A 141934-nucleotide genomic window follows, 5' to 3' on the forward strand; every position below is an offset into this window, starting at 1 on the left:
TCTGCCATGCAAAAGAAACAAGCAGAGAAAAATGTAGCATGATGAGCTGTAACAGATCACTATAGCATGACACCCTTCCCTGCATAACCGCATAACCTAGGTAGAAGAGTCTGAGTCAAATCCAAGTTCGGCATTGTTGCTCTAATCAAAGAGCTCGAGAAACTTCAACAACATTTTGATGGCACTATCGCCGAAGAGCAAAGCCTCGCCGTGCAATGCCATCAAATCGCCACCACTACCAGGGAACTCTCCTCTTGCTTGCTCAGATCTCCAGCCCAATTCAAGAATAAGCATGTGGAAAGTCAATGATTGGAGGAAGCCAAAAAATCCTCCAACCCCGTTCAAGATCAAAGCTGTGGAAATTCAACAAGCTCAAAGATCTACCACGTGAAGCTCTTTGTGGTCTAATTTCATTCAAGATCAAGCTTCGATGGCCCTTGAAGAAATTTCAAACAAAATTCAGGAATAAGCCCCAACGGCACTTGAAGAAAACTTCAGCCCAATTCAAGATCAAGCATTGACAACCCTTGAAGAAATTTGCAGCCCTTTCAAAAACAAGCCTCGACCACCCTTGAATCGACATATACATTGAGGGACTTCAAAACGCATCTTTTACACGTGACAAGTACATGTATGCGACACGCCTTGAAGTCAGGGCATTTGTAGACATCGAAATTTCGGTAAAATAAATGTTGACCAATAATTAAAATTTCAACGCTCACGTGTCACATAAATTCTACACGTAGCGTGTGACTCAACGAAAAATCGAAATAAATCAGAAAAGTCATCAAATAGGACACGTGTCAACACCTAGCAGAAATGATTTATTTCATCTGATTATTTAAATCCAAAAATCAAGTTTTGGAATTCTATAAATAGGAAGCCACGGCATTCATTTTCAGGGACCAATTCACATCACACCAAAACCTTGAAGCTTTGAAACTCTAAAGCTTTCAAGCAAATCCCAAAAGATCAAGAAAACTCTCTTCATTCTTCATCAAATCCTTAGAGAACTGTTCATCAAGATCAAGCCCCGAGTGCCCCTTGAAGATCCATTCATCCTCCTTCATCAAGATCAAGCCCCGAAGGCCCTTGAAGAAATCCACACAATTGTTCATCAAGATCAAGCCCCAAAGGCCCTTGAAGATCCGTTCATCCGTTCATCAAAATCAAGCCCCAAATGCCCTTGAAGATATGTTCATTTGTTCATCAAGATCAAGCCCCGAAGGCTTTTGAAGATCCATACCGTTCATCAAGATCAAGCCCCGAAGGCTTTTGAAGATCCGTTCATCCGTTCATCAAGATCAACCCCAAATGCCCTTGAAGATCCGTTCATCCGTTCATCAAGATCAAGCTCAAAGGCCATTGAAGATCCGTTCATTTATTTATCAAGATCAAGCCCAAAGGCCCTTGAAGAAACTTTCATCAACCTTCAAGATCAAGCCCTGAAACCCTTGAAGAAACTACCCTCAACCTTCAAGATCAAGCCTCAAAGGCCCTTTAAGAAACTTCCCCAAGGTCAAGCCTTGACGACCCTTGAATCAACCGTACATCCACAAATCAACATCTTACGGAGATCGAATCAGAGGATTAAATTTGAAAGAGATTGTAACCCCAAAATCATTAATACAAAATATTATTTTGTATACGTGTTCTTGTTTCAGGAATTTCCGTGTTCACACTCCCACGCACTGCCGCACACACCCTAATGCGTCAATTTTAATCACCGAAAAATTGGCTGGAAAAGTCACTGGCACCGCCGTGGACGTCGGCGGAGCACAGTACCTCCAGTGGAGGTGCATGTGCTCCACAAGCTGACCAAGACAGGCGTTCACGCGCTGGCTCGGGTTCTAGGTTCTGGGTTGGGCCAAGGGGTTTTGGGCCAATATTGATTTGGGCTTGGCTTAGGTTTAGGTGGGTTAGGCCTGGGCTAAGTGAATTGGGCTTGGTTACATAGGCCCAAGGTTTGGGGTCGGATTAGGGGATTGGGCTGGGTTTTGCAGGTTGGGTTTGACCCATTTTCAGGCCGGGTTGGCCGGTTTCGACGAAGAGGAAAGTCAGAGTTTCCAAGCTCTGTTCAACCCCAAAACTTTATCAAAACACGTCAAGCAATATACCAAATTGAAGCCCAAGGAACAAGGAAGATATTCGTACCAATTTCAAGATGTGTAATGGCCAGAGTTGGCCGGAAAACGGTCTGGAACTCATGGGTTCTCGCCAGAATCTAGGAAAAGCTCTCCGAGGTGGTTCTTCGTAGTTTTGACGTCCAAAACACACAAATACTATTAGAAATGAACTATGAGGACAAAATAGGAAGGTTTAGAATGTTATCGAAGCTAGCCCACGTCGGTGGTGATGGAAACTCGCTGGAGATCGTGAGCAGTGGCCTTTGCCACGGTCGAGTTCCCAGGTCTTTGTCCGGGGTTCATGGTGACAAAGTCCAAGTGGTGAGTTAAGGGCCTCACCGAGGCTATGGTAGTTTTCAAGAGGGGTTTTCCCATGGCACCATCTCGGTGCTTGTCGAGAGAAAAGGGAAAGAAGTGAGAGTGAGTTGGGAGAGAGGTGAGAGAGAGAGGGAGAGGACCTTACGGGGAGAGAAAAGAGAAGAGATCTTTTGGGGGGAAAAGTGACACATGGCAAGCAAGGGAGAAGAGAGGTCGGGGGACCAAAATCAAAGTGGACCCCACCCGGCTTACCATTTAAGACCAATAAAGCAACCTTTTCAAAAACATATCTCCAACTTAAGTGAAATTACTAAATCACCCTCGACGTTCCGTAAAGATCTAGGACGGGTCGTTACACCCAACCCGCTGCCTGACCAGCGCCTAGAACCTTTTAAAACCTTAATTTTACTATTGAGTTGTAAAAGTTTGACAAGTTAGCTTAAAGAATTTTATGAATTTTTCATCAAAATAATGTTTTACGTTAACTAATTAATATATTGCGTTGTTAGATTGTTAATCGAAATGACATTTAAATAAGAATTCATTTGATCAATGAACCAAATTAATAGTCTAAATTATGCATTATGACAACATAAGCATGTCTGTCAAATCGACAACTTGTTGGCATGTGAGGGGAAAGTGCATCGAAGTTAACATAAGACATAAAACAAGCATGTCTTGTCCTCCTAACTCTTTGTCTAGGAACTGAGAGAATGATGCTTGGCCTTTGGCCAGCTAGTTGTATAATCACTAGAAAGTTAACTTGCAATTTGTAATTCCTACCTCCTCTGTTCTGTACTCAGAGGACTAGTTTGAATTACACACATCAAATCTATCTATGTGGTAACCCCATTAGTTACTTATTGATCATTCTATTATGGAAAAACTTATCTAAAACAGTTCATATCACTTTTTTTTTGTCCGGCTTTAATACTAAATAGCATTCGATGTTACGAGTGTTTTAACTTAGAGATTCAATCTTAACTATTCATTTTCAGTATCATGACGTACTATTAAAGAATTTTCCCACTTTTTTTTTTCTCTCTCTCTCTCTCTCTGATCACATAACTTGTACATATGGATAGAAAGACGAGGACAAGTCACATGAGACGAGAGTCACAATTAATCGTAGAAACAGTGGCCACCTATACCTCAAAATGGAAAGGGAACTTGGGAGTGAGTGATATACTTATGAAGATTGCAGTAGAGAGAGCCAAGGTGTGATATCGACAACGCATAAAACGCTGTCTTATGATGCGCATAAATGGCTCTTCCGACAGTTCTTACCATCTTACCAAAGCCCTCCTCGCAGATTGACGCCGGCTTGGAAGGTCGCTGCTGCAACCCTGATTGTTTTGGTGGATTTTCCATTTTTCTTTGAAAACTAGCAATATGTTAGTTAGGGTTTCAAAGGTGTCTATGTAAATAAGCAATGCTCACAACATGAGTTGTTTCATCGATGGTTCCCTTGTAGGCTCCCCTTAGTAATTAACCCGTTGGAGGATTTCGTTTGGTTACCTAATCTCCGAACATTTGTTTTTTGTGATTTTTGACGTATGAGATCTTGAAGTATGTACAAACAAGTTTGACGATTGGATCGTTGAAACTTGTTTCGTAGAATGCACATCCCGTCAAAACAATAGATTCAACAAATATTTAGAGTCTATTCTATACTTCTAGTAAATAGACATAAGTTTTTGTGGTATCCGCTAGTGTAGTTGTAAATAATCATCAAAATCGGAGCTATAATGATTGTTAAATTGTGATTTTTCGTTTGTAAATGTCAAAGAATATTATCCCATTACCTAATCATCGAAGAAACTTAATATATCAACCATGTCTCTCACTTTGCTCCACGAATATATCCACTTGACTCGAGGAAACAACCCTAAAACCTAATTTAGCCTTTGCACGATGGAACCTATATGGTTCGTTGAGCAAGATTTGACATAATACATGCCATTTTATAAACTAAATGACATGAAAGTTAATGATTGAATTAGTACTTAAACGTCGATAAACATGCTCATTTTTTGTGTTGACACGTCACTTAGTTTGCAAATTTTGTCGATAAATTTAGTCTCCCCATCTTACTCTTGTACTCTCTTGACCTGGACTTCACTTGTTTACTCAAAGAAAGGCAAGTGGGTCCATGCGTGGACCTAGCAATTTCCCACTTTGTTTATGCGTTGCTTTTTGTCAAAGTCTCATACATTATGTAAATCAAATGTCACAACTGAATCCCTCCATGGAGATTTTCCAGCCATAATAATGTTGTTCCGACTGAATTTTCTTTCAAGAAAACTTGGCCCTTGTCCACAACATCATTCACAACGAGAAAAACTTTAGTTTCATGTCACGTGACAATTCCGAGAGGCAAAACTAGTGACTGCAGTCCATAACTTTTGCTATGGAATACAAGCACAGCCAAAGAAACCTTTACGCAGTATGTAAATTAGGTTAAATTTAATACATTGCATTAGGTCAGAAAAAAAACAATAAAATTGTTTTAGTGAGATATGGCTACACTATTCATCAGACAATCAAATAACAAGTAAAATTAACGAGCATTCATATAACTCTTGTGTTTTCTTTCCCACCCGGGCGTAGATACGGAATTTGTTCTATAGCTTATCTTCCGTACTGTATTTCATTCTAAAAAGAAATGGGATTGGTCTCATCAGGCTCGACTGTCTTCTCGGCAAGTATCAATTTGTTGAGAGGCCAAGGCTGTCAAAGATCGTATAAGAAATGCAAGGTATCTGTTACCACAGTATCGGTAAGTATCATACGCTTACCTGTTCATCAAAGCCACGAGAATTAACAGCCTGGCCAAATTCTATGCATGACATCTTCGTTTCTTACATTTCCATGAACATAAACCTTGGGCTCTTTAACCTGGAGCAAGGATGAAGTAGTTAGCATCTGATTTTAAAACAAACATGTCACTATTTTTGTGAAATTATATAGATTTGTACCAGTAAAACGGGAGGGAATCCAGTTCTCAAACGAACCCGGGAGAAACCGTTTACAGCAAATAGGCACTTGAATCCATCAATGGCAGGATGTTCACTGATATACAAGAAAACAATGAAATCCGACTACATAAATGAGAGCATCAATGCAAAACAAAATAAGTTTCAATCAAAGAGCATCCAAACACCGTAAGAATGGAGAAGCTTTTGGATTTAGATAAATCTCTACATGTGTCCGTTGAAAGGGTATAAGCATTAGAATTATCGCAAAACAATTTTCTAAACTATTTAATCCTGTGTTATGTGGGAATGAATGAAATGCCTTTAACATTATTGATGGTATAGAAATTAGAAAACGATACTGACGTCTTATAAACAGTTTGCCATACAACACTTCTTAACAATCTTAAACAGTTTGTTTGGAAAATGTCTTGTTGGCAGAAAACTCTTGATGGATGGTCAATGTTAAGGCAAAAGCAAAGATTTATCCTCCAAATACACTACTCCTTTAACAAATTTGATTCTAAGAATGTTCTAGACAGAGAAAAAGGAAGACAATCGGAAAAAAAAACTCACTTTATAAGATAGCTGAAATTTCTGCGGTGTAGCTCTTCAGGAGGAATCCCTTCTTCTTTAGAATACCTGCACTGCCAGTAGTTAAATGAACTGATACACAAACCTTTGACAATTTATATATTATTAAAAACCAGTAATTTTAAATTAAGATGGATTCCAAAATTGAATTTTTCACAATTACTTCAACATGATCTCTGAATTTTTTTTTAAGAGAATAGAAAAGGAAAACAGAAAATTTGACATGGGCTCAAAGTTTCAAACAACATTATAAGTAGCGTATGTTAGAAGGATATACAGTCTTCCATATCCATTTTCCAGGTTAAAGAATCGGAGTCAGCAACCTCGTATACCTATCTTTTAGAAAAACAGAGACATGATTTCTAACAATTATTTATTTATTGCTACACAGGTGTAAGCTCAGCTTCCTCTACCCAGATGTACAGAATCTTCACTCTCACAGTAAATGTTATGTTGTTTATGAAAGGTGAATGATTATCACAATGACCGTAAACCAAGTCATCTTGAAATTGTTTCAGTATACACTTGCTAGTTTAAATTCAAAACCGCCAGTCCAAAGAGACAGCTGAGTTTCTGGAATAGCCAACAGCATCATCAGAAGTTATAAGTGAAGTTAAAACTAGAAGAAAATCAATTATACCTCCATGGGAAATTATTTTCACAGAAGCGGGATATTCCATTCATGGCCGAAAACGTATCAATGTGAACCCAATGTTCATTTGAACTGTTCGCAAGATGGCCTGTCAAAAACTCATCATATAATAATATCAAACTCATATATCAACAGTAACAAAAATATATACCCACTAAATTGCTAATATAAATAAAGAGACACAGAACAAGAAGCTAATAATAACAGTAACAAGAAGATACCAACTAAATTGCTAATATAAACAAAGAGACAGTACTTACCAGTCTGATGCAAATGTTTTAAAGCATGACCACTGGGATAATTTTCATTGGAAGCCATGAAACTTATGACAGTGCACCCTAGACTACAAAAACATAAAATCAGTAAAGAAGGTGGCAGATTATTCTTTCTGATGAAACCAAAAGAATTTTAAACATCCAACCTGATCAACAATAATCCAAGCATCACTGGATAAAGCAAGTTCCAGAAAGTCTTCTTCCTATTGTTATAGCTGTAGGAAAGAACAATCAGAATTCATTTAACTGTAGGAAAGAACAATCAGAATTCATTTATACTATTTTACAGTCAGGTTTTATTTATGCCGGAGCAAAAATACAATTACAACAATTTGATCCTATTTTACGAATTTCATAAAAATAAGATAACGCCACAAATAGACCGTACATACATTCTAGTTGCAGCAATTGCAGCAGATAAGTTGAACATGGGAACTGAGCTAATTATAAAACGAAGCTCCTGCATCATGATATATAAGGTCTTTCAATATCTAATCTAGAATAAAAATAGGCCCACCAAACTCTATAAAATATGAGCAATATTACCTTGTGGGGAAGCTTAGAGTAAAGTAAAACAAAGGACAAGGCTGGAAGAACGAATAACAAAACCCTCCTCTCAAGTAAGACACCAAGCTGCAAGAAGATTGTGCATCAAGTTAGAAAGAATAAGGGGTTTGGAGCCCTGGGAACATATGTAGTAGTATGCTTGAGAAGTTGAATGTATCCAAAATGATTAATCACAAAATACATTTGATTCCGTATCCATGTCTTTCATTTTCATGTTACCATCAATTATGATCTTCACATTCGTGCATCTATTTTGGGAAAAAAAAAAAACATTCTAACCAATCAAGAGAATGAAAGAAATGTTCCAAGTCCAAACTCTAAACTAACAATTTCATGTCTCTCATCCAGCACAGAGGGTTTGTCCCAAATAGAAAGCTATATCTGAATCTCTTGAAACCTCATTTACTATATTATTATCTACCCCAAGTAGAGACATTGGACATACAATTACTCTTGAGAAAATTACTATATCAATTGCAGTTCATACTTATGCCAAGTACTTAAGTATTATCAGCCATCAACTGTATTAAATTAGAAAATGTTCGAAGCACTGGCCAAAATAATAGACAGATAATCTAAGCAACAAAGGCTCACAACCAATTACATTATACATGAAAGAGAAGGTTTAGTTAGGGCACCAGACTCACCAGAAAAAGAGGGTATGCAGCAAGCAATGACCGCGGGAGTGCTGAAGTGAAATACCAGTAAAACGGATGTATCTGAATAAAAAGTAATATAAAGGAAAACTACTAACACATATTTATTAGTTTTACATTCACTCCACTTTGCCCCCAAAAGACAAGGTGATAATCCCACAGAATCTTTGAATAAGAGTTCCTTCTCTTGTACCAAAACAATTAATGAAAAGAAAAGGATAATACTCCTATTTTAGCATCCACTGAAAAAGGTATCCACCAAAAGTTAACTGTCCCACTCCTAATATATAGCCTAAAATCCCTAAAACGAAACACTAACAAAAGATTCAAATGCATAAAACCAGGCAGAACACACACTACAAACTCGGTGGCAGAAACACTTGAAGACTCGGAAATAGTCTGCTCAATTGGACTAAAAATATGTCTTACTCTTACAAGATTATAAACATTACAACACACTCCAAATCAAATGCGAAACAGATTTGTTGTAAGGATACACCCCATTCTGAACTTCTATTGAGCACAGAGTTGAACCAGAAAACTTCAAATTCGGGCCACAGTAACCTTTTCCACATAATTGAATCTACTATAACAGTAAGGCCTGAACTGCAAAAAATCCAAACAAGAACATTATTCAGAAATTGTTGTTATTTTTGCAACCAACGTCATGATCTATGCATCTGAAGAAATTGATAGTAGGGTAGTACCTGTAGTAGTAATACTAATACTAATAAATGATAATAACAGTAACAATAAGAACAATAATAATGATAATAAATCGACCTACGCACAATACAGCACACAAACTGCAGCATTTAAACGCCTTCCATAATGAAATTCTTTTAGTCTGTAATAAAAAAGAAAGATCAATTAATAATTTATTACACGAAGGTACAAATTAAAATGCAAATTGATTATCCACCTTAACCGGCACAAGTAGAAACTTACCAACAAAAGCTCCAGGCCAAGAGGGCCAAGAAGTAACAAAATATCACATCTAAAGATAACCGTAGCAAAAATCTGAATATAAAAACCAAGATGAAAATTAAAAGAAAATCAGGTAAGTGTATCTTAACTGTGAGGAATAAAGTAAACTTACTTCATAAGGATCATCAGCAGAGTCTACACAAAAAAAAAAAAAAAAAAAAAAAAAGTCCAATTGGACAAAAGGGCCGAGATAATAGTATCCTTAGACATTATGATGCATAATCTGATTATAGCATATAGTGACATACCAGGCAGTTTATGGCTGCATAATATTTCTCCTTTAACCAATACCCATACGCCAAATTGACTACAACAAGAAAATACAAAAAATAAATAAAAGCCACATGACATATGAATAAGCTGTCAGAGCCAATCAATATTTCAATAATGAAAACTAGCATGCATCCCAGGCCAAGCACAGTAAGGGCTATAAAGGTTATAATCATACCAAAAAAAAAAATACAAGGTCCTACAAATGATGTTATATTCATCTTCTAGAATTCAAGGAACTCTTTCTCTTTGTTTTTCAATTCCAGGCTTCTATAGGAATTCTATTCAATTGAAATGTATATGATAACAAAACAAAACAATATCTTCTTCTCCTGTGCTTCTTCTATGGGGTGTAAATGAAAACCCTAGCCCCTAGGTCGCACAAAGAAGAAAATAAGAACGACTCCTTCCCAACTCTTCTGTTTCCTATTTGTGCCATTTGACCCTTTGGTATTATAATAATAAACAGACAGCATTTAAGAATCAACGAAAAAGAAAGACGCAAAATAATGTTTTCCCCACCATATCCAGTACGTACCTAACGTGTATATCCTTTGTATTCTCAAGTCAAACTTGTTAAAATGATAAAAAAGATACATATTTGGAGTGTCGAATACTATCTACCCGCAGGTGAACTTAATTAATCATGTAGTAGGAAGCAGGAAAAAATAAATAAATTGTTAAGACAACAAATCATTTGCAGAGGTTCATTAGGTAGCCAGTTCTAAATCTGTACAATCTTAAAAATCTACATCTACAAGGGAAAAATAATGCACACGAGAAGAATTACCTACGCCCAGAGCTAGTATATTTGGAAGTGGACGAGTACAATAGAACAAAAGGTGGAACTGAACTGCAGTTAGTATCACAAAGAAAGCTTCCACTTGACGTCCAAACTTATGTCTAACCTGAAAAAGGAAACAAATAAAAGGCTTACTTATATTTCTTTTTCTTTTAAGAAACACAACTTAATGAACTGAACAAAATACAAGGAGTACAGTGCACGAGAAGAAAATAAGTATAAAGCAACAGCATACCTGAAGGCGAAAGAAGCATAATGTAGATAATACGATGCCACCTAATGCCAAACGAACTGGCAAACAGCAACTAAAACAATTTAGGAATTGTTTTTATGAAATGCAAGATATACCATCAAAAATATTTATAATTAAAAAAGATATAAACACAATGAAAGGCATTCCCCATGAATTTCATCCAACTTTTTTCTTCTCAGAAGAAGTAATAAATTAATACATGACCCCAAGTGCAAGAAAAGTATATAGGAGGTATGCCTTTCAACCAAAATGTACCACTGAATGCACCAAACAACATGCTTTTCAAATAAATCCTCTGCGAGACTTCTCAGACTAGATGGCCTTCCAAATCGCCATTCCAGCAAGCAAGAAGGTCAGCCACAAATCTCAGCATAACCCATAACCCCAGATACAAAAATAAACAATAATCCATATGGAGGCCGATAATAAGATGGAAACCATGAAATATTTGCTGCCACTTGTGAAGCAACGCTTAGATGAATGCAAACTTACAAGAAATTTAAAGCACTAACCTGCTAAAAGACTATAAACCTTTGGCAAATGCAACAGTTCCATTGCTAAAACAGAAGGAGATGCCAAACTTGAAACAAACAATGCACCTAGAAGAATGACATACCACACAAATCAGTGAAGTAAACACCTTCAAACATTTAATAATTCATCAACGAATCAGTACAATTTTCAGTAGTTTTATTAATTTATCCATGAGTTAAAGCACTAGAACAACTAAAACTGCACTAGAAATATGGGGATTGGCATTGCCCCCAAAGGCTTTATTTGGCTAATTTACTCATTTAGACTTTAAATCACAAACTTAGTAACATCAACAGCATAAATTTTACAAGCTTACCCAGAAAAGTGCGAGGAACAACTCCAGGGAACTCCAAATGATCATACTACCAGGAGGCAAACATTTATCCAAACAAAATAGTTAGATAGCCAAAAGGACCAACACATTCCTGAAAACATAACAGCTGACACAAGCTTATGAAGAGATAGATATATAAACTCACATTATCTATGCGATTTCGATAATACAGAATGTCATGCATTGCCTGATAACAAGTAAGAACAAGAAACAACAACATTAGAAGTAAGAAAAAGCACTAGAGATAACAAACTCATCTCCCCCATCATGTTATCAGTGAGCAGACCAAATTTGAACTTCAAATTTTCATTTAAATCCTGTTTAATTTTTTGTATATACTGAAAAATTTTACATTTCCAACATTTTCCACCATTAAAAATTACCACAAATCACTGTAATTCAATAATTTAACTCTCTTATTAGTAAATATTTCCAAGTTTTTCACTTTCATACACTTCAGGCAAATAGAGAGAGAGAGAGAGAGAGAGAGAAGTGCCACCTGGACATTGAAGCTTTCTTCAACCTTAGTGTAGGGCGCCATAAACACATACAACGCAGCTATCGATCCAAGTACCAAATCGTAACCATGGCGCTCAAGAAAATTGGAAGACTTGGAAGCCATTGTTTAGAGAGAGAGAGAGAGAAACAGACACAGAGAGGAGATAGAGAGAGATGAACTGAAGTATGTGGGTCTACTTGTGGGCTGGGCCGGATAGATGTTTTATTGGGCTTGGGCTTTGGTTCAGATAAAAATTTGAAACAAGACACTTGAACAAGAACAACGTCAGAAGAACGTTGTAACAGCCGTAGCCGTTGCCATAGCTGATAAGCCATGGAAGCTGTAACAGTAACCTCACCGCCTCTCTCTCTGCACCACCACTGCTTCCCGCCAAGCACCCGCATCGCCGCCGCAAACTCTAATGAGTGTAATAAACACCGCCAAACCTTCAAGGGGAAAGCTTTATCATCACGGCGGAAACAAAAGACTCCGACTTTCGAAGAACACGACGCGTTTCCGGACTCCTTGCCGCTCCACACGAAGAACCCACATGCCATTTACAAGGACATACAGAGCTTTGCAAGGAGAAATAAGATCGAGAAGGCCCTGAGTATCTTGGACTACTTGGACCAGCAGGGCATCCCGGTTAACGTCACCACATTCTCCGCCCTCATCGCCGCATGTGTCCGTACAAGGTCGTTGGATCACGGCAAGCAAATCCACACTCATATTCGGATTAATGGGCTCGAAAACAATGACTTTATACGCACAAAGTTGGTAAATATGTACACTAGTTTTGGGTCAGTGGATGATGCACAGAAGCTGTTTGATGAAAGTTCTAGCAAGAACGTGTACTCGTGGAATGCCTTGCTTAGAGGCACTGTCATTGCTGGTGGGAAGCGGTACGGTGATGTTCTTGATACTTATTCGGAAATGCGGGTGTTAGGGGTTGAGTTGAATGTGTATAGTTTCTCTAGTGTGATTAAGAGCTTTGCAGGTGCTTCGGCACTGTCGCAAGGTTTGAAGACGCATGCCCTTTTGGTTAAGAACGGTTTCATCGATAGCGCAATTGTTCGGACCAGTTTGGTTGATTTGTACTTTAAATGTGGCAAGATTAAGCTTGCTCACCGCTTGTTTGAAGAATTTGGTGATAGAGATGTTGTTGTATGGGGAGCCATGATTGCAGGTTTTGCGCATAATAGGCGGCAAAGGGAAGCTTTGGAGTATGTTAGGATGATGGTCGATGAAGGAATAAGGCTGAATTCGGTTATATTGACTAGTATTCTTCCTGTGATTGGGGACGTTGGGGCTCGAAAGCTAGGGCAGGAGGTTCATGCTTTTGTGGTGAAGACGAAAAGCTATTCGAAGCAGATTTTCATTCAGTCTGGCTTGATAGACATGTATTGCAAGTGTGGAGATATGGATGTGGGGCGGCGGGTTTTTTATCATTCTAAGGAGAGGAATACAATTTGCTGGACTGCTTTGATGTCGGGTTATGTTGCAAATGGGAGGCCTGAGCAGGCATTGCGATCGATCATTTGGATGCAGCAGGAAGGGTTTAAGCCAGATTTGGTCACGGTTGCCACCATCCTTCCAGTTTGTGCAGAATTGAAGGATTTGAAACGAGGGAAGGAGATACATGCATATGCTGTGAAAAATTGTTTCTTGCCCAATGTATCTATAATTTCTTCTTTGATGGTGATGTACTCGAAGTGTGGCATCTTTGAGTACTCCATAAGACTATTCGATGGGATGGAGAACAGAAATATTATTCTTTGGACGGCCATGATTGATTCCTATATTGACAACGGATGCCTCTACGAGGCACTTGGTCTGGTAAGGTCAATGGTCTTATCGAAGCACAGGCCAGATTCCGTTGCAATGGCAAGGATTTTGAATATTTGCAATGGCCTAAAGAATTTGAAGCTTGGGAAGGAAATTCATGGACAAGTTTTGAAGAAGAACTTTGAATCCATCCCTTTTGTTACTGCTGAAATTGTAAAAATGTATGGGCAATGTGGAGCCGTTGATCATGCAAAGTCTGTTTTCGATGCAATCCCTGTCAAGGGTTCAATGACTTGGACTGCAATCATAGAGGCTTATGCATACAATAACATGTATCAAGAAGCTATCAATCTGTTTGATCAGATGAGATCTAAAGACTTCACTCCAAACCATTTCACTTTCCAGGTGGTTCTATCTATTTGCGATCAAGCTGGATTTGTTGATGATGCTTGCCGTATCTTCCGTTTAATGTCTCGTGTGTACAAAGTTAAGGTGTCTGAGGAACAATATTCTCTAATCATTGGACTTCTTGATCGTTTTGGCCGCATTGAGGAGGCTCGAAGATTTACAACATTAAGTTCGTCTCTGTTGTAATGATGGATGGTTGGACCTTCCTTCTTTCATGTATAAATTTCGTAAGCTCCTGAAACTTTCTTTGTGATTACTAGTTTTCTGCAATTTCACAAATGTATAGAGACCCATTTTATCTTCATGTATGAGTAACATGGTAATTTTCAATTTACTTCAATGTGATCGTTGTAACCAATTTACGGTTATTTTTTTTACCTCCTTGAATTAAGAACTTCGTTAGGAATCTCATCAATTGAATCGAAATAAAATTCAAATCCAAACCCAAATGCAGATAGACGGTTTGTGAAATACTTAAATCAAAATGTAAGCTCAAATTATCGAAAATTACCTTCTAAAAAACAATTACAGTACAAAAAAGAATTATTAACCTAATAGAGAATCACACCAGTTAAGCTCAAAAAGGTGATTAGTGGATCCATCATCAAGGGGATTTAAAAAGACATAAACATGTGATCCATCTTTGACCCCATAATCAACAAGCAAAACTCCGTCTGCATCGTCATTCATGAGACGGCTACAATGACGATCATCACTATCAGTGTCAAGAATCAAGATCAGACGGTGGTAAGGGAGCTTCTGCTGGGCTTCAATTTCCCGTTTTAGATCAGCGACCGTGGCCTCCTTTCCGACTTGAACATAGAAGAGTGTTCCTGTCAAATTCTCCACCACCACCTTCATTGTCATGTCGAAATGTCGAAGTTTATTGTTAATTAAGACAAATTAAGCTCACTTTTGGTCTCTTTTCCTTTTTCCGGTAACAAATTAAGCTCAGTTTATCCGGGCAATATTCATGCAGAAAGCTTGAGGGAGGCGTTCACGTATGCTGCATTATCGGCAGTTTGTTACATGCACATGCTGATATGCTGATGTGTTAGCTAGGCTGATTAATTAGAGTTTTCGGGACAAGAAGGTGTCAAGGGCTCTCCGACGATCAAGATATTGAGAGAGCTAGAGTTTTCTCCGTGTGGAATATTGTGTTACCTGCAAAAAAATGTCGAATATGTAGGAGAGTTAATAACGATTTAGGAATGTATTGCGAAAGAAGACATGGTCCATTAATATAATTAATCCCTTGATTTGAGGTAAATATAATTTGACAACGATCTATGATATGATCGCATACCTAATGTGTGTGTGTGGAGCTATAAACGAGTCGAGTCGAGTCGAGTCGAGTCGCCAAACCGAATATCATTGTGTTCAAGTTTGCCTTGTTTAATTTTTTTTTTTTCTTTTTTTTTTTTTTTTTTTGAGCTCGAGCTAGGTTGGGCTTGCTTCTGATACGAGCCGAGCTTGAGCCAGAATAATTGTGAGATTTCTTCAATTATGACAATTCCGAATTTGAAATTGTGATCGATTTGATTCTAAAATATTAGAACAGAAATTGAAAACGTAGTTTCTGATCCGATCTATCCAAAATATAATCCCCAAGTGACCCATATGGTCAATAATTTGATTCTAAAATATTAGAACAGAAATTAAAAACGTTATTTTTTATCCAATCTATCCGAAAATATAATCCCTAAGTGACTCATATGGTCAATAATCTAAATGAGAGCACAAGGGTATCTATTATTACTTATTTTAGGTCAAATTTGTATTTTATGTCAAACTGAGAGGGATAAAGTAATGATTTCAGGAGTGAGGTCCAAATTTATTACGTTACATAATATATAATTTTTTCTGAATTAATATACCAACTATATGTATTTTATGCTGTACACAAAATTAACCTACTATTTTATCAATGTTCTGTTATTTAATATACACATTGATGTATAATATGACATACAAGAGCACTCGCAATATTCACGTTACAAATTTTTATAGTATAGTTTCACATTAAATTATAGTGATATGGTTGTTGGATTTGTTTTTCTTTTTTTTGAAAAAAAAAAGGTTGTTGGAATTTATATTTGATGAGGTTGTGACTGTTTATGAACAAAGTTGTGATTATTCATTATTCAGTTAATATAAAGCGAGCATCCTAAAATGGTGAAACATTCAAAATACCATAAATTATCCTTTAAGAATTTTGACAATTACAATTGAACCAAAATGAGTTAAAGTAATTCATCACATTTTTATTTTGAATGAATTTAAAATTTAAAATTATAGAGGAAAAAAAAACTCCAATGTTAGACCAACTTCAATGGTGGGCTCAAAGCCAAATTACCCCCCAAAATTTCCCCCAAACCTACTCCAACCCAAGGGGAAATTTTGGGCTAAAGGCTAAATGCTAAACCAAGGCCAAATTCCCCCCAAAATTTAGCCCGGAAATCGGAATTTAAATTTTTCAATATTTATTGGAATTTAAATTTTTTTTAATATTAAAATGTTCATAAAATTTATTTACGATAGTCTACATATTTTTTTTTAAATTAATTTAACAAAAAAATAGCCTAAGTTCATTCTTTAATAATCCCGGGCTAAAATTTTAAGCTAGAACAGTTTGAGCAGAAAAGCTGTTTCTGGACTAAAAGCTAAATTTTTCGGGCTAAAATATTTGATTTTTAGGCCAACCATTGAAGATGGTCTTAATGGGTGGTTTCATGTTTTTGCTTAATTTCCTTTTTTGAATAATTTTTTAATAAAAATATAAATTAGTTATTTAAATAAAAATATAAATAATAAAGGACAATTGCCAGGCTAGTTCAATTAAAAAGAAAAGTGAAACCTTTGTTTTGTAATTGAAGAGATACAACTATTGACTCTTCCAGATAAAGCACAATTTTTTCTAAAGAGTCACTTAGCCCACCCACATGCCAATTGCTTGGGTAATTGGGCAATCCAATCCTCAAAACTCGAAAGAGCCTCTCCACCCAAACCCAATCAATCAGGCTATTAGGGCGCCAACATCGCCAGACTCGTCACTTCGGCGGAATGGCCCAAGTCTCTGACTAAGTGGATCTGACGTTAGGCTAACGACAACCAAGTTCTTTTTTTTTTTTTTTTACGACAAGTACGAGGTTTTTAGGCACGGAGAACGGCATTTGAGCCAACCAATAAGGTGTGACGGGGCCCGTGCTATAAGCACACTCAACCTAGCCTAATGGGGGGCGATGTGGCATATTATGTGCTGTTGGATTTCCAACGGCTAAATTTTTTTTAATTTAGTCCTAACGGTTAGTACATGTGGCGACATCTGAGCCGTTAGAGTTTATCATAAACGGTCCATATTTTTTCAATTAAAAAAGAAAGATAAAACAACGAAAAAATCTTATTACCATTGGACCCATGCGGCACAATCTGGGCTCTTGGATTGCAAAAAAATGTAATACAATGTGCATATTAATTAAGTTAGATAAAAATTATAAAACAAAAATACAAAAAAAAAAAGTTTCAAATATTTCCTATAAATACCCAACAATCCTCTTCCACCCTACACCACGTTTTAATATTTCTAAATACTTTCTACCAATCTTTCTCTCAAAGCTTCCAATTACTTTGGTACAATGCAACCAACAAGAACAAGTCATTCAACCACTTTGAATGTTGGAATGTTGTCAAAGATTGCCCCAGGTACAACATTGTGCCAAATGGTCCAACATTTTTCATGAACGACACTCCTCTAGACTCTACATCATAAGAAATCTCGCATGTTCAGGAAGTCGACCCACTTGAAGTATTGGAACTGACCTATCATTCACATAAACCTCAAGGTATGAAAGCTGCGAAGAAAAAAAAAGGTCTTCCAAGAGTGATTATACAAAATATATAGAAGAAATTACTTGCCATGGTGCATTGAGTTTGGGGACATGGCTAAACTTGAGGCTAAGAAGGCTAGAGTTTAGAGATGTGGCTAGGGTTGCAGCTAATGAGAGAGAAAGAGATGTACTTACACACAAAAAATGGAGATACTTAGGGAAATGAGGGTTGAGAAAGATCATCAAATTATCTCCAAGTTTCTTGAAGGAATGTCTCCGGATTCAAAATTTTTTGGAGATCAGAATGAGCGGAAGTAATGCAAAGGAGGTGTGAAAGAGAAGAGGGACCAAGTGGAGATGATCCTTGTTGGAAATATTGGCAATGCGGATGCTACTTATCATACAACAAATCACATAAAATAAATACTAGTATATAATAATTTTCATTGCCACAATAAATTACATAAAACAAACAAAATAAGATAAAATAATACTTATCTTTTGTAGGTAGAGAACGCTCTTAGTCGATCCTTGATTAGAACAATGTTTTAGGTTAAGGCATGTAAATTCATTGTCCTTAAGGGTAGATTTTGCCCCTCTAAGACAATGTCTTGGTATAGCAGGTTATGACGTCATACCCTCCAAGATACAACAACCTATGATCCTCGTAAACGTACACTCGTAATATTTGGATCGGGTGAATAACTCAATTCTTTCCTTTAGTATGGAGTGTGTGAAGAATATAATAAAGCTTTCAAGATGATGGATCAAAAGGATAGATGAAAGAAGATGAGATGATTGTCATCTTCATCTTTTCACCAGAGAGATTACCACATGTATAACAGAACCATTCCAAATAGACGTTGGCCAATAAATGTTAATTAATTCAAAGAGCAATTATTATACTATAAAAGTGTAACGTTATTATAAATGTTAACACCTCATATTTTGTTGACTACACTCCACATAAAATTTAATAATAAATAACTCATATATCTTGATATGAAATGACTATTTAAGCCCTAAATAGTACACTCTGTATGTTCTTTTGACAGCACAACCTAATAATAATTCAAGAACATGTTGAGATCAATTTTTCTTGTTGACGTCAGGACATGGTAAGCTGCACAAGACCAATTGGCTAACTAACAATATTAGACTAAGTAGTATAATACCAACGTCCCAATTCTTGAGTAATAATGTCAACGTTATTGGCTAGAATTTTAATCAATCAATAAATGGATTTGAAGGAAAATAATTGTCACGATGAGCATGATTTGTATTTTGAAATACCCTACAAAATTCCAACAATCCTAGCATCACAGATTGATTAGGTGATTTATAGGGAATATGTGGTAAATCAGAGGTGCACATAATATTCATTTTGGGTTATAATTTCGTATTTGTTTAATTCGGTACATTATTTAAATTAAGCTAATCGTTATATAAACTATGAGCATCTTTATTCAATTGGAATTGTTCGCAAAACAACACACCAAACAACATAAAAACACAACACAGTGTTGTTCATTGCCAATGCATACAATCGATATGTCCAATCATATCAGGAAGGCCTCGCATTTTACCATTCTTCAAAAGCATTTGCATGTCCATTGTCATGGGTCGCCGAGGTACTTATTGGTATAAATAGTCAATTTTTGGAGCAAAATCTCATAAATGACTCACAATTGCTCATCCACTTGGTCTGCAAATCCCCCATATGCAAACATCTGCAAGGCAGCAATCATTTTTTGCTCAACAATGAGATTTATAACATTAAAAGCATTATTCTTTTGCACAAAGTATGAATCGTAGTTGCAAATAGCAATCATGATTTTATTGAACATATATGGTTGCATTCTAAAATGACTTCTAAAATACACAGTAGGACAACACAATTTGGGATAAAGTAATCTTTCAAGAGACCATTACCTTATTTTTCCTCTTTCTATTGAGGTTTGGGAAACGACTGGGTATGTAGATTAGTGCCACAACTTGCATGACACGACAGGTATGTGCGGTTCTCTCTCTTCTTGCTTCATCATGTCTTATTCTACGTTCTTGATTTTCTTGCTCTTCCATTTGGAACAATTCATTTTCTCACTCCTAGAGCTCAAATAATTCATTCTATTACCCTTCGATTTCTAACAATCTCCTTGAAGAAGACATTGTCAGAACTCAAGATTTAGACACTATGAAGAAGGATTCAGAGAGATTTTGAATTTGGTGTGTGAGTTATAGGTTGGATGTATAGTTTATATTGAGAAAAATGAAGGGATGGGGTTGTAGATTATGCTACGTGGAATCTGTGATTGGTTGAAAATCTTATAAAAAATCTGTCTATAAGAATTCTAAACAGATGCGCGACGAGATTTGGTGAAAAAAAACATCTCGCATGTGTGTGAGCACGTGCAAAGAAATTAGTGATCAAAGAAAATTCATGAATTTTTTTTGGGATGAAAAAAGTTGTGAAATCTTTTTAATTCTTTTTCTTAAAAAGGTTGCCATATGTAAGAATAATACTTGGCTATTAAAAACTTAGCAGGAAATTCTACACATAAGTGATGTGGTGGGCTTCGAGGACAACGTGTGGTTTTCTTTTTGGCTCAAAAACCATTTACTTTGGATAATACTAGGAAGACTAAATATGTAGACTAAATTTTGTAAACTAAATGACATGAAAGTTAATGATTGGATTATCACTTAAGTGTTGGTTAACATGCTTATTTTTTTTTGGTAACACGTCATTTAGGTTGTAATTTTAATCTACAAATTTAGTCTACCTATCACAACTTTCAACTTTTATTCTCACCACTTTGATAACGTTAATCACCATATTTATTCCCAGTATGTTATGGAGACTAAATTTGTACACAATTTTATGCAAACTAAATGACATAAAAGTTGGCAGGGATCTCATTCTAAGAGATGCTAGATGGTAGATAGTGGGAGGTATGGGGGTTCGGTTTTGGGAGGATAATTGGGTCCCTGGCATCTCAGGGGTGCACCCTACCCCTCTGAATCATTCGGCTATCAATAAGGAGAGCAAGGTTGCGGATTTCATTGATCCGATTTTGAGGGCGTGGAATTTGGATTTTCTTTCTAACCTTATCTTGGAAATGGAGCGTGATACCATCTCTAGAATTTATGTAGGGGCTGCTTTTGAGTTCTGATAAGCTGGTTTGGCCATATGAGCGAAATGGCTCTTTTTCAGTTAAGTTCGGATATCGGAGAAATCACAATCGACACCCCAATTTAAACCTTGATCGCCTTTCCTCTTCTTGTAATGTTGATCCTAGGGTTTGGGCTTCGATTTGGAGTTGTAGGGCTCCCCCAAAGATGAAAAACTTCCTCTGGAGGGCTTTTCGGGATGCTTGTGCTACTAAATCCAATTTGTTTTGGCGTAGGTGTGCCACATCCTCCCTCTGCCCAATTTATAATGAAAGTAAGGAGACCATGGAGCATATTCTCCTTCTGTGTACATGGGTTTCCAGAGTTTGGATTGGGAGCCTTCTGAGTTCTCAGATAAATCGAAGCTCAATCACTATTTTGGCTGAGTGGTTGTATGTGGTGATAAATCAAAATATGGGTTGTAAGGAGGATCTTAATCGGTCTATGGAGTACTTGGTTTTTACTTGTTGGTTTATTTGGAGAGCCCGATGTGATGCTATTTTCAACGGTGTAAAACCTTCTCCTTTCAAATCTAATCAGGTTATCATCACTGCCTTGGAGTCTTTTAAGCATGCCTTTTCTTCCCTACTTTTGTCATCCACTATCCCAAACAGCCTTCCTAGAGGTATGCACCATCTTGCTCTTTGGTCTCCTCCCCCAATTAATAGAATTAAGGTGAATGTTGATGCATGTTGGAAGAGAGACTCCCTATGCGGGAAGATTAGGATTGTGGCTCGAGACAGTTTCTCAGGTTGTAAGGCGGTGAAGAGTGTTTGGGTGCATGTGTCTTCGGCTGGAATGGCAGAAGCACTAGCTGTTCTGGAAGGGTGCTTGTTGGCAAAATGTTTGCAAGAGCAGGAGGTGGTAATTGAGTCGGATGCACAAGGGGTTATTTGGTCCCTCAATTCTCCTTCCTTGAGTTGTGATTAGGACCTACTCCCAATTCTTAGCCATATTTTGGAGGTTGGGAGGAGTTTTCAATCATGATCCTGGTCGTGGACGACCAGCAAATATGGCGGCGGATTTTGTCTCAAGGAGTATTTCCCCGGAGATGTGCGGCTTCGTTTGGGTTGTACAACCTCCATCTTCGTTAGTTGGCATTTTGAACAAAGACGGTCTTCCTTGTCCTCCTATGTAAGTAGGGGTTGTTTGCACTGATAGATAGGGTGATGCTGGTTCCTGGTGTGGTGGCGTCTCTCTTGATCCTACTTATCTTTGTCTTTGCTTCTCTGGGGTGGCAGAATTAGTTCTCTGCTTGTTGTTTGGTCTTGTGCCTTTCTTTTCTATGAAGTTCTCCCTTTAACACAAAAAAAAATAAAAAACATAAAAGTTGATGATATAATTATTACTTAAGAATTAACAAACGTGCTCATATATATCGATGATACGTAATTAAATTTATAAATTTTGTCTACAAGTTTCACCTAGAATCGTTTCTAACCGCTAAACAGATGTCTTTGTAATGTAAATGCGGAACTGATTAAGAGTATTCTGGTCTCTGAAGTCTCTCTCTTCCCTCCACCGCTCTTTGTTCAAAAGCGCGCTCTCTGTCTCTGTCTCTTTCTCTCCCGACTGAGTTTGAGAAGAAGGACGATGAATTACGAGCAGAGGCTCAAAGCCGCGGCGAATATCATACTTACTAATGACGCACGCGCCGGAGACGCGCGTGTCGACTCTGAAGAGCTCGGCGTCAAGGCTAAACTGAAGCCTCACCAGGTCGAAGGCGTGTCGTGGCTCATACGCCGATACAATCTCGGCGTCAACGTCATTCTCGGTAAGGGGCTTCCTAATGATATTTTTCAATGTGTTTGGTTGCCGAGAAAATCTACGAAATAAAGTTTAAATCTTTGATGAATTGTTTGGTTGAATTTTCAGGAGACGAGGTACAACTGCTGTCACTCTTTTGAAGTCTTCTTACATGTGGTGAATTTGTGATTTTGAAATTTCCTTGAATTCGGTCATTTGAGTTTGAAATTTGGTTATTAATTTTCGAAAAATTGAAGTAATTTTCGATAGTGTACATTATGTTCTTATGAATTTAAATATTGTAATTTTCTTGCATAATTAAATTCTTCAGTTGCATAATTTGGTGTTCTTTAGTGTCTCAGGCTGGAAATTAGCAAAAAAATTAGCTTCATACTCTGTATTGTTATCGAACCCGCTTGTACTTTTGATTTCTATCACCAGTATATGACTTGTTGGTATTGGCTGAGGGTTTCAACTTTTAACAGTAGAGTCAATAACGTAACCCGAATTCAGTGGAAGGTGTCAATTTAGCTTAGTTGGTAATGTTCGTATTGTATCCAAGGACAGGACTGAATCGCACCTTCAGTGGGGTTTAGGAAGTATGAGATGTACATGTCCTTGCTAGCCAATATGTTATAGGTCCAAAAGAAAAACGAAAGGGAAAAAAAAAAAGAATTTAATGAAGATGTTCATATTTATTGTTGAGGATACAACTAGTTGCACATGTTGAGCAGAAGTAACTGGAAACAGAAATATTTTTGGCTGTGTTCATTGTACTTGAAGTCTTGAACCCAAGAGAATGATTGTCAGATGGGACTGGGAAAGACGTTACAAGCTGTTTCATTACTGAGCTATTTGAAGGTTCAGAAGATGTCACCTGGACCATTTTGTGAGTTTCATTTTGGCTTTTGGTGTGAATTCCTTGAAGTTCATATTTTTGGTACTGGTGTGCCTGATACATTTCTTGTTTCCTTCCATCGGTCATTACACACAGTGGTATTGTGTCCTTTGAGTGTGACGGACGGTTGGGTCACAGAGATGGACACATTTGCTCCAAAACTAAAGATTCTTCGGTATATTGGTGATAAAGAAAATCGGCGCATTCTACGCAGGACAATCTACAAGCACGTAAATGAGCAGACCTCCTCAACTGATGTAAGTTTCATTCCTGCTGTGTACCTTTGGAAGGAATAAACTGTAGATGTCAATCATTATTAATGGTTGAATTTATAGCTAATTACTATTATTAGCTCTCTAATAAGCTATTTTTTGTCTTGTATTGATGTTTTCAAGTTGGACCAATTGACAGGTATTGTCATTGCCTTTTGATGTCCTGTTGACAACATATGACATAGCCTTGGCAGATCAGGATTTTCTTTCTCAGATGCCCTGGAGCTATGCAGTAATTGATGAAGCGCAAAGGCTCAAAAACCCTTCCAGTGTATGTTTAAGACGTCACAGATTTTCTCTTATATATTAAGGAACCCTATACTAGTAGCAACATTTTTCTTATTATGATTGATTAATACTGATACTACACTATGTAGTCCAGTAATGTGAATCAGGAAAATAATTAACGAGGTACAGCTATTAATCATATGACAATTTGAACCACATGCTTTCAGAAATAAAAATGACAGCATACTGCTGATCAGTTTGGTATGTTTTTTTTATTTTAAACATCTTCCCATGCAATTGATGTTGGAAATTTTTAACTTTGATTCCAATACTTGTGACTTCTAGTATGAAGACCATGAAAGTTTGTGCTAGGCAGGCATAATAAGAAAGTTTGAGCACACGAAGAAAGGGATGGAAGTTATCATACAATTTTTTCCCCTGTAATAACTGTCATTACAAACATATATATGTTTTGACGTTAATAGGTTTTGTACAATGTCCTAAGAGAGCGCTATCTCATACCAAGACGGTTACTGATGACTGGCACACCTATCCAAAACAATCTCACTGAACTTTGGGCTTTGATGCATTTTTGTATGCCTTCAGTCTTTGGGAAGCTAGACGAGTTCCTTGCAACATTCAAGGAAGCTGGAGATCCCTCATCAGGTAATGTTCTTACTTGTCATAAGTAAGTTGGGTGGCCTATAATGTGATGTAGAATGATTTGTGAACATTTCTTACTTAAAATTCAGCTGCAGCTAAGATCCTGTATCCTCTCCGTGTGGGGATGAGTTCTTGATCTTATGACCGAACTATTCTGTTATGGTTCGCAATTATTAAGGAGAATGAACTTTGGGATGTCAAAACATGGTTTTATATACATGGCACTTGTTATTCCTGAACAGGCCATGATACAACCAAAGTCAAGGAACAACTCAAAAGCTTAAGAAGTATCTTGGGAGCTTTCATGCTCCGCCGTACAAAATTTAAACTTATTGAGTCTGGAGATTTATCCCTGCCACCGCTTACTGAGATAACAGTGTAAGTTCTCCATCCCTTTCTTCATTGTAGACGTACTCTTAGAACATAATGAATATGATGCTAAGATGCATTATCTTGATAGGCTGGCACCATTGGTCAGCTTGCAAAAGAAGGTGTATATGTCAATATTGAGAAAGGAGCTTCCTAAGCTACTTGCACTCTCTTCCGGAGGTTCAAATCATCAGTCCTTACAGAATATTGTAAGTTAGCTTTTCTATTTTTCACATAAGCGTTTGTTTTCTCCCTTGAATCTTTTCTTATAAATGATACATTGGCATTAAACTCCTTTATCCTATACCATCTACAAAATTACAAATGCAGGGAGGTTATATTTCTACGTGATTTTAGGTTTTACCAGGTCCTATTGGCTGGTAGCTGTAAAATAATATTTGGTAAATGCAATTCAAAAGCTGTGTACATAGTCAAATCATTTTTCCAACTGTTCAGTATAATTTATTGAAATCCTTAAAATGAATTTAATGATTGTCATTTTTTATTTTGAGCCCAAAGTGCTACTTTTTTATAACTGTAACTTTAAAATGACCCGCTAGTTTGCTTCCCAGCTACTGCTTCTCCACAACTTTGTTGAAGTAGAAAAATAAGAAATGTACCAAATGCATCTGCTACTTTTCCTATAACTACAAGGAAGAAGTCTTATAAAAAAGCAGGACCTAAAATAGTGATACCAAAATGGTGCTAACTCCTGACACGGTACTATTAGTTCCTTATTCTTGTTTAATTTGGCTTCTTGCTTCAAGTATGTGTATGCTTATTCAATACTTCATTGCTTATTGTTATATGCAGTGATCAGGTATTGATTTTGATCAAGTGTTTTCCCTTTTGATATTACTTCTGCCACTGGCAATACAGGTAATACAGCTGCGAAAAGTATGTAGCCATCCTTATCTCTTCCCTGGTATTGAGCCTGAACCGTATGAAGAGGGCGAACACCTGGTTCAGGTATTTATTTCAACACTTGGTAAATGATAACGACCTATGAGAGTGTAGCCAAGTCATGTAGTTTCCAAACTCTAACATCTATAGAAGCATTGCAGATTAAGATACAAAAGTGGAGCTCTAGTTGGTTTGGTTCATGAAGCTAAAATGCTTGATCCCTGAATCTCGATTTAAGTACTTTTAGTATGTATTCTGCTCTCTTGTAATATTTATTTCCTACCAACCAGTCTCTGTTTATTTTTTATTTTTTGATCAGGCTAGTGGTAAGCTTATAATTTTGGATCAACTACTTCAAAAGCTACATGAGTATGGACACCGTGTGCTTCTCTTTGCACAGATGACGCATACCCTTGATATTCTGCAGGTTTGTTTTTTCTGTCCTTCTCCTGTTTCATGCAAAATGATAAATGCTTCAGCTTGTTTGCATGCATTTAACAATTTATATTCTCTTATGCACTGTAGGATTTTCTGGAGTTACGAAAGTATTCCTACGAGCGGCTTGATGGATCAATTCGTGCTGAGGAGCGCTTTGCTGCCATAAGAAGTTTCAGCACGCAATCAACAAAAAAAAGTTTGAAGTCTCAAGCTGATCAAAATGGTGCTTTTGTCTTCATGATCTCTACAAGAGCTGGGGGAGTTGGCTTGAATCTTGTGGCCGCTGATACTGTGAGTTTTTGCAAACAGTTGTGTACCTTGTTACTAACAAGAATCTTGGGTCTGACAAGTGATAATCTTATATCCAGCATATTACCTTAAGATTGGGTAACTTGCTATCAGAGAGAATGACATTAAAAGAATAGTTTTGAGAGGTTTATAATATATTGCTGTTGAGGAACCTAAAGTAGGCTATGTTGTAAAATTTCAAGTAACATAAATTCTTCCCTGAAGTTGCTTTTAATCACATCATATTTGTATTCTATTCATTTTACATTAGCCATTTCTTTCTTTCCTGATGTTCTTTTGCTCAATTTGCATACGGTAGGTTATATTCTATGAGCAAGATTGGAATCCCCAGGTTGACAAGCAAGCTCTGCAGCGGGCACACAGGATTGGTCAGATGAATAACGTACTGTCAATAAACCTAGTTACAGGACGTACGGTGGAGGAGGTGAGACACTATACATCAGTTGTTACCTCTGAAGCCTTTGAGGCCATTACATAAATAATTCAAATGTGTCAATATAGGTTATCATGCGGAGAGCAGAGAGGAAATTGCAGCTAAGCCATAATGTTGTTGGGGACGATGTTATGGACCAGGATGGTAAAGAAACAAGTGGAGTTGAACCTAGTGACTTACGATCCATCATATTTGGGTTACATCTCTTCGATCCTGATGAAGTTAATAATGGTGTGCTTCAGATGTCAGAACTGAATACTATGGCTGAGAAGGTACTTTCAGTGCGGAATAAACAAGTAGCTACCAAGGATGAGAGGAAATTTGAGCTTAATCCAGCAGATGTTTTGAATGGAAATGATCTTGTTGTAGGAGAAGGTTCCACTTCTCTTAGTTTCAATTTGGGCTTTGATGAATCTTTATATCTCTCTTGGGTTGAAAAATTCAAGGAGGTGTCACAAGAAAATATGGATACAGGAAGCAGAAGAAATCTACTTGAGGAAAAACGTCTAAAACTTGAGGCTGCAAAGAAGAAAGCAGAGGAGAAGAAGTTGTCTAAGTGGGAAGAGCTTGGATACCATTCACTGTCTGTTGAAGACCCTATCAGCCCTGTGGATAGTGACATGATGTCTGATTCAGGTTCTGTCCAATTTGTTTATGGGGATTGTACACAACCATCAAAAGTTTGCCCCTCTGAACCTACCATTGTTTTCAGGTAAATTTAATATCACTAAATTCCTCCTCCTGAATGTTCTCATTATATTGCATTGGTTGAGTTAGAACGGTGAATATGTGTTTTCTTGTGTTTCTGATATTTTGCTCTTCAAACAGTTTTCTTTTGTTTGTAAGGCTTCTTAATGCTTGAATAATTTTTCATTCTTTCTTTCTTTCCTTGAATCCAACATCGGTTATTTTATAATCCCAATTGTAATCTCAAGTGTGGCTGGATTGAGCCAAACAAGTGGATGAATCGCCTGCTCTAACATCATGTTAATCCCAAACCAATTGGACGTGTGTCTGTGGGCACAAGATCTTATATATTGTGATGCAAGACTTTGAATTGTTGTGGGATATTATATTCTAAATATTAATAGTTGTTACCAGTTTATTTTATTAACTCTCTAGAGATAATAGCCAGGGCCACCACACAATTGATGAATCTTTTAATACAAAATAAAGATTATTACTCAAGTGAATTATTTGTCAGTGGATTTTTTCTGCTGATGAACTCATTCTGCAGCATGATTCCTTATTATGTCCAGAGATAATGAGAGTTTGCTACCATATGATAAAAGGTTCTATTTAATTATTTTCCTTTGGTATTATAAATGTGCTCAAACTACTTCAGTTTCAAAAACTCTCTGTCTCGGTAGGTGGTCAGTGATTTACTGCCAGACCTTATTTCTATGTTTATTTCACAGCTGTGTTGATGATTCTGGACACTGGGGTCGTGGAGGAATGTTTGATGCACTGTCCAAGCTATCTGCAAGTATCCCTGATGCGTATCAACGAGCTTCCGAATTTGGTGACCTGCATCTTGGTGATCTTCACCTTATAAGAGTTTATGGTTAGCCTCTGGTCTCTATGTTATCTAAATTCGTCTCGTCGCTTATTATACAAAGGAATCTATTCTGCATAGAGTACTAGAGAAATGTGATTATATCATTTGCAGCACAATAATTTCTTGATCATGTTCTGTCCAAAGGTATAATGAGAAAACTATAAGTAGCTCTTGGCTTCACAATGCACTATGCGGAAATTTGTATATCATTTCAGCTTGAAGTATACTTTACAATTTGTAGTTAACTTTCTTCCTTACTGTAGAGGATTCAGATGAGCCTGAGATGGACTCGAATCCCCCTCAATGGGTGGCTTTGGCTGTTGTGCAATCTTATAATCCTAGGCGTAAAGTACCCCGCAGCAAGATTTCTATCCCTGACTTGGAAAGTTGCTTATCGAAAGCATCGTTTTCAGCTGCTCAAAGTTCTGGTAAATATTTGCAATCCAAAAGTGTAGTTCTTTATGTGTTAATGTTTGTTAATTTGGATTCTGACAAGTTAAACCTCTCATGTCATACTCTTCTGCTTGATTTTAAAGCTTCAATCCACATGCCACGTATTGGGTATCAAGATGCATCAGATCGTGCAGAATGGTACTCCGTCGAACGCCTTCTACGAAAATATGCTTCTATTTATGGCATAAAGATATACGTGTATGTCTTCTTTCGCTTCTTTCCCTCATCCTCTCCCAACATACATACATACCGACTTTCGCAACAAACTAATTTCTTGAAAACTTTGCAGGTATTATTTTAAGCGGTCCGCTTGACGTTTTCGACTGATCCCGCGCAGGACTCGGTCCTCGTATTCCACATACGTAGCTGATAGAATTACGTTTGGAAAATGAACGCATGCCGCCTTTCTTGTCATGTAAATGTGTTCACCTCCAGAGTAAATATGTTGACCTTTTCCCTTGTTTGATAATGTTCTAGTGTAGGAACTAGGAACATGAAAACATGAAGCGTTATTGTGTAAAACCCTCAAATGTATGAGTGGTACCAAATATCTTCGGTTAAAAGATTTGAATCTTCCGGTTATTGAATGGCTTTCGAAGTGTTTGAAAAGTTTAAACTCGATACACTGTGAGTTGAAAATGAACACTCTAATCAGTAGGGCAATCCGCTATTTACTTTTTTTTTTCTTAAAGAGAAACGGAAGTTTTTTCAACTATGCAAAAGTTGGAATTGAATAATAAAAATGTACTAAAGTTTCAACCGAGAAATGTAAAGCCTAATTATCATTCATCATCCAATTGAAAGTTAACATACTTTAGTAGTCATCCAAAGTTATCCATAACTTATATAATATAATGTGGGACTAATAATATGTGGACAATTGACTTCAGGCGCAAATTCGGGTTGAAAGTCAACAAACATTAATAGTCATCCAAAGTTACACATTACTTGTATAATATGACGTGGGACTAATAATATGTGGACAATTGATTTCAGACGAAAATTCGGGTTGAGTTTGTGATGAAATGGACGGACAATGCATCAATCCAATCTAATAAATACTCGAATTGAGATCGGGTTGGTTTTGGCCTGATTTTACTTAATTTTACTCGTCAGGAGCCTAGAAGAACACCAGATTACTACCCTGTAGCCAGATTTAAAGCTTGGTGCCTGTGCATGTGATGCCTTCAAAAAACAAATATTAAGGCTCTCAAGCGTTTGGTGGACCTTTGTATACGACGTCTTAACATCATGAACTAATGACTTGTATGCTGAACAGAATGAAGGTTGCTGATGTACAAAATCGGGTTGATCTTGGGGTGTTGCCGGAAAACTTCTTCACAGCGAAATTTGTGTCTTGATATGGTACACGAGTTAAACTGCATATCAAGGCCATCACTCGGAGTTGCTCAACGATTCTGGTAATGATTCCTGGAACTAGTGCTGAAGTTTTTACATTCTTGGACAGTATTTTGCTTATAGTAACGTCTATGTCCTCGTCCTTCTTTTTGAAACTTACAAAACCAGGCTTAATCATTTAAAACTGAATGGAGTTTTATCTTGTTTGAGCCCCCAAGGCTGAAGTATCATAACTAACAAGGTCTGCAACTCACTGATTTTAGAGCCGGTTTATTTCTTGAAAGATTTAAATCTCAAGAGTATTCATTTGCAAGAATTCAACTTCGTCTAAGTTTCCCGTGGCTAGCAAATGACATTTTAGTATCTCAATCCTACATCATTTGTGCTCCCCTACCGACTCAAATCCTTTCCTCTTAAACTTTCACCTTCAAAAACCCAGAGAGAACCTATGCACCTGATTCGAAACCTTTCTTTTAAACAGTTGCCTTGTCTCTTTTCCAGGAAACTTTGTCTGAGAATCAAACAAAACTCGGTCACTGAAGGAAACTTTTGCCTGGAAATCGAAATAGTTGATCCCAATCCACGAAAAAAAACTTTTATGCCCTGTTCCTTGACACCAGGGCAATAAGGCTCTCTCAACAATAATCTATCTGAGACAAGGATTTCCCAAACATTTTTCATTTAGCCATTCTTTACTTTCTTTTTCATTTTGCCTGTTTACGAACAACGTAAAGTCAACTACCATCGAGTGGGAAGTGCAGCACAACACAAAATGGATACGGCCACGAAATTGTGGAGTGAAATCACAGAGATTGAGAAGTCAAGCATGCCCTTGCTTTACTAACCAGAAGGCAGGCTATAAGATCCATATTCTTGGTGTTACATTAGTTTGTAAATCTCTTATATCCACCACTAGACCTGTAAACGGGTCGGGTTTATTGGATTTGGATCGGGTTTCACCCGACCTGTTAAGTTAACGGGTCACCCGAACCCAACCCGTAAAGCTAACGGGTCACCCGTTTCACCCGTTAACACCCGTTAACAATTATTATTATTTTTATTTTTTGCATACAGTTTATTTTTTGTCATTAAGACTTTACTAAAATTACTAAAATATCCTCAACTAACAGGTGCTAACGGGTCCTAACGGGTCTAACGGGTTGACCTAAAGTGACCTGTTATTTAACGGGTTCACCCGTTAACGACCTGACCCGTTAAACATCCAACCAAATACAAATATTAACGGGTTAGGTCGGGTCGGGTTAACGGGTTGGGTCCAAAATGTCAGGCCTATCCACCACCTTACATTGTCACGAGAAATTTGAATTCTTATCTTTGTTACATATAGTTAAGAGATTTTTTAGATTTGAATTCCCTTGTTTTGAAAAATTCTTTGGTTGCCACATGGCTGTCCGATCGCATACACAATACACAAGACACCCCACCCCCTTCAGCTAGCCAAAGCCTGGATGGCCATAAAAGAGAGAGGCAAAGGGCTCTAAAAGAAAAGGCTTGAATAATGTGAAAGGGCGGTAGTTGAACTGTTGAAGAAACAAAAGCTGTCATCAGGTGCAAAGAGTGTGACTGGAATCTAATATACTCCTCAAGTGTAAAAGATTTCAAATCCCAAATCATTTTTCTAATATTCAAATTACAGAGCATGTTCGGAATATAAGATGATTTAGAAATGAACAATACTACTCTAATCTACGGGTAAAAGAATTTGAACTCGGGCACTCTTCTTCGATTCTACGAAACCCTAAACCCTAACCCTCTTTTTTTAACTACTCATGCTTTTGAAGCAGAAGGTAACTATTTGGTTTTCAACATTTTAACTGTGTTGTTTTACCAAACCAAACAAAAGGGAAAGATTGTTTTAGTTCCCTCCCAAAGGAGTCACCCTCCTAACTCCTCCCCAACAAAAAAGAAACCCATAAAATCACCAAACCACAATAAATTAGACATCTCTTTCTTTTCATGCTACTCTCCCTCTGAAACCAACTCCTCTCCAACACCACCCAAATCTCCCCCTTATATACACATTCCCTTTGCCTTTCTCCAAACTCAGATAACTTCCTTTGCTCAGTCTCCTCCTCGTAGTCTCGTAAAGATGTCGAAGGTCGAGAGAAACGGCACTAATGGTTCTTCCGGGCAATATCGTTCCCCAAGTAGGTATGCTCCTACCCCGGGGAAGGCAACCGTCCTTGCATTGGGCAAGGCCTTCCCGAGCCAGCTCATCCCTCAAGACTGCTTGGTCGAGGGCTACATTCGCGATACAAAATGTGAAGATGCCGCCATCAAGGAGAAACTGGAGCGCCTGTGTAAGTAAAATTACTTATACTATGTCTTGAGTTAAGTTCTTAGAATGGTTTCTTTACTTGCTTGTTTCTAAATTACGTTTTTGACGAAATCGAATAATTATTTGTACCATATCTCATTGATGTGGTACACATAATACGTGTACTTAGACGCTTTATGTGATCATTTATGTATTTATTTTTTTTTAGGCAAAACCACCACTGTGAAGACTAGATACACAGTGATGTCCAAGGAGATCCTAGACAAATACCCTGAGCTAGCAACAGAGGGCACAGCCACCATCAAACAGCGGCTTGAAATCGCAAACCCTGCCGTGGTGGAGATGGCGTTGGAAGCCAGCCTTGCTTGCATCAAGGAATGGGGAAGGCCAGTTGAAGACATCACTCACATTGTCTACGTCTCCTCAAGTGAAATCAGACTCCCAGGCGGCGACCTCTACCTCTCAAGCAAGCTCGGCCTAAGGAACGATGTTGGCCGCGTCATGCTCTACTTCCTAGGCTGTTACGGTGGTGTCACCGGCCTCCGCGTTGCCAAAGACATAGCTGAAAACAACCCTGGAAGCCGCGTCTTGCTAACCACTTCCGAGACCACAATCCTTGGCTTCAGGCCCCCCAACAAGGCGCGCCCTTACGACCTTGTAGGGGCAGCGCTATTCGGGGACGGAGCTGCAGCTGTGATCATTGGAAGCAACCCAATAGCAGGACAAGAGTCTCCTTTCATGGAGCTTAACTACGCCGTCCAGCAGTTCCTCCCCGGGACTCATAATGTGATCGACGGCAGGCTGTCGGAGGAAGGCATTAACTTCAAGCTTGGAAGGGACCTGCCCCAGAAAATTGACGAGAACATAGAGGAGTTTTGCAAGAAGCTGACCGTGCCAGCGAAAGCAGAGCTGAAAAACTTCAACGAGCTGTTTTGGGCCGTGCACCCGGGCGGACCTGCGATTCTGAACAAGATGGAGAGCACGCTGAAGCTGAGCAGTGATAAGCTGGAGTGCAGCAGAAGGGCACTGATGGACTATGGGAACGTGAGTAGCAACACCATTTTTTATGTGATGGAAAATATGAGGGAGGAGTTGAAGTTGAAGAAGAAGGAGGGGAGGGATGAGGAATGGGGACTTGCCTTAGCATTTGGACCTGGGATTACTTTTGAAGGCATTCTCCTTCGCAGCCTCTAGTGGTGTGAATTGTCTCAATAAGCTACGAGGGTTGTGCATGTTGCACACACACCGATACAGATACAACGATACGATACCTTGTTAGAATTTCGTTAATGAAATTATGAAATGGTGTTGTTTCAATTTAATTTAATTTGGTCATTTTAATGAAATGGAGTTGTTCGAATTTTGATTCCTTGGCGTATCAGGGTTATTATTGAAGACATTAAATAGTTGGCCTCTTCTTTTGAATTTGTTTCTTGGAATCATATTTTTAGGAAAGCTAATTTTGTAGCTGATGTCATCATTTCGTGTGGACTTGGTTTAGAGAATTTTTATGTTTGCATTAGCTGTGCGCCTCTGGCTGCTTCTGATGCCTTGTTATTTGACTCCAGGGACCTTGGGTGTTTCCGAAATTTTTCCCTCTTGTAACGTTATTTTGTTTCCTTAAAATAAAAAAATTAAAAAAAAACACGTCAACACGATAATCTAGCACGAATGTAACATCTTACATTTTGCACACAAGTGCAATGGTAGGAAAATCTGATAGCTATTGGGGTATTTTCGTCAATTAGTAGTATTGTGTTTTGGTAGCTTCCGAGCGGTGCCGCGGAAACAACGACAAACTCATACCAAACGACGTAGTTTTCTTATTCTTTTCTGCTCTTTCCTTATTTGCTTTGCCGTTACGCAATTCTCCCTCTTTCGTTCTCTTTCCTGCAGAAGAAAAATCTGATCATTTCAAATTTCCAAAAACCCTAATTCCACATCAATTCAATTCCGAATTTTTTTCAGTTCGTCCAATATTCATCTGATTCTGAATTAATCGCAGTAGTAATCCAGGTAAATTAATTTCACCAACATCTCTAAACTTTTCGGTAATTTCAAATTTTTAGGCACCTGAATTTACCTTGGAATTATGATTCAATTTTGCAGAAATTGAGGTCTATAATGCAAGATGGAAAGACCAATCCCACCGAAACGACACCGTTGACGGTAACCTATCTATCATTCAACTTGTTTCCTTTTTTGCTGCTAGCTTAATTAATTAACATTGTTGCAAAAATTTACATTTTGAAAGATTGGGGCAGGTTTAGGTAATTAATTTTATGATGTGAAAGCAGTTGCTTTGTAATTAGTGGTTAAAATGGAGTTATTGATATCGCATTGAATCGGGGTTTCCTCTCGAGATTATTAAGGTGTTGCTCAAGGTATATAATGAGGATGATATTAGATTGCGAGGTTTCGATCAACTTTTTTGGTGCACATGGTTTTGCAGAGAATGTAGTATTATTTCTTAGTTCAATTTAGTTTCCAGCAAGCTCGGTTATCGGGAACTAGGGCACCAATTATTGCTTGTGACTAATCTCTATACTTTAAGCACTCTTGTTTATGTACAAAGAAATGAAAATTTAGATGATCGTTTTGTGGCCGGAATCTGATTTTGTATCCCACTTTTGTTGCTGTCCTCTGTTTATTGCACTCTACGTTGCATTGCTGGATAAAAGAAAAACTTGAGAAACTTCGGAATTTCATTCCTTGCTCATTTTCTTTGATATATTGTTTACAATATTTGTAATTAGGAAAAAAACAATTATAATTATTTAGCAACTCCTTTTTTTCCAGGCTCAGAATGGTACTATGAGAAATGATGGGGTCTTTCCTCAGCTGCTTACCTCAGTACCAGCTCTCAATGACGCTGCCTCTTATCTTTCTCAGACAACTTCATTATTTACACGCTGTTTCACTGATTATTCTGGTAAGTAATCATCCTTATTCCCTATCGAGATTGGTTGAGTTTCTTATTCTCTTGTTTTCCCTTCCTTATTCTCAACGTATAGTGGGAGTGGGGAAGGTGAGCTGGGGAGTTGGTTATGAAATGTGGTGTCTTTACTGTATAAACCTGGAAAGTTATTCTTTTGCGGCAGTATTTTTTTCTCTGTACATTGTCATTAGTTTGGTTTTTGTGTTTTTTTTCCCGGTCTTTCCCTAAGAACAGTTCTCTTAGTTTTACAAGTACTCTGCGCATAATTTCTCTTAGTGTGGAAGTGATTTTTCATCAACCAATGAGTTGATCCGTTTTCATCCTTTTCAACCTTCTCCCATGTATGAGAATAATTCAATGAACACTTTGAAATAAGCTTCTCTCATGTACCTTTTGTATTTGCTTTTATATATTTCCTTACCATTTATTATTATGGTGTAGTTTTTATTTTACTTGTGTGCTTTTTTTCTGAGTTGTCATAAGTTATGGATCTTGCTATTTTGCAGTAGAACCTTCTTCTAGTGATTCAGGGGTTTCCAATGGACATGCTCAGGAAATGGTGACCTTTTGGTCTCGGCCAACTTTTGCCTCCCTTGCTACATCTAGCGATGATGTGTCTTCTAGTGGATACCATTCAGCATGTGCAGAGTCATCTAGTTCTGCAACTGATGCTCCCTCTGTAGTTGATGGAACAGTGAGAAGTGCTTCAGGAGATTCATCAGGAAACTCTAGTGCCATCATCAAATCTACCAATGGTGGCCAAAGTGGCATTCCTTTATTTCAAGGGTATTTGTTCCTAACATACTACTTCTTGGTGACCTATCCTTGTAAAGTCTTCAATTGAAATGCATTAACCATTAACCTAAAATATTTTCTAAAAAGAAAACTTAGTAGAAGAGAGGAGCACTTTACTGCATTGCTTAAGACATCAGTGCATGGAGGACTATGTAGGACTCCTAAGCAAGAAGTCAGCAATACAAGTTAGCCGAATATTCACTAATAGACTCAATCTGGAGAGTTTATATTAACAACCCCCAGCCTGCCACAAATAGAGTTAAAACCCAAAAGAAGGATTTGGAAGAGCATATATGCTAACCACAAGCGCAAACCATCCCAAAAATTTTTAAAATAATTATTAATAAATATTTACCCTAACAGAGAAATAAGAAGCTTGACCCAGAAATTTTTGTATCTTGATGGCTATTACACTACATGAAGCTAACAAAACTTTTACAGGGAATTGTGGGAAAAACATTCTGGTTATGGTTACAGTGAGTAGGTAAGAATAACAGCAGCAGAAAAAGAAAGACAGAACAAATTTCTAGGCATCAGTGCTGTCCAAGAAACCTACATAGCTTAGAAACCATGAAGTGTTAATAGTATGGGATGGCCCTTATTAGGACCCAAGTAATGCTTGTACCAATTTTGTGCATCAAATCTTGAAATTCCACCAAAATAACCTTGCCGCTAAAAACTTACCTCCTCAAGCAACTTCCCAACACAAAGTAGGAATATGATTCATTGCCACAGTTACCAGAGTAGCCTATGTGCCTCTTATTGAAACTAAGCCATACATTTGTCAGAGAATTATCTCTAAGCTTGTATTTCTGTGAGCTTCTTGTTTTTTGCATCATCTGGCTTTCAACTTAGTGGTGATTATTGTGTTGAATTTCAGCCTTATTGATCGAGTTCGAAAAACTGTGCGTGGGTCAGCAGATGATATAGGATGGCTACAGCGTGATCCGACAATGCCCCCTGTTGAAGACGGCACTGAAAGGTTCATGGAGATTTTGGGGGATATCAGGTGTAGTATACTGTATTTTATTTTTATTTTGCATATAGATCTTATCATGTTGACGCCAGTATTAAATGAAATATTTCTCCCCTTGCCAGGCATGGTGTTCACAGATTGCCAAACTCGATGGTTTGTTTGTTGGTTCCAGGTATAATTTCTTCGAATGAAACACAAATGGTTAATAGTACTTTAGTCAGGGGACGGATAAGGGGAAACAACATCTCCATTCCCTTCCCATTTCTGCCCTGATGTGGCCTGCTTGTATGATGTGGATGATGCATTCGGGATCATTTTTGGTTTTTTCTTCGTCAAATTTGTGCTTTTCTTTTCAATCCTATATACTTGGTCTGGAGATTGGAATTCCGAAATATTTTATATATCTTCATTTTGCTTATAGTTACGTGCTTATGAAGTTTGGTTACTTTTGTAATCAATAGGTCTTTTCAGCAACCATGGACCACTATATTTTGTAAATACAAAAACGAGTTTATCAAAACTGGGTCTGGTCTGCCATATAGCCAAGATTCATAGTGAGGTATTTATTTGTTATTTTTGCTTAAAGAAAGCCCCTTTCACCTTTTTATTATATTCTCAACTAAGTGTTAATAATCACCAATCAGGCTTCAGTTGAAAAAAATGCTCGAGAGATAAAAGAATACATTGAGGAATTCTATTGGGGTTCCAAAAAACGTGTCTTGCTTCTGGGACATAGCAAAGGGGGAATAGATGCAGCAGCTGCTCTATCGTTGTATTGGCCTGATTTGAAAGATAAGGTTGCTGGTTTGGCGTTAGCACAGAGTCCATATGGCGGTAGCCCAATAGCTACAGATATCTTGCGAGAGGGACAGCTTGGTGATTATGTGAACTTGCGAAAGCTAATGGAGATTGTGATCTGTAAAGTGATTAAGGTATGTAAGGAGTGCGTGCGTGCATGTGACTATCTGGTGTATAATGAAAACAATGGTAAAGAAAAATGTTTTTTCATTGTTCCAGTGTCATTCAGTTGAGCTTTCTTGCCTGTCATCATGTTTTCTTTTGGTTCCTGTAGTAGGGTGCACTCGTAGGTGTGACTTATGCTCTTAATATGTATATATATTATTGACTGAGGTGTGGCCTGACATGAAAATTTTGGTGAAGTTTCAAGTGCTGCTAGGACTGATGATGGGCATTCAGATGTGGGTGACGGGGGTTAATTTTGTTTTTTCCTGAGGATGGGGGTAGATGGTGTGAAGGACCCAATTTTTGTGCTTTCATATGGTAGCGGAAGTATGATAGTTATATTAATCTTAATAAGTTGTGATATCCATGGAAGAAACAATAGAAGTCTAGCATGTTTTAGGTGTTATGGTGCTCCTATTATGATTGTTTTGTTTTTCCGATAATGTTTCTGTTCTCATTAAACATGTATTGGAGGTTACTATTGTGAAGCACTTCTCAGTTGATTTCTAGAGTAATTTTTTTTCTGAAATACCATGTCATCTTCTTCTGTGAAGGGTGATTTACAAGCCCTGGAAGATTTGACTTATGAGAAAAGAAGAGAATTTATAAGGAAACACCCGTTGCCAAAGGATCTCCCGGTTGTTTCATGCCACACTGAAGCTCCCATTTCTCCTGCTGTTTTAGCTACATTATCTCGTGTAGCGCATGCCGAGCTACCTGCCGCTCTTTCTGCAGGCCAAGCAGCAAAACTTCCAGTGGTAGTGCCCCTTGGTGCAGCTATGGCTGCCTGTGCACAGCTTCTTCAGGTCAGATATGGCAAGAAGAGTGATGGACTTGTCACATGCTGCGATGCGGAAGTTCCTGGATCCATTGTTGTGCGTCCAAAGCGTAAATTAGACCATGCCTGGATGGTATACTCGTCACTGTCAGATGACCCTTCCGAAGCAGATGCTTCTCAAGTGTGTGAAGCTCTTTTGACGTTGCTTGTCGAAGTTGGGCAGAATAAGAGACACGATAATGGGACGAAAGATGAATGAGGCCAATGACCTTTGCGTTTCATCTCTCTGTTGTTATTTGTTCGTTGTAATATGGTATTTTATATCCTTAACAGGGAATGGTGCTCATTTTTTGTATATACTTGTGCTCCTCTCCGTCTTATTCTTTTGATTCAATTGTAGGAAAGTTGAGTAACTGTTGGGCATGGAAACACAATACAGTATAAGCGCAAGCTCACTTGATTACTTCTGTTCTTTTTTTTTTTCTTTTTTTTTTCTTTTGATTGAAACGATACGATTTTCATTGAGAAGCTCAGAAAACTGAGTTTTAGAGGGCAGATTCACTCGCAATGGTCTCCAATGCTAAGGCTGAAACAAGCGAGACGATGGGCAACCCCATTGGCTTGGTGGCGGACATGGGTACATGCTTCTTCAGTGACTATGGGGAGCCAAACCTTTGCCTTTTCCACAATATGCCCAATGTTAGACAAATTGGTAGAAGGCTCCGCGAGGGCACCCACAATCTGAAGAGAATCACCTTCGATTATCAAATTTCTAAAACCCCCTTGACGCCGCCCAAACCATACCATCTCAAACAGCCAACGCTTCCGCTTGTAAATGAGTGAAAACATCCTTAAAAATCTTACAGTAGCCAACGAAAATTACCTCCATCATCTCTAATGACAATTCCCGCTCCACCTACCTTAAGACTCTCCCTCCATGCGCCATCAAAATTCATCTTAAGGCGGCCCGTTGGCAGGAGAGACCATTTAGGGTGGTCGGAGCAGAACTTTGGGGGCGAGATGTAGCTGTTGTGACCCTAACAAAATCCTACAGCCAAGATATAGCTCGGGCTGCTGCAAGGTCCGGAGAATCACATTTAGCATTCCATAGAACTGAATTCCTGCAATTCCAAATAGGCGAACAAGTCATCATGAAAATCTCAAAGTAATGGGGTGGGAACCGCTCAATCAGGTCCAAAGCCCAAGCCTTGAAAGAAATAGGGTCTTTCATTCGTGGCAGAGTCCCCAACGAGGAAGATATCCAGGCACATCGGGCAAAATGGCAATCCCTAATAGCAACTCCAGCGGGGGAGGTTGCTCGGGGGCCAGGCTTTCAAACAGGAGCAAATTGCTGGGGGGGGGGGATAGGCTCCAGCGTTGGGAAGCCCGAGTGACAAGCGAGGTCCGAGGAGCAGGCCCGGCATTGATTGCCAGCCCGAGAGCCCGAGGGCTGCGTCAGGTGTGTGCGTTTCACGCGCGCTTGGGTGTGCTTCTTCCGATAAAAAAACAGCGCTGGGGCTGGCGACGCCTTTTGAAAAGTTACTGTTGGGAAGCCACGTGTCCGTTCAATTGCAACGGTCTTATTTTATAGACCATTGGATTTCCAACAGTAAAAAATATTTAAAAATTGTCATTTAATTTGCGGATCTAAGATCAACGGTTCACGTTATTAGGCTTTGTAAATTAAAAAAAAAACAGTTAAAAATTCTGAAATGTTACCGTTGTGCCACGTGGCACAATCTGGAGTGTTGAAATTCAAATTTTTTTAAATCCAACGGCAAAGATTAATTAGGTGAATAAAAATTAAAAAAATTGTAAAATATTCTTTAAAATCCGAAAAAAAAAATTATGAAAAATTATAAAAAAAAATTGATTTTACTTTTCTATATATACCTTCTCATTATCTTCTACCTTACACCACAATTTCATATTTTCTCAACTACTTTCAACCACATTCCTATATTTCTCTCAAAGTTTGAATCCAATTTTTTTCTAACAAAATGACTACTCAAGCAGGTACGAATTAGACGCTTCTTGAAGATGTTGCGTTGTGTATTAGCTGAGTTCAAGTTACTCATGATTCACTTACGGGTAATGAGATGCAGTTGTGAGAAATGTGGAGTCTTATTTATACCAATTATCTTGAGAAAATGGGTGGGCAAAGAACTAAAGAATCGATGTCCAGTCGTTGGAAATTACTTAGCCAAGCGTTTAGTACGTGGAGAGACGCCTTGGCACAAGCTAGTGGTAATCTTCGAAGTGGGGAAAATTTAGCGGATCAAGTAACAATATATTATTTATTTGTTTGTATTATTTAATTGTTAGCTACTTTCATTATAATTATTTGTTTGTATTATTTATTTGTTACCTATTTTCATTATAATTATTTGTTTGTATTATTTATTTGTTACCTATTCTCATTATAATTATTTATCCTCCCGCATTGTGTAGGAACTTCAAGCACAAGCTTGGTATGGTGCCAAAACCAAAAGCAAAAACAAAACATTCACCCAGTTTGAATGTTGGAATATTGTCAAAGATTGTCCTAAATTCAAAATTGTGTCTGTCGGTCCAAAAGTTTTCATGAACAACACCCATCTATACTCTACACCCGATCATGCCTCGCATGATCATGATGAAGATGATGGAGAAGAAGTGCCCGAAACGCCCCCCATTGAACAAGCGTTGGGGTCGACCTATTTTCCAATTAGGCCTCAAGGTAAGAAGGCTTCAAAAAGAAAAGGTAATGCTTCCAAGAAAGATTATGCAAAGTATATGGAAGACCTTGCCCACCAAGGTGAATTGACTTTGGCCTGGAAAATGGCTAAATTTGAGACTGATAAGGCTAGAGATGATGCAAAAGCTGCAGCTTTTGAGAAAAAATTTGAAGCTGATGAGAGAGAAAGAGAACTACTTTGGCAAGAAATGGAACATAGAAGAGAAGAAAAAATGGCTGAACAAGATCGTAACATTATAAATGAGCCTTTAGAAGGAAAGTCTCCAAACTCTAAATATTTTTGGAAGTCGGAGAAAGCGGACGTGATGCGAAAGAGGCATGCAAGATAAGCGAGAGTAAGAGGAGATGGTCCTAGCACGACAACAGAAGATCATCCTAGCACGACAACAGAAGATCTTCCTAGCACGACAAATTGGTTAGGTGATGATTATCCATTCACGAACCCATAATTTTCCAATCAATTCGGGTTGTAATTTCTTATTCGGATTGTAATTTCTTATTCATTGAATAGAGTACTTTATGTTGTTTCCGATTTATTGAATTTAGTACTTTATTTAAACTAAGAGCATATTTATTTAATTTGGTTATTTATTGAATTTAGTACTTTATGTTGTTTCCAATTTATTTAATTTAGTACTTTATTCAAAACACATTTAAACACACCAAATAAAATAACATCAACACACCAAAAAAAAAAAAAAAAACACACCAAATAAAATTACATCAACATACCAAAATTACATTTCAACTCACTAAATGAACTTAAAAAACACACCACATAAAATAAAATAAACACACCAAATAAAAACAAACACTAATGAACTTAAGTATCTTCAGCACCCCTAAAGATTTTGCGTCAGCACCCAGTGCATTTATCCACTCAAGTGAACAATAATAGACTCCAGTGAACAGTAATAAGCCAAAACATCTCCACCCCTAACAAAAAATAGCCTAGTCAATTTTATTAAAATATTATTAATTTTTATTATAAAATAATAATTTGGTTTTTTAATTTCTGACTTCTTCTCTCTGACTCCCTTCTTCTTCTTTTCTCTGACTCCTGTCATCATCTTCTTCTTCTTCCCACATTTCCCACTTTTTTCTTCTCTCTGTACACCACGCCGTCGAACCCACCCTACTCTAAACATGGACACCCACCATCCTTGACCTGCACACACTGTAAACCCCTAAAAATCAACACCTACATATTCAAAATTCATCGAAAATATACAAAACGGAAAAAAAAGTTCTAGTTGCAGGAAGATCCATCAACCGATCGATGACAATCCGAGTTGAAGGAAGATCACGATTTGGAAGGGGGACTTGGTGTTGAATATATGGATTTATCAGGGGAAGGGGGTTGATGGGGTTCCAGGGATCGGGATGGGGTTTTAGGCATTTGATAGGGTTCCAGATGAGAGAGACGGTAGCCATGACGTTAGTATGGCGTCAGATGAGCCGTCTCCTTCCTATGTCGATTTAGGTCGGCTTGTGGACTGGCTTGGGCTGGGTGCCAGTCTATTCCACAGGCTGGAGTGGATGCACTGACCCCCAGCCTGGTTTTTTTACTGGGTGCTGGCACATTTCACCTCCGGTGGAAGTGCTCTAAAGATATGTAAGGTTGCCTCAGTACTAGAATTGCATAGAACACACGATAGTTCTGTCACCACACGTTTTTTCTCCAAATTCTACTTCGTTGGGATGAGATTGTTACAAAACTCCAACAAGCCAATCGCACCTTTGGGGGCACACTAGCATTCCAAATTCCAGACCAAAGTTTGGAGTATGAAAGTCTATTAGACAATGAGGATATTCCCCTAGCAGACTGTTGGAGCCAATTGCACGCTACGTGATAAGCTGATTTTACAGTGAAACGACCTTTTGGCTCAAAATGACAAATCATTATTTTCATAAGAAAATGTCAAGATAAATCATTATTAAAAGATAATCATGATAAATGAAACCATAATGTTATCTTTTACCCTTACTAAAATTATCTTCACTTTTCCTTTGACTGTGTAGAGGTATGCTTACTTAACGGTCTCGATTACTCGGGTCGATGGTGTAATTTTGGGTCCAAATATTGCCCCCTAGTTTCCTTGAGCTTCAGCTCATAAGTCGAATGGTCTCAATTACTCGACTCAGTATATATATGTATATATATATTGAGTTGAGGTCAAGAAGCTCAGAACGAAGGCAAGCATAAACAAAGTGAAAACACTGTTGAGTCACAATAATACCATATCTAAGTCACATCAAATCTTTCTGCTTCACCAAACATGTGGCCTACCTTTCAGCTATCATGTCAGGAGAAGTGGAATCATGACGTCCATACATCATAAAAATTTGGTTTTTTTTTTTTCAATCCACTTTTCTTGACTTCGGCCTAATGGTTTGTCTCGGCCTCCCCTATTTCCTTGACCTTAGCAGCCAAAAATGAAGGTCGACCCAAAATCAGGGTGAGATATATATATTGGGCTGGATATCTTAGCAACACAGCAAACAAACCTTTTTTTGTGTTTTCTAATGTTGGTGTACGGGGCATTGCCCCCCTTTTTTCTTATGCATCGGCTTAATTAGCCAAATGATTAAGAAAATAATTTATTCATTTTCTTAATAAAAGAAAACAAAAGTGGCCGAACTAATAAAGAGGAGGAGGCCAACGATGCTTTATTCCAAGCCAAGATCTTAGGCCGAATAAAAAAATTTCTCCAAATATTTTTAACTTGACGAAATATTTTTCATTTTCGGCCGTCGAATGTGTTGAAAAATTACTATGCCCCCCCGGGCATAATTATTTCACCAATTTTGGCTTTTAACTCGAGTAACTTAACCGAATGTGACTTCTCCATATCGGCTTTATCACCAATAATCATATAGATTGGTGTGGTTTTTTCAGCTAGGCCAATGTCTCGGCCTTGTTCGTAATTGGAACACTCATCTGACGAATCATTTTTTAAGTCAATTTTTGGCTCTGAAACTTGAACTTTTTCTTCTAGGCCTACCATAATTTCAGTCTCGACCACAAAAACAGGTGACCTAGGTTCTTCTTCGGCCTTCTCGACAATCTTCTTAGGCCGAATGTTGGTTGTAGCCGAAGCGAAAAATTGCCTCCCTGTCTTTTGATCCAACCATTCTTCAAATGGAATTGATTTGAACCTAAGACAAAAAGACGTTTTCTTAGCGAGCCACTCATAGTATCGAGCTCTATCTTCATTTAACCATTGATCTTGTAAGTTGTGATGAACCTTCACCTTTCTCATTTGAAAGAAATATTTTTGCCTTTCTTCATTTGCTTCGATGATCCAGTCAAGACATTTTTGTTGCTCGACAATTTCCTTGAAGAGGTGCCAAATCTCACCCTCTCTGAGATCTTGATATACCATGTGAACTTCATAGTTTTAGCAAAGGTCCCACTGAGTGTGCCAAAATGTTGACCCTAAAAACTACCAAGCCTACGTGGTGCGCAGGCCGAGTAACTAGTAAGCTAACTACGTCCTTTGGTTGATGTGGGGCGTTCCAACTCGTCGGCCGAGCTCGACCAAGGAGTAAAATATGTTGATGTTGCGCTGGGTGCGCTGCTGACTGCTTGATGTTACGATTGCAGCCGAGGAAGGAACACTCTTGGCCTTCGGATTCTAAAGCCTGAAGACAAGGCTGCTAGTTCTACGAAGTTCACAAATCGTCGATGTCAGATTCGATCACGGTGATTATATTCGTAAGAGTATAAGCACATTGAATCGACACCAGACTATATGGACACAAGTATTCGAAGCAGATGTATGTTTTAATCGTAAATGTGGTTTAGCTATCAGAATGCCGAACTCTAAATCCAACTTATGAGTATCTAATCATAAAATAACTTGGCGTTCAACGCACCGAGTTTGGTGATTCGTAACACCTCACTTCGCCGAGAAGGTTCGTAAGATGACCTCTGCCAATAAGGATTCGAAAACCCTTCTCGACAGAGACTTGGATAAATAACAAGTCAGCCTTAACGCAGTGCTGTTTATCCAAACTGAAGGTGTTTCGCGGTCAGCTGATTCTACGGCGACAGTGTTGTTTATCCAAACTAAAGATGTTCGCCGGTTGCCTGCACAGTGTTGTTTATCCAAATTGAAGATGTGTCGGCGAAAAAGAAAATAAAAATCTCAAGGTTGTTGAGAGGTTTCGCGTAGAGCAAGAGTTTGTGTAGGGCAGTTTGTGTGTTGAATTGGAGGGTTTTTTTTTCTTTGTTTGTCGCTTTGTATTTATAGCCAAGTTTCCTTGACCGCCAATCCAAGGAGTCCTTTCCCAACTATACTCCAAAAACAATATCAAAACAACTGATATTATCTTTAATATATTTCGGCAAAAATCTTCTTAGTCTCCTTATGCATGTAGACTTATACCAGAAGAGCAACAGATGTCCCATTGAAACCCTTTCACACGGCACGCATATTGTGATTCCATCATCAATTCTGATCACTTTAAACTCATTTGACAACACCCATCACCATGCAAAAAGCCTAGGTTTCCTACCACATCATCACATCACCAAAAAAACCTAGCTTTCCTAGGCTCTCATCGTCACCCTAAGCCATCATCTTTTTTACCAAAAATATCGCATGCATCCTGAATGTTGATGTTCATTTTTAATTATCACCATATTTTAAATGGTTAATATCCTGACCGTGCATATCTGTCAACCAAAATTGATCCAAACCACATATCCACATCCACATCAATTTGAATTGTGTTGCCTGTTTCCAACTTGTAGATATATTATTTCCATAAGAAAATGTCAAGATAAATCATTATAAAAAGATAATCATGATAAAAGAAACCATAATGTTATCTTTTAACCTTACTAAAATTATCTTCACTTTTCCATTGATTATGTGAAGGTATGCTTACTCAACAGTCTCGATTACTCGGCCCGATGATGTAATTTTGGGTCCAAACAAGAACACACGATAGTTCTGTCACCACGTGTTTTTTCTCCAAATTCTAAAGCACTAGGATAAGATTGTTGCAAAAATCCAACAAGCTAATCACACATTTGGGGGCACACTAGCATTCCAAATTCCAGACCAAAGTTTGGAGGATGAAAGTCCTTTAGACAATGAGGATATTCCCCTAGCAGACTATTGGAGCCAATAACACGATATGTGATAAGCCGATTTTACAGTGAAACGACCTTTTGGCTCAAAATGCCAAATCATTATATCAGCAACCTGCCTAACACTAAGAAGGATATATCAAATTAGATCAGACTCAGCCGCTGAGAACATAGATAAGAGAAGTTCATGGTACCACCCTCCATACTTCTGGTAAAAAAGATCTACCACCATGTCGGCCTGGCAACCAATAGGCTTTGGCAAAAAAATCTTAAAGGAGACTAGGAACGGGATCCAAAGATCGTCCCATATGTTGACACTTATGCCATCGCCAATTCTCCAGTGGGTCCCCCACTTTATAATCACCCGAGCGCCGCATATGCTTTTCCAGACAAAGGAAGAGTCTGGTTTCATTGGAGTCTCCATAAATGACATTGATGGGAAATATTTGGCCTTTAAAATTTTGGCAAGAAGGGAATTGGGATCCATAATAATTTTCCAAGCTTGTTTGGCCAGTAAAGCCAAGTTAAACGCATGTAGGTTACGGAAACCTAGTCCACCTGTAGCCTTTGGAGTACATAGTTTATCCTAAGATAGTTAGTGAATCTTCTTCTCTCCCTCAGACCCATTCCACTAGAATCTCGCCACTAGTCTGTTTAAGTCATCACAAAAATGTTTTGGCAACAAGAAGCAACTCATAAGATAGATGAGAGTTGTTTGCACCATAACTTTTACAAGTAACTCCTTCCCTATTGCACTTAAAGTCTTACCCTTCCAACCTTGTAGTCTCTTCCAGATGCGTTCCTTAATAAAGCCAAAGCATTGGTGGCGGTTCCAACCCACAATAGTCGGGAGGCCCAAATACCGATCATGTTTGCCAACGATATTCACCCCAATTACCCTCGCCATTCTCTCCTTATCAGGGTGCTTGGCATTTTTACTAAAACACATTTCACTCTTTTGTAGATTAACTACCTGGCCTGAGGCTTGACCATAGACCAGCAGTGCATCGAAAATTTGATTGTAATCCCCTACTGAGGCCCGAGTGAAGATAAAACTATTATTCGTGAACAAAAGGTGAGAGATTATGGGCACATCTTGCATAGAGAGAAGCCCTGTAAAAAGCCTTGTTGCTCCCTTACATCCAATAAGACGGTTAGGCCTTCTGCGCAGAAGAGGAAGAAGTACAAAAAAAGGGGATTACCTTATCGAAAATCCCGAGATGGATCAATGAAGCCCTTGGGAATCCCATTGACTATGATTGAATAGTCCACAGTAGAAACCATAGCCATAATGAGATTTGATCACCATAAGGGAAGCCTAGTGTTTGCAACACCCTCCGAAGATAAAACCACTCGATTCGATCGTAAGCTTTGCTCATATTGAACTTGAGTGATAGGAACCCATTTTTACCCTTTTTCTGTCTAGATAGGGCATTTGCAAATTCAGAGGCCATAATTAAGTTATCCGATATCTGCTTACTAGGGACAAAAGCAATTTAATTTGGTGATATAATGCGGGGTAGTAGTACCTTCAATCGATTACCCAAAACCTTTGATATAAGTATCATCAACACATTGCATAGGCTTATGAGACGGAGATGCACCATTTCCTTCGTTTTCTTTTGTTTTGGGATTAAGCATACATGGGTGAAGTTAACTTGCCAAAGCATCCTCCCTGAAGATAGAAAATCTTGGACTACCTAGGGTAACATCACCATCAACTATATCTCAGTATTTTTGAAGAAAAAAAAAAGGCCTCATCTCGTCAGGGCCTGAGGCCCTTGAAGGGTGCATCTAGAAAATGGCAATCCTCACCTCCTCCTCGAAGAAACGTCGATCCAGGTGTGTCTGCACATCCTCAGTTACCCTAATTTCCATTACATCAATGGTCTCCCCACCACCGGCTACATCAATTGTTTCGAAAATGCCTTAAAATAATAAAGGACGACATTTTCCACTCTCCTGTCGCCCTCGATCTACAACCCATTACTATCAGTTATGCTTGAAATGGAGTTTTTTGCCCTCATTTTTCACTTTTGTTCTTTTTAACTGTGATAAAAAGGGATGACCGTTTTATTACTATTTCACTAGTGAGGTAAATTGGTCGACCAAAAACAAAAGTCAAGTAAATTGGTAAGACCCTAAAATCTTTTTTGAATTATATGTTGATTAATGAAGTGCCTATAAAAGTGTTTTTAAGGGTGTGTTTGGGTGGGACTTTTAAATTTCAAGTCATTTGCAAATCTTTCTCATATGCCTTTTGTAATGCTCATGTGGTGTACTATTTATCACTCCTATTTAACTTTTTGTTATCCATTTTTTCATCACTATGCCTAAATCAAGTTTCTCACAAACATACCCTTACGTCATTTTTCTGAAAAACAATTGAACAAATGGAAGTTCCAGTGATTTTCAAGTTCATAGGTAGCTTATTTTGATGGAAACTTTCAAGTTTGATGTTTTGAGTTTGGTGAAAAAATGATGCGAATTAAGCTTACTACAAGACTCAAATTAGGCTCAAGAAAATGAATTTAGGCCTAAAAAGTTTTTTGATGGTAGATGATGAAATTTGGGGCTTTCGTTATGGTTATCTTCTCCAAATTCTTCCATTTGAAAATTTCGGCGGCAGTCGATAATGGTTGGTTGTGGTTGTTTTTACTTGAAATACATTTAAAATGTTATCCTCAACCTTACATTACTTCTTTTAGATAAATCAATAACGTTGAAATGAACTGTCATATAATGTGTAGTTTTAAGTCGAGTTTTGAATGCTTGATTATTTTTGTTCCTACCTTTATTGAGTGTAAGTGCAATATTAACTCTATGTAACTAAGAGTCAATGTGACTATGTAATTGAGTGAGAAACATTATGTAATTGAGAGAAAATAACATTATATTACTGAGTGACAATGATAAGTAATTGAAGCCCATGTGTCTAATTTCTTTCTTTGCGTTAGATTATGTGTGTTCATTTCTTATTAGTATTAGTGTACTCTTCAATATGTAGACGTGTATACAAGATTTTTTTGTAAAATTTATTTGTCAAATATAATTTAATAAAAATGACACAAAAATAACACTCATGATAATTGAACCTTGCAAATTGGAGAACTATGATACACCACAAGGAAAGATTGCGCTATCCTTTGGTGATCTTGCAATCATCAACAAAGAAACCATGTCATGCGTCTATCTTAAAAAAATGTCTAACTTTCTTCTCCTAATTGTTTGTCAAGTGCACAAAAATAAATAAACAAACACAAGACTCTCTTTGACAATGTGAGAAATCAACTGCAAAAGATGAAGACTTTCTTCAATAGAGCGAAAAAAAGGTCACAACTAGAAGAGACATAGAAATAAAGAGAAGGAAAAAACCAAGATGGATTGTGCTGACTCTAAGATAAAACAGGAATGTTCTTGACCTTAAGGCAAAAGGTAGGGGTCGACAAAAGCTTTATTCTTAGTTTTTCTCTCCATGAACTAAGGCTATGTTGTACAATTGTAACCATGTTAATTTCTCAATACAATGTAGTAGACCTATATGATAATATTTTATTTGTAAGATCCCACATCGACCAACGGAGATGGGGTGATGTGCCTTATATGTACATGCCCACCTCCATATAGCACAAGGCCTTTTGGGAATTCACTGGCTTCGAGTTCCATTGGAACTTCGAAGTTAAGCGAGTTCGGGTGAGAGCAATCCTAGGATGGGTGACCTACTGGAAAGTTCTAGTGAGTTCCTAGAAACAAAACCGTGAGGGCGTGGCCGGGGCCCAAAGCGGACATTATCATGCTATGGCGGAGCCGAGCTTGGGATGTGACAGAATGATATCAAAGCCACTCTGCCGTTCGGTGAGAGTGTGCCGACAAGGACGTCAGGCCCCTAAGGGGGGTGGATTGTAAGATCCCACATCAACCAACGGGGAGGGGGTGATGTGCCTTATATGTACATGCCTACCTCTATATAGCACGAGACATTTTGGGAACTCACTAGCTTCGGATTCCATCGGAACTCCGAAGTTAAGGGAATTCGGGCGAGAGCAATCCTAGAATAAGTGATCCTCTGAGAAGTTCTCATGAGTTCCCAGAAACAAAACCGTGAGGGCGTGGCCAGGGTCCAAAGCGGATAATATCATGCTACAGCGGAGCCGAGCCCGATAAGTGACATTATTATCTACATTTTTTCAAAGAAATGTCAACAAAATAAATTTACATAAATGTTATTCACAATTTAGAAAAGACATAATGCACTCATTTTGTACAATTTAATTTATTAGAATGAAAAAATGCGTATATGATAACTTTTTTTTACGTGAATAATAACTCCTTAAATACAATGTACAAAGGCTAGTCTTTTGTCACTAACCTTTCTCTATATAAACCTACTCGATATGGTATTGCAGATGTGAAATTTTATAACTTTTGCGTGCTTTCTTATCTCATTTTTACGGTAAGATTAGGTTTACAACTTTCGTCTTATTACTTATTTCACATTTACAGAGGGAACGCTGTAACGGTCCTTCCCCTTCTCGCTCATGGGGGAAGTCCATCATCTTAGATCTGAAATTTTTAGCTAATTTGGAGATACGAGAACCTCCCAATCAGGCTAGCTAGTTTTGTGAAGTCATTTATGCATTGTGAAATTTAACGGAGAGAAAAGAGAAACAAGAGTCACACCAAAGGATTTCAACAGGTAAATTTTTTTATTTTTTTTTCTGAAATATGTAACAGCTAACCATAAATCAATCTCACCAATTGCTTCCATTACAAAATAAAGAGACAAGCAAAACTCAAATTGAAAAAAAACAAAATTGTAGTAGGTGTTAATTTTAATTCTTGAAGGGAAGAAAAATTGATATACATTTTACAATATTTTGTGAAATAACTCTTGTGTATTTTTATTTTTTGTTTGTGTGATGAATGGATATCAATTTGAATGATTTTGTTTTGATTGATGTATTTGGGTGCTATACATTTGCATTCTTATACGAATTTCTTTTAGGAAAATTAGTGATTATTCTAAGATGGATTTTTTTTAAATGTTTGCACTTTCATGTTATTTGTTATTGTTAAAAATTTAAATTGTTTACTATATTCTTTAATCTGAATTTAGATACAGATTTGTTATTAAGCTTCGTGAATTTAGAGACAGAGTCTTAATTTAGATAAAATAAAGATTAACCAAAGCTTTTTATTTTTTTATATTGGAGATTATATCTTTTTAACCACTTTACCTAAACCTTAGTTAACATTTTGTGTCAATAAATCAAGAAAATCTTGTATATCGTCAACCACTGCTCACAAATCTCTCTTCATATATAAGTGAATGATTAAATGTGAGAAATAACTAGACAATTTTAGTGATATTTCTCACATGTAAGTGCAAAGTTTTAGATTTGAACTCGTGATGATGAGTTCGACAATATTTTTTCGACCCATAGTGTTAGACTATTAATATATCATTATTAAAAAATTGTAAGAAATGAGTTGCACAATGATTTTTGTTTTTACAATTACTCATTGTTAAGAATTGTAAACTGGGTAGTGATATTTCTTTTTATTTTGTAAGTGTAAAGTTTTAGATTCTACTCAGGTTCGATACCAATTATGATGATTGACCATCGTGTGTCTTAAAACCAAATCATGCTCTGTTTAATGTAAAGTATCATTGTACTAAATAAAACGTTGTAAGGCTAATAACTTTTTCTTTTGCATTTATTTGTTTATGATAATCGATATTGTTAGTGGGTTAGATTGTTGGTCGAAAAAAATTATTGAAAAGAGTTTTTTATTTAATGATTTTCAGGCACACAGAACAAAAAAAAGTTAATTTATCGCACTAACCAAAACAGTCAAAGTCACTCAAATTGAGAGACCAACTGGCAACTACATATGCAACCAGGGTGGCAGTTTCATCATGCAGAGAGCTCGTAGTGAAACTGACAAAATAATCCCCTGCGTGTCGCACCGCGTGCAACCTCACACCCAACCAATCACACATCATTCTCTATCCCAAAACACCCTTTTAAAATTCACACAATTCCACGCTTGCCCCTTCAGCTTCTTAAATATTGTTGCACAAAATTTACAAAACCATAAAAAAGTCAAATTATTTTATTTATTTTATTTTATAATTTATTTTTTCTGAGTGTTTGTGTGTTGAGGGCTTCCAGTCTCAGCCGAGAACGCGAGAGAGAGAGAGAGAGAGAGAGAGAGAGAGAGAGAGAGAGAGATCTGATGCATCAAAATTCCTTGACAATCTTAAGATTGAGAGATTAGGGTTTTGAATTGCAGTTGTGGAATTTGAATTAGGGTTGGAGACTTTGGGGATTAACCGATTAAGAGAGCAGAAAAGTAAAATAAACTGTTTTTTTCTTTTTGGGAAAATTTCTAGGGCTTTTTCCAGCTAGGGTTTGTGCTGGAATTTTTAGGGTTTGATGGTGTGCCTGCCTAGCTGTTGTATAAAGGGGATTGATTGAATTGGGGCCGTTTTTCTTTTGTGGGGGTGTGTCTGGTGTAATGTGAGTGGAAGTGTTTGCGGGTTCTAGGGTTTCCAATGGGGAGCACAGGTGAGTCTGATCGAAAACGGCGTCACTTTAACTCCCTATCACCCATGGCTGCTACTGCTAAGAAGCAGCCCATTTTGCCCATTTCCGAGGACAAAAAGGTGTGGTCTTTTGTGCTTGTATTTGCTCATATGTTTTGTTCTTAGTTTGAATTGGAGGTTTCGTATTCGGATTATTAGTATTTGTTGTTTTGTTGATTGAGTTTGCCCGATGATTCGAACAAAATTCGTGCTCTTATCGTTGTTGAAGGATTTATAGTACACCATTGAACTTATCAATTGATCTTAGTTTGAGGAAATTTTACTACTTTATCCAATTGAATTATTTTAGTGTACGGATAGGTTGGCACTTTACGGCTTAATCTTTGCAGTTTTTCAGTCTTTGGTTTTTGCCCCAGCTATTTGTGGTGATTTTATTCATTTCAGTTGTACCTAGAGTTTACACAGCTAGGTATGGAAACTGTAGACAACGAGTCACGGTTGCTCTTATTGGCACAATCTCAGGGATGAAACCCACTTACGTTAAGAATAGATCAATTGGGCTAGTGTCAAACAGAATAGCAAGACTCTGTGTGAAAGACAAGTTTGACTAGTGCCATTTGAGGATTTTTTTCCCTTTCGTTTCTTATCTGTATTGTATGAATCCTTATAAAGATTTTCTTGGTTTTTACTGATATCTGAATTGGGTGCATCTTTATTTTGTTAAGGGTATGATTAGTTGATTTTAATGGTTAATGAAATGTGTGTTGACTCAAACACTATTTCGATTATTAAATAGGTTGGCTTGATATAAAGTCATCAAACACGGATTAGGGTAGAGTATATGACTCAATACAAATATGATAACATTTCCTCCTTTAAAGATGATGTGTGCACTCCAGATGTTTTAACTTTTGTTTTCTTTGTGAATTGTCATTTCTAAGGTAAAGTGGTTGGGCTATGATATATGATAGGGTGGGAGATAGAAGAAAATAAGTTAGAAGTTTTATAGCCCTGATTTGAATGCTTGATGAATAAATGAAGAGAACAATCTAAATTTCAAACATTTCTTTGAAATTACAATGAAACATGAATGTCAAATTCGCTTCAAATCTATCCTCTTTTGGGGAAGAGTTAACAAATGGACCAAATGCTCTTGTCAATCAGCTATTCAAGTGATGTAAGATTTATGCATATCTTCCTTTCACTTCCCTCTTGAAAGATGATAGACATTTTTACTGGCGTACATACGATCAGCTAGCTGAAATACATAAATACATGTAATCTTCTTGTTTTTTGAACTTATGTTGTATATTTTGTAGCTTAACATTACTGTCATGCAAGTTCAAAATCAAAATCTATCACGGAAGTTAGAGACTCAGAAGATGGAGCACTCTATTCTTGAGAATAAATTTTCTCAAATGAAGGACAAGCAAAAGGCATATGATTCCATATTAACAGTGGTCAATAACTCTTGGGAAGAGGTAGGACACTCTGTGGTGTGATTGTTCTCTATTTCCTTCTTATCTGTTATGATTCTGTCGTCTTTGGTGTTATGGTTATGGTACTCTATATTGATTGTGGGAAATTGCCAATATGTTTTTGACAATAGATGGTTAATGACTTGGAATCTTGTTCCATCCGTACAAGAGAATCGAACAGTCAGAAAGATGCTAAAGACATTTCCATCATGGAAGGTGAGGATCAAACTTGCGTTCAATGTAGTCATGATGAAAAAGCATAGTTAATTCTGGTTTTAGCTTTCTGAAGTTTGTGTGTGTATATTGTATATTAAACTTGGCAGTCGGTGTAAAAGTCCTGAGTTGGTTAACTAATGGTTTTTTTTTATTATGATTGTTGCATATCGGAATGGAGACTTCGTTTTTAATTAATTATGATTGAGGGGTTGAATACTGAATACTCTTATTCTTTTCATCAGAAATTATGAACATGTTCTTTATCCTGCCATCCAATTTTACTGTAAATATTTTTAAGGGGTGGTCCATCTATGGGCATATTTAATATTTCTGTACAAGCCTTTAAGCATCAGCTGAAAGGCACAAGTTGATATGATTTTTGTACGCTATCATCTCTATTTAATTTTTGAAGTACTAGGTGGTTTTGCTAGCTCTTTTGCTCGTAGAAGTCCCCTGCTCCAACTCTTTGAGTTTCAAGTTATTTACCATTGTATTCTTCTTTTCATCTCTATGTTTGAATTAGATGAATACCCCCTAAGCTTGAGAATCTTTATGGTGATTTGAAATCATACTTTTTTCAACTTATAATCAGTACTATGATTGTTCAAATATACTTGCTGTTAAGTCTGCCTTGTATTGTTTTGTCAGATGGCGCTCCATCTGCATTGCAGGATGCTTTTCTTAACCGTCTTGCACAAGCAGATGCAACTGAAAGTTCATGTACATATAAAAGTTCTAATCAGATGGAAGAAGATAAAGGTGCTACCTGTGAAAAGACTAAGAATATTGTATGTAATGTTGTAGCTGCAATTGACAACCAGTGGCGTGTGAAGGATGCATTGTATGATGCACTTGTGAAAGAGCTTCCAGAAGATGGTGAGAGTTGAGATTAGATGTCTTTCAAATGTCATGTGTTATGATCTAGTTCCTTTGAAACTTACTCCTCATATATTCTGTATACTGCTCCTTTTGATAGGCACAAGTAGGCAGAAGACATCAACTGACTTTAAAAATGAAGTTAAGAACTTGAGATTGGCCTTTATCGATATGTTTTTGAAGCACAGAACATTGGCAAGGGAACTGCAGAGCCACCGTGACTTGGATGCAAAGAATAAAGCTGAGCTTAAACGTTTGAAAGGTAAAATTTTACACCTATTGTGTTATACAGCTTTTTACCAACCTGTGAGATAATTTGCCAGATACTTTCTTAACATTTCTCCTTGTTTGCTCTATCTTTCTTTATATATATATATATATATATACACACACGTTTATTTTTTGTATCTTTTTTGGGGTTGAGAAGGGCAGAGCGGGTCGGTGTGGAGAGGGTTGTTGGGGGTGGGGGGTGGGGGAGATTTCACATTGATTATTAATGTTGTCCTTCGTGGGTAGTCTGTCTCTTCAGGATGTAAGAGTCTAATAATCCACCTTGGTTGGTATCTTCTCCTCCCCATAATGAGAGTTTCTGTTGAGAATATCGTGTTTAAGAATGGGAAACATAGAACAATCTCCGGAAATCGAAAAACAAGGAACCAAGATAAATAACACCAAGAATTTACGTAGTTCGGCAATATATGCCTACGTCCACGGGACAACAACAACAATCTTTCACTTTATCAATAATGAGTACAACCAATAATCTTGCCAAATCTCTAGAACTGGGACTTGAAGAAATACCTGAAAGAACAAGAACAAGAAATACACTATCTCTTTTCTTTTCTCTCGCACACTTTAAAATATTCTCTCACTCTAATCCCTTGAGTGGTATACAATTTATTGTTTTGCTCCCTTACATTCAAAACTAGTACAACAGCCCCTTTATATAGACATAATAAAGGTCTTCTTCAATAAGGATTATTAATCCTAATTGGAATCTAGTTATAAATCCTACTCCAATTGAGAAACTAACTCCAATTGGGCAAACAACTCCAATTGGGAAAACAATTTAATCCTCTAAGACTATAATTCCTTATAGACTTAGGACAACTTATAATGGGCTAGAAAAACCTAACGGTTTCTCTCTCTATGAGCGTTCTAGTTTGTTATTTTCTTAAGGTGCAGAATTCTCCATCTTTTCTTGCACTTATTTCTTTTCATTTTTTATTAATGCACTGCTGTTTCCCACAAACAAAATGTTGCTTAATCACCGGCCCAAAGTAGAAAGGAAGAATCTTTGGATGGTGGCAGCTTTTCATGGTTTGATAGGTCATTGAATGTTCTGAAAGTTGGTTATGTTTTCGTTGTGTTTTGAAGGGGAGTTAAAAACTGTAGTTGGTGAATTAGAAGACAGTGATCGTCAACTAAAACAGAAAGTTACTACCGCAAAAGGCACAGTTTCCCCAGTTCTAAATGTTGGGAACAAGCATGTTGATAGGGTAAGAGATAAGCAAAAAGATCTGCAAGATATGGAGTCTAATCTCAAGGATCTAATGGTATTGTGATGAATTTTCTCTTCTTGAATTTTTTGACTGATTTCTGAAAACTTATACTGGATGGGGTAAGCTTATCAATTGATTTAAGCTCTGCAGGACCAAGCTTCATCTCGACTAATGGACATCAAAGGCCTTCATGAAGAAAGGCTAAAAATATTACAGCACTTATCTAGTTTGCAGGTTCTTTTACTGTGCTACTATCGTTGTTTTCTATGTCAATGCAACTCCAACTTTACTTTTACTTTCTTGCACTTTTTTTAGTTCATATTCAGCCGTTTTACTAAAATTGGGATATTTTATTGACAGAACATGCTTAGGAATGTGATATGTATTTCTTCTTCCCAAGCCTTTCTCTTGGTGAGAGATCAAATAGAAAAATCAAAGTCAGAAGTTTTTGAGTGCCGGGCCTTATTTGAGAAACTACAGGTTGTAACTGGTTGGTAGTTTCCGTTATGCCTTTAGCTGTAATTTTTTTGAAAGTTTAGTGTTGGAATGCTGATTTTTTCTTTTGCCATGGAATAGGCTGAGAAGGATAATCTTGTGTGGAGGGAGAGGGAGCTTAATGTCAAGAGTGACATTGCTGATGTTTTTCGAAGATCTTCTGCAGTTGTTGAATCTAGAATTTCTGATCTGGGTACAGAAATACAGAAACAGATTGAGGAAAGAAAAATGATTGAAGCCAAGCTGGAAGAGGCATCAAGAGAACCAGGTTAGAGGGATATCTGATGCTTTTCTTTTTAACTGTGGAATTCTTGCATTTGTTCACAGTATACATGCTGAAATTATGTTCTCTATTTCAGGAAGAAAAGAAATCATTAAAGAATTTAAAGCTTTGGTTTCATCATTTCCTGAGAAAATGGGCACCATGCAAGATCAATTACGTAAATACAAAGAGGCTGCTTCTGATTTTCATTCTTTGAAGGCTGATGTGCAGTCTCTATCCAGCATCCTTGATAGGAAGGTGGGTATTTCTATTATGCAGTGAAAGTCTTGGTTGCATTGAAATAGGTTAACCTTTGCCTTTATAAACAGGTGAAAGAGTGTGAGACTTTATCTGCCAGATCCAAAGATCAAGATGCTGAGATACAAAAGTTGAATGTTGTGGTATGTGTTTCTTGATCTTGTGACTGAATTTATGTTAAAGGCTATCATGAGGTGGAAGACTTGAATTTGTGAGCTTGTCTTATTTGACCTAGGATTTTTGTCAAGTTTCTTCGTGTACAAGGAGCACTTTTATGTAGCCTTTATTATTGGGATAAAATTAAAAGAGTCATCTCTAAGCAATTGTGTTGGACTATCTCTATTTTCTTTTTGAATGCATGAATATTATTTTATGTTTTGACTATTATGTTTAGTGGAAGTGATTGCATTTCCATTTGATATGTTGGATATGCTAAAAGCTTCACTAATATTAGTTTAATATATCTAGATTGGTCTGCTATTCCGAATAATTTTTTTTGTTTGGATTGGTGGACTTTCTTTGTTTTTAATTGGAGTGCCCACAGCAGACTTCTTGTCTGTCTTGTTTTGTAGTTTTCTTGTTTAAAATTAATAAAAGGCCTGATTATAGAAGTACGTACCTTCCACTTGTATTGAGACTTTGAGAGCAAGTAGTTTTGAAAGTTGAAGTGAATCAATTGGCGTCAATCCTCATCAGATTTGTTGGTTCTTTTATGTTATCTCTATTAGAAAGATGGAGATTGGTTCTTCAATATATGAATGGCGGCACATGTTTGGAAAACCCAACTTGTAATCCCAAAGAGAAAAGTTTAGCAACTAGGAAAGGCAGCATATTCAGTGGCCACTCTTTGAGTGAAAGGGTAGCAACTATTTAGATTGAAAGTTATCCTAGAAAAGTGATGTATATATGTATACGCGTTTGGGAAAAAAAAATATTTATATACTGGATTTTAATTTCCTGCTCCCCATTGAGTAGGAAATCCATGCTCACAGAGCGTGAGGATCAAAATCTGAAGACTAATAGTTGAAACTACGGTTTTATATTGAATGGCCTATGGAAGATGATGAGAACACATAATATAGCTGTCTGGTTCGCTTGTTGAGTTCCTAATGTGTGGTTTTAAATGAAATAAAAATAAGAGTTGAGGTGCTTAGCATTTATTATAGTACAGGGATATGATCCTTGCGTTCTGAACATTTTATCAACTTTGTTTCCTTTGCACGCATGCATATGTACATTTTAGATAGCCACACCCATTGAGTTGCATCTGTTCATATAGTATTAGATATCAGTGGCTCTTAGATTATAAATTTGCTTGTACTTTTTTGCCCTCATGTGATTTGTTTTGCTTCATCAAGTTTTCATTTCTCTCATTTATTTGGTGTAGGTCCAAGATTTAAAGGAAAGCGAGTCAGAATTAAATCTGATTTTGGAAATGTATAGACGTGAGTTGACTGATTCAAGGTAAAGTGCCTGTACTAGTTTTTGGTTATTTAGTTATTCACTACTTCCATTTTACATATTGTGCAAAGAATGACACTTGAACCATCTACTCAGACTTTTTGAAATGTGCTTTGTATTTTCTGAAATAAAATCGTTTCTGTTTTATTAACTAAATCAATGCAAATTTTGTGAAGGGTGCAGCTGGGTTTCCATAACTGATTCAAGTGAATTTTTGAGATCTCATGTTCTAGTTCACTTGCATATTGCTGGCTTTTGTTCAACAGTGTTATAACACAATTGTAATAAATGAGTTCCATAAAAATTAATGTGATTATACAATAACAGCTGATTTTCTTGTCATGTGTTGGTTTTGTTGTGCAAATGTAACATGTGTTTGATGTGTGGATTTTTTCTATTTGCAGGGATGTATTGGAAGCTAGAGATTCAGAATGCAAGGCATGGGCTCATGTTGAAAGTTTGAAGTCCTCTCTTGACGAACGCAACTTGGAATTACGGGTTAAGAGAGCAAATGAAGCTGAGGCTATTTCTCAACAAAGGCTAGCTGCTGCTGAAGCTGAGATTGCTGACTTGAGACAGAAATTTGAAGCTTCCAAAAGGTTACACTTTTTCTGACTAGTTTTTTAATTGTATGATAGGAAACAGATAGTATGAAATGAGTAGAGACACATTGAATCAGTGTTCTACCTAAAAGATGTATCAAATAATACAAATGCAGTGGAAAAAACATAACACCCTCTAATCAAGAGACAGTCTTAAACTGCAACACATGCAGGCCAAAGAACATCAAAGAAATCTAAGAAATTGTTCACATTCAACAAGCAAGGGCACTCTTTAGAGTCATTAGAAACCGAGACCCAAAACAATTTTTTCATTGTCCAAATTTATCCTTAAAATCCTGGTATTTCTTTCTAGACAAACCATCCGGAACATTACCATTACACCAGAGTACCATAAAACTCTTTACTTTTTTCCTCTCCATTAAAAGAACAATAGTTCTCTTCTTTATGAATAGCTGTGGACATGCATGATTAATTACCCAACTTCAAGCAATGGAGCAATGGGCTAATTACCCAACTTCAAACAAAAAATGGGTAGTGCTATCCATACACCCATTTTTACTTCTCACACACCCCTCTCAATTTTCGGCCGTCGGATTAAATGAATTGAGGAAGATCCATGGCCAAAAATTAACAAGGGTGTATGGGAGGTAAAAATGGGTGTGTGAATAGCACTATCCAAAAAATTTGCTGAATGTCGTGTTTTGGTTCGAGAGAAATGCTAGGATTAGTAGGATGTTTAAAGGGTTTTTAAGAAACTAAGAAAACATAAGCCTTGGGTCTTCTGGTTGGGTTTTAACAGGTTGCATGGGTGAAGCATTCCACTCTTTCCCTTCATTTTCTCAGATTTGGACTAACAAAATACGATTGAGCTCTCGTTCTTCCTCTTAGTTACTTTTTATTGAATCCCCCTAATTTATTTATTTATTACTTATGGAATCTCAATGAGCTAAAAGCCTAAAATAAGGAGTTCGTATGTATATGGTTCACTTTGAACCGTCATACTTATTTGAAGCATTGGAATAATTGTCCATAGTTCAATTCATCCTTCATCTCAAAAAATGATTGATTGTGGCAGCTCACTCATGGGATTGACAACTTTATGCACACTTGTGTGACTTTCCTACTTTATATGGGCTTAAAACGAGATCAAAACACAATGGAATTATAGATTACATTTAGTTTGTAATGGTAACTAGTACACTGTTGTTTGGCTGTTCCTAGTTCTCCATTCGCATGATTATTGCGTAGAGGAAATTTGATTTTTCCTTCTCTTGGCATTTCAGGGATATTTTGAGACTTTCTGATGTTCTGAAATCCAAAAATGAAGAAAACGAGGCATACTTATCTGAAATTGAGGTTAGTGCTCTTCAGCATATGCGGATGAGAGTTTTCCCTTGTCATCGGATAGTTCTGACATTTTATTTTGATTTTTCTTAAGACAATTGGACAGGCATATGATGATATGCAAACTCAAAACCAACATCTACTGCAGCAAATTACTGAGAGAGATGACTATAACATTAAGGTGATTGACTTGCCATTTTCTTTTGTCTGAAGGTTAAATTTTATATGCTGTAATACCGAAGGGGAACAAAAAAACTCACAGGCATCAGTCCACATGGCATGCTAAAGTGTTGAATGATTATAAACATGTTCTAATATTAGGTTTTAATTTGTGGCTCTTTTTGCAGCTTGTTTTAGAGGGGGTAAGGGCAAGACAACAGCAGAATGCTGTACTCATGGACAATAGGAAAATGGAGAGGGAGATTCAACAAGGCCATCATTCTCTTAATTTCTATAACATGAAAGCCGCTCGAATCGAAGATCAGGTACTTTTGAATCTTCTTTAAAACGTTAAATTTGATTCATATGGAGTTAAGTTAAACTGATTGTTCGATTCTTTCTTTACAGTTGAAAATATGCAAGGATCATGTTCAGAAAGTAGCAGAAGATAAGTTGCAAAAACAAATTACGTGGGAAAATACTCAAAAGAGATTGTTAGAAGTTCGAAGGCAATCTCAGCAGTTACGGGAGGCTTTAGCCGCATCACAATCTAAAGTTGGAGAAAGTCGAAAGGGTCTGTCAGAGCTGCAGTTGGAACTAGAGAAGGAACGGTATAGTAGATGTTCTGCACCCCCTCCTGCAAATCATTTTATAGTGGTGGTGTCAACTCATACTTTGTTATTCAATAGGTTTGAAAAGAGAAGAAAAGAGGAGGAACTGGAAGTTTTAAAAAGAAAGGCTTCACGGCTTCGAGCAGAGACGGAGGCTTCATCAATTGTTGAAAAGCTTCAACAGGAACTTGGAGAATACAAGGAGATACTGAAATGTGATGTCTGCCTTGACAGGACAAAACAGGTATTAGCTGAATTAACTTCTATTTATACTTTATTTAGTTTATTTCCAGTTCAGCAATTCTTAGATTTTAGATGGTTAAAAATCTAAAATATCAACTTTTGGAGCCGAAAATGTCCAAATATCAGATGCTATGCAAGTTAATATGTGGAGCAACTAGGAAAATGTGAACATCAGTCTGACTTTACATTGAAATTTACTAATGACATACGTTAGGACATTATTTTTCAAATTTAGGTAGAAAGTAAAGAATAAGGGCATCAAATGATATATGAAGCATCACAAATATGGATTTAATTTTAAGCGAAGGCAACTTGTATGTGAAATGGAACGCATTATTTTCAAGAGAAATGCTAATAACCTTCTCACTTACCTTCTCCTCTCAACCTTCTCAATTCTACTCATGCCATGTGTAATAAACTGACACCGAAAACTAAAATTGTAATTATATTTAAATCCCAATATTTTTCTTCCTTTCTTAATGTAATTAAGGTTCTACTTTTTACGTAATTAAAGTTTTAGTTTTGCGTGCTAATGGAATACACGTGGCATGAGTAAAAGTGAGAAGGTTGAAATAAGAAGGTTGCTAGCTTTCCCCAATTAACAATTGTGGTTTTAAAGTCTTTTTGCTATTTATTTATTTCCTCTTCCACCATCCTTATCTTTTCGGAATTGAAATGTTAAAGTTCAGATGCCAGTGGCCAGTCAGTCATAGGAAAATTTATGTTACTATAATCATCATCGTTATTTTGGTGCCTCTGGTACAGCACTTAGTTTCTTTTCTTTATCTGAATGCCCAGGTTGTCATTACAAAATGCTATCACTTGTTCTGCAACCCTTGTGTGAAAAAGGTACTTGAAACTCGACAGAGGAAGTGCCCGAGGTGTGCTGTGAGCTTTGGACCTAATGATGTAAAACCTGTATACATCTAAAAGGAGACGGATGAAACTTTCTTGAGATCAGCATCATGCATGTGAGGCAAGTGCAAACGATCCGAGACTTGAATTATGGGCTATTGCAGCTTCAAATGTAATTGTTATCGTAGTGAAAATTAGAAAAGCTTTGTTTAGAAAAGTAGCTCTCCCTTCCCCTCATGGATCGGTACAAATAACCTTAGTTTTGCTGGTTCTGCTTCTAGGATGTTAATATAACTGAGTTTTTCAGTGCAGCATAAAACTCTTTTTGGTTTTGCCCTTTTTAACTGGTTGGAGCCGTGGAATCTCACCTTATCGTCGGATTTATCTGATCTTGTCATACCGATTGTATTCCCAGAGGCGGTTTTGCCCGCGTGATCATAAAAGAATAAGATATTGTGTTGGGGACTGGCAGTCGGTGTTTATTTGTACCCGAGGGCTTTTGTTTCTGCTGAAAACAGATGAAGCTGTGTCCGAGCTATTGGCTGTACAGATTTTAGTTGATGTTTAGGGAGTTGTCTAAAGTAGCCTTGTTTTTGCTGTTTAATTTGTCATTTGGTAAGAGCAGTTGGTATGTAAATGTTGCTGAGATTGATTATTCATTTGGTTATAAATGCAAAGACGGTCTCGGTTTTGTTCATTTATTAGCTGTAAACTTCCTTTTTGTTCACCATTTGTTCTTTGTACGTTCGGTTTAAGCCTTCAGAGTTGTGAGCCTGTCAGCCTTCTTGCTTGCATTGGTTACAAGGAAAAATGACAGGGTGCGGAAGGGACAGGTGAGGCGCGAGAGGAAACAGACCAGTTTGAAGGAGAAAATGACTCTGCACTTTCAATAACAATTTCATCTGAGTTTACCAGTGCACCCATCTGTATGTTGATTCTTGAAAAAGAATAGCAGATAAATAACCCCGTTTCTCTTTTTGAAAAGTGATTTTCGTACATCTCTTTATGCTTCTCACACATTTGTTAATCTTGACCGTTGATTTTGTTTGATTTATTCAATTTGATAGCCAGAAATAGAGAGAGGTTTGAGAAGCTAAAAAGTGTGAAATCACTCTTCTTATTTATGTCCTTTAACTATGGAAAAACAGTATGTCAGTAACTAATTTGCCTTTAAGCTCTTCATCACAATGTAGTGCTGATTTCGTCTTCAATCCACTAAATCCTCGTCCTGAGTCAAATTCTTCATGTTCATTTGGTATAAATTAATGTAGAATATCTCAATATCATTTGTACTATAAAACACACTAAAGTAAAATTTTTAGTTGTATCAAAATATTAGATCACTTGTATCGAAATATTTTATATTTAATATCAATCCGCGTAATACAAGACACTTGTGATTCAAGTAACTATATGTGATGACCTAAGTTCAAACCTCTCATCTCTATTTAATATCTTTGTTTGGAGAGACCTCTTTCATAGCAAGAGATTTGTAGTTTAGTTAAGATCATTCACCCTTACATTCAAAATGCGGAGTTCAACTTTCGGCTTTCGTCATCATCCAATATCATTTAATTTTTCACAAACAAAGGAGAAGATAAAACATGGGTATGCTATGAGGTTGAAAAGTGATTTGCCATATCAGTTGTCTACAGATATAACAAATTGTTTTCTTTGAACACGATATTATCTACGGAAAGAGGATGAGTTTAGCCTTGCAATGGAAAACCTTTCGCTTGTAATGAAGAAAAAATAACGATAGACCGTAGTAGTCCTACTCCTAATGCATAATACGGTGTTGCATTATCCTCTCTCTCACACGGTATCATAGTCTCTACCCCCACTGTTGCTGAACGCAGAAGGCCAGCGACATTGATTGTTTATTTAGGAGAGAAGGGAGATGGTTTTGAAACAGAAGCTGCACGAGGCGTTCAAAGGAACGGTGGAGAAAATCACAGGTCCCCGCACCGTCTCCGCCTTCAAAGAGAAAGGCGTTCTCAGCGTCTCCGAGTTCGTCACCTCCGGCGATAACCCCGTCTCCAAATGCCCCACCTGGTCCTGGTATTCAAATTTCCCCTTTCTTTTTCTCTCAAGTTTTTTAATTTTATTTCCAAATTCCAATTTTGATTAATTCTCTCAATTTTTCTGAAATTCGAGGTTTATTTCAATGTCTAATCAGATAAAAATTACAGAAAGATGATAAATTGTGGCTATAATTCTTGTTAATTTCATTCGACTTTAACTTGCGTGTGTGTTTTTTTTGTTCTTCGCATTTGATTTTTGTTTCGGTATGTTTTGATTTTCCGTCCTGTTGATATGGTGTTAGGGAATCTGGTGAACCGAGCAAGAGGAAGCCATACTTACCACCGGAGAAGCAGTATTTGATTACTAGAAATGGTACAGTGACATCGTGTTGCGCTATTTCCTTACAATCCTTTTCTTGCATTGAATATAATGTTCAAACATATGAGTAATGGTAGTGTGTGCTTAGTGTTTTCCGCCTTTTCCTTTTAATCATTGATCATAATGGTCACCTATCTAGTGATCCTCTACACGGTTTTTGTAAATGAAAGAAAACCAAAGAAAGGAAAGTTTTTTCTTCCAAAAAGTTAAGTTAGGTCAATTAGTTTCCATAATCTTCACTGAGTCAAGAATCATATGAGCTAATCGCCTATTATTGTGTGTCTGCTCGTGTGCTTCACTCTCTCAATTTATGCATGTGCGTGCGAAGTCACTTGCCTCTCTTTATGCTTCAAATCTAAGCTCTGTGAGACTGCTGCCATTACTTGTTCCTCGTACCTTTATCTACACCGGGTAATCTGTTTGTTTTCATTCAGTGCCATGCTTACGAAGGGCTGCATCTTTGGAAGAGGAGTATGAAGCTGCTGGTACGGAACTTCTTCTTGATAATGAAGATAATGATGGCTGGTTGGCAACCCATGGGAAGCCGAAGGGTAGGTTACTTTGGTCAAAGTGCTATCCATACTTTCACAGAACCATTTACTTAGACGTTTTCTTATCTTTATAAGATAGAAGTGGTGAGGAGGAAAACTTACCCGCCATTGAAAGTTTAGAAATCAGCAAGAATAGGGATGTGAAGTCAGTCCCCTCACATGTTGGAGCAGAAGATGAAGACGATATTCCTAACATGGCTGACTTTGAAGAAGCTGACAACATCGAATTTGACCCTGTAAGTGTTTAGTTGGAGCGAAAAGATAGTTCTTGTCCCTTTAACACTCATGGCCATGATGCATATTGACCATGAAATTGATGCTTGCTCCATCAGTTTAGTATGTCATGTATGTTGGTTATATTGCAGAGAACATATCTTATTGCTCATGAACCTGACGATGACAATATTTTACGAACCCGAACATATGATGTTAGCATCACGTAAGATTATTTTTTTGTTTTAACTTTTTACCAGGTCCAACATTTTCCACATTTGAACTCGGTAGCATATTTCCTTTTACCAGGTCCAAAATTCTATGATAATGAAGTAGCTTTCAGGATAATTCAATTGTGAGGCAATTGAAGATTGCTTCAGTTTGTTGGTCTGTATAGTTAATTTAAAGTTGGCATCAATGATATTATTTATGTTAGTCACTTGCAGGTATGATAAATACTACCAGACTCCTCGAGTGTGGCTTACTGGGTATGATGAGGTTGGTTTCAGTAACTAGCAATTTTTCTTTTGAATGGTTCTATGATTGTCAAGAATTTATGTCATTTGCTATTCGAGGCAGTTAAAGTTTTGCATGTTAAGAATGTTCTCCAGCCCAATTTATCAAGCTGGAGGCTGGATTTTGAGCTTCAAATGAAAATAAAGGAATAAGAAAAACTTCTGAAAGAAGGTTGGAATTACAATAGGGGTGAATAAGCTGTCACCAAATATACAAAATGGTTGGCATGCAACTAACATTAAGGGACAACGAAAGGAGTACAATCATCTCAAGAAACAGCAAGCATCCAATTCATAGGAAACAGAAACATTTAATTTCAGTTGGTTCCTAGCTTGACTTATAGAGCTAAATACTCCAATGAAATAAACTCAAGAGTGTTTTTCCCTACGATCGTATGCCTGAGTTTTTTAATTTTGTTTGAGAATTAGATATGTTATTGAAAATGACAATAAAACAACAAAGAGAAAACCAAGTGGTGAAGAAGACCACTTAGTATGTCTTTAAAAACTTATTTTTGCCAGTCGGGTTTTGAAAGTGTATTGATAAGTCTGTCCGATAGCTGTTTCAAGTTACTCATGGAACTGCTTTAGTGGTTATGAAGTGGATTTTTGGCGAGATTTTCCCCCCTCCTCCACTAAGAAAGTTGCTGCAGAATGTTATTTATAACCTACTGAATCTAATTCTTGGCTTTTCAGGGGATCGTAAATGCACTCAGTCGTCGCTTGTCATAGATTGGAGTCTTGGAGATGGAAGTTAAGATGCTACCGTTTGGAGACAATCTGCTCCGATTGCATTACGTTCGACTGCTTGTACAGATGGCTAAATTGTTTATGGTGAAAATTCTCTTAGGTGTTTGTTGATATGTGTTGCGGTGCACAATTTCCCGTCCATTGTTTTCTAATTTTACCCATGCTGCTCTTGTATTTTAACTTTTGTCAATTAAGAACAAATTAGAAACTCTTGTCGCATAGTTGCGTGGGCTTGAAGTGATTGATGTGAGATGGACTCAACAAATTAGAAACTATTGCATTCAATTTTACGACGCCAAGGCGTTTGTAAATGACTCATTTCAAGTGGGAATTCATATGGTGCATTTTTAATTGTTCATATCTAACATTTTGTAATCCATTTTATACTTGTCATAATTCCTCGTGTATGTGCTTTTATTGCTTTATAATTAATTTAATTAAAATAAAGATACCCACCTAAGCCCTTGCTCGCCGCCTAGCTAGTGCATAGGGCTATATAAAACCTTGCCTCACACATATTTAGATACTCATTTTGCAGGACCTACGTTGTAATGTATTTCAATGATCTACACTGTTTATATTTTGGTTCATCATTTATAGATCATCCTTGTGAAAAGAATTGGATAAATCAAATTAGACAAATCTTAAACTATTAAGATGTTCATTTGTAGTAAAGAAAATGGATAAATATGTTTCTACAAAGAAACGCTAAATTTAATTCAATATTCATATGTTTTTGGATTTTGGTTGATTTTTTGTAGACATGATCTTTAAGTGATGACTTAAAAGATAGTTGGTTTGGATGTTGAAATACATTACAGAATGGACTTCACAAAAACATGTGTCAAAAGCGCGTATTCGGTTCTTCACTCATATATATAGTTACTTTTTTTGTTAGTTCCCATGGCATCACAAAATTGGATATGTGGGTGTGAAATACGTGTGCCACATCATCAATCTAACGCACATTTTAACGGAAGTTAACAGCATGAATTAATGGTGCACGTTTTGTTAATTCAGGTACCTCAGTTAGCGGATATTTCATTTAAGACCAAGTCGAAATTTCACTCTTGAATGTGTACAATTAACCTTGAACTCCAAACTACCAACTCGTTAAGATATTTATTGCTTTAAAGTACCCTGTACCCGAAACCCTCAAACCCCCATCACATCCTCCTTAGCAAACTCGCCACGAATTGTCGCGAGGGCTTGACCACAAAAATCACGTGTCATTTTTTTTACAAACGTTAGCGTGTAACGAATTAAATTGTTTGTTATTAGGAAGGAGGGAGATTTGAGAAACAAACTCACACCAGAATGTATAGACATGATTACTTTCTACCACTACAGTAAAGCGACAGCTGTTATTTTCTCTTGTTTTTTTCATTGATAAGAATGTTGGAGAACGGTGGGAGTTGAGTGACCTTTTTGAATCAGTTGGTGCTATTCGCACAATTATTTTACTTTTTGCATACTCCTCTTGATTTTTAGTCATCGAATTGAATGAATTGAAGAAGATTAATGGACAAAAATTAACAAAAGTATATAAAAAATAAAAAAGAAGTGTGTGAATAGCACTAGTCCATGTTATGAAGAAGTGATCCACCATATCATTCCTTGTATGCATAAGCAATGAGCTTTTCTCTCACTAGAGTCCATTGTCCAGAGTCTAGATCTCTCCACTACAAAAGAGAAAAACATGCATGCATCAAAAGCATACAAGTATCTAATCATTCATTCAGCAAAAGCATTCAAATGCAGCTCTTTCCAACTTCAAAGAATTCATGATATCGATTCCTTGCTCGTTGTAGACGTTCTATATAGCTCGATCCCAGTCACAATTATTTCATTGCATGATTGAAATTTTAATATTTGACGTCTCTTTTGTTATAGAATGACGAGGTTTTTTAATACAAGACGAGAGTTTAAAATTTTTGTCTAAGACAACGATTACGACTTTTTTGTACTAGTGCTGGCCGTAGTTGCGAACCAATTGTCTAATGATTTTGTGGTTACGAGTCTTATGACTAATTAGTGAAATATATAATCAACCAGTCTCTAAATTGTGATTAGATTCTTCATGTGTAATGTAATCAGTGTCTTTGTCCCCTCATGTTGCTTTCTTTCTTTTTAGGTCTCCATTGTCATCCTCGGACACAATGCAATGCCAGAGTACGTAAGATATATAACACATGCAACCCCAAATCGACATGATTTTCTTGTTATATATTTAGATTATATGCTGCCAACTGTATATATATTATAAGCAATCAGAACGTACAATGTTAATCAACCTGAAAAAAAAAAACAAATCAAAACACACACCTCAAAGATTTAGACCCTTATAAACCAAACCAAAACAAAATGTATCATATCAAAGATTATAACTAATCGTACAGGGCACATTTGATACAAGATTATTGAGATTAGCTTGGACTGGTTTGACTTGGATTGGGTTGATTCTACTTCGACCCTTTATTTTATATGGTTTAAAAATTAGCTATAATCTTAACTTATCCAAGTTAATTAAACTCAAGTTTGCCCCATATTGAAATTAAGTTTAAATAGCTCAATCCAGTCATAGATCGGTCAAACAAAACCCCCATAGGGTGATACATAGTACATACTTTCTAGGTTTGGTGATCCATCGTGTCGTGTTTGCCATGTTCGTATCGTTTTCGTGACATACTTGATATCTTAATGTGTCGTGTCAAACTCATTAAAAAGAACGGGTAGATGACCTGACCCGAACTCGACTTGTTAAAATTAACAAGTAATATGATCCAATCCATTACCCATTTTTTTCCATTACCCATTAATATATATATATATATATATATATATATATATATTATTTCAATAAAGAATCAAATTAAAATGTCATATTAAATTATATATACTAAAACTGGGTTGGGAACGGCACTGTTCATTAATAGTGTCCGGACGGAAATGCCCTTGCTTCTCTGTTTTCTTTCCGTTTGTCTCGCTTGCTTCATGCGCCGGAGAGACGTTTTTGCCCCTGTTTTCCACGTGTCGGTCATCCTTATTCTCTCGACTTCGAGAGTCTTCTTAACGAGTTAGGGTTTTGTTCCTTCGTTGCCTTTCCTGATTTCGGCTTTGGTCTTTTCGTTTTGCCCGTTCTTTCTTCCAATCCTCTACTTCTCTGTGGTCTCCGTTCTTTGTTTCGCAGAAAGGTCTGCTGATTTTTGTGGTTTAAGGGACTTTGTGGTTGCCGGGTCGTTATGCGTCTATTTACACTTGGGGTTTTTTGCGTTCCGAGGGTTTCGACATCTCTGATCCAGGGTAATGAATTCCTGATGTTTGCCCCTTTTTTCCGTTTTGGATTTCTGGGTTGTGGCTATGATTTTGGCCGATTTCCAGCCCTTTTCAGGGGTGGCGTCTTTCCACCCCACTGTGGAACAAGTGTGATTCAACCAAGGTATATTTTATAATCATTTTCTTTCGGTTTTTATTTTTGATTTTTCCTTTGTTTCAATGAAACCTTAATCGTTTCCTTTTATTGCCAGTTGTGGTGCTCTCTTGGGTTTTCCCTGTTAAAAGAGAATTTTGCATTTTCGTTCTTTGGTTGGCAAATCTCGGATGGCATATGCAATGCTGCTGTAATTTTTTGGGTATGTTTTTTGCGCTTCTATTTTTTTTCGGTTCGGACATGGATTGATAATTATTGGATTTAAATGGAGTCGTAGTTTTTGGGGAAAATATGGGAGGAGTTGTTGAGGTTGTGTGAAGGTTTGTTTTTTCTGGGTTTTATGCTGCAGGGGGTTACAAACACAGAGAGGAGGAGAGGAAACATTAGTTTAGATTGTGATTTAATTTTTTTTTTTTATGTTCTTGGTGGTATAAATTGTGTGAGTGCAGTTGTTTTAAAATTATTTGGGTCTGTTTTTTATGGTTATGCTTTTTTCCAGTATGGATTAAAATGGATTTGGAATTTTTGAGAATAAATTAAAGGGTCGTTGGAATTTTGGAAGCCTCTGTGCTTTTGCTGAACGCGCAGACAATCTTGAAAATGTGTGTCAAAAGACTAATGTTTGTATATAAAAATTGCAGCCATGTGGTAAAGAGCAATGGTTCATTAAACTAAATGTCAAAGAACAAATCCATGTGTTGACTGCGTTGAAAGGCACAAATTTTTTTGACATGTTTGGGTTTTATCTCATATGGGTTAGATGTCTGTTTGATTTGTTAAACCTGTGTATCTGCATTTGTCTTATTCATGTGGATTAGTGGAAAAACAAAATGGTATTGCTCTGACAAATTGTTGCTCACTTACAGGTCTGAAGACTAATGTTACAAATTGTGATTCCAAATCAGCTTATCCTTAATTCACAAATACCAAGATCGTTATTTATCTATGAGTACATGTGATTTATAAATTGACATTCTCACTGAGTTTTTTCTGATTGTGTTGGTTGTCATATCAATTGGTGTTATTCATTTTTCACAGTTCAAAAATCTCTTCCGTCTCAATGGATAAATCCATATATTGGCTACCTTGAAAGACACAAATTGTTTTTACATGTTTGAGTTTTATCTCAGGTGGGTTAGATGTATGTTTGATTTGTTAAACCTATGCATTGCAGTCTGTCTTATTCATGTGGATTAATGCAAAAACATAATAGTATTGGCCTGACAGATTGTTGTTCACTTGCAGGTTACAAAACTAATACTACAACTTCTGTTTCTAGATCAATTTATCCGCAATTTGCAAATACCAAGGTCATTAGTTATCTGTGAGCACATGTGATTTAAAAATTCACTGTCACTGACTTTGCTCTGCTGATTAAATTCTGTGATCAGTTTAGTTTTTTTGCTTTGTTTGATCATTTGATTAGTCGTTGGACTGTACGGATTAAATTACGTATAGAGATAATAAGTGTTGTTTTTTATTTTTTCCATTGAGATTGGTTTAGATTTGATTTATAAAAAATAAAAATAAAAAAACTGACAAAGAAATGATACGCAGTGATATAGAATGGTTAAATTATGATCTCAGTATCTGTGAGCACATTCGAATTGTAAAATCTGGCAAATTATTTGAAGCAATTCTGATTTCAGCTTTTTGGACTTTACAAATAGGAAGATGAGGAGATAAAAAGAAGTACAAAGGGATGCATTTAGCTTCCACTTTTTCATCGTTTATTTGGTCAATTCTTGCATTGTTTTATTTGGTGAATTCTTGATTAACGACTGGTTCTTCTTGGTTGGTCTAATTGGGTAACTTAAGAATTTCATTTGTTGATTAAATTTCATGTGAGAATTTTTTGTCCTGATGGATCCTTTTTTTTTACCATTATTCAATTTTTTTTAATGATGTAGTTGAGTTCAGTATTCCTTTGGAGTCTCTGCAAGTTTAAAGTAATCTATGTTGTTGTTGTTTTGATTGTGCGTTTTGTGACTTACGTTATTTTAATAAGAATGTTTTCAATTTACTGTAATCTCAATCTCAATGGATTTTTTATGATACGCCTTATTAGTGAATTTATCTACATTTTTCAAATGTTGGTCTCGACGATTGTGATCACTGCACTATGTGGATTTTGTTTGAATTCCTAAATTGTGTCGAACATTTGACAAGTGCTTCTTGAATAAATTTCGAGTAAAGAGCGTCCAAATATGACAATTTCAGGGTTTCAAATTCATTGGAAAATATGAAATAATTTTGCATAGTTTCTGATTAATGCGAAACATTGGTACTTTTGTAGTGATATATGCTTTTGGAGAAAGTTGTAAAGTTTGATACTTTTCAGCTTTAATCTACTTTTTCCGTTGTCTTAAGGTATAGATCCCCGCATTTAATTTACTTCTTTTTCCAGGAGCAGTTTGAAGGATTAAAATGTTGTCATTTGGTATAGATGATCTTGGTTTAGCAAATTGATAGCGAGATGGAACACTCCTAACTGCATTGTAACTCCTAACTACGTTGTAAGTTCTACTCACTCATCCTATAAGAGTTGCTTCATAATTGTAATATTCAAAGCCAGATAGCTATTTCAGTTATGGTTCGATTATTATTTTCCTTTTCAATTGTTATTCTTCATTTTTGATGTGGTTGCTGTTTGTGATTTCCATGCAATATGATCCATACTCTCAGTTTTCTTTTGAGAATTCCTCTCTTTGCCTTTTCCCAATGTTAATATTTTTCACCATGATAGAAATTTTAGGGTCTATGTTAGTTTATATATTAATTTTGATCCTACAAGTTCAAGGCATTGATGATGGAATTAAGTTCAACTCTGCTCATTGTTCCTTTTGTAGATAAGGTTGTACAGGAGCAAGACGTAGCACCGCAACATCGCGCGGGTAGTCTTGCTAGTTAGTATCTATATACCATGTTGTCACTAAATTAGTATCTATATGTCCTTTATTCTAGATCCAAAACCCTAAACCCTAAAATTCAAACTATAATATAACCATTGTCAAAGCGTAGAGGATTGATCACGAGCGTTGATATAATTTTTTTACAATTTTCGCACTTATAAATTAATTATTATGAATTATTACACATTTTCAACTCCACCTAAAAATAGTGTTCACCAGGGTTTGGAGGGTTTTAAAAAATTCAAACGACGATGGGTACATCGTCAAAGCGTAAAATATGCGATCATGAGCTTTTTCATATTTGTTTCATATTTCTTACACTTGTAAATTAAATATTATGAATTTTTAATGTAATTTGATTTTTCCTACACAATAACAAAGCACAACAAAAAAAATTTCCTACTAATTAATTACAAGTGTGAAAAATATAAAAATACTTGTGATCGTGACAGCCTAGCTCTCCTAAGGTCCTTATTTTGAGGACCTATGAGAACCAAATCTATATTAGCCATAAGATTATATTAGTTTAGATCCAAATACTCAAAATATTTGACAACTTAATAAAGCAAAACCAACTTAAAATCCATAAACCATTAGAAAACTCATTTTCTTGTTTTGCTTTATTAAGTAGTCAAATATGTTAAGCCTTTAGGTCTAACTAATATAATCTTGTGGTTAATATACATTTGGTCTTCACAAGTCCTTAAAATAAGGACATTAGGAGAGCAGGACACCGTGATCGCATCCCCTACGCTTTGATGATAGGCAAATCGTCGTTTGGATTTTTAAAACCCTTCAAACCCTCATGTACAAATCCATAATAATTAATGTACTAGTGTGAAAAAAAATATACAAACGCTTTGCATCCTCGACGCCTGGAAGATGATTACATTGTCGTTTGGATTTTTAAAACCCTCCAAACCCTCATGAATAGTGTTTTTTGTTTGAGTACAAACTTAATAATAATTTCAAACTTTTAAAGGCTCGTTTAGAAGTGCTTTCAAAATTACTGAAAGCGATTTTGATGAGAGTGCTTTTAGAACCAATCCTTAGTAAAAAGTGAATCCTCTAAAAGCACTTAAAGTGCTAGTAGTGCTTCTTGCATGAAGCATTTCCAGTGCTTTTGGAACCAAAAAATACTTTCACCAAAAATACTTTCAGTCATTTTAAAATCACTTCCAAATGAACCATAATTTAAAAACAAGAAGATCTAAGTGTTTCTCCAACTTAATGTCCTAGAAGATAATCCTTTAAAAGTATATTTTGAGAAAGAGTTAGAATTGAGAAAATAGAAGTTGCTAAAGTAACCAAAAAAAAAAAATCTTAAATAAAATTATGAATTTTGCAAAAAAAAAAAAAAAAAACATGAATTATCAATATTTATGAGTTATTTCTTTTATGTGTTTCATCTACTAATGGGATTACAATCCCTATATGGCCGAGATATACCATGAATCCAATGCAACAAAGATATTTTCTTAAACGGCACTCTTAATTAGTGACCTTTAGCAATGTCTCCATAAGTTCAATGTTCACTAATCAAATGCGCGTATAGTGAGGGGTTCAAACTAACCAATTAAGGAGAGTGTGCCGTAATGAATCATTTTCAAGCTCATATTTCCTACTATATAAAGACATAATAACCAACCATGGAAACGTAAATGTTCCTCTTCGAAGAAACCCATAGCTTCCGGATTTTACTATTCTTTAGAGTCTAACTTAGACATTGGAGGGGTTTTTGTTCACACCACACCATTAATCAGTATGACAAGGTTTTACTTATCAATTCTCTCATTTGTCACAGGAACACCGTAACTATTTGACCCTCGTGTAAAATTCGTTCCTCATAGTATTTGGATATTAAAATTAGACTGTGTGGTTGAGCAATAAGCAATCAAATAAATGAGGGCGATCAAAATAAAAATATTTGCGAAGCTTTGTAACCTAAATAGGTGTAAAGAATATTTGAGCATTAGTGGTACCACTTAAGTTGATTTAGTGTGAGTGTGATTGTGAAGGACAATTATTTCAGCATCATTATGTAAAATCACCAATCTTAACATCTTAGTGACTGTGTAGACACCAATTATTTGGTACTAGAGTTTAGATATGTCTTTCATTCTGATGGCGAACGAGCATCAACATGATTAAAGCCGCTGTTACTGTGACGTAATCCTGATGGACTTTCACAAATCTAAATCCAATCATTCATTTGGGAATTAGTATTACGATTTAATGATATTATTCTTCACTTGTAAGTGAGAGATTTTAAATTTGATTATCGTCAAAAGTAAATTTGAACCACATAAATAATTGATATTTCTCTTCACTCTTGTAAGGGAGAGGGTTGATTATCCCGTTTGAGAGAAAAAATATAAAAAATCCAATCATCCATCTTTTGTAATCAAAAGGTTGTCACCACTGGCAAGCACTAGTCAATATCATTTGGTTTAACACTCACTGCAACGCATGATTACTCATCACATCCAAAGAGCATCGCAATATGTATTTATTTTGTATTTATATATGTTAAAAATGTGATATATCAACCTTGTTCCTCAGTTATATTATAACCACTGTTCGAAAAGTCCATGCCTAGCGCCGAGCAATTGGTTACCATCCCGATTAATGCTTAGATGTATAAAAATTAATAAAGGACGTCTAAGCCTGTTGAGGCGTCCTCCTAGACGTCTAGCCCGTCCAGGCCTGCCTAAGCACTCGCCTAGGTTGCGACTCACTTAGACAGAAAATAGATTACTTTCATTTTGTATTTTATTTTTTTTTCAATAAATTGTAAGAGACTTATTGAATGCTTAAATGAACACACATTATATGCTTGTTCCTAATGTTTTTCCTCATATTCCAATACTTTATAATATATATGTCATTCTATTTTGTAGTTTATGATGCTGAAATTATATATATTTTAAGTATAAATACACTTATTTACACGAAATATATAGATCTACTTAAATTAGCCTAGGCGCTAGGTCCCAGTCCGCCGTCTAACTAGCACTTAACGTTTTTAGAACCTTAATTATAACAAATAAAGTAATGATAAATTTTTAAGCTTAATATTGTCATCATAAAAATATCTCGATGATATTAGGAGTTGAATCTTCTACATATAAAATATATATTATTTTGTTATATTTTTGACACGAATTTATTCTCTAACAAGCAATACTTGACGTGACATAGTTCCAAATATAGGTAAAAATTTATCTAAAATGAGAGAGAAGGGATTTTATGTCTTTAGTTTTGTCTCACACCGCAGTGTTTAGCTAGTCGTTAATTATTTGTTTAGAGGAAGTAATAGGAGCTCAATGATTAGAGACTCGTGGGTCATTTTTTAACATAAAGCTTGCCAGTTGGCATTGTATGCAAGACATGACAATTTTCTGTATTTTCTTGAATACAGGCCAATGGCCAAATGAAGTGTGGCAAATAATGAAGGGGGAGATAATAATGAATACTATGAACAAGATAACCACTAATGCACTGGGTTTTAAATTTCATTTAAGTCTAATGGAAGCATTGGGGCCCTTTTAGGGTTCCCCACTAAATTCATTTACACCCTAATTCTATATACATACACACACACACACACACACACACCTAACTATTTCTTTAGTTACTTGGTATTGTCACCTACTTTCGGTACCCTACATGGTTGTCTACATTCTTTGGACTCCACATTAATTCATTTCATTTTCTTAATTATATCAACATCAAGCCACCTAACGTTACCGTCTAATATTATTTTTTTTCACTTGTAAGTTAGAGGTTATAAGTTTGATCAACTCTGATAAATAGGAAATTCGATACTCATTATTTTGCTAGTTCGTTGTATGACTTGTCCCAAATCTCTGATCCCTTAGTATAAACACACCGTTGTATTGAAAATATTTGGGCAGATCACTTCTAATGGAATCTTGAAGTGTTTGCTACATACACTCACATGGTTTAACTAGTTATGATTTGTTTTTCCGGGTAATAACTATGCATAATTTTTGGTTCAACAAATATTTGTTGTTTAGTGGCATGCATATATAAAAATGAAGAGAAATAGAGATTGTCCCTCTTCAACTTGACACTACTTGAACCCCCACGAATCCTTCACTTCAGTTTCATTAGATAATTTTGTAGAATCATATTTTTCTTCTTCAAGTTTTTCATAGTAGATCTAAGATTTGAAGATGAGAGAATAAGAGTCGAACTTTTATTATGAATAACAAAAATATTTTATTACTAATTCTATGCATTGCTTCTAATTTTGCATATTATTTTATAAGCATAAAATTCAAGAAATATCACTGTATCCTTGACATTTGAATATTAAGTGACCCTATAAATTTAGCTAAAAATGGTCGTGGTAGTTTCTAAGATTTGAAGACAAAAGAACAAGAGTTGAACTTTTATTGTGAGTAATAATTAATAATATATTATTATTAATTTTATGCGTTGCTCGTATTTTTTCTTATTATTTTACACGCATAATTTAGGAAATCACTCTATTCTTGACATTGGCACATTAGGCGACCCCTAAGCTCAGCTAAAAATGGTAGTGGGTAGTTTCTAATTAGCTAAAAAATATTTCCACAATGATCCTAATACACAATACTTACATAAATGAAGACAATAAAGGAAGTGAATTGTTATTAGCACTCCAAAAATCTCATTCTACACTCCTCACAAGTGTATTTTTCTTTCTAATTATAAAAAGTTTGGACTGTAAAATAAGATTTTTAGAATGCCAATAATAATTTCCTAAAAGAAAAGTAATTATAAAGACATCATTAGTACATCAAGTACTTCATTCTCCAAGTACCTCTCCGAGAGAGAGAGAAATTGAAAAATGAAAGAAAAAGAAAAAAGAAAAAAAGAAAAAGAAAGAAGGGCAGTATAAACCTTTGAAAGTGGGTAGCTTTTAAAAGTCATTTAACATAAAATTGCTTAAAATCTAGGAAGGTGGTTAACTTTATGGTCTTCTTCTCTGTGAACCCCATGAAACCCTCTCACTAAAGAAAACTTAGGATTGGATCCCCTTGCGTATAGAATTAAAGGAAAGATCCTATTCTATTAGTGAAAAGTAACAGGCAATCATGATAGTCCTTTTATTACTAATGTAGTGTTTACTGACCGAGTTTTAAATTAGATTGGATAACAAGACGGATATATAATTACTTTTATAGTTTCAGAATAACAATCATGCAAATAGAAATCTAACACAGTTTATTCTGCTCATATAGTACATTGGGGGAAAGATTATGCACTTTTCTCTTTTCCAATGCCAGTTATAAGCAAACTAACAAATATTGTTTTACGGCTTATTCTCTAAATTGCCTTCTGAAACTGTAATTTAGTCTCGATTTACATTTTTGAAATTGGTTTTGTCTTACTTTACCTTCTGAAACGACCATTTTTAACTCTTTTGGTCTAAGGTAACGCTAAATTCAAGAGCATTTTGAGCATTTAACTTCTTACACCTTTTTGTCTTACCTCCATCATTCCTTTCAGTTCAAGCAACTGATCTTCTTGGTAAAACAAATTGGAGTCATGAAAGAAGAGAACGAAATTTGACGATTTATTATGTTTGAATTTGACATTTTTTCACTGAATGGGGTGGAGTGAGACTAAATGAATTGCTTATGACAGTTTTAGAAGGTAAAATGAGACAAAACCAGTTTCTGAAGGTAAATTGAAACTAAATGACAGTTTCATGGGCAATTCAATTAGTAAGGTTTTTTTTTTTAACAAATTAATGCATCCACGCTGTTATTTATGTTTGGACAATGTAGTGATCGAAAGTGATAAATTTTGAAACTTAATTATTTATTTTTGACCAAATAAATTTAAAAAAAAAAGAGAAAAAAATGCAGTCCTTAATCTGTACTAGCTAACTAATACTCCCACAAGAATGGCTCCTCTAGCCTGAATCCAGTGTCAGCTGCACACAAATGCCAAGTTGAGGAAGAATAATAGCGAAAATTATCGCTTCCATCTTTCCCATCTATGACAAGATCTGGTAGGTCAAACAATTGCTCCTCATCATAATTTGTTGAAGCAGAAGCACAAGTGCTACTTGATTCTTGAGCATTGGACAAAGTTGAATTTGCTGACATGGGGAGCTTGACCTCTGCTTCGTTAGTTTCTGCTTCACAAATAAGCTGCTTTTCCTCAGAAGCAGAAGCAGCTGCTGCTTCTGATGCTGCCTTGGCAGCTGCAGCTTGGATGTCCTTTGGAGACTTGGAGTCTGGCTGGGGAAGTGCTTGGGCCAGTTCAGGGAAATTGAGATAAGCAGAAGCACCTTTGATGGCTAGAGCTGCCACATCATGAGCTCTAGCTGCCATTTCAGCTGTTTGGTATGTCCCTAACCATATTCTTGATTTCTTCCTCGGCTCGCGGATTTCCGACACCCATTTTCCCCAACTGCGCATTCGTACGCCACGGAAAGTAGGGTGCTTGCCATTACTGTGATCACTAGTAGTCCTCTGCCTCTTCTTTTTGTTGCCTTGCTCTTTCTCATTGTTTGGCTCTTGCCCTTTTTTTGATGTACAATTCTCTGATAGAGAAACTCTTGTGCTTTTATGATCCGCCAATGAATTGGAATTCATTATCGTGGAGGAGGAGGAGGAGGAGGTGGTAGGGGTGGTGGAGGAGGTGGAGGGGAGGAGGTTTTCTTGAGCATCACTCTCTATGTTGGTTTGGTTTGCCATGATAGGGGGTCTAACTAGCTCCAAAGTTTCAGAGTAACAAATGTGAGTGGTGCATAAAAACATGGAGGTGTTGGGCTTTTATGATTCTCTATAAAAAACAAAAAATTGAAATTAAAATATAAAGGAAAAGAAAAAAAAAAGAATATGTATGAAGAAGCATGGTGGTGTCCAATGGCATGAGAGAGAGAGAGAGAGAGAGAGAGAGAGAGCATATGGGTAATAGATTAGTAGTGTATGCTTTGAGAGCATATGGGGAGTGTACGCTCTGAGACCATCTTTGCATCCACAATTTGCTTTTCTTTTATTTAAGATATATAAATTCGTTTTTTTTTTATCTTCCCATCTTATCCTTGCTTGGTCTATCTTTTCCTCTTTTTCACTTTTTTCATGTTAAATATATATTTGTTTTGGTCACAAAATTTGGTCTTTCTTTTTATCCTTATTCTCTTTTTTTTTCACCTTAAATAAATAAATATTTTTGGTGACTAAGCATATTCATTTTTCATGTGGAGAACATAAAAAATTATTTGAGATTTTGGTAGGCCTCACTGAGGTCTCAATAATTCTCTCACTAGAGATTTGTTTAGTTTGTCCAATTGATTTGAAAGGAAACTACCTATATATTTCAGATTTTTTTTTTCTAGGAGTTAGGGTGTGTATCTTAACATGGTAGTTAGTAGAGTACATCTTGTACCAATGTCCAAAAATATAAAGTAATTTTTAAACACTTTCTTTTGTCTTTTTCCACGTTCTTATTTAGTTCTGGCATTTAGTTTAAAGAAACTAAAAGAAAATCAAGAAACAGGAAAAGAATAAAAGTTACGAAAATAGGACAAAAATCTATGAGTATTCTAAGTTTGTTCTTTCATGTCATATATAGAAGGCCTTTAAGAAAAGGGATCTCCTAAAATGAGGATTAGTTGTGGGGCCCACACTGACGCACCTCGACTTGAAATGTCCACTTGGAATCCGAATCAAGTTGTGCTGGCTGACACAACTCAATGCGGAGTTTAAGTGGACATTCCGGATCGGGATGTGTCACACATCACATTGAACTTCAACGATCCGAATCGTCTATTTTTCAAGTTGAACCTCATAAATCATCTTTGCAAAACATTAGCCAAATCGGAAATATTTGAGACATCTAATTGAGTTCAAAGAAACTGACGAACACTTTGTTTTATAAGAAAAAATGAAATTTTATTGTGATAATCAAATAGACAAATGGTTTCGGATTAGATTGAATTTTTGCAAAAATGATCTATGAATCGAGACGTACAAAATAGACGTTCAGATCATTAAAATTCGACGTGGAGTGAGCCCTACAACTAATCCTAATTTTTATCCAAAAATAGGGATCCCGTTAGATAAAGGGCCTGATCACATACGTATCCTACCTTCAACGTGGTCCAATTATATCTCCATATTGCTCTGGCCTCTGCTACAACCTTGTTTGATATATTGTACCAAAGATTCTTAGCATAGTAGCCATATTTCAATTGGTCTATTAATTCAATTTTAACTAATATTATGTAGTCATTAATTTAATTTTAAAATTAAATGAAAGGACCAATTGAAATATGGCTACCATGCTAAGAATCTTTTGGTATACAAGACAGCATAAGCAAATGATGAAGTGTCAAAAACCCATAAAGTAGTCACACAAAGATCTGATCTTAGGGATGAAGACAATATATGCAGCCCATATACACATGAATATTATTCAAATACTAGGAGACTACCACCTCATGCATTTTCTCCATAACAAATTGTGCTAATCACTGTCTTAATTACTTTTGTATAATCCTTGATTAATTAGTATGCTGTATTTGCTATCAACATATCTCTTAATCACCATACGTTGATCAAGTTTCATGATTTTTAGGGATCTGATGAATTAATTTATCCTTATATTTCCTCAAGAAAATTATTTTTTCACGTAGTTAACTTTTTACTTCGAATTTTTGCATTCGAAATTCAAGGCTATCATGTTACTTTGAATTTTGTTTTTGTTTTTTTTTTAGTACATCGATATTTTTTACATTAAGAGGAGGGGAGTTCGGTTAAGCCACATAATGGGCAGCCTAATTTGGTATTATTCAATCTAAAACATACAAGAGACACTGACTCATATCATGTTACTTTAAATTTTGTTAACTCATATCTCGGGCACTTTAGATACTATTTATTTATAATTAATAAGCAATTGTCATGTTATGTGCTACACCAGTTAATGTTACATTAAGTTAACTAGTAACTACCATATATATGTTCTCATGTTCAGATTTCACTTATATTTGGGCGTACTCTAAGAATCATTTATTTACAACTAATAAGCAAGTGTTATGTTATGAGCTACATCATTTAAAAATTGGTTAATAATTGGTGCTGTATTCGACATGGGTAATGCTAAGGAGAAGAAATTTTTAGACTAAATTTGCAAAGTAAATGATGTATCACCAATAAGAAATAAACACATTAATTAACACTTAAATAATAACTCAACCATCAACTTCCACGTCGTTTAGTTCACAAAATTTAGTTTACAAATTTAGTCTTCCTAGCATTACCCATTCGACATATACTAGGAATTGCACCATCGTGTATTGCCAGTATGAAGAATTTCACATATTGGTTGTGTTTTGACAGCATTGAGAGAGTAATTTAGCTCTAAGTTGTTGGCTTTGTTTGTGGTCTAATCACCAACTCATAAATTAAATTAAGAAATTTTGGATTAATACTGCAATTGTTTTTCCTAAAACAGGACAACCCCCACCTAAGAAACCTTTTCAAAATTAGTAATACTAAGAGAATCAAATTTTTAGACTAAATTTACAAATCATGTAATGTGTCATAAATAGAAATAAATACATTCATCAATACTTAAGTAATAATTCAATTATCAACAACCATACTATATAATTTTCATAGTCTCCCCGCGATCAAAACAAAATTCGGGTAATGCGGGGGGTGACTATGAAAATTATATTTTGTAAATTATATAGTATGGTTGTTGATAATTGAATTATTACTTAAGTATTAATCAACATATTTATTTTCTATTTATAACCAAGGTATAAAATATCGATGGAAATATTGGGATATTATCGATATCGATAAAAATTGAATAAAAACCACGGAAATTGTAAGAAAAACTTGGAAATTTTTATTGAAACTTTGCAGGATATTTATTTAGTCAATTATCTATTAGTTTATCACAAAAAAATTGGAAGGAAATGCATTGTATGATAGATATAACTAATTTAAGTTGATTATATAACGAGTTGACAAACATTGTGAGTGTAGAAAATATGTAGTAATTAATGAAAGAAATTTAAACACACCATAATCATTTATATATAATAAATTAGTACAATATTTTACACTTTATACATTGCATGGTAAGATACATGAGTGTCTTAGCAAGGTCTAAAATATCGATGATATCGGAAATATCGGTAATCCAAAAACACGAAAATTTCGATGGAAATATCGGGATATTATGGATATTTTAGACTATTATAACACATTACATGATTTGTAAATTTAGTCTAAAAATTTAATTCTTGTTATAAATATGTCAAAGTTAGAGAGATAACATTTTTAATAAATGATGGAGCAAAGCAGGTGTAAAATGTCACACTGAAATTATAGCACTAGGGGATGACAAATAAAAAATGGAGGAAGAGATTTTTTTATTTCTGTATATTCTCTCTGTATGTACATCGATGGCAGTAGGAGTGCTCTATTTATAGAGCAACTCCATACGAATGTCTTCATAATAGTATCCCCATAGAGCTTCAGCTGAGAGGTAATTCTGAACAACGCATAATTGTATTCTGCCACTGACTTGAAATCCTGGATCCTTAGGTGAGTCCATTCATAGCGAGCTCTTGGAAGAATCACCGTTGTCTAGTGATTGTATCTGCTTCTCAATGCATTCCAAAGAGTTAACAGATCTTCAACCGTTAAGTACTCGCTCTTTAGTGCCTCATCAAGATGACGACGAATAAAAATCATAGCATTCGCCTGCTCTTAAGAGGATGAGATGCTCCATTCCCTTATGGTATCTCCAAGATTCCTTGCTTCCAGATGGATCTTGGTATCCAGTACCCAGGTAAGGTAATTCTTCCTGGTAATGTCCAAGGCAGCATAATCAAGCTTCGCCAAGTTCACCATTCTCTTTTCTGAAAGAAAATGAGATGTGTAAGAACTTGCAATAATATGTATTCCTGGAGGAATATAGTGTTAGAACTTCTGGTTCTTACAAATTTTTCATTTTGATCTTTAGGCCAAAATGATAAGTACTCGAAACTTTTGGCTCGAGATTTTCAGGGTGAATGAGGAGGGTGATTGTACCGCACCATTCTCATTGAAATAATGTAACATAGAATGGGCAATTATTCCGCACCACTCAAGTAGCAAGAAAATTTAAATACGCATAGCAGTGTGGGTGATTATACCGCACCACCTAAAATTGCAATGAAATTAAACTGCATACCAATTAAATATGCAGGGTAGGGCAGACGATTATACCGCTCTACCTAAAATTTGCAGTAAAATTAAATATGCAGTCCAAGATAGGCGATGATACCGCACCATCTTGGATTGCAGTAAGATTAAATTTGCAGTTCAAGATGGGCGATTGTACCTCACCATCTTGGATTGCAGTAAAATCAACATAATTGTCAACAATTCTCTTAGTATTACTAATTTTGGAAAGGTTTCTTAGGTGGGGGTTGTCCTGTTTACCATCTTTGAATGTATTGGTAATTTGGTATGGTCCATGCCATGAACTAAACACAACAGTAAAATCATATTCTGAGAGGTGGGATGTGTTCAGACGTTGGTCAAATGACAGGGAGATGGAGTGGGCTTCAAGGAATTTAAATTTACATAAGAGAAAAATAAATTCTCTCTTAGTTACTTAGTATATATAGCAATAAAATTGACCGATCCATGGCTTGTGGTGCACGTGGCACAAGTACATTGTCATCCAAACGATTTTTGTAATTGAGGAATGCTATGTGTCAGAAAAAAAAAATGCTAACGCGTAAGTTTTTTTTCATTTAGTATTGTATTATTATTAACACGAGTTGTAACGGTAATTATATTGTTCTTCTTGCAGTGGCATTGAAACTTTTAAGAATAGTACCTGGCTACTTAAGGATGAGTAAGAATTTATACTCAAAATTCTTTGTAATCAATTCACAAAACTTTGTACTTATAATCAGAACAGTCATATTATAAAGCACTTTGTAAAGATCATTTCTAAAAAAAATTATGTCGTTTTGTCAATCAACTGTAGCAAATACTAAATAGATAGTTGGTTTGTGTAGTCAAACCAACTGTAATATTTTAAACCGTCTATCTATTTGTTTTGACTAAACGACTTTAGTTTTTTATGATATTTTAACAGATATTGTCTTTATAGAATAATATGTTGGGGCTCGATTGATAAATACGAAATTTTGTAAACCAATCATGAACAATTTTAAATAAGAATTTCTACTAATCTATTAGTAACCAAGTATGTTCAACTTTTATTGAGAGGTTAGGTTTCCGTCCTCACTAACAACAATGCATCGAAGATGCATGCGTCCAGCTTGAAACCACACAACAAAATGGGGACACTAGGTATGTGAACGTCATTATATCATAATAGATGTTGCATTGGGGTAAATGCCGCAAGCAACCGGACAACAATGAAGTTAACACATCTATCCTTGCATTGTTGCTACGAAAACAACAAAGAATATACACTGACTTAAGTTAATGAGCACCCATCACGGTTATGAAAAGTATAACTGAATCTAGAAAATCAGACGAAATATTTAAAATTTCCAAATTGAAAAGGAAACCGAAATTCGGAATCCTCCAGAGTTTATATTATTTCTTATTTGACAAGAAAAACTTCACAAGTTTTGAGTCTCGCTTATCTCTGATTGGAATTTGGCCGAATCGGAATATGTATACACGTACATCCATTGCATTGTGCACATATACTTAGGGATCATGTTCCCATACTTGAAGTTATTGTCACAAAGGTACGTGGATGGACCTCATGCATGTTATTATGCGACTAAATTGTCAAATTTTCATATTGTACAAAGAGTCTAACTTTCCATATTTTGGTTCAAGTCTGAAACTTGCATAACCCAGAAAGTGACTTCAAACTCAACTCTTATTGTTAAAAGGAAAAAGGGGGTTTGAATCATACGTTCAATAGGAGGTAGTACTTGTTAATTGTCCACGTCCACTCCAATTGATTGGTACGTGCATATTGTGTGTCGACACAAACCCTAGAAAAATTGCCACTATAAACGGCACTTTCAATAATGCAATCTAGCGAACCTCAATTTTTCATCTCAAACATTACCAAAAGTTTCATATTGGTTATTATCAATATTAAAATAAAAAAATTAATGGAGAAGTGATAATATATATTGATGATGAAAAGAATCATAGTCTAAAAGAAGAAAACTTAACCTGAATCGAAAAAATTTAACAAGTCACACTACATATTAGGGTTCGATCAGTAGTTGACGAAGCAACCTACTCCTAAATTATTTCAAGTCATTCTAGAGAAGGAAACCATGGCCTCAAATTCAATCACAAAAATAATAAAAATAAATAAATAAAACCCTAGTTTGGGTGGATACAGTCTCCACCCTCCAAAGTCATTCTAGTGTAAACAAGTAGTTTAATTTCATAGCATAAGTGACCTTTGCAGTGTACGATTTTGGATTGTTGCGGTGACTTGAGAGGTTTGCTAAACTAATGCTTTGGAATTGGGATCTAGCTCTATTTTAATTTATATTTATATCACGTGTTGAATACTAATTTGATTGTTGAATACAATTGGTGCAAACAATTTTTCAATTTTTCACATGTAAGTCCTCAAAGTATTGCACTTTAAAGAAAACTACTTCAGACTCGGTACACTATAAAGTTAAAAAAAAAAAAAAAAAAGCTCTATTAACTTTGCAATTGAAAATTAAGAATCAATTAGAGCACAACAAGTAGATTGTTAATGAGTTTTTTTTTCTTTTCTTTTTTTTGCTTTTTAATTAAAATGATAATTGAGATTTGCATAACTCCTCACTTTGATCCCTGAGATTTGAAATCAATAGAATTGGTCTATGAGTTTGTCCACAATAAATCATTTGGTCAGTTTGTGAAAAATATCCATAAAATAAGGATAAAATGATAAAAATACCCTCAATTTTTGTTAAACATTTTGGCCTATTGTTTATTATATTGAGGATAATTTTGTCATTTTGATCCTTATTTAACATAATTTTTCACCAAATGACCAAGATGATTGATGATGGACAATCTCAAGTACAACTTCTATTGATTTCAAATCTTAATGACCAAAGTGAGGAGTTAGACAAATTTTAGGAACCATTTTAGCTTGAGCTCTTAAAAGTGTTTTTTGTATATACAGCTGAACACTTGAAGTTGTTGAAGTGGTGTTTCTAGAATACAAATGTTAAGAGTGTTTTTTTTTTCTTTTTTCTTTTCTTCCTTCTCTAATTTACTAACAATGTTTTAGCTAATTCCCATTAAGGATCTTATTTAGACCCAACAATTCAGTTTCGGGACACAACATGCATTCCACCCACGTCTTATTTTAAAGAAATTACCATTATTCTCTCACGAGAACCAAGTTTAGTTCATGAAATTCCCTCACTTAAGTAAAATATACAACCTAACATCTCAATTCCTCTCTACACCCAACCAAACACATATGGGGCAACGTATGTCAAAGGAATTAGAGAAGAAAAATAAGATGTATTGTATGTCAATGTGGATGTGATTGTTTTGGAAAAATAGGGTCTTCTTGTTATATTAGTCGCTTATAAAATTCATAAATTATCATGCAAGTAAACATAAAAATTAGGGTAAAGTACAAAAAACTACCTCAACTATTGGTCTCACGACACTTTCATACCTCATATTTTTAAAATGACAATGTCATACCTCATCTTACGAATTTGTGCCAATGTCATACCTCCGTCAGTTTTTCTGTTAAGTGCTGACGTGGCCTGGCTTAAATAAATTAATTAAATATTTAAAAATTAATTAAATATTAAAAACTAAAAAATTAAAATCGTTTAATATTTTTTTACTTGGGGACCCACCCCCTTTCCCCCTCCCATCTTCCCCAAATCCGATCCACTCTCTTTATTCCCCATCCACCCCCTTTCTCCCTTCTCTCATCTGCAACCCCACCCACATTTCTCTCATCTGCAACTCTCACTCACCCTCCCTTCTCTTATCTTCATTGTCGACTCCATCCACCAACGACCATCACCTTCTTCCTCATTCTAACTGACGACATCGAAGTCGCCGATCTCCAGCACACCAACCTCGCCCCTCTTCGGGTACCCACTTCTTCCATTGATCTCCTCCATTTCCTTACCAAACTACCCATATGGGTTCGAATACTTCTGTGAATCCTTGACAGCCTTGTCGCCCCACGATTACCAAGTAATCGACTTCGTTGTCGGGTTTGCAGAAGTTGAAGACCGCCTCTACCACCTCCTTTTGCTCCCGCAGCCCAGCACCATCTTCAAGCCCAGCAAAACGCAACAGCAATCCCGCGCCCACCACCGCTGCCGAGTCTTTTATGAATACAAATTGGGTTTTTTTTTTCTGGGAAAAATTGAATGGTTTTGCTTTGTTTGGTTGCTCAGAAAATGTGGGAGAAAGGAAATGAAATTGGTGGGTGCCTTGTTTTTTTTGCATGCTTGTAGGTTAGAAATAGATAGAGCGGCGAAGGAAGAGAAGATAGGCACCTGGTAGGAATGTGAGTGGTTGGTTTGGGGTGGGATCTGGGTTTGGGTTAGGGGAAGATGGCAACCTTGTTGGCCCCGACCTTGACAGCTCTCCTTCTCTCCCTTTCTCCTTGATAGCTTCGGAGACGGCAACGACGGCAGATCGGCGATGGGCAATGGAGTGGGAGAGAGAAGCGGGTCGGAGCTTGCAGGTAAATCTGAGAAAGGAGGGCGGATGAAAAAATCCAGGGGGTTTGAGGGGTTCTAGGCACGGCGAGAGAGAGAAGTGGGGAGGAAAGAGACTATGGTGGAGAGGAGAGGGAGATGCGAGAGAGAGAGGGGAGAAAGAAGGTGGTGGAGGAAGGTTGGGGGGGGGGGACGGGTGGGAAGGGGACGGGGTAGTCGAGTAGGAAGGGGTTTTGGGGATGCAGAGAAGAGAGATAGGCGAGAGAGATGGAGGAGAGAGAGATTTAATATAATTTTTTTAATTTTTTTAAATTTTAATTATTAAAAAATATATTTAATTATATTTTAATCCAGTTGGATTAGTGAGTGGCCCGTATCTAGCCACGTCAGCACTTAACAGAGAAACTAACAGAAAAACTGACGGAGGTATGACATTGGCACAAATTCGTAAGATGAGGTATGACATTGTCATTTTAAAAAGATGAGGTATGAAAGTGTCGTGAGACCAATAGTTGATGTAGTTTTTTGTACTTTACCCTAAAAATTAATATATACTAATAAACAAAACACAATGCTAATGCACATGAAAATAGATTAGAAAAACCTGAAAATATGGTCAAGTCAAGAATTAGGTTCTTTCTTCTTAAGACAATTTACCCACTATGGTGCCCTTGGTTGCTTGGTGCTTGTCTCCCAAGACACAATGACCACCAGCGAACCATGATTGTGTTGAACTCTCTCAAAGATTCACTTAATCTCTAAGCATGATATGACTCATATGAACTTGTATGATTCCACATATTTAATTGACTTTTGACTCAATATGATGAGGTTTTTATATAAATGTAGAAGTGACTCTTCAAGAACTCTTTAATCAATAGCTACATCTTTTCAATTAAAAGGAAAAGGTTGCACCCTGAAGAAAGTTAAGGTTCCACCATAAAACCAATTGACAGTATGGAGAGTAACCCAATTACTTATTAGCACATACAATTTCTATCTTTTTTTCGATGTGGAATTCACTCTCAACACACCCAGTCACAAACTTATTCACAAATAGTCACAATTCATCAAATATAATTTTCATACACATAAAATTTAATTCATTTTGAATTAAATTTCTAACAGGTTGTAGGTTGTGATACATGCTATCAATAGAAGGTGGTATGAGATTTGCCATATCTAATTTCCTCAAATATCAAATGAAGTTAAATGGGATTTCATTTTAAAATGAAAAAAAATACGACACGAGGAAAGCAATGTCGTAAATGTCAACCTTGCTCAAGTCTTCTAGATGCCAACTTACTTTCTGAGACATTGCTTGACTGGAAGATACGATCGAGCCACCAAATCAGCCCTAATTGATCATTAAGTTTAATTGCATGATTCGTGTATTCATATTTGAGAGATAAACTTGAATGACACATGTTCACCAACATGATAACGTCCCGTGGCAGTAAAAAAAAATATATTTTTTATTATTAGCACGAGACTCTATCATAACAATACACTTGGATCATATAAATCTTTCTCCATACTTAAAAGACAGGACCGTCTTTGAGATTTCGGATGTCCTGTGCGACATTTGTAATAGGGGCCCTTCTTATAAGACAATCTTCAAAAAAAAAAAATTTTGAACAATGTATTGAATGTATTGATGCTAAAAATATCTACCGAACAAATTTTGTGCTTCTTTTTCTTTAACAAAGAACCTATCAATAGCTCATTTTTTAGATTGAGTCAGTTGTTCAACTTTTCTTTTTCTTTGGCACTTTAAGTAGCCAAATGGTTATTTTCTAGTAGGTGTCATATTTTATATCTCAAACAAGATCACAATTAAATTATAGTAAATATGAACAATGAAACCTGATAGCCGCAACGCCTATGCGTCTAGTGATTTTTTTATGGCTGCTCATTTCTTGTTGTGACGATTACTTGATTAATTCCTGAGTTTTTCTCTGGAAAGTTCAAAAGAAAAAAATTTATTATAGATGAGAAATACCTAAATTTTCAAATTCCAACTCAAGATATTTAAATTAGTAAATATCTTACTTTAATCAAAGTATGTATCACTTTGATCACTTGAATTGTTTCCGTGATATGAAAATTTATCTTCAATTGCATAAAATTATGAATAAAAAGTACAAAGAAAAAAAATCATTATAAACGAGAAATATCTAAATCTTCAAATTCCAACTTAGTATATTTAAATTAGTAAATATCTTACTTTAATCAAAGTCTGCATCACTCTAAGTCTCCAATCACTTGAAGTCTCAGTGATAAAAATTTCTTTTTAATTGCATGAAATTATGAATCAGGGTTTAATGGTTTGTAACTTTGTGGGATAAAGAATAGTGGAGAAGGGAGATACATGAGCGCAGCGTGAGGGGTGTTGGCGTCTGGCGTGAGAGAGAAAAGTGGATTCTAACTCTTAGGGCTGGTTTGGTAGTGCTGTGCTTTGAAAAAAAAACTATTGTGAGAATAAGCGGCTGTGAAATAAATCAGCAGAGGATTTTGTAAACTTTTTTGTAAAAGTGCTTTTGGAAAAAAAAACAGTCTAATAGTGGATCTTTTCATTAAAGGAGCACTGTAGCTCCGTGTGCTTTGAAAAAAAACTAGTTTTCCAAAATTGCAAATAACAGCTTCAGCTTTTTTCCTTTAATTTCAGCTTATTCTCATAGCAGCTCACTCCCAAACCATCCCTTAATTGATAACCGAAAATTGATAACCATTTTGGTTTGACTCTGACTTCTTTTCTGTATTTAACTCATTACCTTTTCTATTGCTTTATAATATGTGTAGGCTTGTGGTTTGTGGGCTCTGCTAACATTTTTATATATATATTTTTTTGCTCTAATTAGCTTTTTATATGTTATTTCTATATTTAATATTATTTTATATATTATTATATGAGATAGAAAACTATTATGGGGGCCTGTGCCATAGAACCTCTCACACCTCCCCAAAGCGAGCTCTGCTTAAAGGGACACCAAACAAGGAATTACCTTAATTTCCACAGTAACTCAAGGTACTCTTATAATTAGATTTGACAATTTCTTATACGATCCATTAACACGATATATTAATGACATGAAAATAACAGGTTTCGTGTCAACATGTTAACTAATTGGATCAATAAGAACATGTAACAATGGATCCTTAACAAGTTTACACGAGAGTAACTTGCGGGTAATCCGTTTCGACACGTTAAGAAAAAAGTTATTTTGATGATTTTAAATTTTAAACTACTAAAAAATACTTAATATAAAGTACAATAGCCAGAGCGTGTATGTATATATTGTATATTAAATATGTATTATTGTATTATTATTCTATATAAATTAAAAAAATGTAAGTTTTATTTATTTATTTATTTTTATAGTATACTATAGGCAAAGAGTGACATTAAAAAACATAAAACACATTAAAAATAAAAATATCAAGTAATTTAAAAATACCAAACACATTAAAAAATTATAATAATTAATTTACAAGTGCCAAAAATATGAAAAAATATGCAAATGCTCGAGATCGCATCCTCTACGCTTTGAGGATGAATATATTGTTGTTGGAATTTTTAAAACTATACAAACCCTCATAAATAGTATTTTAAAGGAGTTCAAAACAAAAAAAAAAATCATAATTATTAATGTACAAGTCTAAAAAATATGAAAGCATAAAGCCTCGTGATTGTATCATCTACGCTTAGATGATGGTTACATGGTTGTTTAGATTTTTAAAACCTTCCAAAATCTGACACCATAATTCATAAACCTTAGATTTGAATTTGACCGTCGATTGTAGTTTACGCTTTATTTTATTCACCAAATTTCATTTTTTAGATTTCCATTATTTATTGATTTAAAATATATTTACTTTAACGAGTAACGAGTCAGATCATATTACTTGATAATATTAATATGTCGATTTTGAGTCAGGTCATATTACCTGTTTACTTTAACGGGTGTTACACGACACGATTTGACCCGTTGAGATATCAAGTAAGTTACAAAAACGACATGAACACAGAAAACATGACACAAATGCCAAGTCTACTTCCAATCCACCAAACATGAATAAGCAAAGCAATATGTGCAACTATTTAGCAAGGAATGGTGTAATTTGTTCTCAATTAACATTTTATGCTTTTAAGGAGAAGTCAATAAAGAAGAATTCAAGAAAGTGGTATTGGCCCTTAGTTAGAGAATTTTTATTTTGTTTTTATTAACTTTAGTCGTATAGAAGAATTATTTCAATTGACTCAGGGCAATTTACACTAAAAGGATCAAGGAATTCCAAATAAAAAAATGTTCTTTGAAACGAACGTAAAAGTAATTTTCAAATTTCTTAAAAAGAAATGTCTATTAATCTATGCCGAAATATGAAATTATTATCGACATGAACCAAATTTATGCATATATTTTATTTGTAATGCTTTAGGATTTTGAGTTTTTTTGGTTGGATATAGAGAGTTCAGTTATCAGGCTTTCTTTGAAACCTAGTTCAGCTAAGAAGCACGAGTATGGGAATGGGAGCAGATATTCGGGAAGCACGAGGTTTGGGAATGCGTGAAAACTCAAAGAATCCTGATTTGAGAACGGCGAGGATTCGATAATTAAAAAAATATTAATATGTAATAATATATACACACACATAATTAATTTTACAAAGCCTTTTAAGGGAGGGATCTCATTAAAAAAAAAAAAAAAAGAGGATTAGTTGTGGGATGGACATCACATCGAACTTCAATAATCCAAACTGTTTATTTTTCAAATTGCATCTCATAAATCATACTTGCAAAATATTAGCTAAATCGGAAAATTTTTAGACATCTAATTGAGTTCAAAGAAATCGACAAACATTATATTTTAAAAAATCTTAAATATCATCATGACAATTAAATAGGTAAATGGTTGCGAATTGAATTGAACTTTTTGTAATAACAATCTATGAATAGATGATTCGAATTGTTGAAGTTTGACATGGAATATGTCTCACAACTAATCCCCATTTAAAAAAATAAAAATAAAAATAGAGATCCATTTTTTGAAAGGACTTGATTATTCAGAGTTTTAAAGAAACACTCCCGGCACTATTTATTTTTTAACGAAAATGACATTTTTACTCTAAAAATCACTTATGATACTATTCACGTACAAAACATTTTTGTCATTTTGATTAAAACTGCAAGTTTCCAAATTCTTTTCATTAGTTTTCCTTTGATTAATTCTAAACGTATTTTATTTAACCAAAAATCAAACTCATGATCAAATATTTGATCAAAGCTGAAGATTTAAAAGGATGAATTCATATTTATGGTCCATGATTTGAATTTGGAATCTACAGAAAACAAAACAGAAAAACCCCAAGTAATCTACAGCCCCCCTACAGTTACCACTACCGCCACCTGAACTCCACAGACGATCAGATTCAAAACAATATGTCGCCTCCCACGAACGCCTGAGATCACACCAGCAAAAGCCGCATTATCCTCCAAGTAACACCACAACGACCGCCCATGGATCCGCGACAAATGCAGACGAACACATGCTGTGGCGGATCCGAATTAAGGATAGGTGGAAAGATGAGGGAGCCAAAAGATGAAGATGATGGAGGGAGATGGACCCAAGGAGGTGGAGGAACGGGTGATTGGGATTTGGGGTTCAAGATGTTGAAATCAAAGACAAGAAGATTAGCAGGATGAGGAAATCGAGACTGAAACGGGATGAGGAGAATCGCAGACTAATCATACAATGACGATCAATGCCTCATCCGGAGGCTTCCAAACGGGCGATTTGGGTTGAGAAGAAGGTGATCTAGTACGCGTAACCAGTCAGTTAATCTTACAAACAGAAAACATAATTTGCTACTGGTTAAGTAGACTACCACAAAGAGTGAACCATTCATCCAAAGCTTATATACATACATCCTCAAAGACGAGAAACAAATCCTAAAATCTAAACTTTACTGGGTAGTGGTCCGGTGGATCTTTTTCGGTAAACAAGGAGAATGGACCATCTTCTAGTGGCGGCCGAGGCGATGATGCTGAGATGTCAGGCTCTCTCAGGTGAGTTGGACAACCAAGAAGGGAAGATGGATTCAAAAGCTTTGTCCATATCAAGATAATTCAACTGTTATTCATAAAATAACAAGTAATGAGTACATTACTATGGAATCCACATTGAAAGAAAACACTCAAACATATCAACATGGAAAACCCGAAAAAAAAAAGTGAACGAGAAACCCATATCCAAAGTGAAGTCCAAAATCCAACTTTATCCCACATTGGCCTAAAAATTTTGCTTCTTCCTTTCAATCGAAATAACCCAAATACTGCTGCTGTTAACACACTGCAGAAACTCTCAGCAACGAAAAAAAAACTGAATTGCATGAAAGGGGCAGCACCAACTTTAACCTGGCAACTTGAAGTAGATTATACCACAATCTACAAGCCAATGGGCAATGAAGAAACATATGGTCAATATTTTCTGCACCACCTTTGCACAAAATGCATCGGTGAGCAAAAAAAAAACAAAAATATGGATTATCCGGTTGAAGCACCACATAAGGCACACAATAACTACTTAAACCCAACTCAACTGTTTCCACTATTGCCTCCGTCTTTGACAAGCCCTTGACAACAACATAAGGAGAAAGCAAGAGTTCACTCATCCTAAACCCCTATTTAAGACAAAAAAAGAGTGATAATTGCCGATAAGTTTAATATCGGCAGTTAAATAACAAATTTCAAATGAAGGTTCCATGACTTGCAGTATTATCCTTTTCTCTATTTGTTCCTTCTTTTTTTTTTTTTCAAATAAGAACAGAACTATTCATCCTTTTCTATATCTTAAATATGGATGTTTTTATACGAGAAAAATTTAAAAATTTATGCATGAAAAGATTAAATACATTGTCAGCTTTATTTGACACCGAAGACACATTTTTAATGCCACTCGTGCTAGTCAGCTGCTTCTGTAAACTAACTAGACAACGGCACTTTATCTTATACGATGGAACATCACATTAAGTTGGAAAAGAAGAACAAATAAGGAAAAATGAAAATACAAAGGCGTTTTTAGAACAGAATCAACCTAAAATCTAAATGTAAAACTATTAAACATACAAAAAGAAAATTATAATTCAAACAGACAATAAATGTATAATTTAGTTTGGAGAAAATGCTAGGACAGCTACAAATCTATAATCAATCTAGCAAAGCAAAAATAAACATGAGTTAAAACAGGAAAGCGGTATAGATGTTGGAGGCAAGTTGTTTCGCGGCGGTAATCATCTAGTAAAGCAAAAGTAAACATGAATTAAGGGCTCGTTTGGAAGTGCTTTTAAAATAACTGGAAGCGCTTTTGGCGAAAAAAAAATTTGGGTTCCAAAAGCAATTCCAAACGAGCTCTAAAAAATTAAAAAAAAAAAAAAAAAACTAGAACAACTAGAAATCTATAATCATCTAACGTTTTACCTCCAAGTTCTTCACTTGGTGTGCACATCCTGCAGAAATTAAAACAGGTGAATATAAATTATTCGTAGCCTAGATGGATTATAAATTTGACTTCAACTACATAAAGGTCTCATCAGAGTGGGATAAATAGCCTACAAAAGAAAAGGGATCCACTTGACTTTAATGCGTGCCTTAGTACTTTAACTTTATTTATTTATCTAAATCCAAAGTTTTTAGCCGACCCACTTAGTGGGAAAAGGCTTTGTTGTTGTTGTTGTATCTAAATCCAAAGTTTTCAGACTCATTTGAAAGTCCAAAACTGTAAGATCAGAGAGGTGCGATATTTTTGTCAAAAAATAAGAAAGGTGTATTGGAACTCTACAATTTCGCAATTGGATTCAAAGTGTCTTTGTAAGTTTGATAGGGTGGTCGAAAGCTGCTATTCTGATCTCATCGATCTCAAATTCGACCCTAATTTTGAGAAATGAGAATTAGGGTTTTATCTGAAAGCCTACTCTAATTCTGTCTTACTCCAAGCTCAGTATCTAAACCCTAACCAATTAATGAGCAACTAATTACCTTCTGCAGTTGAAGCACAAGTACTAGTTGATTCTTGAGCATTATTTGAATTCAGTGACATGGGAAGATTAGCTTTTCCCCTGGGATCTGCTTCTTCAGTCACTGCTTCACATACAATCTGCATTTCCTCAGAAGCAGAAGCTGCAGCCTGAATGTCCATTGGAGACGGGGAATCTGATTGGGGAAGTGCTTGCGCTAATTCAGGGAAATTGAGATCAGCAGAAGCACCTTTGAGGGCTAGAGCTGCTGCATCATAAGCTCGAGCTGCCATTTCAGCTGTTGGGAATGACCCTAGCCATAATTTTTTCCCTTTCTGGCTGATTACCGACCCCCATTTGCCATTTTTGCGCCATCTGACACCACGGTACTTCTGGTGGTTGCTGCCCTCACAGTGATGATCATCACTAGTACAAGTACTAGTCCTCTGCCTCTTCTTCTTCTTTTTGATGCTTTGCTCTTCCGCATTGTTTGGCTCTCTCCATTTTTCGGATGTACAGTCCTCTGAATTTATGGGAATGTATTCGATTGAGATTTTGAAGGATTCTAAAAGAGTTTAAAGAAACAAATCACACAAACAAAAACATATCAGTAGCTTTCCTATACCAAATGGAACACAATTTGCAACTGTAAACAAAAGGTAACAATAATCCTACAGCTCCTCCTCCTTGCCAACGAATCTTGTACCTTCTTCACCAGATACACCACAAGAGAGGCAATACAGTACATCACAAAGACTCAAACAATATATTCACCCCACCCCCAAACACCATACTCATGGAGAGTCTCACTGGCAGGAAATATGTAAATATTGTCTCCCCTAATTTTCTAAAGCTTCTAAGCAAGTGCATTCATCAGCACATAGCATCGAAAAAGCATTCATCCTCACCAAAAAACGCTTCTAGCAAACATCCAAACAAGGCCAAACACTTCCAACAGGTGCATCCAGATCCGTCTACCGGATCTGCAGTGCAAAAAGTATATGGTCCACAAACTCATAGGGCTATACTTCGAACCAAGAAAAAAACAAATTCGCCTTTAAGACAAGCTTAAATGAATCAAAGGGATCACCATGACTCTAATCTGTACCTTAGTACTTCAATTTTATTTATTTATCTAAAATCCAAAGGTTTCTGAATCATTTGAAACTGTAAAAACAGAAAGGTACTTTTTTGCTTGCAAAAAAAAAAAAAAAAAATCAGAATTGTATATTGGAACTCCGAAATTTCGAAATTGGAATCAAAGTGTTGAAACTCTAGTTTTGAGAAATGGAATAAGGGGTTTATCTAAAACCCTACCAATTAATGAGCAATTAATTACCAGCTGCATTGGAAACCAATTTCTCAGCATCACAATCAGTTGAAGCAATAGTACTAGTTGGGTCTTGATCTATGCTGCTGGCTTTTGCTTCTTCAGTCACTGCTTCCCATAGAATCTGCTTTTTCCCAAAAGCTGTTTCTGCTTCTGCTTCTGCTGCTGCCTTAGCAGCGGCAGCCTGGATGCTCGATGGAGACAGGGATTCTGGTTTGGGAAGTGATTTTGCCAATTCAGGGAAATTGAGAGAAGCAGAAGCACCTTGGAGGGCTAGAGCTGCCGCATCGTAAGCTCTAGCTGCCATTTCAGCTTTTGGGTATGTCCCTAACCATATTCTGAATTTCTTCCCCTTATCGCTGATTTCCGACACCCATTTGGTCCTCCGGCGCAACCACACGCCGCGGTAGTTCGGGTGCTTGCCGCCGTAGCTGTGATCATTATTCCTCTGCCTCTTCTTCTTCTTATTGCGGCTTTGCTCTTTCGAAATGTTTGGCTCCTGCCCTCTTTCGGATGTCCAATTTTGAGTGTCTTTGTCGGTTAAAGAATCGGAATTTGTCATTGTCGTCGTGGAGGAGGAAGCGACGGAGAAGGCGGAGGTTTTCTTGAGGAGCACTCTCTTTGTTGACTTGCTCCGCCATGACAGCGGGCCTAGCTCAAAAGGTTTTTGGGCTATTACGATTGTCTAGTAAGTAAAAAAGAATTTAAAAATAGAGTAAATTGTAACTATGTCCCTTAACTTTAACTCAATTGGAGCAATGATCCCTTAACTAAAAATTCATTACCTTTGGTCTTCAACTTATCAAAACATGCATCTATGGTCCCTCAACTAAAAATCCATTACCATTAGTCCCTGAACTTTAATTCAAGTAGAGAAATGATCTTTTAACTTTAATCCAATTGTAGCAATGATCCTTACAATATAACTCATTTTGACAAATTTTTTGACATAGTTGACGAAAAGAACCATAATTATACACTTTGATGAGTTGATGGACCCTAATTATATAAATGGTCATTCCAACATAGCTTATTTTAACAAAATTTTGATAAAATTGATGAAAATGACTATAGCTACACATTTTGATAAGTTGAGGGACCAATGATAATGGATTTTTAGTTAAGGGACCATTGCTCCAATTTGATTAAAGTTGAGGGACCATTTGTACAATTTACTCTTAAAAATAAGCCGAAACCCCATTTTGGGTCGGGTGAGGATCGTTTCCGAATTCTTTTTGTGAGGGTTCTAAAGATCATCACATCTTATTCGTTTATTGTGCATTGTACAGTTAATTTTCGTTAGGTATTATTTAAGTTTAAATTTAAACAAAAATTCATAATCAGCTAGTATGTTTTAGGTTCATGTTTGTAGGGTTTTGTTGCAAATTGGATACGACGGTTAAATTGATGGTGTCACTGCATGGTTCCTGGCAGGAGGCGTAAGGTCATCTCCAACCGAAGGGTCCAGAGGGCCAGAGGGCCGAAAATAGCCCTAAAACCGTCTCCAACCGAGGGCTAGGCCAGAGGGCTCGGGAATCTGGGAGGGCCCCACGGGATCAGAGAGGGCTGGCTGCTTTCGGCCAGCCAGCCAGCCCCGAGCTGGCTATTTTTTTTTTAATGTTTCTTATTTCTGTCGGTTATAACCGACAGAAATAATATAATATATATGATTTCTGTCGGTTACAACCGACAGAAATAACATTTTGAATTCAAACTTCCAACGGCTAGCGCCACTAGCCGTTGTAAATCCTTTTTTTTTATGAATTTAAACCTTTTTTTTTTTATGAATTTAAACCTTTTTTTTTTCTTTTTTTTTTCTATAACTTCCTATAACTTCTATTTTACAAAATTTGTTTCAATTTTTTTTAATTCTATTTTTTTCCTATAACTTATATTTTACAAAATTTGGTTCATATTTTTTTCATATAACTTCTATTTTACAAAATTTGTTTCATATTTTTTTTTAAAATTCCATTTTTCCTAGAACTTCTATTTCACAAAATTTGTTTCATATTTTTTTTAAATTCTAATTTTTTCCTATAACTTCCTAAGCCATTATACAACATTAAATTAAATTAAGTAACATGAAACAACATTAAACAATATGAAACAACATTAAATAACATTAACCGACATAAAAATTATACAACACTAACCAACATGATTTTTAAATAAAATTAAGTTGTAGTTTTTAAATAATAAATTATGTTTGGCCCTATGGCCCTTTGGCCCTCGGTTGGAGACAGTTTTTTTTTACAGGGCTAAAACGAGCCCTCTGGCCCTCTGGCCATCGGTTGGAGACGGAGGCAAATATGGCCATGTACTGTTCATTAAAATATTAATATCTTGGAGAATCTTGGAGGGCCAGAGGGCTAAAACGAGCCATCTGGCCAGCCAATGGTTGGAGATGGCCTAAGCTCTCTTACTTATTGGACACTTTTAATATTACTGTTTTTATGTAATTTTTTTTTTCTGGTAAAATTTCGAGTTTCTTAGTTCATATGGATTATGGGATTTGAGTAAATGGGTTTTTCTCAAATTTGTTGGAAGTTTAATAGAAAGTATTTTTTTTATTAATTCACATATCATACGATTGGGAAACATTTCCAGAAAACTTTTGTGTCTTGCTCCCGGGTTGAGCCTCAATCGCCCTGAAGCTGCAGCTCTCATAGCCACACATGTGTGTTTTTTGCTCCAACACTTGATGTTTTGTTTAAATTTACAAACTTTGATTGGATTTTGGTAACGGGTTTTGTTTAATGCATTTTTGTTTGTAGATTTGGAGTTCGTTTGAAATGGCGATAAATTTTCCCTAACTTAGTTGTTTTATGCTTATTTAGTTGTTGGGTAATGTTGTATCGTTATTTCTCAAATCATTTGGGGTTGAAGGCAGGTTTATTGGAGGGACTAAGAGAATGTTGACGTGACTTAATCCTGACCGTTCAAATAGGATGGGAGAGAAAGAGAGGAAAAAAAGAGGGACGAGAATCCGGAGAGGTTTATAGGGTTGTGTTTCTTCCCACTAACACATATGTATCTAGATGCTTGAGTACAATTGTGGACAAGAAAATAGAACATTATAAAAGAGCGGTACTACGCCCACCCTATTGTCTTATCTTCCCACCCTATTTTATTTTTTCACCCACCAAAAATGTTAAAAGAAGAAAACACTCTTTTCTCACCCACAATCATTCCTAAAATACCCTGATATGATTCCAGCCCCCGACACCCCTACTCCGCTGTAGTGCCGCACCAACTCCCAACACCCAACCCAGGTCCCCCAACCATCGAAACACCACCATGGCAGCAAAACTGCCTCACCACCTATCTTCTTATTCCTTGCTTAGTCTAGATATTCTATTTTTCCTATGAATTTCAAGTATTGTAGAATGCAATGGAATTCAATGAGTAGGTTATGTATTTAAAGTTTTAGAAAGAAGGGAAATGAGAGAGAAGGGAGGTGAGGTTTGGGTTGAGATTAGAACCAAAGAAGGGGCTGGGAGGATAGAGAGTTTGAAACCGTCGATCTTATGAAGCAGTGATAGGTGATATATGATCGGTTGGTTCGTATTTGATTTGATCCCTGAAATTAGGGTTTTGGAGAAAGAAAAAATAGAAGTAGAAATACTTGTTTACAAGAGATGGGATTTCATCCCAGAAAGGCACAATAATTAAATTGAAAGAGAGAAGATTTTTTTTCTTTTACAGAGATAGTGAAATGACATCAGGAAATGAGCAATTCAACAATGTGCAGTGGGCATAAGGAAATTGGCAATCTGCGGTACATTTTTGTTTTGGTCCTTACATGTCATTTTACAAGAGGGTAAAATTGACATTAAAATTTATACCAAAATGTGGGTGAGGAAATAAGATAATGGGCGTGGGCTTATCAGCACTCTTATAAAAAGGTCTTTTGCACCCAAATGAGCATGTGTAGAAAAGCTAGTAGATATAGAAGGAGAACAGCAAAAAAGGGTTAAACCACATTTTACATCACAAGGTTTGGGTCATTTGTAAAATGAGTCACACGGTTTCAATTTTCAAATATTACATGACGTGACTTCTGAATTGCACCAATCTAACTCTTCCGTCAATTTCACTGTGTAGTTATACGTTAAATGTTGGCGTGACATATGCCCACATTTGAAGCAACGCCAATACTCCAAATTGTTGTGAGGGAGAGGATAATTGGGGGGTAATGTGTTCATAATAGTAAATGTTGGCTCTAATGAGAATTTTTTTTTTTTCTTCTTGTAAATGTCTTTTTAGTCCTTAATAGTAAATTCATGTTTGGGTAACATGGACCTCCGCATTTACCTTGGTTTAGTGTGCTAAGATTTATATGGACTTTTATTGAGTTTTTAAAGTGATAGACTTTTACGGATTTAATAGACTTTCACCGACTATTTGATATGACCCAATTCTCAATGCCCTATTTCAACCTGCAAGTAGCACAGAAATGGCTATGGAGGAAGAGGGCAGGAAGAGAGGAGGAAGAGGGAAGGAAGGGAGGAGCAAGCTCCAATATTTTTTTGTATTTTGATTTCTTTCTGTAAACTATATACGTTCCCTTACATCCAAAACATGAGCTCATACCTAACTCTCCACTTAAACAAACTGCGAGCTGGCAATAACTTATCACTATCTAATACTCATTATTTAATATGCTAATACATCACTAATTGTGATCAAGAAATAGGTTCATAATACTATTATAAACTTCATAAAATTTTATAGACTTTTGAATAATATATTTTTGTGTAAAATAAATGAGTTAAATGATAGACTCTTGTAGAATTCTAAAGAGTTCACTTTTATAAATTTTAGAGTTGTGTGGATTGGCTTGGACTTTTTAATGACCAATTCATTAATAAGCAATATTATTTTTAAGTTTTCATGATTGAAATGGTGATCATGATCATGACAAAGTGATCTTAATGAAGTGATAGTGGCAATGATGGTCGTAGAAGTTTCACATGGTGATTGTTAGCAAGATGGTAAGAATAAAGTTGATTTCATTAGTGGCAGCAATAATAGTATGGGCGGTGATTGTGGTGGCGGGGTGATGTGTGGGTGGTGGAGGAAAAAAGGATGGGGACGGTGGTAATGGTGATAGAGGTGGTGGTCATAGTAGGAGTGATGATAATGCTCATGGCAATAACTATGGTGGCGGCGATGATGACAGTGGAGGCGGTGGGGGTGGAGATGATCATGGTAAGGTGGTGGTGGTGACCTCGTGGTGAAAGTGGTAATAATAATAGTCATTGCATTAAGATGAGGGGTGGAGTATATCATTAGAGAATTAATAAAATATGAAATACATCAAAATCTTAGGGGAAAGGTTGAATTTACTATGACAAAAAACTTACATATAAAAGTACTCAAAGTCCATCAAAACCCATGACTTTCAAAATCCTTTAAAATAAATGAAATTTTGAATATATCCCATTTTTTGTAGACTCACAAAAAGTCATAATTAAATACGACAAGATTTTCACAGACTTCTAAGAAGTCATGAATAGTGTCTATTCAATACAAGTGATTTTTATTGACTCCTTAAAATTCTATATTGAATGCACTAGAGTCATGTAAAGTCCATCAAACTTTATATAAAATACACCCCCTAAGTCAAGTCTCACAAGAAAATTGTTAGGTCCTAATAGAATTGTCCGAGTATTTACTATGCAGTCCATTGGACTCCAATAGTATAAATTTATGTTCTCAAAATCTACATCACCAAAGTAGAACCTCAAAAGAAGAAACTATTCGCCAAAAACTCTGAAACAAAACATGGAAGTAGCTTTGAGCCCAAGGCTTCCTCCTGACCCGACAATTCTAATGTCAAATACGCAGCACAGAACTAGAATTTTGATTCCATAATCAACTGTAATCGTTCAGTGGATCTCAACATAATAAGTCACTGCTTAATTAACTACACTAACACAGAAAGTCCGTTAATCCAAAGCTTGTATGCATCATCCAAGACAAGAACAAATCCTAAATCTAAAAATCTTTAGCCGGTGGATCTTCTTCGGTAAACAAGGAAAGGCAGACAGTCTTCTTTTGGTGACTGAGACAATTGTGGTGGGATATCAGGTTCTCTCGGGTGAGTTGTGTAACCAAGATGGGAAGCTAAAGTCAAAAGCTCTGAACGGATATGCTGGAATTCAGGATTCTGTATTCTATCCCTCTGTTCAGTTGTCTGTTCAAAATGTGTAATGCGCTCAGTGAGGTTATCGAGATACTTCACCATTGTAACAAGACCAACATTAGTGCGTCTAGAGACTCGAGAATGTGATGATTGTGAAGGCTTCTCCACAATAACCACGTCATCATCTCCTTCTGCAAACTCTGATGATTGTGGAGGCTTCTCCACAATAATCACATCATCCTCTTCTTCAGACTGTGATGATTGTGGAGGCTTCTTCGCAACTGACTCTTCCCCTTTTGCCCTTCCTTTTTGTTGTTGTCCTCCACCTTCTAGCTCTCTCCATGCATGTCCAATGCTTCGCTCTTGAACAGTGGAATGTGCAGGAAGTAAGAATCGCTGCTCCTCGGATCCTTGCGCCTCTTCCTCATCACCACTTCCTTCTGTCTGTCCTCCAGCTTCTTCCCTTCTGCATGCCTTTTCTATTCTACCTAGTTCAACAGGTGGCTGTGAAGTGTGCTGCTCCAAAACAACTTGAACCTCCTCAATTTCCATTCCTTCTTGTTGTCCGGAAGATTCTTCCTCTCTCCATGCATGCACATTTCTGCATTGTTCAAGAGGGGGTATTGCACGCTGCTCCTCAACAACTTGAACCTCCTCCATTTCCATTCCTTTTTGTTGTCCGGAAGATTCTTCCTCATGCACATTTATGCATTGTTCAAGAGGGGGCAGCGCAGGAAGTAAGAATCGCTGCTCCTCGGATCCGTGGGCCACTTCCTCATCACCACTTCCTTCTGTCTGTCCTCCAACTTCTTCCCTTCTGCATGCATGTTCAATTCTACCTAGTTCAACAGGTGGCTGTGAAGACTGCTGCTCCAAAACAACTTGAACCTCAATTTCCATTCCTTCTTGTTGTCTGGAAGATTCTTCCTCTCTCCATGCATCCACATTTCTGCATTGTTCAATAGGGGGCAGTGAACGCTCCTCTACAACTTGAACCTTCTCGTTTTCCATTCTTTCTTGTTGTCCGGAAGATTCTTCCTCTCTCCATGCACGTAAATTTCTGCATTGTTCAAGAGGGCGCAGTGAATGCTGCTCCTCAACAACTTTGGACCTCCTATTCTTCACCCCTTCCTTCCGTGGCCTTCTTGTCAACAGCTTCGACTTCCTCCTCTTCTCTCCTTTTTTTGGTCTTTCTACAGCTTCATTTCCCAATCCATGTCTGATGCCGCGGAACATCAAAACCAAAATCCAAACAGGTGAAACAAGTTAGGACGTAAACCTATATTCAGATTTGTTCATCCATTAATCCATCCAAGAAAATCCATTATACTAATTGACTAAGCTCATATTTGTATCCAACTTCTCCACAACCTGATGGACAGAATGCAAAATCATTTTCTTTACCTGTTTCAAGAGCAGAACAGTAAGGCCTCAATAAAAAGAATTCTTTCACATCAGATATTCTCATGTCTCCACCACAAACCCTTGTCCGAACCCGAATTGTTTAACGTTAATGATCGCCTAATTAGGTATTGTCTCTATAAAATACCTCTAAGAGAACATGGAAAAGGAAATACTAGTTGAACAGGCACACGCTCAGGTAAAAAGGATCTTGAATTGACACCAAAAAATGAACCACCCAAATGAATGCAAAAAGTACATAAAAAAGGGGAAGCTCTAGGCACAATGATTGAACAATTCATGCCAACCCAGCGGATAAAGAAAAATCCACCCAAAACTCAAATTAGAACGAGTGATGTACAATTTGGTGTGACAAACCAAACTTATATATCTACAAAGGACGACATACCTCCAATTTGTCCTCTTTAGCCCTGTGATTTTTTGGAAGTGTGCGGAACTCATCGGTCAACCGAATGCACTCACCAACATTTTCAGGCGAGACAAATTCAAGTGCAACTTTAATGCATGGCTGAGGAGAAAAATGAAATTGTCAATATTTATGCATATCTGATGTATTGAAATGATTCAAATGAACCGATTCAAATGAACAAACTTATTTAACACACAGAGCAAGAACCTGTGTTCGATGAGAGATTGATAAGAATAGTGTTAGACTTTAGAGAGAGAGCGTGAATGAAAATATCTCAAAGATAATAATCGTTTCTTTCAATTTTAGATGGACAACAAATTTACCACCCTCAAAATTGAAAGAACATCAATTCTGGAATGGGTCTCTTCGTAACTCATTAAGAAAGCTCATGAATTGTATAGTAGGCATTGATGGTTTTGCAAGGAAAGAATCATATAATCGATAAAATACAAGCTACCTTCAAGTTTCTCACTTGGTGTGGACATCCTGCAGGAATTAAAACAGCATCTCCAAGTTTCTGGATAAATGTCCACGGTTCAATCCCTAGAAAGATAGCACAAGAATATAAGATATATAAATTGTAACTCCGAAGGACTATAAATTTAAATTCAACTACACATAAATATATATATTGAAGCAACCATATTCTTCCTTCAGCTTCCTTTTGTGCTGCATTGTCAGATAAAAGGTTTGGTCATGTATGGGATGAATAACCTGCCAAAAAAAAAGAAAGTTGGAAACACATTAATATAAACAAAAACATGAGAAAGAAACATCAGAAGGATGGCTTGGACTCCATGATATTTAGCTCTCTCATTTTACAGAAAAGTGTTTCTCCTTGGCACTACCGTCCTGGTCATAGCTTATTTAAGTCGTAGTCCAATCCAGTATTTGAGTCCTTGTCTATTCTAGAATCACCATCATGTTTCTTTGTTCGTAGAGAACTTAATCATATAATCAACCGCTGTGAAATAGTTCATACTCATATATGGGTTGTGTCTAGAAATAAAAGCAAGCTGAGATTTCCTTATTGGCTTATTGTCACATTTGTCGAAAGTAGTATCAAGGAAATGTTACGTTGTAAGAGTTAGGGTGCTTATGCGATTGCACTCTTTTATGACTAAGAATGCATACTTTCCCCAATATGGGATGAACCTTCACTCCCCTAGCTCATTAACTAAACCCCAACAATTCATGAACAACTGATTACCTGCTGCACTGGACAACAGAAAGTATGCCTGAATTCCTTGCAGTGCTTCTGGAGATAATCGTTCAGCTTAGGAACATCTTCACGCCGGAAAATATCCCATAAAGCACCACCCACTATATTCTTTTCAGACTTGGAACCCTCTGAAAAACTTTCACCATTCAACCTAGACACACCAGAATCGCCAGGCTGGTTACTATCAACATTTTCTTCCACGGTCTGAAAATTTCCAAAAATTTCCCTTCTGTTTTGTTCAATGTGCTTCTTTTTCAACCTTTTCATAGTCTCCATTTGCTTGGGAGTAAGGGTCACTTCAGTAGTATTTGTCAAAATGTTCACCTGAGACAAGTTATTCAGGACAACATATATTGAAGTTACAATATGCAGAAGAGGAGAACAAAAAAGAAAGAACCCTGAGCTTGCAGAATGCTAAAAAGGTTGTACCCAGTGCACAAGGCTCCCGCTTTACGCAGGGTCTGGGAGAGGTGAATGTCGGCTAGCCTTACCCCCATTTATGGAGAGGCTGCTCCCAAGTCTCGAACCCGAGACCTACCGCTCATGGGCGAAGGCACTTGCCATCGCACCAAGTGCGATGCTACTAAATTAAAAAATTCACCAAAAAAAGTTTTCAGCAATGATTTCTAACTAAAAAATAAAAATGCAGGAAACAAACATTACAACATATCCAATTGATTGAAATATCAAATATGACTGTAAAACCAATGGTGACGTTTCTATAAATCCTTCACATTTATACTAAATCATATCAGTACTATTAACAAACCACCAACCAAAGTACTTCGACAAACACCAACCATAAGACTCATTTGGGCAGCATAAATTTTCCCCTGGGTGTGGTGTTGAACACCTAAACAACACAGACACTGAAACACACTTCAGGCACGTTACACGAATCAAAAATAAAACAGAGCATAGAACAACAAGGGATACAACAGTGGCATGCAATTTTGCGGGAGAGTTATTTGATATTCCTAATGGAATTAATTATTTTGACATGAAATCTATTAACCTTATAATATTTAAAATACTCCAAAATTGATAATATATTCCTTTGTTGTTTTATTTCCATAATCTTTTCAATGAAGGACACGAAAGGAGTACTTATTCGGGGGAGTTGAGTAACTCCGAAGAGTGTAGAAATTACTCCTTCTACCGCCGAATCAGGAAGGAAGAAGTGGTTGTAGCTTTGAAAAAGATGAAGCATAGAAAAGCAATGGGCACATATGATATACTGATCAAAGTGTGGAATGTCTTGGGAGAGACGGGTACAGCATGGCTCACAAGCCTTTTCAATAAGATTTTGGAAACGAAGAAGGTGCCAAATGAGTGGCGAAAAAGAACTTTGGTGCCTATCTACAAGAATAAGGGTGATGTACAAAATTGCATGAACTATAGGGGTATTAAGTTAATGAGTCATACAATTAAGCTATCGAAGAGAGTAATTGAGCATAGACCCAGGCAAGAGACAGGGGTCTCAAACAATCAATTTGGGTTCATGCCAGGGTGCTCAGTCATGGAGGCAATCTATCTCTTACGAAGATCGATGGAAAGATATAGAAATATGAAAAAGGATTTGCACATGGTATTTATAGATTTGGAAAAACAACGTATGATAGGGTCCCAAGAGAGATTCTTTGGAGGATTTTAGAGAAGAAAGGAGTACAAGTAGCATATATCCAAGTTATAAAGGATATGTATGATGGAGCAAGGACTACTGTAAGAACTCATGAAAGACAAGCCGAAAGTTTTCCCATAACTGTAGGGCTACATCAAGACTCATCTTTAAGTCTTTACCTTTTTGCATTGGTAATTGATGAGTTAATTGAGCATATATTCAAGATGATATTCCTTGGTGTATGCTTTTCGCAGACAATATAGTGTTGATAGATGAAACTCAGGAGGGAGTAAATGTGAAGCTTAACCTTTGGTGGGAATAAATGCGAAGCTTAACCTTTGGCGGGAAGTGTTGGAATCTAAAAGACTTCGCCTAAGTAGGTCAAAGACAGAGTATATGGAGTGCAAGTTCAGGGTGAATGAAGGTACAAATGAGTCAGGGGTGAGGATTGGAGATCAAGAAGTACCAAAGAACAAACGCTTTCGCTATCTTGGATCTAGCTTGCAAAAGAACGGAGAATTGGGTCGAGACCTCAATCACAAAATACAAGCTGGATGGATGAAATGGAAGACTACATCGGGTGTGTTGTGAAACCGTCATATGCCACTAAAGCTGAAGGGAAAATTTTATAGGACGACAATAAGACCGGCAATGCTTTATGGCACAGAATGTTGGGCGGTGAAGCATCAAAACATACACAAAATGAGTGTAGCGGAGATGAGAATGCTTCGTTAGATGTGTGGGTACACGAGAAAGGACAAGATTAGGAATGAGAATATACGAGGCAAATTAGGAGTAGGCGAAATTGAAGATAAGATGAGAGAGAATCGGTTAAGGTGATTTGGACATGTGAAACGAAGATCTACAAATGCTCCGGTTAGAAGATGCGGGTACGAGACAGAGGCTTAGGGCCAAAGGGGTAAAGGGGTAAAGGGGTAAAGGAAGACCTAGGAAGACTTGAAAGAGACTCTAGGAAAAGATTTGGACTACTTGGATCTAACATAAGACATGGCACAGAACCGAGCGCAATGGTGTTCTAGGATTCAAATAGCCAACTCCACTTAGTGGGATAAGGCTTTGTTGTTGTATTGTGTCACTATTGTGATGAACCATTGTCTACAGTGTCTGTGCTTCTCAAAAACTACCAAAATGAAGAATGAAATTCAAGAGACTTGGTATGTATAACATATGATGCACAAGACAAGAGTTAGAATTCTACAATAAAAAATAAAAATAAAAGAACAAGGACGAGAGTTTAGAATTGGTAACTCAAACATTACAGTCAGCACAAAAGTAAGGAGAACTCTAAGTCATTGTACAACTAAATCCTACTACTCTTGCACTTCATTTTCCAAATTGCTAAATTTTCATCACAGGAAAATTATCCGACGACTAGCCGGACCTCACTGAGATGCCGATTAAACAATTCCTAGATCGAAGTATAAGTATGAAAAACTTCCACAAAGAGACAGAGAAGCAAACTGCAAACCAGCTTTGTAGATTTTGACTCCAAAATTATGTCCAGGTAGTAAACCGATATGTAATCCAGTGAAGATTCAAACATATAAGAAAGGTCAAATGGACCGTGAACACAGCTAGATGCAAACCCAAAGAGGATAAAAATAGCAGTAATGTAGAACAGCCAAACACACCACATCACAGCAATTGTAGTGAAGCTTGGTTGCAGAGTCTCCACGTCCAAGCTCCTGGGAAACACCATAAGCAATATACATCTTCGGCCCCATATCTGGCTTTACACATCCCATAGGAAAATTCACAGCAAGGTTCAAAACGCCTCTGCAGGGGTGAGTATATTCCTTAAATGGCAAGCAACAAATGAACTCAGCACAGTGACGAGGAACGCGCTTCTGACAAGAGTCATCCAGGGATGGATCATTGAGTTTCAGCATCTGAGGCCACATTTGCCTATCAAAACGGCCTTTTGAATATCCAGTAAAAAATTGGCGGATATTGATATCTAGCTGCATTTCATATAGCATATATTTTACAAATCAAAATCAAAGGTATCAAACCATCAAGAACAATTACAGCTTTTTGCAGTTTCAAACAAAGACTGCTTCTATACTATGAGTGAAAAAAATGGAAAGATATCTACAATGCCTAATCAATTGCTTGAATAAGAACTCCCTTTCTGCAGTAATCTGTAACAGATTTAGAACTTACATAAGTCTGAACAAAACCCAAAACTCTACGTGATCTAATAAGTAATCGAATCTTCCTAATTTCAGAGTTTGAGGGATTAATTTAGCTTTCTTTTGTGCTTAATTCTTACTTTTTGTACAGAATAAATTGTAAGCTTAATTTTTTTTTTACTCGGTTCATAGTTAATTATACCGAACACCACAGCACCTATATTTGTTGTCTCCTCTTTGATTAGTGAGTCACACTACCCTACACTAACATAAAAATATAGACTCTGGCATATGTAGAAACAAAAAAACTTGGAACTCATGGCTCATGAGCAAAGGAACGCTTATTACAAGAATTTATAATTTAAGCCAGTGACCAAAATCTGTGCTTATTCAAACTGTGCAAAGCAGTAAAATAAGAACCCAGCAATAGTTCACCGCCATACTTTCCAAACACTTGAATTGATGACAACCACATAAATAGATACTTCTTAGCATTCTCTTGCTAGAACTTTAAAAGGTGAAAGAGATTAAAACATCATAACAACCAGTAGTAAGCAACTGAAAAAACAAGTGCAATTTTTATTTTTTTTATAAGAAACAAGAGTAAATAAAATAAAGAACCATGTGCAAGGTACAAAAGCTTGGTGGACAAATGATACTAACCTCACACCAATCCAAGCAATCAATGACCTTCACTTGATTGACATGCCTATTATTTTTCAGTTTATCATGCCTAGTATGTTTCTGACGACAAGCGCGCCACATGACCGACGGTTCCCAGCTTAAACCTGATGCAGTGTCAAGCACATTGCTCACAATCACAGGCTCACCTCTGATCCAATGACATTGAAAACGCTTAAAATCTTCATGTTGAATATCAGTAGCTCTTGGACAGTACAAATAGTTGTCATCCGATCCCTCTCGAGAAGCTGCTTCCCTTAACTTATTGCTGCTCATGTCAACACCACTGACAGAGTTGCAACATGAACACTGATGTGCAGAAGTTCCAGCCACATGCATAAGTTTGTAAGTTTGAGCGATTCCTTCAGCTTTCTTCACCAACTCTCTGACGTGATTTTCAGCAAACATGCATCTCAATTCTAGAAAACTATGACCGCAACCATCCATGTTTTCTGGGGGGCAAACAATGCTTCCATCTGAATTTGCTTTCCAGTCATATGTTGACCCTGCATGACACTTGGTGTTAACTTCAGAAGGCAGATCTACGGTATCCCCTTTTCCACCATGCAAATAGTCTAGGCCCTGATTGATATACTTAAAAATCACTTCCTCTCTAGCTCCCAGCAGGCGTCCATCTCGAATTTCTCGGCAACAGATGAGGCAAAGATCATATGAGCATAGAGGACAGCTTCTGTGTAAATCAACAATAGAAGTTTTGCAGTTGTTGCTGAAAAAGGAAAACAAAGAGGTCAAATCTGAATGCTTAGTAGGTATACGGAAGAAAATTAATTTAGAATAGTTACGGTAAAGGCTCCACCAGTATGCACGCTCATCCTCAAGGCAGTCTGAACTTTGTATCTTTAGCTCTGAAATAGAAAGCCCTGTCCATGTGAACATCCAAAAACCAAGTTACAAGAATGCAAAATGTTCCACCAAATTTTGTACGTTGGGTCTTTCATATAAAGGGTAACAAACTTATGCTTATCACATCTTCTATGAACTGGTAAGACAATTTCACGTGTTTCTCCATGGGAAACAGATCCATCCAAGATTCAACAGTGGCCTCAACTAACAAAATCGGAATGACAAAAATGAATGTAATGTACTGAATACTAAAATATATAGCTACTTATATGTGCACGAGCGTGTGACAAGGTCCTTTTCACCAGAGAGGTCGCACTTGGTGCGATGGCAAGTGCCTTCGCCCATGAGCAGTAGGTCTCGGGTTCGAGACTTGGAAGCAGCCTCTCCATAAATGGGGGTAAGGCTAGCCGACATTCACCTCTCCCAGACCCTGCGTAAAGCGGGAGCCTTGTGCACTGGGTACGACCTTTTTTTATTGAAATGAAACAGAGTTATAACCATGTCCTTTTCAAAATATTAGATAAGATTGGGAAGTTTTGAAGATCTTTTGGGTGGCGTTTGATAGGACAATAAAGGGGCACAATTAGAGAAATAGAAAAACCTTGAATTCCATTTATGTCCCCAACAAACAATATTGCAATTTGCAAATAAGACTCAAGTCAATTCATTTTTATGCACAAAAACCAAACTTTTTCTCCAATTTTCTTGCAACATGATCTAGTGGCCTAGAATTTGTAAACAAATTTCTTGAAACGTCAACAATGTTAGCATATCAGACTATTGGGAAAAATGCTTTCAATCAAATCCTTGACACTATTCAAATTCTGCTTTTCTGGGTTTGTTTCAGTAGATTCAAAGAACATAAATAGACACTAGCCGCCTAAAAAATTCCAGCCACCTTAAACAGTCATTATATGGGCAGCCGAACTGCAATTATATTGCAGTAGTAAGTTTCAATATTTTACTTAGAGCGTCTGTGCTTTTGACAGTTTTTTGAGATTCTTGTTTATGAATTCCTTGGCTCCAACGGTTTTAGAGAAAATTCCAGTCCCTGTATCTGCATCATCAACCCACCCCATCAAAGGAGTTGCAGGTTAATGAGTTTAAACACCTATCTGACAAAGAGAGAATATACCTTGTCTTGTAGCCTCCATGTCCATCTCAGTCATTTGTTCAGCATTAATCCTTTTCAAGAATGGAAGCAATGTTTGAACCAAATACATAGAGTGCTCAACCCTTTCATCTTCGGAAATGTTGAATTCAAGGTTCCTCAAATACTACATAAAAAACCGTAAAATTTTATCAAACTTCCTCTTAAGTAATGAACAAGGAAAAATCCAGGAGACATTCAGCAAAGGTAAACTGACCTGAGAAGGTTTATGTAAGCATACTGTGCAATTGCAATTGCCACGGCATACAGGACAAGCCTCAGCAATGACATCCTCTGACATTTGAGGATACCTACATAAAACAAAATTTTGATAATACAAAGTAGTCATAAAAACTAAGTAAAAAGTTCATTCAATTGCAATATTTGGAGTCCTAGAACCTCACGTAAAAGTTGATTTTAAAATGTTTATCAACACTGAGCAAATTCCTGGAAGTCCATATATGTTGCTTGACTTCATAACAAATAAAGGTAAAACAAATGGATTAAGAATTACAAATCAGAATGAATTAGCAATTCAGCTAAGCTTTACATGTTTCGACAAACAACATTTCAAGACACATGTACTGGATTGTACCAAGACAAAGCCACTTCAAACTATTGTGGCTAGTCCATAAAATTAATTCAAACAATCCAACATCTTTCACAAGTTAGAATCAGAAAAACTGAGCAAATAGAAGGTTACCAAGATTGTATGCAAGGGATACAAAACCGCTTTCTTTTACACAATCTGCACCGAACAACCCTACCCTTGTCATTCCTCTGACATTGATGGCAAGACAAAGACATCTCCTGAACAAACTGTTAGAGATCCAAAATCAGATATTACATAATCACACATAAAAAAAAAAAAAAAATAATAATAATAAAAAAAAGGAACAATCACAAACAGAGAATTACAAATATCATACTTTTGAACTCTGCTTATTTACGCATTCTGCACTCACAGACTTCTTGACTGCCCTTGCAGACCCCTTGACTTTCTCACTTGTACCGCGTTCCTCACCCAAAGCTCCATGAAATTCCTCACCACCAATACCACTACCCCCTTGTCCTTCACCTTCTTTCAAATCCAACACACCAATCCCACAATCTTCCTCGTTCCCCAGACCCACTGTAGGATTCCGAGCCCCATTTGCACTACCGGTTCGGGCATTTTCGCTTCCTCCGCCACCACCTTGCACATCTTTCTCAGCCACCAAATATCTAGCCCTCCTCCTGCACGACCCGCCATGTTTCTTCAAAGTTGGAGCTACCCAATCACCTTTACCCGCCAAATCTCTGCCTCTCTTCCTACCACGCTTCCTCCCATTTTTTCCATCACTTTGAATTCCCAGAAATCGCTCACCTTTCTCCGAACCACCGCCATTTCCCCCCAAGCTTGTTTCTGGGTTTTTCCCCATCACTCTCAGCTCGCCTACAGCTTCCGACTCTTGCCTCTTCGAAGAAAACTGAGCAATGGGTTGTGTACGGAAGGGTTTTTCTAGAAAGGAAAGTTGAAAATCTTTGGGCACAGATCAACAAGGCTAACGCTTGAAGTTTGAGAGCTCCTACCGCCGTCGGCCACCGTCGTCAGCTCTGCGTGACCACCATGAGGAAGAACATTGCATTGAAAAGCCTTTGTCCTCTAGTTCTCGGCTCCACTGCACCACCATAAACCCTACTCACAGAGTCTGTCACACTGTTGAAGCTTTTTCTGCAAGCTTGTGCCGTACTCCAAGTTTTTCATCCCCTATTTTCTTTTTCTTGTCTTTTTTGTTTTTATAGAAATTTGTAAGATAATTATTTTTCAAAATTTCAATTCGTGAAACTTGAAATGATTATTTTTTCAGTAGTATACTGAATGTCGTCAATATCTAATTACTATGTCTTTAATCATTTATGGCAATGTGATTGATATGTAATTTTCATGGTTTAGTAATTTTTTTTTTTATAAATAATCAGTTTTGTTGTAGGTGTAATTTATTGAATAATTATAGAGGCCAAAAAGAGCAGGTGCATCATAGGGAGAGGGGAAGAGAGATATGTAATTGTAAAGTATTTGTGCCTTTATTTAAGGAAAACTAACGAAAAATTCAAAAAAACTTTAATTTTAATGAAAAATGACAAATAAAGATGTAGTTAATAGTACCAGGAAAAAGTAAAAATGTGGTTTTTTTTGTTAAAAGTGAACAATACCGGGAGTATTAAGTTAAAACTCCCCCTTATTTATAGTAATAAGGAAGGTTAAATCTTTAATCTAATAGGATTACAACTCTAATATGATAATTTTAACCCTAGAGAATATTCCAAAATATGCTTAGATACACTAGGATTTACACAATCACATTACTTATCTAATAGGACTGCAACGCTCTCCTTTGAGTGTGTAAATACTCAAACAAATGGCGCATCAAGTCTTCAGCAATGAAGTAAGTACAGTTGATGAAGTCGTCCACACAATGAGCGAATGCGAGTCTCAAATCAACGAAAGAATGCATAAAAGGTAAAACTTACAAAACTTCGCTATGATAAAACCTAAGGTGAAAGGAAAACCATAGGGAAGGTTAAATCCTTACCCTAATAGGATTGCAACTCTAATATGATAATATTTAACCCCATAGAATCTTCCAATATATCCCTAAATACTCTAGAATTTACACAATCACATTCCTAATCTCATAGAACTGCAACAAGTTTTATTATTTTATCTTTTGAAGGCTTCTGTTTAGACGTTATTCGCAAATAACTCACTTATTTCCCTTTTGTTTGGTTGTCTCAAGTTGTGGGGCAGTTGAAACAATTGGGATGGACATAAATGAAGAGTGAATGAATGTAAATGAAGAGTGAATGAATGTGTAATGAAAAACCTGTCACAGGATGACACGGTGTTACAAAGTAATGTATTTTAATATAAATGAATTAATAATAATTTCATATTATGACAGTTACATCGAAAAATTTTGTCCCTCTAATTTTGCCTATTTACTATTCACACATTAGTTGTGGCTTGTTGTCTTGTTATTTTGAAAGTAATCAAAATTATTCTCACACATCTAGTTAATTGATTATGAACCTTTTAATTACAAATGATAGTAGAAAGGAAGGAGGCTCAAGAAAACAATGTCAGTGAAAAGATAATAAGCCATTTTATAACTATATTTTACACCTTTTAGATTGGAGGTGATTTTTAAAATCGACCATGAGATTTTAATTTTTTTCACATTGTAGCTTAAGGTTTTAAAAATTGTATCATTCTGCATGTTTTACTTCTTTGGGCATCTAATCATCCATTAAATTGATGTGTTTTTGGTTAATATGGTGGAAATGTGTCTTATATGTTAGCCTATATAAGAATCTCAAACTCACCATGTCATAAATTTAATGAATCATTGAACAATCAATCAGACCAAAGGCACAAATTTAAACAATCTCAATACTTTAATGAGCAATATGAGAAAATTAAAACTTTATAATCCGTTTTAAAAATCAGCCCAAACCTGGTGGGTGTAAAATGAAGTCAAACCAAAAATTTATATGAAAGTGAATTTCAAATTTTTAAAGCAATTGTAATTTGTGAGATCTATAGTTAAGGAATCATAAAATGGCTCCTTCCATTTGTTTTACACAATTCCCTTGGCCAGTATCTTCAAGTTAATAAATAGGAAAATTGTAGTAATGGTCTTTTAACTTTAACTTAATTGGAGTAAAGGTTTCTCAACTAAAAATATGTGATCGTTGGTCCCTTAACTCATCTAAATGTGCACCTATGGTCATTTTCGTCAAATCCGTTAGAACTTCCATCAAAATGAGTGAGACTAATGAAAGGGGCAAATATGGAGAAATAGTCCCTCAACTTTAACTCAATTGGAGCAATGATCCCTCAACTTTAACTCAATTGTAATAATGGTCCTTCCAACATGACTCATTTTGACAAAATTCATATGAAGTTGATGAAAAGGATCATAGCTGCACATTTTGATGAGTTAAGGGACCAATGGTCACATATTTTTAGTTGAGTGACTATCCTCCAATTGGGTTAATGTTGAGGGATCATTTCTATAATTTTCTCTAATAAAAACGGTTTATAATGCTAGTTTCTAGCAACATTCCAAATATTAGGTTTCACTTACTTAGATGCCGAATTCAATACCTAATTATTTTGTATGGCTTACACCCAAACCTCCCTCCCTTTAGAGTGTGGGGAAAAAAAAAAGATGGTTTTCTATTTGTCAATTGCAAATCTAGAGATCTTTCCCATGATGTGAAATTTGAGTAATGCTATTCATACCATGTTTTTATACTATATTTCTATACCATCTTAGGTGACATCTGATATGATAGTCATATCATTTGAAAAATTTGCAAAACCCAAGGAAATGAAGGAGAAAGACTCATCGTATACCACAATCATCATTTAATTAACTAGTTTCTTAATTATTTGTTTATTAAATAATGAACTAAATTTAAAAATCTGATTCATTCAAATCATGTGGATGTCCACGTCAAATGCCACCTAAGGTGGTATGCAAATGTGATACAAAAATATGATATGAATAGCATTACTCGTGAAATTTTGTTTGATTACTTGGATGACGGTGTTTCCATATATTGTACTTTGAAAATGTAGTTAGATCAGTAGAGAATAATGAACCAGGGCGTTGCAAGTTGTCCTACAGTTCCTTCCTCTATGCATTCATTACCAATGGAATTTAGTTCATCAAGGGGTGGTGAAGGTGTTTGCTCAAAAACTTGGACCACCTTGTCTTCTCCACTTGATTCTTGCTGCACTACAGCTCCAACCAGTGGCGAAGCCAAAATTCTGAATGAGGATGGGCCTTTCACAATATGTATATATATGAGTGCGTAGAAAGTTGAATTCATAACATGTTGACATATGCAATTTGTGTAATCCTCACAAAACTGAAAAAATTCTCTTAAATTCAATACTAAGAAGAAAAAAAATTTAAAAACCAAGACAACCAAGTAAGAGGTAGGTTGTGGAAGGCTAAAGAAAATACAAAGAAGTAGAAAAAGAAGGAAAAGGGGGAGAGGTCTGCAAATAAAGAAGGTGGGTTGCTTTAGAAAATTATAGGGTGTATATTACTGTTAGGTGAGAGAATCGAACCAGAAGTGGGGTTGCTTTTTTCATTTAAAATTGCGCATCTCTTTTAAAACTCCCCTGCCAAACTTATCGTTTCATTAGACAGCCGAAAAGATTTAAAATCAAAACAGCTTAACGACGTAGTTTGCTTCATCTTCTTCCATGAGGTTCACACCTCAGATGAAGGGTCGGGGACTACCCTAGTCCCTTGGTGGCTCCGCCCCTGGCTCCAACGCTAGGCGTTTGCGCAAAAGGGGATGTGAATGCTGCTCCTCGACAACTTGTACCTCCTCTTTTTGCATTCCATCTTGCTTTCCTCCATCTTCTTCCTCTCTCGATTCACACCCAATGGTCTATCGTTCAACGGGAAGCTATGAAGTTTGCTCATCAACAGCTTCGACCACCTCCTCTCTGTTTCTCTCTCTACAAAATGAGAAATGAGGGTTGAAATTTTTGGGTAACCCATTATATAGAAGCAATTTGGTAATTGTAAGTGTAGGATTTATCTTATGGGATAAATAAATATCAAAGGATATTCCATCCACATGAGTATATTAACCTCCTAATTATCTATGTGATAATTAGATGAAAATCAAGAGATCTTCATATTAGAATATACTTGGGATTTTCATGGGCTTTTTCATTCTTTGTACACTCTTCTCAACCACTATATAAGGAGGCTTTGGGGAAGAGAGAAACAATATAAGAAACACAAGCTTTTCCATAGTTCAAGTATTCTAGTTAGGTATTTAGAGCTTTCACTTTCGGCTCTAGGTCTTGGGAGGCGAAAACCAAGGGGCAACTCGACACCGTAGCCAACCCAACGACCTGCGAGGTTCTAGACGTGCACGGAGGGTTAGAGCATGTTGAGATTCAAGCTTTCACATAAAAGGTACACATGTCCTTTCAAATTTATTTATAGTCTTCCAACATCAAGTTTTAGAAAAATTCTATTTCTATCATATTGTTGGATTTTTCAAGAAGATGGGTCATTTTGGCAATTTCCTAAAAATAATTAAAATTTATATTATGACACTTGGGTTTATCAACCCATGTCTCTGGCGCATTGAAAAATTTCTCCTTTGCTTGGAGAGATTTTTTTAAGTGCCGGATACTCCACATGTCATAATATTAGCGAAGGATATGACGATATATTTTTTTGTGTTTCTCCACTTGTATTATGATACATGACATTTGAAAGTGGTAAATTGTTCTAGTGCATAGTTTTGTTTTTTTTTTTTTTTTGAAGAACCTGTTCGGGATTTAAACTCTCCATTCACTTAGGATAGTTTAAAATATTTTTGTTGAATTACAATTTTGGACTTTATGATTTGCACTCTCCTTTGATATAAGTGATGTCGGATAGGGGAAAATTGAACTCGAATGCAACCGTTAAGTAGGGGCAAATCGAACTCGGGTGCAACGATGAAGTAGGAAAAAAATGAATTCAGATGTAAGGTGAATTAATGCTTTTAACGAATTAAACTACAAATTCCTTACATTTATAATGACCTTCACTTCGAATCATGGCTTATTTAGGCCATTACAATTCTTTTCCTTTACTATCACGAAGAATGCATGAATTAGACTAATGGTTCTATATTTGAAAATATTTATTCCATCATTTGGTTGACAGAAGTATCTAGATCCGTGAGCAAACGAACCCTAATTTGCGAGATGATATATATAAATCTCTAAGGAAGGTTTTTCTCCAATACACAACAAAATTATACCATAAGTTGTTGAAAATATTTATTCCATTGGTTCGCATAAGTATCTTAATCCGTGAACCAAACGGACCCTTTCACAACCAGCTTATTCCATCTCCAGCATTCCTTTCGTTAAATTTCCCTAACACATGATAAGGTGCAATAGATACATCTCTGTCAATGCAACTAACGAACCGAAACAAAACATGATGAAAAATTATTTATTCACACTTCAGCAAAAGGATTAGCAAACAAATATCCACTCTTAAAACTTTCAAAAATAAATTAAAACTGACTATAATCGAAACCAAACACAACCCTCCACTGAAAAAATCCAACCACATCATTCATGTGTATGAGACTTTACATGAACGCAAGATAATCAGATATGTTTATGAAAGCTTGACATTAGAATCAGATATGGCATGCACGAGAACTTCGGCGTCCTCCTCTTCTCCCTGCTGTATGAATTCTGATACACATGAACGGTCAATGTTGTGTACTCCAACAGGGCGCAGAGAAGTCTGCCACTCAAGAACTTCGGCATCCTCTTCTTCTCCCTGCTGTGCTACGGTTCCTTGTCTCCATGCATGTCCAATGCTATGTAGTTCGACAGGGGACAAGGAAGGCTGCTGCTCGAGAACTTCAGCGTCCTCCTCTTCTCCCTGTTGCTCTGCGTTTCCTTTTTCTCTCCTTCCATGATCATTGGATTGCAGTCCAGCGAGGGTTGCTGAAGGCGTATGCTCAAAAACTTGGAGCATTTCGTCCTCACCCCTTAATTCTTGATGAAACCTAAAAAACAAAATTCAAACAGGAAAATCCAATAAAACAAATAAGAACACGCCGTTTGCAAATTGATCCATCAATTTATGGATCATTGCAATATTACTTCATACTTTAACTAGACATTTGCATGTCTGTATATGACTGTACTAGTGTTTCTTATTTTAAGCACTAATTGGTGTCGCTCGGTGTGTCTAAATCAAGAAATTACTTTCGGTTCATAATACTCGATGAGATCAAACAATGTGAATTGTTATATGTAGCGATTCCAACCCAATGTAAGCATTCATAAATTGTGATATCAACAAAGGATCGAAAGAGGAAAAAAAAGGATGGTCCTGTCATGTCTTGTTTTTAATGCCACAGCTGTTAAGGCATAAAAACGAAATGGCACACTACACCGCTGCAACCATGCATTGGTACATGAGAGGCACAAACTTAATGAGACCATGAATCGAATGTTCTATAAGAAGTTCAAGAGTACCAAGCCGTAAGACAAAGGTAAGAAAGATTTGCAATTTCTAAACTGCATATCTTCTACTAAGTTACTAACCTTGCATTCTCATCCAAAATTACCACAGCCTGACTCACAGCATGAACAATCATTTTCTTCACCTGCTTCCAGTCAAGCAAAATAAGAAGCCCTTCATTCAAAGAATTGACCACATTTCAAATTGTATGCACACATGCAGGAGTTCTCAAGTGCTAACAAGTTAATAACTTAATACGGCGAGGGCGCTAACCACAAGCTTGGCCCACTCCAGAAACCATTGATATTTAAGACCTTCATTCAAAGATCATCCTTACTAAATTCCATCCAAATTAGAAGTCATTTAGCCATTTGATTATGGTTGTGAATATTTCATTGTGTTTTCGACAACTTTGTGTTTCTATACTTTTTTCTTTGTCACAATTAGATATTGAAATGCTTTCCGATTTGGACGAATTTTTGTAAGGATGATATATGATTGAAGATCTAATATGAGAAAATAATGTGGAGTGAGCCAAACCTTGAACAAACATATTGAAATGTAATCTTGTCTTGGCCCAAGACAATTGATCTGGCCCATACACAAAGAAAGATCTATGTACATGCTAGAGAATTCTAGTAAAGTTCAAGTTGGTGGAAGAGTCTAGAAGAATGGTGAGGATTGTTGTGCTAGGATAGCACCTAACCCGTTGGAACCAACTCAAGCTAACCCACATGAAATTTATCAAATGAAATGCAAGAAAAAAATATTAAAGACACCAAGATTTTAACGAGGTTCCTCAACAGTCAGTGTAATTGGAGTACGTCATCGGAGCAGTAGGAGCTCACCCAATAATCCACTATTAACCAAATGGGAGTTTACAAAGAGTTGGCAATCTCACAACCCATAAGCCCAATACACCCAATAGCTCTCACACACCAAACAAACAAATAGAGAAAGAAATATAATGAATAATTTCTTCTCTACACATATAGCTCAAAGCTATTACAACAACTACTTTGGTGGATGGTTACTAACCAAAGAGAGGAGCACTTTCTTCTTCTCTTCAAAGAGGAGCTGCAACTCTCTTTTTCTGCTGCTCACTTCTTTCTGTATTCAGCTCAAAACATAAAATGAGCTCCACACTTTCTAATCACCCTCCGTAGCTTTCTATCTCTTTCTCTTCTCTATATTATATGGGGCAACCACCAAAACATAAAGGACCAAAACCCACGGGTGTAGAAGAGAAAGTTGCCTTTTCCCTTTTTTTTCTCCCCAAAACAAGGAAGGATGTTGTCCACCTTTTTCCTTTCCTTTATAATTTTATAATAGCCGAAAGTGAATGACTTATTTGGCCACTTGGCCACATACTCCAACAATCTCCACCTTGGCCAAGTTCCGAAAGCGCCATGACAAGCCAAAATGCTCCAAAACTCCTACTGCTCAACGCCTTCTTTATATAGGCAAAATGTGAGCCAAGTTCAAACAGTGAACAAACTTGGCTACACCAACAACCTTAGTCAACATATCAGCGGGGTTGTCTTTAGTTGGAATCTTCTGGAGAATGATTTCCCCTTCACCAACAATTTCACGAACAAAGTGATAACGCACATCTATGTGCTTGGTCCTCGCATGATGAACCTGATACTTAGCCAAATAAATGGCACTCTGACTATCACAATGTACCTCCACCTGCTTCTTATCAACTCCAAAATCTATAATCAGCCCATGTATCCAAATGGCCTCCTTTATAGCTTCAGCAACTGCCATATATTCAGCCTCTGTAGTAGACAAGGCAACAGACGATTGCAAAATGGACCTCCAACAAACTGGTCCTTTAGCCATAGTAAACACATAGCCTGTAGTAGACTTCCTTCCATCCAGATCACCTACATAATCTGAATCAACATAACCAACTGCAAAATGACCAATACCAGAGTCATCTTTCTCAAAACATAAACCAATATCTCGAGTACCATGGAGATATCTCAATATCCACTTAGCTGCTTGCCAATGCTTTTTACCTGGATTATGCATATATCGACTCACCATGCCAACTGCATGAGCAATATCCGGTCTAGAGCATACCATTGCATACATCAAACTACCAACCAAATTTGCATATGGTATATTTTTCATTTGCAGCTTCTCTTTATCATTTTTAGGACATTGTAGAGAACTCAATTTAAAATGAGGAGCCAAAGGGGTACTAACAGGTTTGGTTGAATCATGAACTCCAAACTTCCGAATCAACTTCTCAAGGTATTGTCTTTGATTCAAACTGACCAAACCCTTTTCTCTATCTCTAGTGATCTCCATGCCAAGGATCTTCTTCGCTTCACCAAGATCCTTCATCTCAAACTCATTCTTCATTTACTTCTTCAATTTTTCAATCTCTTCAACATTCTTTGAGGCAATCAACATATCATCAACATATATCAACAAATAAATGAAAGACCCATCTTGCAACTTCTTGAAGTACACACAATGATCATATTGACTTCTAGAATAGTTTTGGCCTCTCATAAATTTATCAAACCTCAAATACCATTGTCTTGGAGATTGCTTCAAGCCATATAGTGATTTCTTCAATTTGCAAAACAAGTTCTCCTTCCCTTTCACTATATACCCATCCGGTTGACACATATAAATCTCTTCATTCAAATCACCATGTAGGAAAGCCGTCTTCACATCAAGTTGCACAAGCTCAAGATCATATTGTGCAACAAGAGCTAACATAATACGAATTGAGGAGTGCTTCACAACCGAAGAAAATATTTCATTGTAGTCAATGCCCTCCTTTTGTGCATACCCTTTAGCAACTAATCTTGCTTTGAATCTCACATTGCTTTTCTCATCAGCATCTTCCTTCTTGGCATACACCAATTTGCAACCGATAGCTTTCTTGCCTTTAGGCAATTTAGCTAACTCCCAAGTCTTGTTCTTCAAGAGAGAATTCATCTCATCACCCATGGCATTACACCACCTCTCATTCTCCTCACTCTCAATGGCTTCCTCGAAATTAGATGGAATCTCATCAGTGATAATAGGAAGAGCAAAAGAAACATAGTCACTATACCGAGCTGGTTTGGTAATTTGTCTCTTTCCTCTGTTCTTGGCAATAGACTCTTGAGATGAAACTTGCTCTTCAACTTGAATAGAATCTTCAAGTTCAACTTCTTCAACATCCTCATGGTCTCCCACTTCTTCACTTGTAGTGGCTTCGACATCAGCGGAAATAGGATTTGAAGTACCAGAGGCAACTTTCTCAAGCTCCACATGTTGGACATCTTTCATATTCTTCTCAGAGACTTTGTACATACTTTCTTCGTCAAATGTCACATCTCTACTAATTACCAGTTTCTTCATCTTTGGACACCACAACCTGTAACCTTTGACACCACTACTAAAACCAAGAAAGATAGCCTTTTTGGCTCTAGGATCAAGTTTATTTTCAGTTACATGAAAATAAGCAGGTGAACCAAAAATACGGATATAGTCATAATCAGAAGAAGGTTTTCCAGTCCATACCTCCATTGGTGTCTTACCCTGAACAGCAGCTGAGGGTAACCGGTTGATGATGTGACATGCATAATTAACTGCTTCTGCCCAAAATGACTTGCTTAAACCCGACTGAGACAACATACATCTAACCTTCTCAAGCAAGGTTCGATTCAATCTTTCTGCAACTCCATTTTGTTGTGGAGTTCCCCGAACATTAAAATGTCTCACAATTCCTTCCTCTTTGCAAACTTTAAAGAAAGGGTCGGATGTGTATTCACCACCATTATCCGATCTCAAAATCTTAATCTTTCTCCCAGTCTGGTTCTCAACCATTTTCTTCCAACCCAAGAAAATGCTCAACACCTCACTCTTATGCTTCATAGTGTAGACCCAAGACCTTCTTGAATAATCATCAACAAAGGTCACGAACCAATGTCTACCACTCAAAGAGGGAGTCTTTGTAAGACCCCAAACATCCGAATGCACATAATCAAGAATGCCATTCGTCTGATGTACAGCAGTACCAAACTTCACTCTAGTTTGCTTCCCCAAGACACAATGCTCGCAGAAATCAAGCTTACAAGTCGTGGCACCTTTTAGAAGACCTTGTTTCACAAGCCCTTGTAGAGCTTTCTCACCGGCATGGCCTAATCTCATATACCACAATCTAGTAGTATCTGAATCAGATGTGCCCATATTTTCAGAGACTACAGATGCTTCATCTGTCACAGTACTTCCCTGCAATAAATACAAATGGCCACATCGAGGAGCTTTCATCACAACAAGTGCACCATAAGTAACTTTCAATGTCTGTCCATCTGAATGAAACTTGAAGCCCTTTGATTCCAAAGTACCCAAAGAAATAAGATTTTTCTTCAAATTTGGTACATACCGAACACCTGTCAACTCTTTAACCATGCCATCATGCAACTTCAAACGAACTGTACCAATCCCTTTTGTTGTGCAAGGATTATCATCTCCCATGAACACAACGCCACCATCAAACTCTTTCAAGCTTGAAAACCAATCCTTGTGAGGAGTCATATGATGAGTACAACCCGTATCCAACACCCACTTAGTAGCACAATCAAATGATGAGGAAGTGGTTAAAGCAAAATAAAAAACATCTGTTTCAACCTCAGCAACATTGGCTTCAAAACTTTCTTTTCCTTTGGTCTTCAACTTAGGACAATCTTTCTTCCAATGACCCTTATTATGACAAAAGGCACATTCATCCCTTTCCAAAGGTTTTCTACCCTTAGAGTTTCCTCTAGGTCGAGACTGTGATTTTTTCCTGCTAGAAGATGACCTCCTCTCCGATGATCTACCTCTAACAAATAAAGCTTCAGAGGTACTATCATGATTTTTATCTCTATGCCTCATTTCATAATTCATCAAGGCATTTGACACATCTTCAAATTTCACAGTTTCTTTACCATGCATAATAGTGGTAACAAAATGCTCATAAGAGTCCGGCAAGGAATTCAACAATATTAAGGCCTTATCTTCATCCTTAATATCCTCATCTAAATTTAACAAGTCGGCAATCAACTTATTAAAAGCATCAAGGTGTCTAATCATTTTTGTACCTTCTTTGTATTGAAAGCGGTAGAGCTTTTTCTTCAAGTGTAGCCGGTTTTCTGCACTCTTCGTCATATACTTGTCTTCCAATTTTTGCCACAACACACTTGCTACAGTCTCCCGCATCACAAAATACTTCTGAGTTTTTGCAAGGCACAACCGAATTGAAGAGCAAGCCCACAAATTTAATTTCTCCCATTCCGGCTTTGACATAGCTTCCAGCTTCTCTCCCAAAGCGGCAAGTAGATCTTGTTGAGCCAACACATCTTTGACCTCACATTGCCACATCTCGAAGTTGTTTGTGCCATCAAACTTTTCCACTTCGAACTTTGCATTTTGCACCGTAGTTCTTGCAAACCCGGAGCTGCTTCCAAAAGGATTTTCATCTTGCCCGTCTGACATCTTTGGCAACTAGACAGTACCCAAGAGCAACCAGTGCTCTGATACCAATTGTTGTGCTAGGATAGCACCTAACCCGTTGGAACCAACTCAAGCTAACCCACATGAAATTTATCAAATGAAATGCAAGAACAAAATATTAAAGACACCAAGATTTTAACGAGGTTCCTCAACAGTCAGTGTAACTGAAGTACGTCCTCGGAGCAGTAGGAGCTCACCCAATAATCCACTATCAACCAAATGGGAGTTTACAAAGAGTTGGCAATCTCACAACCCATAAGCCCAATACACCCAATAGCTCATACACACCAAACAAACAAATAGAGAAAGAAATATAATGAATAATTTCTTCTCTACACATATAGCTCAAAGCTATTACAACAACAACTACTTTGGTGGATGATTACTAACCAAAGAGAGGAGCACTTTCTTCTTCTCTTCAAAGAGGAGCTGCAACTTTCTTTTTCTGCTGCTCACTTCTCTCTGTATTAAGCTCAAAACATAAAATGAGCTCCACACTTTCTAATCACCCTCCGTAGCTTTCTATCTCTTTCTCTTCTCTATATTATATGGCTGCAAAGGCAACCACCAAAACATAAAGGACCAAAACCCACGGGTGTAGAAGAGAAAGTTGCCTTTTCCCTTTTTTTTCTCCCCAAAACAAGGAAGGATGTTGTCCACCTTTTTCCTTTCCTTTATAATTTTATAATAGTCGAAAGTGAATGACTTATTTGGCCACTTGGCCACATACTCCAACAAGGATTCCACCAACATACAAGATTAATGTAGAAAATTCTAGCTTAGGAAGGTAGTGGAATTATCTAGATATCTCTAGCATGATGCTTCCATGCTTCTCCAAGGTTCCATCCATGCCTATAAAAGGAGAAGGCATCCACACCATTTGAAACAACCAAGAGAGCAAGTAGTGAGAAGTGAGAAGAAGCAACAAAGCTTCTAAGAGTATTTGAGTGTTTCCTCTTGTACTAAGTTTGTGAGTGAATAAAAAATCTTATGTAATACCTTGAGTATTCTTTCTTTCTCTTGCCTATCAATTCCGCTGCATTACATTCTTCTTTGTGAGATAATTATCTCCAAAGTAGTGAAGTCTATTTAAGCCCCAACAAGCCACTCATAAGTAAAAAGACAATGAGTGATGTACAAGTTGGTCTGTTGACAACTTAAGTCATGCTTACAATATCATATAACCACATTGGAATTCAAGATTCTCATACCTGCAACTTGTCCTCACTAGCTATGTGATCTTGTGGAAGTGTACGGAATTCCTCCGTCAAACGCAAGCACTCGCCAACATTTTCAGGTGAGACAAATTCAACTGCAACTTTGATGCATGACTGGACAAACAGAAGATGTATTATTAACTGTTTAAGATCTACGTATGATTTAATTGATGTATGAAAAACATCCGATTTCATGTTTCAGAGCAAGAAAATCTTCCTTAGGTTTCAAAACAAAATTCTTTATCATTTGCATTGTTGCCACAAGACCCATGGCCAGCCTTGTTAGTATCAACTTTGTCATCCGAAGTCTCAGAATTTCCAAAAATTTCCGTCCTGTCATGTTCAGTGTGCTTTTTCTTCTACCTTTCTGTAGTAACAATTTGCTCAGGATTACAGGTCACTTCAGCAGTATGCATCAAAATATTCACCTGAAACAGATTATTCATGATATCACATTACAAATATGCAGAAAAGGAAAAAGAGAAAACTTAAGTTTACAAAAAGCAAGAACTAAATAAAATATGCAACGATGACCAGAAGATAAAAAAGTAAGAACTTGGAAACAACATAAATTCAAGTGATTGAACTGTCCCCATAAGTGTCTGAAGTGTCATTTGGTAAGCTTTAGAAATAGAAGAGTAGACTTAATTATGAATGGTACACTTGGCATAACTCTCAGGAAAAATGAAAAAGAGCCAAGCACACCACATCACATGAGTCGCAGTGAAGTTGGTTACAGAATCTCCACGACCAAGCTCCTGGGAAATACCATAAGCGATGTATGTCTTTGGTCCCATGACTGGCTTCACGCATTCTGTAGGCAATTTGACAGAAAGGTTCAAAAAGCCACGGTACGGATGAGTATATTCCTTAAATGGCAAGCAACAAATGAACTCAGCACAGTGACGAGGAAGGTGCTCCTGGAAAGAATCATCTAGGGATGGATCATTGAGTTTCAACATCTGAGGCCACATTTCCCTATCAAACCGACCCTTCAAATATCCATTAAAAAAATGGTGGATGTTGATATCTACCTGCGTTTCATCACATATCCAATTCAGACCATCAACAGACATTTCACATTCTAATTTTAATAATAAGAGTAATTACAATATCAGGTTGTGTAGGGGAAAAAAGGAAAGAAAAAAATTGAAGAGTCTAGTAAGTCATGCATATATATTTAATTCACTAATCAACCTTGTTAATGAAATATATTATTTCACAGAATCTAGATTTGGTTGGTTTCTACAAACCGAAAAAGTTTCCTGCCACCTTTGTTTGGTTTGTGTAATCATTGTTCACATTCCAAAAATCGAAATACAGAAACTGAAATTTTCCAGCAAAGATTTGGTACAATTTTGGTTAGTGTATAATTGTACCGAAATTTAACAATTAATTACCAGACGACATATGTATGTATATTATACAAACACATAATCCTACCTAAAATGTACACAGACGATAGTATCATGTTAGTGTTGACATCAATACTAAATCTATCACAAAGGGAAACTTTTGCGATCACAACATCCACCTGAACTGACCAGACTGGTACATATATTTCTTCTTAACATTCTCTCATTAGAGCTTTAAAAAGTGGAACAAAATAAGAAAATCATAATGACCAAAAGTAGTAATCAATTGAAGACAAAACTACAAACAGTACTGAGCAATTCAAAGTCAGAATAACGGACCTGACACCAATCCAAACAATTAATGGCATTCACTTCGATATGTTTATCCCGCTTAGCATGTCGCGTCTGACGACAAGCGCTCCACATGACCTGTGGTTCCCAGCTTAAATCTAATGCAGTTTCAAGGACACTAGTTACAATCACAGGTTCTCCCTGGATCCAATGACAGTGAAAATGCTTTAAATCCTCCGGTTGGATGTCTTTACCTCTTGGACAGTATAAAAAGTTTTCATCAGATCCCTCTCGAGAAGCTGCTTTCCTTAACTTATTGCTGGTCGCGTCAAGGATACCCAGAGAGTTGCAACGCTGTTGTGCAGAAGTTCCAGACACATGCATGCGTTGATGTGTTTCAACAATTTCTTCTGCTTTTTTTACCAACTGGCTAATGTGGCTTTCAGAAAACATGCATCTCAATTCTAAAAGAGTACAACCACAACCACCCATGTCCTTCGGAGGGCAAAGAACACTCCCATCTAAATTTACTTTCCACTCAGATTTCGGCCATGCACGACACTTGGTGCTAGTTTCAGAAGGCACTTCTGCAATGTTCCCTTTTCCAGCATGTAAATAGCTCAAGCCCCAATTGATATTCATACTCATTTCATCTGCACCTCCCTGCAGGTGTCCATCTCGAATCTCCCGGCAACAGGTGAGGCAAAGATCATAGGAACATTTAGGGCAGCTTCTGTGAAAATCAAAAATAGAAGTTTTGAGTTGTTGCTGAAAAAGAAAACAAAAAAGTTAATCTTGAATGCTTAATAGGAAGAACAAATTTAAAATAGAATATGATAATGGTAAAGGCTCTACCAATATATACGATCATCCTCAGGGCAATCTGACCTTTGTATCTTTAGCTCTGAAATAGGTTTCCCTGTCCCAAAACATCCGTAAAGAAAATTAAAACAAAGAAAAAGGTTCAATTCATATTTGGTGAACAATCGAGAATATCAAATGATTTCAGAATGTGAATGACAAATGAATCATAAGAAGAAAAAAGAACTACATATAGGACTCATATTCATCCATTGTTTTCACATAAAACACAATCACTCTCAAATTAAATCCAACTTATCATTTAGCTATAAGTTTAAGTTAATTATAGTAGTTAGTTCAAAATTATTTAGTTAAGACTTTTTCTAGAAAAGATATTGACAATGTAGACAGATACAAACATTGATTTAACTGAAAACTTGAAATTGTATTCCACAAGTGACACTAGTGACAACAATGCACCCATCTCATCTTAAGTTCCAAAGAAAAACCTGATAAGATGTGAGAAACGGTTAAGTTCTAAAACTAACACCGGTAATATCCCTAACTATCATGAAATCTTTGTTAGGATATAGAGAGCAAACTTTTTTAGCTAGTGACCGACAATCTGATGAGTTCCAACACATGTCTGCCACAGAACTATACCTTGTCTCCTAGCCTCAATCTCAATCTCAATCATTTGTTCATCATTAAGTCTTTTGAAGAATGGAAGCAATGCTTGAAGTAAATACTTAGAGTGCTCAACTGCGTCATCTTTGCAAATGTGAAATTCCAACAGATTCTTCAACTTCAACCATACAAACCATAAAACTTTTTGTCAAACTTCCACTTAAGTAACAAACAAGTAAAAATCCAGGAGATGTGCACAAGAAAAATAAACTGACCTAAACCTTTTCTAAACGTAAGCATGCTTTGCAATTGCAATTTCCAAGGCATATTGGACAAGCTTCAGCAATGGCTTCCTCCGACATATGAGGATACCTGGACAATACAAAACTTGATAATAAGCAATCATAAAAACTATTTAAACAAAAGTCCCTATATCAATTCAAAATATTTGGAGTTTTACATTAATTACGCATACAAAGAAACCTCACAGACTATATCCGTCCTAACATACCCCCGGTTCCATCGATATCCATTAATACTTTATTTCAAAAACCTTTGTTAACAAATATTCAGCAATCAATTAACTGCAGTAGAAGAAAATACTTTTTATGGAAAATGAGATATAGTAAGAATTATAAGGGCAAAAAGTGAGCGAGAACTTGGGGCTTATTCAAAGACAACTTTGTGGACATTAATTTAATTCCGCATACACATTCCAGGCTCTCCATAAATGGGGGTAAGGCTAGCCGACATTCACCTCTCCCAGACCCTGCGTAAAGCGGGAGCCTTGTGCACTGGGTACGACCTTTTATACACATTCCAGGACATGTCTACATGGATTGTACTTGTTATAATTAATAAGTTGGATAAAATTTGATCCCATGTTCTGATAGTGAGAATAGTTTAAAGAGTTTGCGCCATGACTCCTAATTAGAGTAAAAGATCGAGTCCAAATCGCGTGTTTGCGCATAAGAACTTAACAAACCAAATAGAAGCATTGGAAATCACTAATTCTACATACTTTCATGCTCTCCACTCTCCCATAATTAGAAAAGTGTTTTTATCTCCCTACTCAAACACTCTCTCTAAGACTAATCACCTCTTCCTAGGGTTTTTGTACGTGAATACGAATGGACTAGTAGCATGCAGGAGGTCTTAGCCCAGCTCAGTACTCAGTCAATTTACCAACATTTTTCTTACAGATTTGTAATTAGTCTCAAATAAGCAAATAATCAGCAAGATTGGAGCAAACATATATATGCCTACCACTTTTTTACGCAAGGGATACAAAATCGATTTGTTTTACAAGTTCTGCACCAAACAACCTGCCCTTATCATTCCTCTTACACTGATGGCAGTGGCACAATAAAGAGTCGTCTTCCTCATTCCACTGTAAAAAAAAATCCAAAAACATTAGGGTTTAGGGCTCATAATTCAAAATATTATTGAAATTCACACATAAAACTAATGAAAACAAATTAACTAAACGCAAAATTAATAACAGGAAGTTAGAAATTTAAGTACTTCTTCCTTTTGGTTTTTTCTCCTTGTGATGTTTATCGTCCATACTAAGCCGTCGCCGGTAAACAGTTTCAAACTGCTTGTCATCTGCTGGTAATACCTCGTGACTAAGTCGCTTCTTCTCCTCCTCGATTCCCCCTTTTGTTAATCCATCATTTGGGTTACCCAAACTGCCCTTGTCCTTGTCTGAAGAAGTATCTTCTCCGGCACTCATTTCTGAGGATTTCCTTGGCCGCTTTCGACCTTCTTCGGCACTCATTTCTGATGGCTGATGAATGAGATTTGAGAGTGAGAGAGAAGCCGGAACTTCAAGCGTCAGGTTGGTTGATGAGACTTGAGAGTTGACGCTGACGGATGCTCTTTCCCACTTCTTGCATGCCAAATGACCAATATCATGGATTTAACACTCCAAAGTAGCATCTACCACATACTCCCCATCAAGCATACTAATTATCACCTGAGAGTCAGACTCAATCTCCACTTCATCACAACCCATCTCAATACATACCATTAATGCCACACGAATCGCAACGACTTCTGCCATCGCCCCATTATTGAAAAATAGGCCTCATTCCCCACCTGCCGCTTGCAGCAATCCAGCAAAGTCCCTCATAACCTACCCATATCCTCCTTTGAGTGTCTTCCCACACCATGCACCGTCACACCATAGTTAAGCTGCCTCCATCGAACTGATTGTCCAGCAAAGATAGCTCCATCACCTTCCTCACAAAAGACAACAACTTGCTTCTTAGAATTATGGCATGCTCTGAATTCAATAAATTGATGCCTCACCAAATTAACCCCCTCCATGGGATTAGTCAACACTCCTTTAAACACCATCTCATTTTGACTCATCCAAAATTCGCCACATAATAAAAATACACTCCTGCAGAAGCTCCTTTTGCCTATCTTCATCACAAAATCGAGCACATAACCCTTGCCAAGACCCATGAAAATCTTGCCTCGTTATAGACTTCATGTCTAGCTATAAAGAGCAGCAGTACCACAACACACGGCTAAAATAGCATTAAAAAACAAGTGCTGCTCCGTCTCCTCCGCTGCTCCACACATAACACAAGAACTCTCCGTACACATTCGTCATCGGAGAAGATTGCAGCAATGCCAAATAAAAAAACTTCATTTTATTTGGCACTACCAACCTCCAAACATCCTGCCAACAACGGTCAACCATGTCCCGCCTACTACTACCCCCGTCCCTTTCCTACCAAGTTCCCCATTTTCTTGCATCTCTATGGCAACTCCATACCCCGTACGAACGGTATAATCCCCGTTTCTAGAATAATGTCATATGACTCTATCCTTACACCCCACTAAACTTATTGGTAAACCAAGAATAAGATTGCCCTCCTTGACACACCCCGACCCGAAATGTCCACTTGGATCCTGAATCGAGCTATGCTGGCTGACACCTGGAAGGTGACGAAGCCATAAAATGTAGTGTGGTGGAATATGTGAATAAATTTAAACCTAAAAGTGCCTAAATATAAGAGTGCGCTATGAGCGGGAATGAACCCATTTCACACGTGATGTCAGAGCATAAGTACAGTACAGTAAGATAGGGTGAGAATTATACCATCGAAGGTAATCATCTATACCAAGATTTACCAAGAATTCTCATCAATAAAGCTCAGCTACTAAAACTTGGAGGGGTGAAAAACAAGGGTGAGTGGGTCTGAAAATAAAGTTTCAATAAAAACCTTTGAAAATGTTATAACCCCTCGCCGTAAAACATGTATAATTTCCAAGATATACATACTACATGTAGTATGAAAATACTCATCGTAGCTTGCAAAATATCAAGATATCAATATGGCACAATAGTTCATATATAAATGCACGACGTCAGTAATCGTAGACTTTCGCATAAGAAAACATATCAAACCAAGTGCTCATCGACACATGCTGACACACGAGTTCATGCAGAGTTATTCTGACATGAACAGGACTGGGTGTAATAATGATATATGCTCTAGTGCTACAATCACGTGAAAACTGGTGTTATTCAAGGTCACATATGAGTCAGAGTTGCCTAATGCAACTTGTACAACAGGACTGGCACCTACTTGGATCCAAAAAGCGTGCGGTGCGGATGTGAACATACATGTGAAAGACTAGCCATAGCCTTGGGCAAGCACACCGGTGCAGTAAACAATAAGCATAAAACATAAATATAGTCATGCCATAGTGGTTCGATAGTTCTAATCAACATAATATCATTCATAGCCATAGGTATAATCATGGCATCAATAAACATACGCATACATGTGCATCTCGTAGGATTTATAATCACTTCATAATTTTATGCTATTTCGCTAATTCTTATAAGCATTAGTCTAAGCTAGGCATACGTAGTAAATTCTCTTTCAATGTATAAATGAAAACTAATAAATACGTATATACTATATAAAAGAAAATACCCATTCACCTGAAGTCCGTGCTACAACTCTTTAGCACAAATACGAGGAGTTACGAACAATCGTCGCCTCGAAAAAAAATCAATCACGTTTCATATTGTTATCGATAGAACATGTAACTTACATAAAACACATCCACAATGTTCTAGAATGATTTGTAACCCATTGACCAAAAGTCAATTGTCGATCAAAGGTCGACGGTAGGTTCCACAACCCTACGTAACTCGATCCGAAAGATCCGCAACTTAGATTTTCGATCTGTAACCTCCCAAGAGTTTCAATAAGCTTCTAGAACAACATCCTAAAGTTTCGGAATGATCCAACGGTCAGATCTTCGCCAATCGTTAAAATTATGTGGCGGTTAACGTTTAGATTTACAAACTTAGAAAACCCATCTGGGAAGATCCGTAAATTAGATTCATGATCTGTCAGTTCCTAATATCCTTAAATATGATGTACTATTACGTACTAAAGTTTTGTGACGATCCATAGTCAGATCATCGAATCATATAATAACCAAGTGGCGGCCTTTAACGGAAATATAACTAAATAACATAATTTTGTCAATCAGATGTCTAATATGGAATCGGGGCACCCATTTTAGCCTAGGGAGGTCAAGTGGTGTCTCTGCCCACGCGTTGGCTGGCAGCCCCGACTCGCTAGAAAATTCAACTATTTCAAAAAATTCTCAAATTTTACAGGAATGAAGATCTTAATGAGTAGAGGAAGTTTTATACCTGTGGCCAAGTCTAATTGTCTAGGAAAAGCTTCAAATCGCCACAAACTCACTTGAACCCTAGAATGGGTGAGCTTCAATCCATCACCTCCGGTGCTCCACCGCCCCTATAGTTGTTTGGGCTTTGTTCCTGGGGTTGAAGGGAGTCTATTGGTGGTGGTGGTTGGCGCAGTTACCTTCGGATTTGATGGATCGCTACCCCGAAGCTTGTTGCACCCACTGGTGCAATTTTCCACAATTATGAACCCAATCTCCTCAAATTTGGTGTGGAAATGGTAGAGGAAGGGTCAAGATGATGATCGAAAAAACGATGAATTTCGCCGAAGAAACTTACCGGTCACAACCGGTTCGCGAGTCGAAGGGGAACTCGGCCGGTTCCTTTCCTTCTCTCATTCTTCCTTTCCCCTCCTTTCCTCTCTTCTGATTGGGCATTTTCTCTCCTTTCTTTGCTTTCTGATTGGTTGGTCTTTCATCATCTCCTCATTTCCGATTGGATCTCACTCTCCTCTGATTGGGCAGCAGCCTCCTCTTTTCTTCTTTCCTCCGTTCATCATTCTCATTTCCTTCATTTCTCTCAACCAATAATAAAATAATAATAATAATAATAATAATAATAATAATAATAACTATGAGAGATATATAAAATAATAAATAGTAATTTTTACAAAAGTACTTTTTGGATTTGTAGTTCTGTAAAACCCCTATCGTAACTCTGGTTTCGATTCAAATTATGCTTACGCGATCGTCTTGTCAAGAACTTCGAGAGTATGATAAAATAATAACTCATACGCATCACGAAGGGCGGTCAACAAAAGTCAACAATCTAGCCTCTATAGCATTTTCGTCAATTCATTCATTTAAAAATTAATAAAATCGTAAAGTTAGTGACGGGTTGTCACACTCCTCCTCCTCAAAACACCACCGAATCAAGTCTACCTTCCAAACCCCGACCTCTGAATCAATCATCTCCTTCACCATCACCGACATCTCATTATGTTTCGACCGAACTCTATAAGTGTGAGGCCGTGGAAGCCATGGGTCATGACTAACTCGAATACACCTACCATCACCAACCCGCCATCTCATACCTCTTTCCAATATCCTGCACCCCTAAATGATGCCCTTCCACCCCCATGATGACCTTCTACCCTGCTTAGCCTCCATACATGACCGATCCCATACCACTTTCCAATATCATCCACCCCTGAATGATGCCCTTCCACCCCCACGATGACCTTCTACCCTGCTTAGCCTCCATACATGACCGATCCGGGAAATATTTTGCTTTAAGAATTTGTCCTAACAACGTACCAGGATTATGCAATACTCGCCACCCAATCTTTGCTAAATAAGCTAGGTTAAAAGACAATAAGTTCCTAAACCCAAGCCCTCCCATCTTCTTCCTTCTTTTCATTTTCTCCTAAGAGATCCACTGCATGCCATTTTTGTCCTTACTTCCCCGCCACCAAAACTTTGCAATAGCAGACTCCAATTCCTTACATAGGCTCATCGGAAGTTTAAAACATGACATCGCATAGTTTGGTAACGCCATAGCGACCGCTTTAATTAGAACCTCTTTTCCAACGAGGGAAAGAAATTGCTACGCCCAACCATTAATTCTCCCTTCCAATGCCTCACAAACCCCTTGAAACACCACCTCCTTAGATGAGCCAAAATTAGCACTTAGCCCCAAATACTTACCAAAGTACTCTCTGCCATTAATATTAGTACAAGTAGCAAGTTTCCTTCACCGTTTCCATGAACAGTGAGCCCAAAAAAAATTGTGATATTAAAAAAAATCTGAGCACACTAATAGATTTCCCTTAAATCTCTACACCACTAAATCCTTTTTAATGAATTTAAAATAATTAAATAACTAAATTATAGATGTTCGAATGCCTGCATTGGGGTAAATTAATTTTGATTCAAATTCAATTACATTGTGTTTGGATGACGAAATTTAAGATTACCAAAGAAAACAAAAACATGGAATTTAAAATGATGAAATTATTTTTCAAAATTTTCTTATTTGGCTAACATAAAAGTACAATGAAATTTTGTCACATCTCGATCCGAACCCCACCACATCTCAGGCTCGACTCCGCCCGACCACACCTTCACGATTTTGTTTTTGGGAACTCACACAAAAACTTCCCAGTGGATCACCCATCATAGGATTGCTCTCGCACAAACTTGCTTAACTTCGGAGTTCCGATGGAACCCGAAGCCAGTGAGCTCCCAAAAGGCCGGGTGCTAGGTAGAGATGAGAATATACATATAAGGCTTACAAGATACACTCTCCTGGACGATGTGGGATGTTACAATTCACCCCTCTTAGGGGCTCGACGTCCTCGTCGGAACACATCTGGTCAGGGATTGGCTTTGATACCAAATTGTCACATCCCAGGTTCGACTCTGCCGTAGCACGATATTGTCCCCTTTGGACCCCGACCACACCCTCACGGTTTTGTTTCTGGGAACTCACACGAGAACTTCCCAGTGGGTCACCCATCATGGGATTACTCTCGCACGAACTCACTTAACTTCGGAGTTCTGATAGAACCCGAAGCCAATAAGCTTCCAAAAGGTCTCGTGCTAGGTAGAGATGAAAATATACATATAAGGCTTACATAATCCACTCCCCTGGACGATGTGGGATGTTACAAATTTAAATGCAAAGTTTAATATATAAATAAGACATAGTAGTTAGGAAATGTGCTAGTGGTGATGGTGGCTACGACAGTGAAGATTGTGGGCAGCGGCGTGATGATGGTGGTTGGTGGAGGCATTGGCAGTGATGATGGTTTGCGGTAGCATGCAATAGTGATGATGATGTGTGGTGGAAATTATGGTGAGTAGTGGTGGCAGTGTGGCAGCACCAATGATGATGGTGAGTGGTTGTGGTGGCGGCAATGAGGATGATGGCGAGTGGCGGTGGCGGCGACGGTGATAATGGTGGTGGGTGGTGGTGGCGGTGATCATGATTGAGTTTTTATTATTTTTTATTTGTTTTTAACTCTCAGTCATGGAAATTTAGAAATGATAATTATTTACATGAAATTTAAACTTGAAAATTTGAAGGTCTCAATTCTTTGTTTTTTTCTATACAGAAATTCTAAAATTCTATGTTTATAAATCCTAAAAGAAAATTAGCGCATGTCAATTTAAAAAAAAAAATTGAATTTTGTACAAATTTTAAGTTTATTTTCCTCATCTAGACAGAGAGCTAGATTGTGACAATACTAGCGGTTCGAGTATTTCAACTTCAATTTTAAGAGACTTTGCAGAAACAGGCTCATTTTAGAAAAATCAGAAGTTGGGAATTTGAGTATTTCACAAAAAAATTTCATCACCTTCGGCCTCTGACAACCGAACCTTTGTTACTTGTTCGACCATTTGTTAAATTCCCCAATGGCCATGTGTTCGTTCTGAGCATAGGTTAGGATTTGTAGTGGGTTTAGATAAAAACGTTACGAGTAATGCTAGGTAACAACTTTTTAAACCATATTTGTAAATTATATGATGTCACCAATAAAAAATAAGCATGTTAATCAACACTTGAGTAATGTAGATAATATCGTTTGCTAAAAATAAAAAAGTAATAGGAAATGTTATAGAGACTCTCTCAAAAGTGAGACTCTCCATGGACTCTTAGTCACCTCATCTTTTGGGCACAATTCTCACGTCAGCAATATAAAATCTTGTGCCAAAACATGAGGTGGCATAGAGTTCATAACTAGTCTCAATTTGAGAGTCTCCTTAACATTTCTCTTAATAATCCAT

The 141934-nt window shown here is 36.7% G+C and overlaps 12 protein-coding genes, 2 long non-coding RNA genes and 1 pseudogene across 30 annotated transcripts; 9 read left to right on the forward strand and 6 right to left on the reverse strand.

Moving 5' to 3' along the window:
• Positions 1 to 4899: 4899 nt before the first annotated feature.
• On the reverse strand, positions 4900 to 12009 carry LOC126630549 (dol-P-Man:Man(7)GlcNAc(2)-PP-Dol alpha-1,6-mannosyltransferase). 3 transcript variants are annotated; one of them, XM_050300674.1, is made up of 20 exons: positions 11843 to 12009; positions 11489 to 11530; positions 11326 to 11371; positions 10988 to 11074; positions 10458 to 10513; positions 10211 to 10328; positions 9399 to 9457; positions 9112 to 9183; positions 8947 to 9010; positions 8661 to 8764; positions 8155 to 8226; positions 7487 to 7573; positions 7333 to 7400; positions 7087 to 7155; positions 6926 to 7008; positions 6654 to 6753; positions 5996 to 6061; positions 5423 to 5516; positions 5243 to 5342; positions 4900 to 5174 (listed from the first exon to the last, which is right to left on the reverse strand). In XM_050300674.1, exons 1-19 carry the CDS (start codon positions 11963 to 11965, stop codon positions 5265 to 5267), a joined length of 1488 nt encoding a protein of 495 aa, XP_050156631.1. In that variant the 5' UTR covers positions 11966 to 12009; the 3' UTR covers positions 4900 to 5174; positions 5243 to 5264. The 3 variants fall into 3 exon arrangements, with proteins under 3 accessions (XP_050156631.1, XP_050156632.1, XP_050156630.1); XM_050300675.1 differs by having other exon boundaries at positions 4900 to 5342; positions 8661 to 8769; positions 8955 to 9010; XM_050300673.1 differs by having other exon boundaries at positions 4900 to 5342.
• An 86-nt stretch (positions 12010 to 12095) lies between these two features.
• LOC126630547 (pentatricopeptide repeat-containing protein At1g71460, chloroplastic-like) lies at positions 12096 to 14393 on the forward strand. Its single transcript, XM_050300671.1, has one exon. It carries the CDS (start codon positions 12176 to 12178, stop codon positions 14219 to 14221), a length of 2046 nt encoding a protein of 681 aa, XP_050156628.1. The 5' UTR covers positions 12096 to 12175; the 3' UTR covers positions 14222 to 14393.
• Positions 14394 to 21318: 6925 nt separating this feature from the next.
• On the forward strand, positions 21319 to 21963 carry LOC126630078 (uncharacterized). The gene has a single exon (XM_050300241.1). It carries the CDS (start codon positions 21319 to 21321, stop codon positions 21961 to 21963), a length of 645 nt encoding a protein of 214 aa, XP_050156198.1.
• A 499-nt stretch (positions 21964 to 22462) lies between these two features.
• LOC126630555 (probable helicase CHR10) lies at positions 22463 to 29885 on the forward strand. The gene is made up of 17 exons (XM_050300687.1): positions 22463 to 22807; positions 22909 to 22916; positions 23590 to 23668; positions 23774 to 23934; positions 24089 to 24220; positions 24663 to 24843; positions 25083 to 25218; positions 25301 to 25418; positions 26089 to 26178; positions 26432 to 26539; positions 26638 to 26841; positions 27158 to 27283; positions 27361 to 28004; positions 28711 to 28856; positions 29114 to 29278; positions 29387 to 29501; positions 29593 to 29885. Exons 1-17 carry the CDS (start codon positions 22627 to 22629, stop codon positions 29615 to 29617), a joined length of 2619 nt encoding a protein of 872 aa, XP_050156644.1. The 5' UTR covers positions 22463 to 22626; the 3' UTR covers positions 29618 to 29885.
• Positions 29886 to 32633: 2748 nt separating this feature from the next.
• LOC126630551 (type III polyketide synthase A-like) lies at positions 32634 to 34327 on the forward strand. The gene is made up of 2 exons (XM_050300678.1): positions 32634 to 32983; positions 33170 to 34327. The coding sequence occupies exons 1-2, from the start codon at positions 32773 to 32775 to the stop codon at positions 34153 to 34155; spliced, it is 1197 nt and encodes a 398-aa protein (XP_050156635.1). The 5' UTR covers positions 32634 to 32772; the 3' UTR covers positions 34156 to 34327.
• Positions 34328 to 34784: 457 nt separating this feature from the next.
• LOC126630548 (uncharacterized) lies at positions 34785 to 39874 on the forward strand. The gene is made up of 9 exons (XM_050300672.1): positions 34785 to 34977; positions 35071 to 35130; positions 35761 to 35893; positions 36406 to 36685; positions 37575 to 37703; positions 37793 to 37842; positions 38132 to 38229; positions 38315 to 38602; positions 39188 to 39874. Exons 2-9 carry the CDS (start codon positions 35086 to 35088, stop codon positions 39668 to 39670), a joined length of 1506 nt encoding a protein of 501 aa, XP_050156629.1. The 5' UTR covers positions 34785 to 34977; positions 35071 to 35085; the 3' UTR covers positions 39671 to 39874.
• Positions 39875 to 53369: 13495 nt separating this feature from the next.
• Positions 53370 to 64819, forward strand: LOC126630546 (E3 ubiquitin-protein ligase BRE1-like 1). The gene is made up of 19 exons (XM_050300669.1): positions 53370 to 53919; positions 55119 to 55280; positions 55409 to 55493; positions 56142 to 56369; positions 56470 to 56631; positions 57747 to 57925; positions 58022 to 58105; positions 58232 to 58351; positions 58448 to 58634; positions 58726 to 58886; positions 58958 to 59029; positions 60274 to 60350; positions 60752 to 60946; positions 62194 to 62266; positions 62349 to 62435; positions 62602 to 62739; positions 62822 to 63024; positions 63103 to 63268; positions 64066 to 64819. The coding sequence occupies exons 1-19, from the start codon at positions 53809 to 53811 to the stop codon at positions 64195 to 64197; spliced, it is 2622 nt and encodes an 873-aa protein (XP_050156626.1). The 5' UTR covers positions 53370 to 53808; the 3' UTR covers positions 64198 to 64819.
• Positions 64820 to 65899: 1080 nt separating this feature from the next.
• Positions 65900 to 68289, forward strand: LOC126630554 (autophagy-related protein 3-like). 7 transcript variants are annotated; one of them, XM_050300680.1, is made up of 6 exons: positions 65900 to 66183; positions 66449 to 66519; positions 66960 to 67076; positions 67152 to 67312; positions 67550 to 67598; positions 67736 to 68289. In XM_050300680.1, exons 1-6 carry the CDS (start codon positions 66023 to 66025, stop codon positions 67870 to 67872), a joined length of 696 nt encoding a protein of 231 aa, XP_050156637.1. In that variant the 5' UTR covers positions 65900 to 66022; the 3' UTR covers positions 67873 to 68289. The 7 variants fall into 7 exon arrangements, with proteins under 7 accessions (XP_050156637.1, XP_050156640.1, XP_050156638.1 ...); XM_050300683.1 differs by having other exon boundaries at positions 65901 to 66183; positions 67726 to 68289; XM_050300682.1 differs by lacking the exon at positions 67550 to 67598 and adding an exon at positions 67442 to 67515 and having other exon boundaries at positions 65904 to 66183.
• A 3188-nt stretch (positions 68290 to 71477) lies between these two features.
• Positions 71478 to 75004, forward strand: LOC126630556 (uncharacterized). 5 transcript variants are annotated; one of them, XR_007626032.1, is made up of 6 exons: positions 71481 to 71993; positions 72082 to 72186; positions 72851 to 73114; positions 73230 to 73308; positions 74392 to 74500; positions 74834 to 75004. It is a non-coding gene; the product is annotated as an uncharacterized LOC126630556 (long non-coding RNA). The 5 variants fall into 5 exon arrangements; XR_007626033.1 differs by having other exon boundaries at positions 73230 to 73294; XR_007626034.1 differs by having other exon boundaries at positions 73230 to 73294; positions 74398 to 74500.
• Positions 75005 to 80697: 5693 nt separating this feature from the next.
• Positions 80698 to 81889, reverse strand: LOC126630553 (ethylene-responsive transcription factor ERF034-like). The gene has a single exon (XM_050300679.1). The coding sequence runs from the start codon at positions 81676 to 81678 to the stop codon at positions 80800 to 80802; it is 879 nt and encodes a 292-aa protein (XP_050156636.1). The 5' UTR covers positions 81679 to 81889; the 3' UTR covers positions 80698 to 80799.
• A 14449-nt stretch (positions 81890 to 96338) lies between these two features.
• Positions 96339 to 100613, reverse strand: LOC126630550 (ethylene-responsive transcription factor ERF035-like). Of its 2 annotated transcripts, none has more exons than XM_050300677.1 (4): positions 99937 to 100613; positions 98620 to 99120; positions 98062 to 98090; positions 96339 to 96715 (listed from the first exon to the last, which is right to left on the reverse strand). In XM_050300677.1, exons 1-4 carry the CDS (start codon positions 100487 to 100489, stop codon positions 96638 to 96640), a joined length of 1161 nt encoding a protein of 386 aa, XP_050156634.1. In that variant the 5' UTR covers positions 100490 to 100613; the 3' UTR covers positions 96339 to 96637. The 2 variants fall into 2 exon arrangements, with proteins under 2 accessions (XP_050156634.1, XP_050156633.1); XM_050300676.1 differs by having other exon boundaries at positions 98620 to 99162; positions 99937 to 100612.
• LOC126630557 (uncharacterized) lies at positions 100503 to 101313 on the forward strand. The gene is made up of 2 exons (XR_007626035.1): positions 100503 to 100642; positions 101117 to 101313. It is a non-coding gene; the product is annotated as an uncharacterized LOC126630557 (long non-coding RNA).
• A 4471-nt stretch (positions 101314 to 105784) lies between these two features.
• Positions 105785 to 117355, reverse strand: LOC126630545 (lysine-specific demethylase JMJ29-like). Of its 4 annotated transcripts, none has more exons than XM_050300665.1 (13): positions 116530 to 117355; positions 116304 to 116419; positions 115818 to 115911; positions 115586 to 115727; positions 114404 to 114467; positions 113569 to 114313; positions 112405 to 112734; positions 109120 to 109455; positions 108551 to 108623; positions 108364 to 108452; positions 107889 to 108008; positions 107421 to 107482; positions 105785 to 107297 (listed from the first exon to the last, which is right to left on the reverse strand). In XM_050300665.1, exons 1-13 carry the CDS (start codon positions 117019 to 117021, stop codon positions 105941 to 105943), a joined length of 4020 nt encoding a protein of 1339 aa, XP_050156622.1. In that variant the 5' UTR covers positions 117022 to 117355; the 3' UTR covers positions 105785 to 105940. The 4 variants fall into 4 exon arrangements, with proteins under 4 accessions (XP_050156622.1, XP_050156623.1, XP_050156625.1 ...); XM_050300666.1 differs by having other exon boundaries at positions 108367 to 108452; positions 116530 to 117354; XM_050300668.1 differs by having other exon boundaries at positions 115586 to 115635; positions 116530 to 116678.
• A 5353-nt stretch (positions 117356 to 122708) lies between these two features.
• Positions 122709 to 131034, reverse strand: LOC126627908 (uncharacterized). Its single transcript, XM_050297474.1, has 3 exons — positions 130380 to 131034; positions 123747 to 123808; positions 122709 to 123202 (listed from the first exon to the last, which is right to left on the reverse strand). Exons 1-3 carry the CDS (start codon positions 130578 to 130580, stop codon positions 122803 to 122805), a joined length of 663 nt encoding a protein of 220 aa, XP_050153431.1. The 5' UTR covers positions 130581 to 131034; the 3' UTR covers positions 122709 to 122802.
• On the reverse strand, positions 130745 to 133995 carry LOC126630079 (lysine-specific demethylase JMJ27-like; annotated as a pseudogene).
• Between the last annotated feature and the right edge of the window lie 7939 nt (positions 133996 to 141934).

The sequence above is a fragment of the Malus sylvestris genome, chromosome 7 (assembly GCF_916048215.2).
Source record: "Malus sylvestris chromosome 7, drMalSylv7.2, whole genome shotgun sequence".
Classification (NCBI taxonomy): Eukaryota; Viridiplantae; Streptophyta; class Magnoliopsida; order Rosales; family Rosaceae; genus Malus; species Malus sylvestris.

What these genes read in the sequence shown, in the direction of transcription:
- LOC126630551 (XM_050300678.1), top strand. Translation starts at nt 32,773, where the DNA reads ATGTCGAAGGTCGAGAGAAACGGCACTAATGGTTCTTCCGGGCAATAT. An exon ending in GGAGAAACTGGAGCGCCTGT is followed by an intron (nt 32,984 to 33,169) that starts GTAAGTAAAATT and finishes ATTTTTTTTTAG; the next exon opens with GCAAAACCACCACTGTGAAG.
- LOC126630078 (XM_050300241.1), top strand. Translation starts at nt 21,319, where the DNA reads ATGGAGCATATTCTCCTTCTGTGTACATGGGTTTCCAGAGTTTGGATT.
- LOC126630550 (XM_050300676.1), bottom strand. Translation starts at nt 100,489, where the DNA reads ATGACAAATTCCGATTCTTTAACCGACAAAGACACTCAAAATTGGACA. An exon ending in TTGTGCTTCAACTGCAGAAG is followed by an intron (nt 98,091 to 98,619) that starts GTAATTAGTTGC and finishes TAATTTCTGCAG; the next exon opens with GATGTGCACACCAAGTGAAG. An exon ending in ACCAAGTGAAGAACTTGGAG is followed by an intron (nt 96,716 to 98,061) that starts GTAAAACGTTAG and finishes TATGAATAACAG; the next exon opens with TTGAATTATCTTGATATGGA.
- LOC126630545 (XM_050300665.1), bottom strand. Translation starts at nt 117,021, where the DNA reads ATGGGGAAAAACCCAGAAACAAGCTTGGGGGGAAATGGCGGTGGTTCG. An exon ending in GAGGATGAGCGTGCATACTG is followed by an intron (nt 114,314 to 114,403) that starts GTGGAGCCTTTA and finishes TTCCTTTTTCAG; the next exon opens with CAACAACTGCAAAACTTCTA. An exon ending in CTAAAGAGGACAAATTGGAG is followed by an intron (nt 107,483 to 107,888) that starts GTATGTCGTCCT and finishes CTCTTGAAACAG; the next exon opens with GTAAAGAAAATGATTTTGCA.
- LOC126630546 (XM_050300669.1), top strand. Translation starts at nt 53,809, where the DNA reads ATGGGGAGCACAGGTGAGTCTGATCGAAAACGGCGTCACTTTAACTCC. An exon ending in AGCACTTATCTAGTTTGCAG is followed by an intron (nt 58,106 to 58,231) that starts GTTCTTTTACTG and finishes TTTTATTGACAG; the next exon opens with AACATGCTTAGGAATGTGAT. An exon ending in TTGGAACTAGAGAAGGAACG is followed by an intron (nt 63,025 to 63,102) that starts GTATAGTAGATG and finishes GTTATTCAATAG; the next exon opens with GTTTGAAAAGAGAAGAAAAG.
- LOC126630549 (XM_050300674.1), bottom strand. Translation starts at nt 11,965, where the DNA reads ATGGCTTCCAAGTCTTCCAATTTTCTTGAGCGCCATGGTTACGATTTG. An exon ending in ATCGAAATCGCATAGATAAT is followed by an intron (nt 11,372 to 11,488) that starts GTGAGTTTATAT and finishes GCCTCCTGGTAG; the next exon opens with TATGATCATTTGGAGTTCCC. An exon ending in TTGGCCTGGAGCTTTTGTTG is followed by an intron (nt 9,011 to 9,111) that starts GTAAGTTTCTAC and finishes TTTTTATTACAG; the next exon opens with ACTAAAAGAATTTCATTATG.
- LOC126630555 (XM_050300687.1), top strand. Translation starts at nt 22,627, where the DNA reads ATGAATTACGAGCAGAGGCTCAAAGCCGCGGCGAATATCATACTTACT. An exon ending in AGCTGGAGATCCCTCATCAG is followed by an intron (nt 24,844 to 25,082) that starts GTAATGTTCTTA and finishes ATTCCTGAACAG; the next exon opens with GCCATGATACAACCAAAGTC. An exon ending in ATCTTGTGGCCGCTGATACT is followed by an intron (nt 26,842 to 27,157) that starts GTGAGTTTTTGC and finishes TGCATACGGTAG; the next exon opens with GTTATATTCTATGAGCAAGA.
- LOC126630553 (XM_050300679.1), bottom strand. Translation starts at nt 81,678, where the DNA reads ATGTTTTTATGCACCACTCACATTTGTTACTCTGAAACTTTGGAGCTA.
- LOC126630554 (XM_050300680.1), top strand. Translation starts at nt 66,023, where the DNA reads ATGGTTTTGAAACAGAAGCTGCACGAGGCGTTCAAAGGAACGGTGGAG. An exon ending in AAATGCCCCACCTGGTCCTG is followed by an intron (nt 66,184 to 66,448) that starts GTATTCAAATTT and finishes ATATGGTGTTAG; the next exon opens with GGAATCTGGTGAACCGAGCA. An exon ending in GTATTTGATTACTAGAAATG is followed by an intron (nt 66,520 to 66,959) that starts GTACAGTGACAT and finishes GTTTTCATTCAG; the next exon opens with TGCCATGCTTACGAAGGGCT.
- LOC126627908 (XM_050297474.1), bottom strand. Translation starts at nt 130,580, where the DNA reads ATGAAATCGGATGTTTTTCATACATCAATTAAATCATACGTAGATCTT. An exon ending in CTAGTGAGGACAAGTTGCAG is followed by an intron (nt 123,809 to 130,379) that starts GTATGAGAATCT and finishes GACTGGAAGCAG; the next exon opens with GTGAAGAAAATGATTGTTCA. An exon ending in ATTTTGGATGAGAATGCAAG is followed by an intron (nt 123,203 to 123,746) that starts GTTAGTAACTTA and finishes TTTGTTTTTTAG; the next exon opens with GTTTCATCAAGAATTAAGGG.
- LOC126630548 (XM_050300672.1), top strand. Translation starts at nt 35,086, where the DNA reads ATGCAAGATGGAAAGACCAATCCCACCGAAACGACACCGTTGACG. An exon ending in GGCATTCCTTTATTTCAAGG is followed by an intron (nt 36,686 to 37,574) that starts GTATTTGTTCCT and finishes GTTGAATTTCAG; the next exon opens with CCTTATTGATCGAGTTCGAA. An exon ending in GAGATTTTGGGGGATATCAG is followed by an intron (nt 37,704 to 37,792) that starts GTGTAGTATACT and finishes TCCCCTTGCCAG; the next exon opens with GCATGGTGTTCACAGATTGC.
- LOC126630547 (XM_050300671.1), top strand. Translation starts at nt 12,176, where the DNA reads ATGGAAGCTGTAACAGTAACCTCACCGCCTCTCTCTCTGCACCACCAC.